The sequence below is a fragment of the Phyllobates terribilis genome, unplaced genomic scaffold (genome assembly GCF_046119375.1).
Source record: "Phyllobates terribilis strain yellow unplaced genomic scaffold, ASM4611937v1 Scaffold_9__5_contigs__length_417890890, whole genome shotgun sequence".
Taxonomy (NCBI): domain Eukaryota; kingdom Metazoa; phylum Chordata; class Amphibia; order Anura; family Dendrobatidae; genus Phyllobates; species Phyllobates terribilis.
The window spans coordinates 396,246,088-396,390,266 of NW_027362769.1; the positions used below are offsets into that span (position 1 = coordinate 396,246,088).

At 45.7% G+C, this 144,179-nt stretch overlaps 1 protein-coding gene across 1 annotated transcript; it reads right to left on the reverse strand.

The window, feature by feature from the left end:
* Positions 1-5,095: 5,095 nt before the first annotated feature.
* On the reverse strand, positions 5,096-64,080 carry LOC141161253 (interferon-induced very large GTPase 1-like). The gene is made up of 3 exons (XM_073646036.1): positions 63,995-64,080; positions 14,955-15,252; positions 5,096-9,810 (listed from the first exon to the last, which is right to left on the reverse strand). Exons 1-3 carry the CDS (start codon positions 64,070-64,072, stop codon positions 5,096-5,098), a joined length of 5,091 nt encoding a protein of 1,696 aa, XP_073502137.1. The 5' UTR covers positions 64,073-64,080.
* Between the last annotated feature and the right edge of the window lie 80,099 nt (positions 64,081-144,179).

The following is a 144,179-nucleotide window of genomic DNA, read 5'->3' on the forward strand; positions in this document are numbered from 1 at the left end:
GGACTGTAATAGTGTGCTGGGTGGTGGTGAAGACTGAAGTTGAAAAAAAGACCTAGGTCCATCAAGTTCAACCTTCCCAAGTAAACTTGAAGTAGAGGGACTGTGTGAAGATGCGCAGTATTGTAAAGGAAACTTTTGTGAAGATATGCACCCGCTATCTATTGTACATAATCCCAACCAAGTTGGTGTTGAGTAAAAGACTTTATTTTTGAGTGGTGTCTCCCTCATGGAACCGTTTAACATCTGGTCCTGGCCAGCCGGTCATCAGCATTATGTGGCCTGCAAGGATGTAGCGTCCCTTTAGATGAAGTCCACACACCCAGCCAGGACCCCCACCTTCATGTAAAGTGCCAATGCGCACGACTAATACCTCGCTCACGGCTACCGCCCCACGTTACATAGGGACGCAAGAGAAGTGCGGATTTAGTATTAAATCTTTTCGTAATTTTCCTTTCTGCAGGATACAGCCCCATACCTGTAATAAAAGTTAAATCAGTCTGCTAATGAAAGTTTAAAAACACAAGAGGGCGGCATCTGAGTCATTTTCTATAGTGCGCAATGCTCACTGTCCTATCAGCTCGCGGGACAGAGACGATCCGCACGTGGTTGCGTTTTAATTCATCACTTCCTGTTCAGATGGAATTTTAGCTTAGTTTATTTTTTTCTGAAAAAGTTGGGGGAAAAAAAACTATCACTCCACTCTGTCCCCAGATGTAATATATTTATGGTGAGTAAAAGAAATTAAGACATTTCTCAGAAGTATTTTCTTTGATTGGAGGAAGAGCTGATGTTTAATAGTGAAGCAGAGCTCCGGCTGCCCGGACCTGACGCTGACAATCCGGGGGAAGCCGGACAGAATGTAGAGATTTAGTGTGATGTGTCCTCATCCACAGACAGAGCTGATCTAACTCATATGGGGTCGTTCTCGCCTCGTATTTACCAGTTCATGATGAAAGAAACCTCATCTGTCAACCAGAGGGGCCTGTTCACAGCGCGATACTTAAAGCCACTCTCCACGTTTAGCCAGTGCCTTCCGTTTCTTGCTTCCTTGGCTTAGTTCAGAGTTCCTTTCCTCCCGTTTTCATGATGGCCGTCTGACGCGCCCCCTGGGCCGTGGGGTACTCGGCAACCGGGCCTCTGGTTGCTGGGGGATATCACGGTAGCTGGCCCGGTCCGTGACCCAGGGCGGTCAGTAAAAGGGGGAAAATTTATAAGCGATTTAAAGTGTTTGTGACGCCACCTGTGGAATGCGGCTAAGGGGTGCCACCGCTGCGGAGCAGTCCTCTGGAGCTGGTGTTACATCAGCAGCAGGGATGGTGTGGCTCTCCACAGGTAGAGCTAGCTCCAGGGCAGCGTGGGGTGTAATGGATGGTGGTGCAGGGGGGAGACGGCAGTACAGTCCTGGAGGAAAGATGGACACTCACACGGGGGTAAGCTTCAATACCTTGACTGGTGATGGTGCACGCACGGTCCAGGGTACTCCGGACGAAAGGCGCACTTTTCGACTCTCCCCAGTGAGCGGGTATAGGGCCTCCTGATCTGTGGCTTTACTCGCTAAGCTTCTGACCTGCCTGGAGCTAGGCTTATCTTGGTTACTGTCTCTCTTTGCACCTGCTGACCTGGTGGTAGGGCCTTCTTTTGAAGATCACCCTCCCTGGACGCTGGGGCCTCCGTGACTCCTAGCCCTGGTACTGTAGTCAGCGTTTGGTGAACCTGGGACATGTAGTCCTCCAGGGGTTCCGGTGGTTCCTACTGGGTATAGAGGGTCCCTGTAGGCGCGGAGCCGGTGTCCGGTATATATCTCGGGGTGAGCCTGGTGTGCTCCTCTGCCCCCTATTTACTTCTTCCTTCTCCTCTCGCCTTCGGCCACTTTAGGGGCCCTCACTAGGCTTCAGTGCGTGCTCTAGGCCTAAACTTGCCTCACACAGCAGCCTGCGTGCTGCTCTCTCTCTGAGCACACTAAACTCTAAACTAGACTAACTGAGCTGCCTGGCTTCACCCTCCCTTTATATATCCTTAACGGGCTCCCTCTGCTTGTCTGAGGTGGTAGGGTGGAGGTGTGTGAATGTGTGAGGGCCTCTTGTGGAGAAGTCCATCCATGCACCCTTCTGGGTTCTGTGGCACCAATGCGCAGCAGGGCGCCACACGTCAGCGCCATGTGGATTACAGCGGTAAGTCTAACCACGCCTTCCCTATCAGTCCTATCCCATAGCACAGAAAAGGAAGAGAAGGCGTGGCTTTTGACTTACCATTGCTCCCTACGTGACACTGGTGGCCGGAGGAAACAGAGGGCACCAAGTAGGCCAAGTGCATGAGAAAGTTACTTGTCATGCCCAGAGTGGTGGATCCCTTAGCTTTAAGGGCGTAGTCTATTTAAAAGGGTGTGGATAAGCTACCACCGATGAAGGATAAACTTGTAATAATCAAAACTATTGTAAATGGGAGAAATTGTCAAAAGGAAAAAATTATTATTGTCAGTTTTGCTTGTGACCATGTTGTGGTTTGCGTCAAAATTTATCAAAGCGTGTCTGAATGAATTTGGCGCAGCTTCAGATAGAACTAATGTCCAGAAAGGTTTTCTGCTTTTGGCACTGTAGTAAACACTGAAATAAAAGGCTTGGCTATTTTTTGCTCAGTGCCATAATCTTTTTGGCTGAGGACAAGGTCTTTTAGTGACTTGACTTTGTTGTGCAGACCCAAATTTCTAAAAAAAAAATAAATAAAATTGAAGCCAGGATGTAAGCATGAACAGCTCCCAAGATGAAGTCTCCTCACCACCAAATTGCCATAACTCAACCATAATTTGGTGTAAGAAGGATGTGGAGGGTTGTTAGAGGTGAGGGAGGTTGATGGATACCCTCTAACACCCAGAAGAAAATTTTGGATTCAGGTGGCTGCTCCAAGCTTCATGAAACAGATGTTCACAGACCGCTAAATGCTTAAATGAAAAAAGGCTGCAGGACAGATTGCGAATAATTATGCGTTTAATACATTGGTAGTAAATCTTACATCATATGGACAGATTACACCATACAGCGACCTTGGAGAAACATCATAAAGCTTAGAAGTGTATTTATTATAATATAGCAAGTTATGGAGGAAGAGCTCCGGCCCCACGCAGGAGAAGATGTGATGAGTGGAAGCACAGACCGAGTCCCACCCAGATATCACCATTCATATAGCACCGTGAGAAGAACCCGAGAACTCAGATATTCTGCCAATAAGACCTCTATAGCTGGGACCAGAACATTGGAGAAAATCTGAACTTGCCACAAAAGTAATAAGGATCCTCAGAACCTCTGATCGGTGGTCACATCAAACAATCATTCCAGTTCCTTTGGTGACTCGAGAATGGAAATAATCCAGGAAAAAAGTTCATGAATTCTGGAGTCCAGAGAACAGCGTCATCCTGGACTGAAGAGCAGTAATACCAGCAGGTTTGTAAGATGGTCCTGTGTCCTCATCATAACACGCCTTCAATGAGACCAATGGAGCCTAAAAAGGACAATGAAGTCAGTTTCTGGATTACTACATAGGAGCTCTTATTAATAGCAGTTTGATCAGATAGAGATTATCTAGTATGGAGGATAAGAAACGAGCCTCCGTGATATACAAATTTGACTATTTAATTGCTGAAAGGACCCTTGAGCCTGTGAGTCCTACCGACACCGCCCACACACACACTGCTGATTTGCAATACTCAATTGAGTAGAGCAGCCAAGGATGGTGGGATGTAATTGCAGTTTACAATCATGTAAGCATGTGGAGTTGTAATGAGACACCTGGCCAGCTTCAAACAAAGGAGTAACATCCCCACCAGCTAGCTGATAAGCCACTAAAGGAAGACCCCATTGTGGATCCAAGCCATGCAGTCTCCTTTGTTTCAGACAGCTATAATTCCATATCGAGCTATGGAAATACTATACATCCTAGCCATATATAGGATATATTTCCTAAATACCCAGGACATGGTGAATGTCCGCCTGGATCTCGACCCAGTCTAGCACATAGGGATAGGGAGATGCATAGCAGTTATTCAGAAATCTATAGGACCACTGGGTTTAGTCTCCACACGTAGCAGGGGCCCGGCTGGATCTGATTACACCAGAACCACCTCCCTAGGACCATCCATTAAGAAATTATGACCCATCTGACGTTTTGGAGTCATCTGCCAGGGACACAGGGAGAGGGATTCAGGTTCAGCACAGGGGGCAGGAGGGGAGTGACCAGAGGGGTTAAATGCTCCTGAAGATCTTGGCCCAATGCTTTTTCTGTGGGAGGTCACGACAACATATTGTGGAGCAGAAGTCGCGCAAAAGAGGGATCCACAAACCTCCCATGTGGCAGCCCTCCCTCGTAAGCCAGGCCTTTCATCTGACTGGTAACTGACCCTTAATATCTTCATACTTTTGTACCACTACTATTGTGTTTGCATCTCTGACCATTATACATGTATAACCCTTTTGTATATAGTGTATTGTCTAGTGTGCCCTTAAGGCTATTAAATATATCATTTAACCTTGGGATGCTCTTTTATCTTGATCCACATGTCCGTTTCTCGGTTTAACTTTCCATGCTACCGGGGCTGGTTTCTGGTCAGATATAATTCCCGTTAACGGACCAGGCTTATATCGAACGAGGAACTGCTGGCATTTCTACCGGGATAAGGTTCACTTTCACTGGGGCTAGAGAAAGGGGCTTCTCAGCCCGTCAGGGTTGTGGGCAAGTGTGGTGCCACATCAGTGACTGCGGGCCACCTGCTCTCACTCCCTGTGCCTTCCTGGGCCCATGCGGACAGGGGGTATCGGTTTAAAACTATACCAATCTGACCTTACATGTCCCCGATGGGGTGCGGAACATGATGTAGGTGCCAAATGCGGATCCTTATCACGTGATTCGTCTGACGTAATAGCAACATCAGGCAAGAGGAGAGGTTGGGATCCTTCACAAGTATACATGCGACGGGGTCAGCAGGACTCTCAGGCTCTAGGAGTCCTGACAGCAATTTATACATACAAGTGAATTCACCTGATTAAAGCTGTTCATTTTGTAGCTGTGGAAATTACTTACAGTTCTTGTGTTACTGCTGCTGATCCTAGGAGATATTAAAGGTTTCCTTTAAGCTGTTGAGGGCGTCTTCTTCTGTCATTTCCTTCCAGTCATCAGGCAGTTCTGCTGGTTCAGCGTAAAAATCTTTAGCAAATTCAGTGTTAAATTTGGCAAAAATGAATTTCCAGTAATCAGATGACTTGATGCTGGGGTCTGGTTGGATGGTCCAGTCGGGATAGTACGTGCGATACTCTTTGTATGGGTGACATATACAACCAGTGTCTAAATTACTGAATGAATTGAGAGACACAACAGACGACGTACAAATGTCTGTCACTAATTTTTTTCCACCTTCCCATTTGTAATGTCCCAAACCTTGAGGTCTGTGAACAGATGCAAAGTGTTCATTATGGTCGGCACCTTCAGCCTCACAGGGGACTCTACAGAATGGACACCGATGTCCACATCCAATCACCTTACTGAATAGCTCATCCTGAGGCTTCAGCTTGAGTTTGGAGAGTAAATCTGGAAAAGTCATGGACTTCAGCTGTGACAAGATCTGTTGTTCTGTAGATGCAAGAAAATCCAGACTACTAGTGGAGAACTGACGAACATTAACTTGGTTATTGAAAGCTACGATGGTCATTGTTTCCTGTGAAATCACAAGCTTTTCATCCAACTTCTTCTGGACATTTTCTAAGAACTGAGGAATGTCTTCACTCTCCAGAATGGTCTCATCTCTAAGAACGTCCTTCACATCTTTGAGGATAGAGCTGATGAGATCCGCCTGTAATGGTTGAAGAGCTGCTCGCTTCTCATACATTTCTTCCATTTTACTTTGGATCCATTCTTTACAAAAGGTTTCATAAAATTGTGTATATTGAGCATATTTTTTGAAAGACATTTCATCCAGCAAGTCCTTCAGTAGATTATACTGGAAAAAGCTTCGACTTTTGAACATTTGGCTGCTTGAATCTTCTAAAACGTCATCGACCATCTTCTTCCCCAGATGATTGTAAACGTAATCAATTATTGCAGGACTCAGGCACTTTACGCAGAACTGTTTGACTCTGCTTTGTGATGCATCTTTTGCTTTAAAAACATCAAGAAATACAGTCAGATAATCCGGCTTCAGGTTGTCCATGCAAGTCTTTGGGTCATTCCTTTCTATATAGCGATCGTGCATCTGCTGAAACCTTGTCGATGCTTTTCTAAATATAAAGAGCTTGATGTCCAACTCAAATTGTAATGTGAAGTGGAGATTTTTATTCTGTTGATTCTCAATTTTTCTATTAATCATCTGCAGAATTTCCTGGCAATAAGTGTCATCATAGTCCTCATTGGTGTTCTCCATCTTGCTAACATTTCTGTCGCACATTTCTATAAGTGAAGAAGCAAAATTGTCAAGCCGGTCATACGATTCTTTTTTTTTCCCAACCATTTGTTCCCATATTTTTGAAAACCAAAGCAGATCTATATGGCTTTCATAAATCGTAAAGTTGGTGCGTTGATCAGCCAACATCTTCTCAGCCAATAACGCTTTATTTATATCCGGTCCTTTGTTGCTCATATCATTTCTAAGTTGCCGGAGAATTGCATCACTTACTCTACATCTCTCCAGTTTCTCAATTTGTAAGTCTGACAGGGTCTTCTCCCACATGGCATTAAATTCATCTTTTACTTCGTCATCACTCAGCTCATGGTCCTTCTCTCTGCAGGTTTTCAAGAGGCCATCGATTTTCTCTTCAATCAACGTCTGGTACTTCTTCTTGATGTCCCGAATCTTTAGGTTCCCTTTCTGTATAGAAAGTGTTTTTTGATACTTGTCAATCACATTTCTCCTGAGCTCTTTTCTTAGACCTGTAATGCTCCTTTTAAAATCCTCCCAATATCTTTCTATCAAATTAAGGTTTTCAAAATCACTCTCAAAGTATTTCTCCAACAGGTCTAGCATTTTCTTCTCTTCTTTATGCAGCAGCTGATCCAGATCTTTGATGGTCTCATGTGTGTTTTCGTCAAAATTGTGACTCGGTTGATTTTTAATATTAGTTTCTTTCCTCATTACCCAATTATAGACCTTTTTAGTAAAATTCCATTCCCACTGAGAGAACTGCATCGACAACTTATTATAAGCTTCAGCCACCAGACTGTTCCTGAAGCTGAAGATGAATTTCTCATTTTTCACAGCATTCCACAAGTTTTTCACCCATTTACAAAAATCTGGTATTGTTAAAGCCCTGTTTAGTGTCTTGCTTTGTAGGAATTGTAACAGGTATTTTTTAAGTTCAGAAACGTGTTCACTGTAGCCAGAATTTACAGGAGCCATTGGTGGGACCCCCTGCCACAATCCGGGAATGTACCAGTTGTGTTTGTCCAAGTCATAGTCCATGACATCACTGAATTTGTCAAAACCACTTTTCTTTTCCATTTTAGCAGCCACTTTTGTCATTTCGTTTAATTGTTCTAGAAGTTTCTTACGGTCTCTAATATTCTGGTCATGTGCGGACACATCACTCACATTCTGATGGACAAACTGGCAGTTGGGTTTCTTGCCAACTTGTTTCATCCTTAAAAATGCATGGACCACAATCTGTAAAATATCTTTCATCTCTGTGGTATTTTCCATGGCCATGTTGATTATAGTGACATCACTAAGCCCAACGACAAGTGTGGCCAACTCATTGTCATGTTCATAACTGTCTTCAAGAGAAAACAATTCCGGAGCCTTCAAACCTTCAGTGTCGATCACCAGAATAAATTCACAGCCCATCATCTTCTGAAAGTTCTCCTTCATTTGATTCAGAGTCATGAAGGCTCCTCGTGTGCATCGACCACTGGCCACAGGGAACTGTAGACCAAACATGGTGTTCAGGAGGGTGGACTTCCCCGTACTCTGCACTCCCAGCACAGTTATCACCCTCATCCTGCATTGTCCTCCAGTCTTCTTGTTCAGCTCAGTCAGGACATCAGTTATCCACTGTAAGGGAATGTTGGAGGCATCTCCATCAATCAGCTCCAATGGGAACCCATCCAACAAGAGATCGGCAGCAATGCCTGGGAAGTGACTGAACTTTCTTGAAGATTTCTTTTTCACTGTAGAATATTCAGCTTCATAAAACTGTCCCAACTCACGAAGAAAATGCTCAATACCTAATGAACTCTCGGAAATGCTCTTGTCAAGCTGCTTGAGTTCTTGGGCATTATCTGCTGCATAAGATTGGCTGCATATCTCTTTATATTTAGCCTGTAGCTTGGACACATTTTTTCTTGCAATGAAATCGAGCTCAAACTTCATCCACTTAAGAAAATATGGTTTCTCATCTCTAGATAAATGAGTAAGTGCATTAATAAATAGAGTCATGGCTTCTGGGAGAGCGTGCTTATTTTGTTCCCTATGAAGTAAATTACGTTTTACTTTTAGCTTTGACCGATATATTTCTTGATCTTCTCCACCTTGTTTTTTCATTCTGCAGAATTCCTTTTCTAATTTAGACAACTTTTTCCACAGATCTCCTTGAAGGGTTAAGCTTTCTTTCTTAAACCTTTCTACATTGTCGATCATTGAGGTGATGTTAAGAGCGTAGTCACTTGTTAACAGAAATTCGGGAGAAGCTTCGTCTATACTGATGTGAAGATCAGAGACTTCTGTAGTAATATCTCTTACTTTTACCAGTTTTGGATTTTTCTTCAGTTGACCATTTATGATTTTTTGAACCATGTTCATGAATTCTGCATCATTCATGGTGGATGATTTTAGAACAACATTTGTTTTCTCAAGCTTTAGGAGAGGAATTAGATTTTGCATGTGTTTTCTGGTCTCTGGGTCAACACCTTTGTCTTTACCTGGAGTGACAATGAAATAAAATTCGATGTCAGATGGACTGAAGGATGATAATAACCTGAATTGTCTCTCACACATACTCTCAATAAATAAAAAGGTGGCCGATGAAATGCGAGTGAGAAAGGTGAACTGTTCACAGTTGAACTCCAGATCTCCACGTAGATTGGCCACTGCAATCGGCTCTGGGAAAACATCAGATTTCCCACAAGGAAAATACCAGGACATTTCCACCAGCCCATCTGATATCTTCTTCTCGATGTTCCCTCCATCCATGTTGTCATGTATGAAGAACTCGTGATGTTGTTGAGCTGTGTTAAGAACCTGGTTTAATATCTTAGATTTTGACAACTTATTTGGCCCCAGCCTGACGAAAGAGAAGATCGGCATCTCAATATTCACCACGTTGTCTTCCCTGAACCCTTTACTATCTGCTAGAGACTGAGGTCTCCATTTCTTCACAATATCTCTCATCGCCCAACGCATGAAGGTGGAGCGTGAACCATCACCAGAGGGAAGCACGAGAGGAACTGGAAACTGGCACATGGACATTTTGGATACGAGTTCTTGCTGAAGACATTTATCTGAACAGTTCAGGACAGCGCACAGAACATCCAGAGGGTTAATAGATTTTGATTTCGGATTTTGCATTGTTTTACTGGTGAACAAGTCAAATGGATCATCATCATCTGCACTTGATCCCAGGTTTGACAGATCATCATCAAGTTCTGTTTGTCTTGCGTTTCTGTGCAAGGCTATAAGATTCATTAGGAAATGTTCAGGAAGATCTGCTGTGGTTTTAGGCTTCTCATGATGTAGATTCTCTAAATCAATGCTCAAAATGTTCCTCAGAGTCAACTTTGAATTACTAGACTTCTCCATGCCCAGTTGAACTAAGAGCTCTGTAAAGGTTTCTAGTTTGCCTGAAAAAAAAAAAAAAAATCTATGTAAATGGAATTTTGGTGCACCAAGTATACAAATATACATACAGTGGTCCTGACCCAGATAGGAGTTAAAAAACAACCAACCTATTACTGTAGCTTACTGATGTCATTTCAAGAAACCAACAGGCAGCATATTGGCTTCTCAGTGTTATAGTCATCCATGTAGCAATATGGCCGCCCTTCTCCTCAATGATATAGTATAATTATATCATTGAGGAGAAGGGCGGCCATATTACTATATCACACTGGAGGAGAAGGGGCAGCCATATTCCTATATACCCAGTAATATGGGCCCTTCTCCTCAGTGTTGATATAGTAATATATACAGTAATATGGGCGCCCTTCTCCTCAGTGTTGATATAGTAGTATATACAGCAATATGGGCGCCCTTCTCCTCAGTGTTGATATAATATATACAGTAATATGGGCACCCTTCTCCTCAGTGTTGATATAGTAGTATATACAGCAATATGGGTGCCCTTCTCCTCAGTGTTGATATAATATATACAGTAATATGGGCGCCCTTCTCCTCAGTGTTGATATAGTAGTATATACAGCAATATGGGTGCCCTTCTCCTCAGTGTTGATATAATATATACAGTAATATGGGCGCCCTTCTCCTCAGTGTTGATATAGTACTATATACAGCAATATGGGTGCCCTTCTCCTCAGTGTTGATATAATATATACAGTATTATGGGCGCCCTTCTCCTCAGTGTTGATACTGTATATATATATTATAATATGGCCGCCCTTCTCCTCAGTGATATAGTAATATATATAGTAATATGGGCGCCCTTCTCTTCAGTGTTGATATAATAATATATACAGTAATATGGGCGCCCTTCTCCTCAGTGATATACTAATATATATAGTAATATGGGCGTCCTTCTCCTCAGTGATGATATACTAATATGTGGCACCCCAGGGGTCTGGTTTCCACAGTGATAGCAATATTACGTCTGAGAGCAGGTGGGAGGTCTCCTGGCCAGGAATCCTATGCATGCCACACCTCCTGCCCAGTCCTGGGAGGGGAAGAACTTCCCCTATATAAGACTGGGGCTGAGGCAGGGTTAGGGAGAAAGAGGAGAAGAAGAGTCCCAGACAGAGACATAGTCTGGTCTGGAGAGGAGCAGCTATAGGAAAGAAAGATCAGGAGCTCAGTGGGAGCAGTGCTAAAAGGAGTCAGGGGCTGGAAGCTGTAGAGCTCGCCCTGATTGAAGAGTTCTCACCGGACCCGGAGTCCGAGGCTGTGGGGACTAATCCTTACCCAGCAGCAGAAACCGACCGGCAGGGGATTTCAGGTCCTCTGGCCAAGAAACCCGAAGGCACGGTCACACGCAAGGGACCAGCACCGCCGTCGTGGAGCGGAAGCTACCAGAAGGCCCCGAGTCACCGGCCATACGGGTGAGCACCACACGGTACACTCAGGGACGTGGGCTACTTTTACCCGCCTCTAGCAAGGTAGCCAGAAGAGTACAATTAGTTGGGGAGGCCTACAACTCCGCCTGGCCAGGGGAGATCCCATCTGCTCACGGACTGACCAGGCCCCGATCGCTAGCCAGTACTCCGGGAGGGTCTACCTTTGTCATCAGTAAAGACCCTGAACTACACCGCACTGTCTGAGTGGTTCCTGCTACCTGCATGCTATTCTGCTACCCCCTTCAGACACGTCGGCTGCCCTGAGGCCATACCCCTCCCGTTGGGGGTTATACCATCTATGCTGCACAATCGTACCACCGGCCTCAGCGGTCTGCCCTGCAGCGGCAGCCTCATAGCCGCATTCAACGGGTGGCGTAGTCGAACACCGTACCATCTTCTGCTAAACTCTGCCACTCAGCTTGACTCCCTGGGCACGGACCGGGTCACCTCCACGAGACTACTACCCCTATCAGATCCGGCTCCGGGTAGGCTCCCGCGTGCACAACGCTGCGCGACTCAGGCCCAGGGGCGCGTCAAATATATATAGTAATATGGCCGCCCTTCTCCTCAGTGAGGATATACTAATATATATATAGTAATATGGCCGCCCTTCTTCTCAGTGATGATATAGTAATATATATATATATATAGTAATACGGCCGCCCTTCTCCTCAGTGATGATATACTAATATATATAGTAATACGGCCACCCTTCTCCTCAGTGATGATATACTAATATATATAGTAATATGGCCGCCCTTCTCCTCAGTGATGGGCCATAACCTCTATCCATAGAGTCAGCCTCACAGAGTCCCAGACACTGCTCTTAAAGGCCCTGAGCAGTAGAGATGTTGATGTTGTGATGGAGGATAGACAGACACAGTTTAACCAACTGAGGAGAAGCATCCCGTCAGCTCCAGCACTGGCACATTATGACCGATCTTAGCCCTCCCTCCTGTCCCTGGTTGGGAAGGACGATTTTGCCCTCAATATAATCTGTCTATGTACATGGGAGAGTCTTGTGGTTTACACGAGTTAATATTGACAAAATAAAAAAAAAAAGGAGGTCAAAAATACTAATTTGGATATTCTCTCTGAGAAACTGCTGTAAGTCACAGCTGGCAGTGTGCGAGATAACCGATCTGTGGTGATCGAGCTTTGATGGCGGACATGTCTGTCTGGAGTCCGACATATCACAACCTAGCTCCGCAGTTGAATGGTTTATATGCCATAACAACAACCATTGTTGGATTAAATAAATGCTGTGACCGACTCATCTGGCAAGAAGATTTACGAGTTGTCTTTTCGCATGATGGCCGTCAGCACAGAAGGCCGAGGCCTCGTTTCAGCCTGGAGGCCCAGAGGCTTGGCCCGTCTGAGGTAACCGTGCAGTTACCCGTGTTGCCCTCACAAGGTCCTGACCATCACTTTTTAAGCTTTTCTTAATGTGGCCAAGTAAGAACAAAATGGTGACGGATGTAGCTGTGACTTAGGGTTTTGCCCTGGCGCACATAGCACACAGTATAATTGGCCTTTCTTGCTCTTCAAAGGTTGGGAGATTTGCCATTCTTATCAAGTTGTGACAACTGTGTACACGTGTAAATGGATTAATGAGTCTTTTCTGCCCCGTAAGAAGGGTTTTAGATTCTCTCTCTTCCACATGTCCTCTCTTCTACTGGTTTGCACCAGAGATGACTACAGTCCATATGACCGCTGCAGCCAGTTACTGGGATCAGTGGTAATACCCATAGATCAGCCCAAAAAAAGCTGAACCTAGTTTTCAGAAATACCAAATCCTAACAGCATGTAATCTGCTCACCGTAGGATTCGGCTCTGCTCGCCGTTTATCATGTGACCACTCATGATTTTCATACTTCTGGCCACATGCCGACAAGCTTCTCTTTCGGCTTCTCACAATGACGTAGGGGCCGTAGATTTTCACTGAACATTGAGAGACTTAAGACCAGCTCATCGGTACATGGCTAAGTGTGCAAATCACATATGAGCAGTCACCTAAATAATAAAACCTATGCTGTGTATAGGAGGGGGCGAAAAACTGAATTTTTACCCTGGGTGCTGGAAAACCTAGATCTGCCTCAGATTCAGGACCATGGGCAAGATTAGTCATTTGAATGAGAGATTATGAAGAAATTTAAGGAATCTATTTATTTCTCTAAAGAAGTTATTTATTTTTTTTTATACCATGCAAACTGTTATTCAGGTGGAAGAATTTAAAATAATGGAGAAGACAAAAAGGTCACCACCTTGGATGTCAAGGAGAAGACTTTCGTGAAGTCATAGTTACCCATTAAGAAGATTCAAAAGCTATTAAATTGATCAAGTCAAGGGACTAGGATGATAATCAAGGGGATCTCCAGGGTCGTCTTTTTAGCGTGTCTGAAGCCTTCAAAGTGAATGTGTCGTAATAAGGTAATGGTGGCAGCATGGAAGCATCAAGAAACTAACCAGTCTCTACAGATGCTTCGAGATCATGAATTCAGTGAAAGAAGATCAATACACTGTATGGGGCCCTGCTCTTAATGTTGATATGTGAACATACCAGCAGTAGTCTAACCATTACAAGATCCTAGGACCAGGCGCTCATATTGTACCCAGAGAATTACCAGAGGTGGCTTATATAGATTGTCTAAGCACATCAGTACCTTCATATTTGCTGCATGACACCTTTCTGCAGCTGGTAAAGATCGCGTCAAATTATGACTCAACGAGGGAAAACTGTCCTTACTAATAGCCGACAATGCCTCGGGATAGCCTGAGCCACCTAACCCATGAGCCTAGTAGTCTATGTGGCTTTGAGTAGGACAAGCTCAAAAGTCCCTGCAACAAAAATAAAAAAAATTCTTCCATGGCCATTTTAGAGCAGAGATCACCCATCTGAGAGAAGATCTGTTCAAGGATAACAAACATCAAGAGCCCAGCTGCAAAGAATCTGGACACCAAAAACCCAACCTAGTGGCACCAATAAAGGTAAGGAGCCAGAGTTCTGATGCCACGTCATCAGTAACAGAAGACAATGGTTGGATGGCATCTTTTCCACTTCATGGATAAATAAATCCATATTGTGCATTAGCCATTCAGGCTACAAGACTTACTTCCCCAGACCAGTTCCTCCCAGAAAGCAAATAGCCCTCAAATCCTCCATCTGGGATTTCTTTCATTAGAGGAACTTAAAAAAAGAACTCCACCTCCCATCAAACTTTTTATCCTGGCAATATATTGCGGTCATAATATTATATAGCACTGTGTACTTACAATTGCTCATTTTGCCTTTCTACCCAATAAATTCTTCTCTATGTAGAAACAGGAAGTCTTTTCCCTGCAAAAATCATTTCTCTCTTCAACTCCTGACTCCGCTGCTCCATCCTCTACCCCCTGCCAGGGACTGAGTCATACAGGGAAAATTGACCTCCTGTTTCTACATAGACGTTTCGGTCTGAGTAATTAGACCGTCAAATTCAGATTGCCACAAACCGTAAGATTTTGAAGATGATTTATCCCTTCCTGCCACAACCAATTTTAACTTTTGCGCTTTCGTTTTTCCTACCTTGTTTCACAAGTCAACTTATTTTTCCATCAACATCACTGTACGAGAGCTTTTTTTTGTTGTTTTTAGCCATTAATACTGCATTGTGTGAGGACCCCTGCCCCCACCTGACGTTTAATGGAGGCCTGGTACTCACTGTCCTGGAGGTGTTCGGATACTGATGACAATCCTGGAAATCTTGGAATCATGTGCTCTCGATTACTTAGGAACTTCTGGCAGGTCTCTTCTCCCTTGTGAAGAATCAGGTCAATCAGACTAAGCGTTTTCTCTACCGGACTCACAACTTCACACAGATTTCTGTATTCTTCAGATGTTATAAGCTGGAGAGAGTTCACTTCATCCATGAAACCATCCACGTCCTTCTCAAACACCTCAGAGAATTTCCATCTCAGACGGTTGATTGTCTTGGATGCCTCCATGATAACAAGGTCAGCCTGTAAAAAACTTAAGCCAAGTTACTTCTGTTCTGACGGACACACACCTAAGGGAAGTATAAAACTACTGAGTACTGTGCTATAATAGAACAAGAGACATACACCACAGAGTAAGATATGAGGACCTTCGAGAAGAGACAAGGGGAAAACTGCAAGAGTTGTAGCAAGACAACTAGGGAAGAACAAGGACCTGAAGGTCCAAAGGGGAAGCTTTGTGCTTCTTGTCCAGAGAAGGACAAGATTGTGGGAGGAACAAGGTTAGAGAGGAGATCAAGGGAATGGCTGCAGAGATAAATACCAAAGAAAGGGCAAAGATGGGGGACAAGCAAGAAGGTTAGAGTGGATGATCGTGAAAGACACGGGGATGGCAACAAAGCAGGAGGGCACATAGAAGAAAGAGGCAAAGACTGGAGAAGAGGAGGCAATCAAGTAGAGATAAGGGAAGGTTGCAGAAGAGGACAAAGTACATTTTCAAAGAATGGAGACACCAAAGCAAACAAAAATAAATAAAAAAGGGGGCAGCCAAAAAACTGCAGGGTAGGAAAATACCCAGAGAGGGAAGTAAAGGTTTCAAAGGACAAGGTCATCCAGGAAGAATGAGGAAAAGGTTAGAGAAGAGGCAGATATTCAGAAGTGAGTAGGAGAGCGCTGCAGAGGAAGATACTCAGAGGGACAATAAGGGCAGGGTCACACGACTGTATAACTCATGCGATGATCGCATCACACTGAACGGACTAGCCGGCACCGCTCCCGACATCACACTGAACGGACTAGCCGGCGCCGCTCCTGACATCACACTGAACGGACTAGCCGGCGCCGCTCCCGACATCACACTGAACGGACTAGCCGGCGCCGCTCCCGACATCACACTGAACGGACTAGCCGGCGCCGCTCCCGACATCACACTGAACGGACTAGCCGGCGCCGCTCCCGACATCACACTGAACGGACTAGCCGGCGCCGCTCCCGACATCACACTGAACGGACTAGCCGGCACCGCTCCCGACATCACACTGAACGGACTAGCCGGCACCGCTCCCGACATCACACTGAACGGACTAGCCGGCACCGCTCCCGACATCACACTGAACGGACTAGCCGGCACCGCTCCAGACATCACACTGAACGGACTAGACGGCACCGCTCCAGACATCACACTGAACGGACTAGACGGCACCGCTCCCGACATCACACTGAACGGACTAGCCGGCACCGCTCCCGACATCACACTGAACGGACTAGACGGCACCGCTCCAGACATCACACTGAACGGACTAGACGGCACCGCTCCCGACATCACACTGAACGGACTAGCCGGCACCGCTCCCGACATCACACTGAACGGACTAGACGACACCGCTCCAGACATCACACTGAACGGACTAGACGGCACCGCTCCCGACATCACACTGAACGGACTAGCCGGCGCCGCTCCCGACATCACTTTGAACGGACTAGCCAGCACCGCTCCCGACATCACTTTGAACGGACTAGCCGGCACCGCTCCCGACATCACACTGAACAGACTAGCCGGCACCGCTCCCGACATCACACTGAACAGACTAGCCGGCACCGCTCCTGACCTGAACATTACAGCATGATGGATTTCTATGTAGCTGTCAAGTTCAGGTCAGGAGATCAGTCAGCCAGTACAAGGTTTATAGTGCGATCCTCGCAAGGTAAATACAGCAGTGAGTCTCTGCCCTAAGAGTAAAAGTTATTCAACACTTAAGGGGGTTTTCCCCATGAACAGTCAATTTTAATCACTACATCGTGGAATAAACATAAAATTCCACAACTGGATGCGATTAAAAAAAATAAAAACATTCCTGCGCCAAGATAATCTTATACATGTGCCCCTGCTGTGTAGGAACATGGTCTGATCATACCACATCTCCTGGGCAGAGGAGAAAGCAAAAGAGAATACAGACAGGACAGCATGGGATCGCAGCTGATCCTTCTGGTGAGGTGAAACATTTCCCTGCCAGATCAAGCAATGTTTTACCTCAGAGAAAGAATCAGCTGTGATCCCATACCATCCTGTCCTTATACTCTTCTTTCCCCCTCCCCAGGAGATGTGGTATGATCAGACCACGTTGCTGCACAGTTAGACACGGCCATTACACAGTACACAGCAGGGGAACATGTATAAGATTATCTCAGCACAGGAACATTTATTTATTTTTATTTTTTTTTTAACACTTCCAATTGTAGAACTTATTATTCCAAAATGTATTTATTAAAGTAAACTTTGTTCGTGGGACAACCCCTTTAATTCCATCTTCCTCCATTACAGCCCATTGCAACTTGCTCTCAAACCTTCTGTCCCCATCATCACGGAAGAAAAACTTGCCCATTCTCTCTCCCACCTCATCATCCCTTGAACCAACCTCAATGTCCAGCTATTGCCTCATATCGCAACTCTTATCCGCCTCCGTATTTCTCAAACAGCATGTCTTCATTGAACTTTCCTCCCAAGACACTCGTCAACAACCTACAATCTGGCTTCTTTCCTCACTACTCCACCGAAACTACCCTAATCAAAGTTACCAACAACCTACTAACTGCCAAAGCCAAAAACACCACTATAATCCTCCTCGATCCGTCCTCTTTCTTCTACATTACTCTGTGCTCCTCCTCCTAGTCCTGTCTTCTACCTTCGACAGTACCAATTCCTCATGCTACAGATCTTTTCTTCCCTCAGTATCACAGACTTTGCCCTCTACTGGATCTCATCATACCTCACATACGACCTCCTCATCCTGCCCTCTCTGTTGGTCTCCTTCAAGGCTCTATCCTGGGTCCCCTTCTCTTCTCCATCTATACTTTTGGCCTTGGACAACTCAAAGTCCCATGGCCTTCAGCCCCATCTATCCCCCAAATCTAACTCTCAGGCCTGGATGTCACCTCTCTGCTGTCCAGAATTCCAGAGTGTCCATCGGCCATATTCTTCTCATGACGCTTTCTAAAGCTCAATGTGGACAAAACTGAACTTCTCTCCCCTACATGATCTATCACAATTTATGACATCATGCTCTCCCCTCTACCGGAAGTCCGCTACCTCACAGTTACCATCGACTCTGCCCTGTCCTTCAAGCCGCACAGGCAAACCCTGACCACCTCAAACTCAAAAATATTTCCAGAATTCGTTCTTTCCTCCACACTGAATTTACTAAAATGTTAGTGCATGCCCTCATGTCCTTAAATATCCTCCTCCTCTGTGGCCTTCCTGCTAACACTCCTAAAAACGCATCTCTAGAGGAAGGACTACAGTCTGCACCAACTCTGCTGCCACCTCACTACTGGAGCTGCTGCAACTCCCACAACCTACTGTCTCTTCTTAAAAACCAAAAGAAAGGGAAGACAAAGTGTACACATTTAGTATTGCGGCATTCATAAATTAAAGGTATATTTAACCTGATTGGCAAATGCCATAAAGTGGCAATTAAAAAAAAATAAAAAAATACACATTTTATATCGCTGCATTCCAAAACATTCGACCTTTCAAGACATAGAATAAATTAATCAAAATCTGTAAACTTTACAACAAAAAAAAATTGACATGCCAGAATATTGTTTTTTTGGCCACTGCAAAATTAAAATAACAGACAATCAAAACAGATATACCCCAAAATGGTATCCGTAAAAATGTCAGCTCAGGGAACCAGAAAAAAAAAAAAAAAAAAAGCCATGACAGCCTCATTCCGAAAACTGAGAGTGTTAGTGTGACACCCCAGGGGTCTGGTTGTCACAGTGATAGAGATATTACGTCTGAGAGCAGGTGGGAGGTCCTTTGGTCAGGGATCCTGTGCATGCCACACCTCCTGCCCAGCCTTGGGAGGGGAAGAACTTCCCCTGTATAAACCCGGGGCTGAGGCAGGGTTAGTGAGTCCAGGAAGAGTAGAGACAAGAGCAGCATAGGAAGCAGCAGAGTCACAAGGAGTCAGGGGCTGGCAGCTAAAGAGCTCGCCCTGACTAAGAAGATTCTTTACCGGACCCGGAGTCCGAGGCTGTGGGGACTAACTTCTACCCAGCAGCAGAATCCGTCAGGCAGGGGATTTCAGGTCCCCTGGCCCAGAAGCCCGAAGGCCCGGTCACACGCGTGGGACCAGCACCGCCATCGTGGAGCGGAAGCCATTAGAAGGCCCCGAGTCACCGGCCATACGGGTGAGCACCACACGGTACACTCAGGGACGTGGGCTACTTACATCAGCTTCTAGCAAGGTAGCCAGAAGAGTACAGTCAGCTTGGGAGGCCTACAACTACGCCTGGCCAGGGGAGATCCCATCTGCTCAAGGACTGACCAGGCCCCGTTCGCTAGCAAGTACTCCGGGAGGGTCTATCGTTGTTACCAGTAAAGACCCTGAACGCTACCATACCGTCTCTGAGTGGTTCCTGCTACCCCCATCATCCACGTCGGCTGCCCTGAGGCCATACCCCTCCCGTTGGGGGTTATACTATCACGCTGCACCATCCTTCCACCGGCCTCAGCGGTCTGCCCTGCAGCAGCAGCCCCCTGGCTGCATTCAACGGGTGGCGTAGTCATCAACCATTTTCTACCGCTAACAGACTGCCGTCCAGTTTGACTCCCTGGGCACGGACCGGGTCACCGCCACGAGACTACAACCCTAAACAGATCCGGCTCCGGGTAAGCTCCCGCGTGCGCAACGCAGCGCGACACAGGCCCAGGGGCGCGTCAACTTTGGCGTAGTCGGCAGGATCACGTGCCCGCAACCACCGGGTACTGCGTGCCTGAAAAGCAAAGACTGTTCAAACTTACCAGTGGTGAAGATTCCCGCCATCGGTGAAGATTCCCGCCATCCGGCGCCATCTTCAGCCTTCTTCCCGCCATCGGTGAAGTTTCCCGCCATCCGGCGCCATCTTCAGCCTTCTTCCCGCCATCCGTGGAGTTTTCCCGCCATTGGACGCCATCTTGAGGACGCCGCGCGGGAAGAAGAGGGGCGTGGACTCCGAAAGCGCGCGAGAACTGAAGCCCCGCCTCACGTCCGGACGTTGCGTAAGGTCCTGGAAGGAGCCCAGCAGACGCCGACGTCACAGGAGCGCGACGGAAGGTCCTCAACCCTGACGATCCACTGCGGAGCCGCGGCCTACGGAACAGGATCATCGCAAGGTAGGCCACGGTCCACTAGGGGGGAGGAAGATGTCGGATACGGAGGGGAGCTCCACTGCCTCAACCCCCGCCAGCGCTACCGCTGTTGCAGTTATGCCCTTCACCATGCCCTATATCCCGGGAGCAGCTTGGCTACCCCAGTACTCAGGGGAGTCACATACCCTGCATGACTTTAGAGAAAAGCTGGATAGCCTCTTCCAGGTGTACCCCCTCACAGAAGAGCAAAAAGTGAGCATCCTGGTGGCCCAACTAACTGGGGCAGCCAAAAGGGAAGTAAAATCCTGGCCACCTGGGAGGAAGACTGTCGCAGGGATACTAACCCGGCTGAAGGACACCTTTGATACCCGCACCTCAGCCGAGATTAAACTTAGATTCTACGGGTGCAAGCAGCGAGCGCATGAGAGTATAAGGGACTATGCACTCAACCTACAAGAGGCCCTGAGGGCCATTAAGCAGACCGACCCTAATGGAGTGGGAAACGAGGACAGGCTGTTGACCGAACAATTTATAGAGGGTTTATATTGCAATGCCCACCGCACCCAGTTGCGGGCAATGGCCTTACAGGACCCTCATCTAGAATTTGCACAGTTCAAGGACAGAGCCATCCGGGTGCTCCGAGAACCGGCACCAGGTGGCGTTGTGACCCACAGACGCCCCACTACCACTTACTACCAGGAGGCGGCGCCCTTGTCAGCAGGGCCTGTGGGAGCTGATGCGCAGGCTTTGGACAATGACCCGGCTCCAGACCTACACCATCAGGTCCAAGAGCTAGCTAAAAGCGTTGCTGCGCTAACCCGAACTGTGCAGTCTTTACAGGTTTCCACTCCAGGGAAGATCCAGCTGGCATCCGGACCGGAGGACATCCCGTGGCGTCGACCAAGGAGGACCCCACCGGCCAGAGGAAGACCCAGTGACCGATACAGCGAGGACGGACGACCCATCTGCCGCCGCTGCAATCAACCCGGACATATGGAAAGGTACTGTTCTTTAAACGGGCACAACCTGGGGTAGAGGGCCAACCCCCAGGAAAAAGATCACCAGGCCCATCGAACTGGCGCGACAGATATGTGGGAGGACGTCCAGTCTTGCCTGTGGTACTGGATGGCATTCCCATGAGTGCCCTACTGGACACCGGGTCACAGGTCACCACCATCCCGTACGTGCTCTTCAAGCAGTACTGGAATGACTCGGATATTACCCGCTACCCTGACGACGACTTGAGTATCATCGCCAGCAATGGTCAGCCCGTGCCACAGATCGGATTTAAAGAGGTGACCATCAAAATTGGTAGAGTCGAACTGGCCGCACAGGGACTGATCATTGTAGATATTGACAAACATGAGAGTCACCCAAAAATAACTCTAGGAACTAATGTAATTGAAAATTGTCTTGCAGAGGTGATTTTCCTTTTACAGCAGGTTGCCAAGAATGCCAGCTCCGGCGAGCAGCGGGTGCTCCAGAAAGAGATCCGGGCACTGATGCAACGGCAACAAGTGGAACTCTCCGGCGGTGAGATTGGTAGCGTAAGAATGTGTGACCCTTTTCCTATTGCCATGCCCCCAAAAAGTGAAATGATGATTTGGTGCCGGGCAGCTATTGGTCTGAGAGGTAGAGATTACCAGGCAATGGTAGAACCAGTTTACTCAGACAGTAGGCCCACCATTTTGACAGCACGGGGGGTGGTCAATGTACGCCATGGGAGGGTGCCCGTTCGCATAATAAATATCGGGGAGAGGGAAGTGTACCTGCCCCGGTATGCCACGCTAGCCAAATTATATACCACTAATCAAAATTCTATACAATCTGTGGAACCCTTGCCTCCATCTCACCCGGAGGAAGGTAACGGCTCTAAGAAAGACATGGAGGACTGGTGTCAGCAACTACATCTGGGTACTGACTCCACTCCCTCACACCAGAAACAAGGAGTCTATCGGGTGGTTCAAGAGTATGAGAGAGTGTTTAGTAAACACCCGTTAGACTTCGGGCGAGTCAAGGGGGTAGAACACCGCATCCCCACGGGAGATCATCCTCCCATAAAAGAGAGGTATCGACCCGTACCCCCTGCACATTACCAACACGCCAAGGGGATGCTTAGAGACATGAAGGAGGCTGGGGTAATCCGGGATAGCTGTAGCCCCTGGGCAGCCCCACTAGTTTTAGTCAAAAAGAAAGACAACACCATGAGGATGTGTGTAGATTACCGGAAAATCAACCGTATCACACACAAGGATGCGTACCCCTTACCAAGGATAGAGGAGTCATTGGCTGCTTTAAGATCTGCTAACTTCTTCTCTACCTTGGATCTCACTAGCGGGTACTGGCAGGTTCCTGTAGCAGAGGCGGACCGGGAGAAGACCGCATTCACCACCCCGATGGGACTTAGCGAGTTCACCTGCATGCCGTTCGGACTCTGCAACGCCCCAGGAACCTTCCAACGATTAATGGAGTGCTGTCTGGGCCACAGAAACTTCGAGACGGTCCTGTTGTACCTGGACGATGTCATCGTATACTCCAAAACTTATGAGGACCACCTGAAACACCTGGCGGAGGTGTTCGAAGCTCTGGCGAGTTACGGCCTAAAGGTGAAACCCTCCAAGTGTCACCTCCTGAAACCAAAGGTGCAATACCTGGGACACGTGGTGAGCGCTGACGGAGTGGCTCCCGACCCCGATAAGATCACCGCAATCAAAGGATGGCCAAGCCCTTCCAGCGTAAAAGAAGTGCGGCAGTTCCTAGGGTTGGTAGGCTACTACCGAAGGTTTATTCCCGGTTTCACCAAAAAGGCGGCGCCTATGCAGGACCTCCTGATAGGCCAGTCCCGGAAGGCCAAGAACCAGAAGCCGCCCTTCAAATGGGAAGAGCTAGAGGAAGAGTCCTTCCGCCAGCTGAAGATGGCCCTCACGGGGGATGAAATCTTGGCGTATCCGGACTATAGCCAGCCCTTCATCCTCTACACCGACGCCAGTAACGTCGGGCTAGGAGCCGTACTGTCCCAGATTCAGCAGGGGAAAGAGCGAGTAATCGCCTATGCCAGCCGAAAACTGCGACCCACCGAAAGGAATCCCGAGAATTATAGCTCATTCAAGCTAGAGTTCCTGGCCGTGGTATGGGCAGTCACCGAGCGCTTTAAGCATTACCTCGCTTCTTCCCGGTTCACCGTATACACGGATAACAACCCGCTGACACACCTGGACACGGCAAGACTCGGTGCCCTGGAGCAGAGGTGGATGGCCCGTCTGTCCAACTACGAGTTCACAATTAAATACCGGGCAGGGCGCTCCAATACCAACGCGGACGCCCTGTCCAGGATGCCCAACCTGCCGGACGGAGGAGAAGATCCGGAGGGACTGGAAGAAGTTGAACTCCCTGCGTTCCACCGTCATGGGACTATCCAGTATTCCCACCGGGTAAGGAGTAAGCAGGCTGCTACGTTGAACCCCTTACCTCACTACAACTGGGCGGAAACGCAAGACAGCGACCCTGCCGTCCGACTGGTGAAGGAGATGCTGACTCGCCCGGAGGCTAGCCTGGAATCAGACGCTCCAGAGGAAGCCAAACAACTATGGGCAGAGAAGAGTCGACTGTTCCTTTACAAGGGGAAGTTGTGCCGCAGAATGGTTAACTCCAGGACGCATGAACTACTCTGGCAAGTAGTGGTGCCACGAAGAGACGCAGCCATGGTGATGGAGGCATACCACGACGGAGCTGGACACTTCGGGTGGAAAAAGCTGGAGTTCCTGCTGCGCGAGCGGTTCCACTGGGTAGGCATGAGGGGAACCATCGAGAAGTGGTGCAGAGACTGTGGCCCGTGCAATCTGAGAAGGAAGGACCGGGCCAGCCAGAAGACTCCCCTGCAGTCCATCGTCACCCGGCAACCGTTGGAACTGGTAGCCTTGGATCATGTAAAACTGACCCCCAGCAGAAGTGGCTACGTCTACGCGTTAACCATCGTGGATCATTACTCCCGGTTTCTGGTTGTCGTCCCCGTCAAGGACTTAACGGCTCGAACAGCAGCTAGAGCCTTCCAGCAGCACTTTTGCCGTCCACACGGGTACCCGGACCAAGTGCTGACGGACCAGGGACCTGCCTTTGAAGCGGAGGTCTTCCAGGAATTCTGCAATCTGTATGGCTGCCGGAAGATAAGGACGACACCCTACCATCCGCAAACTAATGGACTTTGTGAGAAAATGAACCAGGTGGTAATGGATCTTCTAAAAACGTTGCCCCTGGAAGAACGCAGTCTGTGGCCTGAGAAGTTGCCCGATCTGGTGGACCTATACAACCACATCCCGGTAGGTTCCACCAACTGTACCCCGGCTTACCTAATGAGGGCAAGACCTGGTAAGTTACCTGTTGACCTGGAAATGGGAGTCCTGACGCCCGAGGACACTTCACCAGAAACAGACTGGGACACAGAGAGGCAGCAGCAGTACCGGAAAGTACAGGAGAGCGTGGAGCGAAGTCTCTGTCAGGCTAGGGAAAGACAAGAGAAGACTTACAACCAGTATGCTCCCGCTGTTCCCCTGGTACCCGGAGAGCAGGTCTTGAAGAGGAAGAGACGGCTCCACAAGTTGGACGACCAGTGGGAGAAGGACCCGTACACCGTACTGCCCTCAAGCCACGAGAACCCGAAGGTCTGTACCATCAGTAAAGACGGAGGGGAAACCACAGCCATTGTATCCCGGGACCACCTGAAGAAGTGCCCCGAACAACTGAGGAACCCTGAGGAGGAACAGGAAGACCATCGACCCGTGGAAGAAAGGGAAGATATGGTTAGTACCGTGCTCGGGGACTTCCCTCGGTCTTGGACTCAAGTCAATGGTGCAGTTGTGGTACCCGTACTCACCTTCCTCCAACCATCATCCCAAGAACCTACGGAGCAACGGGTAGAGCTGGAAGAGCAGCCGGTCCAGGAGGCAGAAGACTCCACCCAAGCGGAACAGGAGAATCCACCCTCTGCTTATAGTGAGCCTGCCGTACCCCTAGTGAGACAAAGAGCCGGTAGACAGCTGCCCAGTTTACCCTTGACAGCTCCTACACCCTGTAGTTCAGGGCCAGACAGTCAGCTCCGTAGGTCCACTAGGGCCACTAGAGGCCAGTTACCCGCACGTTGGAGGATCTAAATGTTTAAGTTGTTTTACAATGTTTACCTGTTTATTGTTGCTTGTGTGTAATTTTGTGTTTTTAGTTGTTTTTAGGAGTCTTCGGTGGATTTGCCGGGAATCCTTTGTATATAGTTGGAGCGTAACCCAGGATGGACTAGAGACTGTTAAGGACTCGGGGTAGGACAGACCCCTACCTGGTTACGTCTCCCTGTGTTGGTGAAATGGACACCTTTGCTTTTCTTCAAAGACTGCACCCGGTTGCGGACATCCGTGACCATCTTATTGTGTTTCCTTATTGTATTTTATTGTTCTTTGATATACCTTGTTATATTTTTCTAAAAAGTGTTTAGTCCCGGAGTACTAAATTTCACTAGGGGGGAGTGTGACACCCCAGGGGTCTGGTTGTCACAGTGATAGAGATATTACGTCTGAGAGCAGGTGGGAGGTCCTTTGGTCAGGGATCCTGTGCATGCCACACCTCCTGCCCAGCCTTGGGAGGGGAAGAACTTCCCCTGTATAAACCCGGGGCTGAGGCAGGGTTAGTGAGTCCAGGAAGAGTAGAGACAAGAGCAGCATAGGAAGCAGCAGAGTCACAAGGAGTCAGGGGCTGGCAGCTAAAGAGCTCGCCCTGACTAAGAAGATTCTTTACCGGACCCGGAGTCCGAGGCTGTGGGGACTAACTTCTACCCAGCAGCAGAATCCGTCAGGCAGGGGATTTCAGGTCCCCTGGCCCAGAAGCCCGAAGGCCCGGTCACACGCGTGGGACCAGCACCGCCATCGTGGAGCGGAAGCCATTAGAAGGCCCCGAGTCACCGGCCATACGGGTGAGCACCACACGGTACACTCAGGGACGTGGGCTACTTACATCAGCTTCTAGCAAGGTAGCCAGAAGAGTACAGTCAGCTTGGGAGGCCTACAACTACGCCTGGCCAGGGGAGATCCCATCTGCTCAAGGACTGACCAGGCCCCGTTCGCTAGCAAGTACTCCGGGAGGGTCTATCGTTGTTACCAGTAAAGACCCTGAACGCTACCATACCGTCTCTGAGTGGTTCCTGCTACCCCCATCATCCACGTCGGCTGCCCTGAGGCCATACCCCTCCCGTTGGGGGTTATACTATCACGCTGCACCATCCTTCCACCGGCCTCAGCGGTCTGCCCTGCAGCAGCAGCCCCCTGGCTGCATTCAACGGGTGGCGTAGTCATCAACCATTTTCTACCGCTAACAGACTGCCGTCCAGTTTGACTCCCTGGGCACGGACCGGGTCACCGCCACGAGACTACAACCCTAAACAGATCCGGCTCCGGGTAAGCTCCCGCGTGCGCAACGCAGCGCGACACAGGCCCAGGGGCGCGTCATTAGTCTATGTTCACACATCATGGTTTTTTTTTCTGAAGCAAAACCTGATCCCTTGCCAGGAGGTTGTTCAGGATTTTTGTTGCCGCTTTCATTCAGCGGGGTTTTTTTTTTTGCTGTCCTTTATGCATGTACATAAAGTTCAGTGAAAAAAAAAAAAAAAAGCTCATTCTGGTTTAGGCACAAAAAAACACACTGAAAAAAAAACCACACGCTGAAAAACCACACGCTGAAAAACCACACGCTGAAAAAAAAACACGCTGAAAAAAAAACACGCTGAAAAAAAAACACGCTGAAAACTTGACACCTGCGTTTTTGGTGCGTTGTTTCAGAGTTGTTTTTTTTCCCCCCCACCACTGATTACTTCCAATGGGTGAAAAAAAGCTGAAAGAAGCGACATGCTCAATTTTACAAAAAAATAAATAAATCAGATTTATAATTAATTAATTAGAGCCGTCAGGTGGAGATCATCCACAGATTTAAATTGCAAAGAGTGACTGAGTATAACTGAGAAACTCTGGGATTAAAGACTTCATTGTCCACTGGTTAACCACCCTAAGACTCGGTTCACATGTTGCAGCTTTTTTTTTCTCCTGCAAATTAATCGCAGCTTCCAACATCTCCAGCAAAAAAAAAAACAGATTTCAGAAATCTGCACTCTGGGGTTTTGTTTCTGGTTTTTGAGAACTGAAACCTGCAGCAGACAAATCTGTCAGTGTTTTTTTCACGCTAAGGCTATGTACACACACACACACACACACACGTGTGTTTTTTTCAGCAGCTAAATCTGCTGACAATTTCTCTCTGACAGGAAAACAGCTTGAGTTTTTGCTGAGTTTTTTTTTTTTTTTTTTTGCTTATTTTTTTGGTGACTAAAACATGCAGTTTAGACAATGACACGATCTGCAGAAAAGAAAACCCCACACAGCAAACCGGCTTTTTGTAGGCAGCTTATTTACTGCTGAGAGGTTTCACTGTAGAAAAAAAAAAAATCCAACATGTGAACATAGACTAAGGGCGCTGTGCAGCAACAACCACCAAGACACTGCACCAGCAGGGGGAGCCACCCAGGTGCCCAAAATCAGACTGCAGGCAAAGTCCCCACATCTCTGGGTCACGGTAGAACCAACACCGAGAGTCCAGACACCCAGCTCTCACCTTCTATGCGGAGTCCGGCACAAAGCTGAGGACAGAACAGGCAGAACCGGCCCAGTCTCCTGCTTATTTATCAGCACCTGGGCCCAATGGGTGGAGCGCTGGACCTGGGGAGGCAGAACATGTGCTCCGCAGCTGACACCGCTCCGTTGCCTACGTGGCTCCGTCTCGTGCTCCATCGCCTACGCGGCTCCGTCTCGTAGTCCGTCGCCTGCGCGGCTCCGTCTCTTACTCCGTCGCCTACGCGGCTCCGTCGCCCACATGGCTCCGTCTTGTGCTTTTCTTGGTTTTTTTTTAACAAATATTTAAAAACACTGGAAAAATGGTGTCTGTGAAGGAGCCGGAGCCCGGAGTCACACGGGGGCTTCTGGGGGACGGCACAGAGACGGCCTTTACTTTAGACTTTTCCTTTGACTTTGCAAAAAAAAAAAAAGCATCTAAACCTGCATTAAACATTGTCCTAAAACTGCATCAAAGCCGCCGGTGATCCCAGCCTAAGGCTATGTTCACATGCAACGTTTTTTTTTTCACCCATAGAAAGGTTAACTCTACAATTTTGATGCATTTTTTTGGTAAGTAAAACTAAATTTTATTAACCGGGCGATTTTCCGTTTATTTTTTTTTTTCCTCCCAAAAAAAGCGAAATTCCACAATTGTTTTTTTTTTTTCCTTTCTTATTTCTTATTTCCAGTGTACATTTTAAAATAAAACGGACCTGCCAATATAATTCTCCAGGTGAGTACGAGTGCGCAGATACCAAACATGTCAAACATGTAGAGTTTTTATTTCATTCAAGTGGTGATAAAAATTTCAGAAATTAAAAAAAAAAAAAAAAAAAATCGCCGGTGACGGCATTTAAAGTGATATCAAGTGATTTTTGCATCTTTTCTTCATGATACATGAGGCTTCCTTTTTATGTCACTGTCATATTCCGATATCGATGAAAAAATAAGGGAAATTATGTTGTGGTTTTTCTTTTTCATTTCTTTTAGTACCACTAAAATAAATCTAAAAATTTCTTCCCCATCCTGCAACAAATATTCTTATATATTGGACACAGTTTTTTAACAGCAATTTGGATTGGCTCGGGCATTTTTATTTTTTACTTTTTATTTTTTTTTTATATATATATATATATATATATATATATATATATATATATATATATATATATATATATATATATATATATATATATATATATATATATTTTACACATTGTGCCCCCCCCCCCCACACAATGTCATGAAAGACCTTTGGGGAGGGCATTTAAATAATTAAATATTTTTATTTTAATCTTATTTACAAATATATTGTGGGCCAGGAGTCTGTGTCAGACTTTAGTCTGTGGCCATTACCTTAAGTGTGGCCATTGCTGAAGTGTCAGAAATTTGAATTAGACTGTGTGACCACGATGCGTTTTTTAAGCGTTTCCGCAGCGGCAATTCCACCGCAGAAATGCTTAAAAAATGCATGGTAGAAGGCCTGCCATGTTCCCCAATGATAATCCACATGTGCCGCCATTGACTTGCATTAGACCGCACCAGTTCCACAAGACTGCATCTGTACTTGCGTAATTGGCGCGTTCTAATGTGCAGATGGTACCCGGGTGGAGAGGAGACAAAAGTCTCCTCCACACCCGGGTACCATTAAAAAAGTTGTAAAAAAGAATAAAATAAAAAATAAATATATACTTACCTTCCGGCGGCCCGCGGTGCGCTCCTGCTTGCTTCCCGGCACTTCGCGATGGAATGAAGGACCTTCGCTGACGTCAGAGTCATGTGACGGGTCACGCGACGCTGACGTAGGCAGGTCCTTCAATCCACCGCTGCCGGCAGCCGGGATTGTAAAGCAAGCCAGCACGGGCCATCGGAGGGTAAGTATACATTTATTTTTTTACATTCTTTCGGTCACACTATATAAATCCATGCTGGTTGCATGGATTTATATAGTGTGACCAAGTTGACAAGTACTTTCTAAGTGATGCTCAAAATCGCTTGGAAAACGCTTGTCAACCCGCATGCAGAAATGCAAGTGAAGAACACTTCACTTCCGCATGTCCCTGGCAGGAAAAACGCATGTACAATCCGCATGCACAATCCGCATGCACAATCCGCATGTACAATCCGCATGTACAATCTGCATGTACAATCTGCATGTACAATCCGCATGTACAATCCGCATGTACAATTCTCGTTTTTTTCTGCCAGGGAGATGCAGAAAGGCTCAGGAAAAATCCTGAGCATTTCTGCATCGTGGGCACATAGCCTTAATCCAGAATTGAACCTGAAGGTAACTGGATACTTTGTCACAGTAGACAATGTTTGTCTTTGTTTTCACTCTCACCCCCTTAATCCTTCACTTCTTACAACCACCCCTAATCCCTACACCTAGTAAAGAACTCTTCATCTCTCCCTCCAGTCTCCCCATCCATCTCACCTCCTCCTCAGAACTGTTCCTCAACATACAATCCTTTGTCTCCAAACACAGACAGCCACCTCATGCCCTCTCCTGCTCCCACCTACTAACGCTTTCTCTGCTCCTCCTTACTGCCGGCGACATCTCTCCACATCCCGGCCCTCCTTACCACATCCCTACTGTCACTTTCACCTCCTACCCACGATCTATCCCAAACTCTCGTAACCCTTCTAACCTTATACCCATCCGCCCAGCCCCCGCTTCCCTAGTCCCCCTAACAGGAGCTCTATGGAATGCTCGGTCCGTCTGCAGCAAACTTTGCTACATTCACGATCTCTTCATCACTAACAAGCTTTCCTTCCTTGGCATCACTGAAACCTGGCTCACCCCTCTGACACGGCCTCTCCTGCTGCACTTTCGTATGGCGGATTCCACCTCTCCCATAACCTCCGCCTCACCGGCAAGCACGGTGGAGGAATAGGTTTCCTCCTCTCAGATAACTGCTCCTTCACCCTTATCCCACTGCCGCCCTCAATTACTCTCCCCTCTTTTGAAGTGCACTGCGTGCGTATCTACTCCCCCTCCAACCTCCAGCTGGCTGTCATCTACCGCCCCCCAGGATCAACCACCACTTTCTTTGACCACTTCACCACTTGGCTACTTCATTTTCTCTCCGTTGAGATCCCCACTATCCTCATGGGCGACTTTAACATCCCCATTGACACTTCCCTCTCAGCTGCCTCTAAGCTTCTATCCCTCACTTCATCCTTTGGTCTTACTCAGTGGTCTTCCACACCAACCCACAAAGACGGCTGTAACGGGTCTGGGAGGTGGAACCTCTGAGCAACTATACAAAGGGGCAGTCCTTGTAAGGAAGCGGGTGGCTCCCAGGGAAGGCGGGCAGGTAGTCACGGTAAGTGACAGGGACAGTCTCTGGGTAGAAGGGCAGGACGTCACGGCAAGTGACGGGGACAGTCTCTAGACGGGCAGATGGTCACGGCAAGTGACAGCAGGGAAAGAGTCTCTAGATAGGCTAGCAGGCAGGTAGCAGGTGAGCGCTCCCAGGTGAGCGGGCAAGAGTCTCTGGACAGGCAGGTGGTCACTGCAAGTGACGGCAGAGCCTCCAGGTAGGCTAGCAGGCAGGTAGCAGGTGAACGCTCCCAGGTGAGCGGACAAGAGTCTCTGGACAGGCAGGTGGTCACAGCAAGTGACGGCTAAGCCTCCAGGTAGGCTAGCAGGTAGGTAGCAGGTGAGCGCTCCCAGGTGAGCGAGTAAGAGTCTCTGGACTGGCAGGTGGTCACAGCAAGTGACGGCTAAGCCTCCAGGTAGGCTAGCAGGCAGGTAGCAGGTGAGCACTCCCAGGTGAGCGAGTAAGAGTCTCTGGACAGGCAGGTGGTCACGGCAAGTGACGGCTAAGCCTCCAGGTAGGCTAGCAGGCAGGTAGCAGGTGAGCGCTCCCAGGTGAGCGAGTAAGAGTCTCTGGACAGGCAGGCAGGTATCTGGCAGGTACTTCCTGGTCCGCAGGCGGACTGATCCATAGACAGACTGGCAGGTGCTGGTAGGCAGACTGTCTGACCACAGGATTGCAAGTGTGACACCCCAGGGGTCTGGTTGCCACAGTAATAGAGATATTATGTCTGAGAGCAAGTGGGAGGTTTCTCTGGTCAGGATCCCTAAACATGCAACACGGTCCGCCCAGACCTGGGAGGGGAGGAATCTGCCCTTTTAAACTGGGTCTGGGGCGGGATTAGAGCAGTCAGAGTGAAGCTGCAGACAGTTCCAGACACAGGGAAAGCAAGAACAGGAGCTCTGTAGGAGCAGTAGCAGAAGTCCAGGGGCTGGAGCTGAGCAGAGTTCGCCCTGGACGAAGATACTAAAGCCGGACACAGGAGTCCGAGGCTGTGGGGACTGATATACACCCAGCAGCAGAAACCAGCCGGCAGGGGATTCCAGGTCCTCTGGCCATAGAAGCCCGGAGGCTCAGTCACAGAGAAGGGACCAGCGCCGCCATCCAGGAGCGGAGGCTAACAGAAGGCCCCAAGTCACCAGCCATACGGGTGAGCACCACACGGTATACTCAGGGACGTGGGCTACTTCTACCCGCTTACAGCAAGGTAGCCAGGAAGAGTGCAGACAGACAGGGAGGCCTACAACTCCACCTGGCCAGGGGAACTCCTGCTTGCTCGCAGACTGACCAGGCCCCTTATACTAGCCAGTACTCCCGGGAGGGTCTGCCTTGTACCATCAGTAAAGACCCTGAACTGCACCACACGTCTCTGTGATTCCTTGCCGCACCAGCACCATTAGTACTGGGACGCTCACACCAGCACTCCCATCATCTCTCACATTAGCTGCCCTGAGGCAATACTCCTCCCGTGGGGAGTTATCCCATACTCAGCTGCGCAAACAACATCAGCCTCAGCGGTCTGCAGCGCAGCGGCGGTCCCCACTGACCGCAATCCACGGGTGGCGTAGTCGGACACTTATTACAACATTTAGACTGCCACTGGCTTGACCGCCCTGGGCACGGACCGGGTCACCGCCACGGAGAACTACAAGCCCCAGCGATCCGGCTCCGGGTATTCCCCCTGCACAGCAGCAGCAGCAGCACAGGCCCAGGGGGCGCGTCAACTTTGGCGTAGTCGGCAGGATTTCGTGCCCGCAACCACCGGGTACTGCGTGCCTGAAAAAGAGACTTTTATACTTACCTGTGTTGAAGTTTCCCGCCGTCCGGAGTCGTTTCCCGCCATCAGACGCCATCTTGGACCGTTTCCCGCCGTCTTCTGCCATCTTCCCGCCATCCGCAGCTGCTTCCCGCCTTCGGACGCCATCTTCGGGACGCCGCACGGGAAGAAGAGGGGCGTGGACACCGAAAGCGCGCGAGATCCGAAGCTCCGCCCCACGCTCTGACGCTGCGCAAGGTCCTGGAAGGGAGGAAGAGCGACGCTGACGTCATCGGATCGCGACGCCAGGTCCTCAACCCCGACGATCGACTGCGGAGCCGCGGCCTACGGAAGAAGAGCATCGCAAGGTAGGCCACGGTCCACTAGGGGGGAGGAGGATGCCGGATACCGAGGGGAGCTCCACTGCCACAGCCACCGCCAGCGCAACCGCTGCAGCAGTCATGCCATTCACCATGCCCTATATCCCGGGGGCAACCTGGCTACCCCAGTACTCAGGGGAGTCACATACTCTAAATGACTTTAGAGAAAGACTGGATAGCCTCTTCCAGGTGTACCCCCTCACAGAAGAGCAAAAAGTGAGCATCCTGGTGGCCCAATTAATCGGGGCAGCCCAAAGGGAGGTAAAGTCCTGGCCACCTGGGAGGAAGAGGACTGTCAGAGACATACTAACCCGGCTGAAAGACACATTTGACACCCGCACCTCAGCCGAAATAAAACTAAGATTTTATGGGTGCAAACAACGGGCACATGAGAGTATAAGAGACTATGCTCTAAACCTACAAGAGGCCCTGAGAGCCATTAAGCAGGCAGACCCTGACAGCGTGGGAAATGAAGATAAGCTGTTGACTGAACAATTTATTGAGGGTCTACTGTGCAATGCCCACCGAACCCAGTTGCGGGCAATGGCCTTACAGGACCCTGACCTGGACTTTGCACAGTTCAAGGACAGAGCCATCCGGGTGCTCCGAGAACCGGCACCAGGTGGCGCTGTGACCCACAGGCGCCCTGCTATCACTTATCACCAGGACGCGGCACCCTTGTCTGTAGGGCCTGTGGGAGCTGATGCGCAGGCTTTGAACAATGACCCGGCAACAGACCTGCACCATCAGGTCCAAGAGCTGACTAAGAGCGTTGCCGCGCTAACCAGAACTGTGCAGTCTTTACAGGTCTCTTCTCCAGGAAAGATCCAGCTGGCATCCGGACCGGAGGACGTCCCGTGGCGCCGACTGAGGAGGACCCCACCGGCCAGAGGAAGACCCAGCGACAGATACAACGAGGACGGACGACCCATCTGCCGCCGCTGCAATCAACCCGGACATGTAGCAAGGTACTGTCATTTAAACGGGCACAACCTGGGGTAGAGGGCCAACCCCCAGGCATAAGACCATCAGGCCCATCAAACTGGCGTGATAAATACGTAGGGGGACGTCCAATCTTGCCTGTGGTACTGGATGGCATTCCTATGAGTGCCCTACTAGACACTGGGTCACAGGTGACCACCATCCCGTACGTGCTCTTTAAACAGTACTGGAATGACTCGGACATAACCCGCTACCCAGATGACGACCTGAGTATCATCGCCAGCAACGGTCAGCCCGTGCCGCAGGTGGGATTCAAAGAGGTGACTATTAAGATCGGTAAAGTCGAACTGGCGGCACAAGGACTGATTATAGTGGACATAGACCGTCATGAGAGTCACCCTAGAATAACCTTGGGAACTAATGTGATTGAAAATTGTCTTGCAGAGGTGATTCTCATTTTACAGCAGGTTGCCAAGAACGCCAGTTCCGGCCAGCAGCGTGTGCTCCAAAAAGAGATCCGGGCACTGATGAAGCGGCAACAGGTGGAACTATCTGGTGGTGAGATAGGTAGCGTGAGAATGTGTGACCCGTTCCCTATTGCCATGCCCCCAAAAAGTGAGATGATGATTTGGTGCCGGGCAGCTATTGGTCTAAGAGGTAGAGACTACCAAGCAATGGTAGAACCCGTCTACTCAGACAGTAGGCCCACCATTTTGACAGCACGGGGGGTGGTCGATGTGCGCCATGGGAGGGTGCCTGTTCGCATCATAAATATCGGGGAGAGAGAAGTATACCTGCCCCGGTATGCCACGCTAGCCAAATTGTTCACCATAAACCAGAATTCTGTACAGGCCGTGGAACCCTTGCCTCCATCTCAACCAGAGGAAGGTAACGGCTCTAAGAAACCAATGGAGGACTGGTGTCAGCAACTGCATTTGGGTACTGACTCCACTCCCTCACACCAGAAACAGGGAGTCTATCGGGTGGTTCGAGAGTACGAGAGAGTGTTTAGTAAACACCTGCTAGACTTCGGGCGAGTAAAGGGGGTAGAACACCACATCCCCACGGGAGAACATCCTCCCATAAAGGAGAGATACCGACCCGTACCCCCGGCACACTACCAACACGCCAAGGGGATGCTTAGAGACATGAAGGAGGCTGGGGTAATCAGGGACAGCTGTAGCCCCTGGGCAGCTCCACTAGTCTTAGTGAAAAAGAAAGACAACACCATGAGAATGTGTGTAGACTACAGGAAGGTCAACCGTATCACACACAAAGATGCGTACCCGTTACCAAGGATAGAAGAGTCCTTAGCTGCATTAAAATCTGCTAACTTCTTCTCTACTTTGGATCTCACTAGCGGGTACTGGCAGGTTCCTGTAGCAGAGGCGGACCGGGAGAAGACCGCATTCACCACCCCGATGGGTCTCAGCGAATTTAACTGTATGCCGTTCGGGCTCTGCAACGCACCAGGAACCTCCCAACGGTTGATGGAATGCTGTCTGGGACACCCGAACTTCGAGACGGTCCTGTTATACCTGGACGATGTCATCGTCTATTCCAAGACCTACGAGGACCACCTGAAACACCTGGCAGAAGTGTTTGAAGCTCTGGCAAACTACGGCCTAAAGGTGAAACCCTCCAAGTGTCACCTCCTGAAACCAAAGGTGCAGTACCTGGGACACGTGGTGAGTGCTGACGGAGTGGCTCCTGACCCTGATAAGATCACCGTGATTAAGGACTGGCCAAGACCCTCCAGCATAAAGGAAGTGCGGCAGTTCCTCGGGTTGGTAGGCTACTACCGAAGATTCATTCCCGGTTTCACCAAAATGGCAGCCCCTATGCAGGACCTCCTGATAGGTCAATCTCGGAAAGCCAAAAACCAGAAGCCGCCCTTTAGGTGGGAAAAGCTGGAAGAGGAGTCCTTCTGCCAGCTGAAGATGGCCCTCACGGGGGATGAAATCCTGGCATATCCAGACTACAGCCAGCCCTTTATCCTCCACACGGACGCAAGCAACATCGGGCTAGGAGCCGTACTGTCCCAGATCCAGCAAGGGAAAGAACGGGTAATCGCTTACGCCAGCAGAAAGCTACGGCCCACGGAGAGGAACCCTGAGAATTATAGCTCATTCAAGCTGGAGTTCCTGGCAGTAGTGTGGGCAGTGACCGAACGTTTCAAGCATTACCTTGCCTCCTCCAAATTCACCGTGTACACGGATAACAACCCGTTGACACACCTGGACACTGCAAGGCTCGGTGCCCTGGAACAGAGATGGATGGCCCGCCTGTCCAACTTTGAATTCACCATCAAATACCGGGCAGGACGCTCAAATGCCAACGCGGATGCCCTGTCTAGAATGCCGAACTTACCGGACGTAGGGGAAGATCCAGAAGATCTGGAAGAAGTTGAGCTCCCTGCGTTCCACCGTCATGGGATTACCCTGTATTCCCACCGTGTGAAGGACAGGCGCTCCGTGACGTTCAATCCCTTGCCCCACTACAACTGGGCGGAGACGCAAGACAGTGATCCCGCAGTCCATTTGGTGAAGGAAATGCTGACCCAGGCCGATGCCCGTCTTGACCCAGATGCTCCGGAGGAGACCAAGCTACTGTGGAAGGAGAAAAGTAAGCTGTTCCTCTACAGGGAGAAGCTGTGCCGGAGAATGGTTAACTCTCGAACACATGAGTTGACCTGGCAGGTAGTGGTCCCAAGACGAGACGCGGCTATGGTTCTGGAGGCATACCACAACGGAGCAGGGCATTTTGGATGGAAGAAGCTGGAGTTCTTGTTGCGTGAACGGTTCTACTGGGTAGGCATGAGAGGAGCCATCGAGAGGTGGTGCAGAGACTGTGGCCCGTGCCACCTGAGAAGAAAAGACCGAGCCAGCCAGAAGACTCCCCTGCAGCCCATCATCACCAGACAGCCACTGGAACTGGTAGCCCTGGACCATGTGAAACTGGCTCCAAGCAGATCTGGGTATGTCTACGCCCTCACAATCGTAGATCATTACTCCCGGTTCCTGGTGGTGGTCCCGGTCAAGGACTTAACGGCTCAAACAGCAGCTAGAGCCTTCCAGCAGAACTTCTGCCGTCCACACGGGTACCCGGACCAAGTGTTGACAGACCAAGGACCAGCCTTTGAAGCTGAGGTCTTCCAGGAGTTCTGCAACCTGTATGGCTGCAAGAAGATAAGAACAACGCCCTATCACCCTCAAACCAATAGACTCTGCGAGAAGATGAACCAGGTGGTGATAGATCTGCTAAAAACGTTGCCCCTGGAAGAACGCAGTCTGTGGCCTGAGAAACTGCCCGATCTGGTGGACCTGTATAACCACATCCCTGTAGGTTCCACCAACTGTACCCCGGCTTACCTAATGAGAGCAAGACCTGGTAAGCTGCCTATTGACCTGGATATGGGAGTCCTGACGCCTGAGGACACCTCGCCAGAGGCAGACTGGGATACAGAACGGCAGCAGCAGTATCGGAAAGTACAGGAGAGCGTCGAGCGAAGTCTGTCTCAAGCTAGAGAAAGGCAAGAGAAGGCTTATAACCAGTATGCTCCCGCTGTTCCCCTGGTACCTGGAGAGCAGGTCTTGAAGAGGAAGAGGCGGCTCCACAAGTTGGACGACCAGTGGGAGAAGGACCCGTACACCGTACTGCAATCAAGCCATGAGAACCCAAAAATCTGCGTAATCAGTAAGGATGGAGGAGAAACCACAGCCATTGTCTCCAGAGACCACCTGAAGAAGTGTCCCGAGCAGCTGCAAAGCCCTGAAGAAGATCAAGAAAACCCTCAACCCGCAGAGGAAAGGGAAGAAATGATCAGTACCGTACTCGGAGACTTCCCCCGGTCTTGGACACAAGTAAACGGCGCTGTCGTGGTACCCGTCCTCACCTTTCTCCAGCCAGCCCCGCAAGTGCCTACAGAGGAACCGGTAGAGCTGGAAGAGCAGCCGGCCCAAGAGGCAGAAGAGTCCACACCAGCAGTACAGGAGGATCAACCCTCTGCTAATAGTGAGCCTGCCGTGCCCCTAGTGAGCCAAAGAGTGCGCAGACAGCTGCCCAGCTTACCCATAACACCTCCTACACCCTGTAGTGCAGAACTAGTTAGTGAGCTCCGTAGGTCCACTAGAGTCACTAGAGGTCAGATGCCCGCTCGCTGGAGAATCTAAACTAATGCACTGTGAATTTAACTGTTAACTGTTTATGGTTTATGTTTGTTGCCTGTTATTAATTATGTTTCTCAGTTACCCTGCAGATTTTTATGGACTAACAGGTTATGGACGCTGGATAACCGGAACAGTTTTGTAGATAGTTGCACCTTGGTGCCTCTTGTGAAGACGGCCGCGGAAGAGAAAACCTGTCTGGCGTGGCCTACTTGCGGCCCAAAGTAGCTAGCTCCAGCCTTGCAGCCACGCCCAAGGACAACGCAAGGGGTTTGCTTTGGACAGGTCCCCTACTTCCCTTAAAACTTCACCTTGGGTGATATGGACACCCGGTTGCGGACACGCCGTGACCTCTACAGACTAAAGCTTCTTGTAAACATGTTGTCTTGTTATTGTTATACCTTGTATTTATGTTTCTTTAAAAATGTGTTTAGTCCCGGAGTACTAAAATTTACTTGGGGGGAATGTGACACCCCAGGGGTCTGGTTGCCACAGTAATAGAGATATTATGTATGAGAGCAAGTGGGAGGTTTCCCTGGTCAGGATCCCTAAACATGCAACACGGTCCGCCCAGACCTGCGAGGGGAGGAATCTGCCCTTTTAAACTGGGTCTGGGGCGGGATTGGAGGAGTCAGAGTGGAGCTGCAGACAGTTCCAGACACAGGGAAAGCAAGAACAGGAGCTCTGTAGGAGCAGTAGCAGAAGTCCAGGGGCTGGAGCTGAGCAGAGTTCGCCCTGGACGAAGATACTAAAGCCGGACACAGGAGTCCGAGGCTGTGGGGACTGATATACACCCAGCAGCAGAAACCAGCCGGCAGGGGATTCCAGGTCCTCTGGCCATAGAAGCCCGGAGGCTCAGTCACAGAGAAGGGACCAGCACCGCCATCCAGGAGCGGAGGCTAACAGAAGGCCCCAAGTCACCAGCCATACGGGTGAGCACCACACGGTATACTCAGGGACGTGGGCTACTTGTAACTGCTGACAGCAAGGTAGCCAGGAAGAGTGCAGATAAACGGGGAGGCCTACAACTCCACCTGGCCAGGGGAACTCCTGCTTGCTCGCAGACTGACCAGGCCCCTTATACTAGCCAGTACTCCCGGGAGGGTCTGCCTTGTACCATCAGTAAAGACCCTGAACTGCACCTCACGTCTCTGTGATTCCTTGCCGCACCAGCACCATTAGCACTGGGACACCCTCACACCATCACTCCCATCATCTCTCACATTAGCTGCCCTGAGGCAATACTTCTCCCGTGGGGAGTTATCCCATACTCGGCTGCGCAAACAACATCAGCTTCAGCGGTCTGCAGCGCAGCGGCGGTCCCCACTGACCGCAATCCACGGGTGGCGTAGTCGGACACTTATTACAACATTTAGACTGCCACTGGTTTGACCGCCCTGGGCACGGACCGGGTCACCGCCACGGAGAACTACAACCCCCAGCGATCCGGCTCCGGGTGTTCCCCCTGCACAGCAGCAGCAGCACAGGCCCAGGGGGCGCGTCACAAGCAGGTAAGCAGATATCAGGCAGGTATCAGGCAGGTATCAAGCAGGAATCTGGCAGGTGACTGGCAGGTAACTGGTAACGGGACCTGAGGGCTGAAGCAGAGTTGAAAGGCTTTGCAACAACATTGCTCGGGCACCTCCATTTTGGAGGAGGTGCCTTATATATGGTGAGGTCCTCGGGCCATTGGCCGGGGACTCCTTAGGACGGCGCGCGCGGCCCCTTTAAGAGAGGGGGAGCGCGCGCCCCCCCTAAGCAGAGCGGCTGGGAAGCAGCGCGCGCTGCCAGCAGAGCGGGAGGAAGACGCCGGGCACGGAGCGGAGTGGTGAGGGGAACGGCGTCCCTGCCTAGCAGGAGGCAGGGACGCCGACGCTACAGTACCCCCCCTTTAGGCCCCCCCTTTTTTAGGCCAGACAGAAATTTATCAAGAATGAGCGGGGCATGGATGTTCTCCCGGGGCTCCCATGTTCTCTCCTCAGGACCAAACCCCTTCCAATCCACTAGAAAAAGGGTCCTTCCTCTTACCCTTTTGGTGGCCAGAATGTTCTCTACCTCAAACTCGTTTTCAGCGGAAACCGGAGCAGGAGGCGTATCTGTAGACTTGGAAAAAGAGTTAAGTATCACGGGTTTGAGAAGAGATACATGGAAGGAGTTAGGAATCCGCAAATTGGCCGGGAGTTTCAATTTATAGGCCACCGGGTTGATTTGTTTGATAACTTCCAGTGGGCCGATGAACCGAGGCCCTAACTTGTAGGATGGAATCTTGAGCCGGACATATTTGGACGAGAGCCAGACCTTATCTCCAGGACGGAATTGTGGTGGATCCAGACGTCTCTTGTCAGCCTGTTTTTTCATCCGCTCGGACGACTGAAGGAGTGCGGATCTGGTACTTTCCCAAATGGAGGAAAATTCGTTAACGAGAGATTCCGCAGCCGGATTGTCCACCGAGGCGGAGACGGGAAAAGGGATCCGAGGATGCTGACCGAAGATTACAAAAAACGGGGATTTGGAGGAAGATTCGCTCTCGTGATTATTGTAAGAAAATTCGGCCCACGGTAAAAGATCCACCCAGTCGGAATGGTGAGCATTAACAAAGTGCCGGAGGTAACTGGTTAAAATTTGGTTGATCCGTTCTACTTGGCCATTGGACTGTGGGTGATAAGCAGAAGAAAAGTCCAAGGTGACCCCCAGCAGTTTACACATGGCTCGCCAAAAACGAGAGGTGAACTGAACCCCTCGGTCGGATACGATGTGGAGAGGAAGACCATGAAGACGGAAGACATGATGGATAAAGTCTTTAGCTAACTCTGATGCAGACGGGAGACCCGGCAGGGGAATAAAGTGAGCCATTTTGGAAAAGCGGTCAGCGACCACCCATATGACCGTACAACCGGCAGAGACAGGGAGGTCCGTTATAAAGTCCATAGCTATATGCTGCCACAGGGCAGCAGGTACAGGAAGAGGAAGGAGACGGCCGGCTGGCAGATGTCTCGGAACCTTGTTGCGGGCGCAGGACACACAGGCTGAAACAAAGTCTATTACGTCCTTGTGCAGGGTAGGCCACCAGTAATGCCGGGTAATAAGCTGGAGGGTCTTTTTCTGACCAGCGTGGCCAGCTAGCTTGGACGAGTGTCCCCAGTGTAGAACCTTCTCACGATCAGGAACAGTTACGAACGTCTTACCGGGTGGAAGATGATTTAGATTCACGGGGGCCACCTGCATTACTTTGGCGGGGTCGATGATGTGTTTAGGCTCCTCCTCAAGTTCAGAGACCAAAAAGGATCGGGATAAGGCATCAGCTTTGATGTTTTTGTCAGCCGGGCGAAAATGAAGAATGAAATTAAAGCGGGCGAAAAACAAGGACCACCGGGCTTGGCGCGGGTTAAGTCTCTGGGCACTCTGGAGGTAAGCCAAGTTCTTGTGGTCCGTGTAAATTATTACCGGGTGAAGAGCCCCCTCGAGCAGGTAACGCCACTCCTCCAGTGCCAGCTTAATGGCCAACAATTCTCGGTCTCCTATAGAATAATTGCGCTCAGAAGAGGAGAAGAGTTTGGAGAAGAAGCCGCAAGTTACCATTCTTCCGGAAGACGACTTTTGGGTAAGTACTGCTCCGGCTCCGGAGGAGGAAGCGTCGACTTCTAGAAAGAATTGTTTGTTGCCGTCCAGACGATGCAGCACAGGGGCGGAGGAAAAAGCTTGTTTTAAGGAAAGGAAGGCCTCCTCTGCTTCGGGCGGCCATTCTCTGAGATTAGCGCCCTTACGGGTGAGCGCCGAGATAGGGGCAGTCCGGGAAGAGAAGTGCGGAATGAAGAGGCGGTAGTAGTTGGCGATGCCCAGGAACCGCTGAATAGCCTTCAATTCTTCTGGTCGGGGCCACTTCTCGATGGCAGACAGTTTCTCAGAGTCCATTTGTAGGCCGGTCTGAGAGATTATGTAGCCCAGAAACGGAAGCGAGGTCTGCTCAAAGAGGCACTTCTCATATTTAGCGTAGAGGTGGTTCTGCCTGAGCCTGAGCAGGACCTGACGAACGTCCCTCCGGTGAGTGAGAAGATCCGGAGAGAAGACCAAGATGTCGTCCAGGTACACCACCACGCAGGAGTAGAGAAGGTCACGGAAGATGTCATTGACCAACTCTTGAAAGACTGCGGGAGCATTACAGAGACCGAAGGGCATTGCAAGATATTCATAGTGGCCGTCCCGGGTGTTGAATGCCGTCTTCCATTCATCCCCCTGACAGATACGGACCAGATTATACGCCCCACGGAGGTCCAGCTTGGTGAAGATTCTAGCTCCCCTCAGACGGTCAAATAATTCAGGAATGAGCGGAAGGGGGTATTTATTCTTCACTGTGATTTGGTTAAGGCCTCTATAGTCTATACAGGGACAGAGTGAGCTGTCCTTCTTTTTGACGAAGAAGAAGCCTGCTCCCGCCGGGGAGGTAGATTTCCGGATAAATCCCCGGGCCAGATTCTCCTCAATATATTCAGACATGGACCGGGTCTCAGCAGCGGACAAAGGGTAAATACGCCCACGGGGAGGAGTAGCGCCGGGCATCAGGTCAATTGAGCAGCCGTATGGTCTATGAGGGGGTAATGTCTCTGCTTCTCTTTTATTAAAGACGTCCGCAAAAGACCAATAGGGAACCGGTAGGCCGGGTAGATTGGCTGGGGTAGGAGAAGGACGAGCAGGATGAACGGGAACTAAACAAGTCTTATGGCAGTCCTGTCCCCAGCGAAGAACTTCTCCGGTCTGCCAATCAAGCACGGGTGCGTGTCTCTGGAGCCAAGGTAGGCCTAGCAAGAGGGCGTGAGAGAGTCCAGGCAGAACATGGAAGAAGATGCTCTCAGAGTGCAGCATTCCCACCTGCAGAGTTATGGATTCGGTGATGAGTTGGATGGGATGTGGTAAGAGGCCCCCATCCACGGCGGCGACAGATAAGGGTACAGCCAGAGGTTTGGTGGGAATGCGGTACTTCTCTACCAGGGACTGAGAAATGAGATTTCCGGCAGCTCCAGAGTCAAATTGAGCCAGTTCAAAATAACGGTTCTCCCCGCAGATGATAGAGACCGACAGCATTAGAGATGGAGAGGGTTTATTTCTGTCTAGGGTGACCTCTCTGAGCGATCCTAGACACAGGCGTTTCCCGACCTCTCCGGGCAGGAATGGATCCAGTACTCCTTACTGTCACAGTAGAAGCAGCTCCCCTCGGCACGGCGTAATTCTTGACGGGTCTTGACCATCTTGGTCTGGTCGACCTGCATAGGCTCGGGTGAGTGCGCCGGAGGAGTAACGGAGGAAGTGACGGGTCTCTGGAAGGTAGGGGCAAGGCGTGGAAACCTCCTCTCACGGGTGACCTCTTTGGTGCGCTCCTGGAACCGGATGTCAATCCGGGTGGCAAGTGTAATTAAGTCGTCGAGAGTGGTAGGAATGTCCCGACCGGCGAGTTCATCTTTAATACGGCCGGACAGACCCTCCCAGAAGACGGACACCAGGGCGTCGTTATCCCAGGCAAGCTCCGAAGCAGGGGTACGGAACCGTATAACATATTGGCCCACGGTGAGACTTCCTTGGCGGAGGCGTAGCAGAGATGAGGCGGATGAGGTCCTCCGTCCTGGTTCGTCGAAGACCTTCCGGAAAGCCGAGAGAAAGGCTGGCAGATTGGACACCAGGGGGTCTCCTCTCTCCCATAGAGGATTTAGCCAAGCCAGCGCCTCCCCCGTGAGATGGGACATGATTAAGGCTACTTTGGCTCGGTCGGTGGAAAACTGGTGTGCCAACAGATCGAAGTGCAGAGTGCACAGGTTAATGAAGCCCCGTGCCTGACCGGGATCTCCGCCAAAATGAGGCGGGGCGGTGAGGCGGGGACCGGGAAGAGATGCCATGGAATTGATGGGCAGCGGCGCTGCCGGGGTAGGAGTCGTGCGACTGGAAGCCGGTCCCGAAGATGTAGTCAGTGTGTCCAGGTGGGAGTTAACACTACGCAGGTGGCTCAGGATGGACTCCTGTTGGGACCTCTGACGGGACAGTTCATGGCATAGGTCCGAGAGCGAGGGAGCTTGGGTGCCACCGGGTTCCATGGCCCGAGCAAACTGTAACGGGTCTGGGAGGTGGAACCTCTGAGCAACTATACAAAGGGGCAGTCCTTGTAAGGAAGCGGGTGGCTCCCAGGGAAGGCGGGCAGGTAGTCACGGCAAGTGACAGGGACAGTCTCTGGGTAGAAGGGAAGGAGGTCACGGCAAGTGACGGGGACAGTCTCTAGACGGGCAGGTGGTCACGGCAAGTGACAGCAGGGAAAGAGTCTCTAGATAGGCTAGCAGGCAGGTAGCAGGTGAGCGCTCCCAGGTGAGCGGGCAAGAGTCTCTGGACAGGCAGGTGGTCACGGCAAGTGACGGCAGAGCCTCCAGGTAGGCTAGCAGGTAGGTAGCAGGTGAACGCTCCCAGGTGAGCGGGCAAGAGTCTCTGGACAGGAAGGTGGTCACAGCAAGTGACGGCTAAGCCTCCAGGTAGGCTAGCAGGCAGGTAGCAGGTGAGCGCTCCCAGGTGAGCGAGTAAGAGTCTCTGGACAGGCAGGTGGTCACGGCAAGTGACGGCTAAGCCTCCAGGTAGGCTAGCAGGCAGGTAGCAGGTGAGCGCTCCCAGGTGAGCGAGTAAGAGTCTCTGGACAGGCAGGCAGGTATCTGGCAGGTACTTCCTGGTCCGCAGGCGGACTGATCCATAGACAGACTGGCAGGTGCTGGTAGGCAGACTGTCGGACCACAGGATTGCAAGCAGGTAAGCAGATATCAGGCAGGTATCAGGCAGGTATCAAGCAGGAATCTGGCAGGTGACTGGCAGGTAACTGGTAACGGGACCTGAGGGCTGAAGCAGAGTTGAAAGGCTTTGCAACAACATTGCTCGGGCACCTCCATTTTGGAGGAGGTGCCTTATATATGGTGAGGTCCTCCGGCCGGGGACTCCTTAGGACGGCGCGCGCGGCCCCTTTAAGAGAGGGGGAGCGCGCGCGCGCCCTAAGCACAGAGGCCGGGAAGCAGCGCGCGCTGCCAGCAGAGCGGGAGGAAGACGCCGGGCACGGAGCGGAGAGGTGAGGGGAACGGCGTCCCTGACTAGCAGGAGGCAGGGACTCCGACGCTACAACAGCCACACACTGGACCTCTTCTTCACCCGCCTCTGTTCCCTATCTAACCTCTCTAACTCACCTCTCCCTCTTTCTGACCACAACCTACTCACATTCTCTTCTCTCTCCTCCCCAGGGCAACAATTCCCACTCCACAAACTTGCATACCCTCGCAGAAATCTCAAACACCTTGACCTACACTCACTCTCTGAATCCCTCCTCCCTCTTACAGACATTAGTTCCTTACATGATGCAGATGTTGCTGTCACTTTATACAACACCACAACAGCTGCAGCTCTCGATTCGGTCGCCCCCCTCACACATACCATGGCTTGCACAATCAACAGACAACCCTGGCACACCAGCCTAACTAAAGAACTGCGACGGGGCTCCAGGGTTGCTGAGCGTAGATGGAAAAGGTCCCACTCCAATGAGCATTTCATCGCATTCAAACAGTCCCTCACTACCTTCAAGTCCACACTCACTGCAGCAAAACAACCATACTTCGCATCTCTCATATCCTCCCTGTCTCACAACCCCAAACAACTATTCAACACCTTCAATTCTCTCCTCCGTCCCCCAGTGCCTCATCCTTCTCCTCTTATTTCAGCCGAAGACTTTGCCTCATTCTTCAAGCAGAAGATTGACACCATCAGACAAAGCTTTTGCCTAAAACCCCCACCGCCCCTCCCCACACCTACTCAACCCTCCTCCTCCAAAACCACCTTCTCCACTATTACGGAAGATCAACTTTCCTCTTTACTCTCCAAATCACACCTCACCACATGTAAACTTGACCCAATCCCGTCCCACCTCATCCCAAACCTTACCACTATCTTCATCCCAACCCTAACCCACCTCTTCAACCTGTCACTAACAACTGGTGTCTTCCCCTCATGCTTCAAACATGCCTCAATCACACCCATCCTCAAAAAGCCCTCCCTTGACCCATCCGCTCTGTCTAGCTATCACCCCATATCACTTCTCCCCTATGGCTCAAAACTACTGGAACAACATGTCCACTCTGAGCTGTCCTCCCACCTCTCCTCCTGTTCCCTCTTCGACCGCCTACAATCTGGTTTCCGACCGCACCATTCTACTGAAACTGCACTGACTAAAGTCACCAACAACCTACTAACCGCCAAATCCAAGCGACATTACTCTGTCCTCCTCCTCCTAGACCTGTCATCTGCCTTTGACACAGTGGACCATTCCCTCTTACTACAGACTCTCTCATCTCTCGGCATCACAGACTTGGCCCTATCTTGGATCTCTTCATACCTAACAGACCAGACATTCAGTGTCTCCCACTCACACACCACCTCCTCATCTCGCCCCCTATCTGTCAGTGTCCCCCAAGGTTCAGTTCTAGGACCACTGCTCTTCTCCATCTACACCTTCGGCCTGGGACAGCTCATAGAATCTCATGGCTTTCATTATCACCTCTATGCTGATGACACACAGATCTACCTCTCTGGACCCGATATCTCCTCCATACTAATCAAAATCCCATAATGTCTGTCCGCTATCTCATCCTTCTTCTCTGCCAGATTTCTAAAACTTAACATGGACAAAACAGAATTCATCATCTTTCCGCCATCTCATTCAACACCCCCCAACTGACCTATCTATCAACGTCAATGGCAGCCCACTCTCCCCAGTCCCTCAAGCTCGCTGCCTTGGGGTAACCCTGGACTCTGAACTCTCCTTCACCCCACATATCCAAGCCCTTTCCACTTCTTGCCGACTCCAACTCAAAAATATCTCCTGGATCCGCACATTCCTCAACCATGAATCTGCAAAAACACTAGTGCACGCCCTCATCATCTCCCGCCTCGACTACTGCAACCTCCTGCTCTGTGGCCTCCCCTCTAACACTCTCTCACCCCTCCAATCTATCCTAAACTCTGCTGCCCGACTAATCCACCTGTCCCCCCGCTATTCCCCGGCCTCTCCTCTCTGTGAATCCCTGCACTGGCTCCCCATTGCTCAGAGACTCCAGTTCAAAACCCTAACCATCACATGCAAAGCCATTCACAACCTGTCTCCTCCATATATCTCTGACCTCGTCTCCCGTTACATACCCGCACGCAACCTCCGATCCTCACAAGATCTCCTTCTCTACTCCCCTCTTATTTCCTTCTCCCACAACCGTATACAAGATTTCTCCCGTGCATCCCCCCTACTCTGGAACTCTCTACCCCAACGTATCAGACTCTCGCCTACCGTGGAAACCTTCAAAAGGAACCTGAAGACCCACCTCTTCCGACAAGCCTACAACCTGCAGCAACCCTCACTCCACCATACCGCTGCACGACCAGCTCTACCCTCACCTACTGTATCCTCATCCATCCCTTGTAGACGGTGAGCCCTCGCGGGCAGGGTCCTCGCTCCTCCTGTACCAATTGCTGTCACATTGTGTTCAAGATTATTGTAATTGTTCTTGTATTATACCCCTGTTTCACATGGCGCTATAATAATAAATAATAATAATAATATTTCCCCTGTAACCGGGGCTGCTATGTTGGCCCCAGTGACAGGGGAGATGCAGCCTCCTGGCTGCACAGCAGAGCTGTCTCCGTCTCCTCCGACCCAGCAGCTCTTGATCCCCTGTGCACACAGCGATCATATGACCGATGTGTACGAAGGAGGAAGCGCCGTCACCACTTTATTCATGTACACTTCTTCATTAAAACCTTAATTAATTTCAAAGTAAGAACAATAAACCCCCTATACAACCCCCACATTTTCTCCAGTCTGCACCAGCAGGGCCAGTACACATCGTGAGGGGTCTTTACTAGTGTTGAACGAGCACTAAAATGCTCGGGTGCTCGAAGCTCGAGCCGAGCTCGCCGTGATACTCGGGTGCTCGACCCGAGCAAGAGCCCAATGTTAGTCTATGGGAGACTCGAGCATTTTTGCGGTGGCACCCCCGGCAGTCTTTTAAAAGCCTAACAAGTGCCCAAAACGATAGTGACAGTGCTCAAATGACATGGGGACAGCATGGGAATCGCCTCAGGAAGCATTTCTGACCCCCAGGTCACTGCTGCCAACAACGTGGTCAGAGGTATTAAGCCACTTTTACAGGCTCACAATAAAACGTTCAAAAACGAAAGTGAAACTTTTTTCCTGTGAAATATGTTAAGGAACATCCTTTCCAGGGTAAAGACTTGTGTATAAGTTAAAATAAATGACCAAAAACAAAAATACTCCTCCACACCTTCGGCTATGTTCACAAGTAGCATTTTTTATGCGTTTTTGCACTTTTGTATTGCTTTCAACTATGACAAATGCATTCACCGTGAAATGTCATTTTAACATTTTACAACCTTATCTGGCCATGTGCTGTGTGACACATGCATAAAGTGCTGAAAAGACAAGGGAACAGCATGGGGAAGACCCCTGGAAGCATCTCTGACTCCCAGGTCACTGTCTAAAAGTGTGCCCATCATAAGTGATCCTCACCGCATCAGAAGTTGCAGACTTGCAACTATCCCCATGCAAGTTCTAGTCCCAGGGCAGTGTTTAATTGTACCTCCCCCATTCCTTGCAATGCAAGCGCAAGTATGCAGCCTGCCACCCACCCACCCCCAGGCTGCAATACCATACTGCTTGCTTGCTTGCACTTTAAATTGGGCCTTTTAGGCATGTGGAGGCGGAATCTGGCCACCACGCCATGGCTGTGTCGGCGGCCTGGTATCCATACTCAGTCCCCAGCCGCCTGGTGGCCGGGTGTCCCCGCTTGCTCCCCAGCCTCCAGGGGGTGGCCGGGTGTCCATACTCGGTCCCCAGCCACCCCTATTTGTCCCAGTAACCTTTCCCACACTTTTCTTAGCCTGGCCTGCTTTAGGGCAGCATTGGCCGAGCCCACCGGACTATCAGACTCCTCCGGTGGGCCCTGGCTTCTCCATCAGGGGAGTTGAGAGTGCCAAGGTGAGGAGCATGATGAGGATGATAGAAGTTAGCATCTGCTTTGTTTTGTTGTAATGTAAGCGCATGTATGTAGTAGCGGCTAGGCCTGAGGTGGTCAGCGTTTTGGCGCATATCCTACCTCCTCCGAGGATTGCTGGATGTTTTCCTGCTACTATCCAAGTTCTATGACTCCCGTTAAAACAAAGCTTCAGGTGATAAATGATGGATGAGGTAGTGGCAAAGGAGAAAGAGCAGGAGGAACAGGGAACATTCACATCAATATCAGGCCAGTCAACCAGATATGTCTTGTAGGATATGTTTCTGTAACAAAAGGAGCGGCTCGGCTACACAGTTATAGGGCATACAGTGAGTGCAATGCCTACCAAAAATTTCGAGCCACTCCAATGCCCCTTGGAAATGACATGGAGGTCAGAGGGCATTAACTAAACCTTTTTTTCCATTTATAGCAACTGGGTCTCCCGTGCACTGTTGGCCTAAGCAGTGAATGGAATGCTTTCCAAAAATTATGAGGAGCTGCAATGCCCCTTACAAGAGCCATGTGTGGCACCCCAGGGGGCTGGTCACCACAGTAATAGAGATATTACGTCGGAGAGCAAGTGGGAGGTTTCCTGGTCAGGATCCCTTAAACATGCAACATCCTCCTGCCCCAATCCTGGGAGGGGAGAATTCTGCCCTTATAAACTGGATCTGGGGTGGGGTTGAGTGAGTCAGAGAACAGAGAACAGTCAGAGTCAGAGTGAGAGCAAGGGAAAGTAACAGCAAGGAGCTCTGTAGGAGCTAGGAGCTAAAGACCAGGGGCTGGAAGCTGAGCAGAGCTCGCCCTGGCAGAAGACAATATGAACCGGACACAGGAGTCCGAAGCTGTGAGGACTTATATATCCAGCAGCAGAAACCAGCCGGCAGGGGATTTCAGGTCCTCTGGCCACAGAAGCCCGGAGCCTCAGTCACAAGCAAGGGACCAGCACCGCCGTCGTGGAGCGGAGGCTAACAGAAGGCCCCAAGTCACCAGCCATACGGGTGAGCACTACACGGTACACTCAGGGACGTGGGCTACTTCTACCCGCTTACAGCAAGGTAGCCAGGAAGAGTGCAGACAGACGGGGAGGCCTACAACTCCACCTGGCCAGGGGAACTCCTGCTTGCTCACAGACTGACCAGGCCTCTTATGCTAGCCAGTACTCCCGGGAGGGTCTACCTTATAATCATCAGTAAAGACCCTGAACTGCACTGCAAAGACTCTGAGTCATTACTGCTGCGCTCGTGCACCATCACCCCCATCATCCACACTCACTGCCCTGAGGCTATACTCCTCCCGAGGGGAGTTATCCCATTCTATGCTGCGCACACAACACCAGCCTCAGCGGTCTGCCTCGCAGCGGTGGTACTCCCTGACCGCAATCCACGGGTGGCGCAGTCGGACAATTAACCTCAAAACCTAAGGAAGACTGCCACTGGTTTGACCAGCCTGAGCCACGGGACCGGGTCACCGCCACGGAGACTACAGACCCTAGAGACCCGGCACCGGGTATCCCACACACGTGTACACACGGCTCAGGGGGCGCGTCACATGCAGTACAGCATATTACAAACATAAGTCCCATTATTGGGGAGTGGGTGTCCCATGGTATTTGCTTATGCTTTCCAAGCAAAAGTGTGGCACCCCAGGGGTCTGGTTTCCACAGTAACAGCAATGTTATGTCTGAGAGCAGGTGGGAGGTCTCTTGGTCAGGGATCCTGTGCATGCCACACCACCTGCCCAGTCCTGGGAGGGGAAGGACTTCCCCTATATAAACCTAGGGCTGAGGCAGGGTGAGTGAGTAGAGAAGAAGTAGAGACAGAGAAGAGAAGCAGATATAGGAAAAGAACATCAGGAGCTCTGTGGGAGCAGTGCTATAAGGAGTCAGGGGCTGGCAGCTGCAGAGCTCGCCCTGACTGAGAAGCTATCACCGGACCCGGAGTCCGAGGCTGTGGGGACTAATCTTTACCCAGCAGCAGAAACCGCCCGGCAGGGGATTTCAGGTCCTCTGGCCAAGGAACCCGAAGGCACGGTCACACGCGTGGGACCAGCACCGCCGTCGTGGAGCGGACGCCACTAGAAGGCCCCAAGTCACCGGCCATACGGGTGAGCACCACACGGTACACTCAGGGACGTGGGCTACTTATACCCGCCTCTAGCAAGGTAGCCAGAAGAGTACAGTCAGTTTGGGAGGCCTACAACTCCGCCTGGCCAGGGGAGATCCCATCTGCTCAAGGACTGACCAGGCCCCGATCGCTAGCCAGTACTCCGGGAGGGTCTATCTTTATCACCAGTAAAGACCCTGAATTACACCGCATCGTCTCTGAGTGATTCCTGCTACCCCATCATCCACGTCGGCTGCCCTGAGGCCATACCCCTCCCGTTGGGGGTGATACTATCACGCTGCACAATCCTACCACCGGCCTCAGCGGTCTGCCCTGCAGCGGCAGCTCCTTCGCTGCATTCAACGGGTGGCGTAGTCGTCCAACATCTACCGCTAATACAGCGCCACTTAGTCTGACTCCCTGGGCACGGACCGGGTCACCGCCACGAGACTACAACCCTCAACAGATCCGGCTCCGGGTAAGCTCCCGCGTGCGCAACGCTGCGCGACACAGGCCCAGGGGTGCGTCAACTTTTGGCGTAGTCGGCAGGATCTCGTGCCCGCAACCACCGGGTACTGCGTGCCTGAAAAAGACTGTTCAAACTTACCAGTGGTGAAGATTCCCGCCATCCGGCGCCATCTTCTGTCTTCTTCCCGCCATCCGCGAAGTTTTCCCGCCATCCGGCGCCATCTTCTGCCTTCTTCCCGCCATCCGTGGAGTTTTCCCGCCGTTGGACGCCATCTTGAAGACGCCGCGCGGGAAGAAGAGGGGCGTGGACTCCGAAAGCGCGCGAGAACTGAAGCCCCGCCTCACGTCCGGACGTTGCGTAAGGTCCTGGAAGGAGCCCAGCAGACGCCGACGTCACAGGAGCGCGACGGAAGGTCCTCAACCCTGACGATCCACTGCGGAGCCGCGGCCTACGGAAGAGGATCATCGCAAGGTAGGCCACGGTCCACTAGGGGGGAGAAGGATGTCGGATACGGAGGAGAGCTTCACCGCTTCAACCCCCGCCAGCGCCACCGCTGTTGCGGTCATGCCTTTCACCATGCCCTATATCCCAGGGGCAGCCTGGCTACCCCAGTACTCAGGGGAGTCACATACCCTGCATGACTTTAGAGAAAAGCTGGATAGCCTCTTCCAGGTGTATCCCCTCACAGAGGAGCAAAAAGTGAGCATCCTGGTGGCCCAATTAACCGGGGCAGCCCAAAGGGAGGTAAAGTCCTGGCCACCTGGGAGGAGGACTGTCGCAGAGATACTAACCCGGCTGAGGGACACCTTTGATACCCGCACCTCAGCTGAGATCAAGCTTAGATTCTACGGGTGCAAACAGCGGGCACATGAGAGTATAAGGGACTATGCCCTGAACCTACAAGAGGCCCTGAGAGCCATTAAGCAGACCGACCCTGACGGCGTGGGAGACGAGGACAGGCTGTTGACTGAACAATTTATAGAGGGTTTATATTGCAATGCCCACCGAACCCAGTTGCGGGCAATGGCCTTACAGGACCCTCATCTGGGATTTGCACAGTTCAAGGACAGAGCCATCCGGGTGCTCCGAGAACCGGTACCAGGTGGCGTTGTGACCCACAGACGCCCCACTACCACTTACCACCAGGAGGCGGCACCCTTGTCGGCAGGGCCTGTGGGAGCTGATGCGCAGGCTTTGAACAATGACCCGGCTCCAGACCTGCACCATCAGGTCCAAGAGCTAGCTAAAAGCGTTGCCGCGCTAACCCGAACTGTGCAGTCTTTACAGGTTTCCACTCCAGGGAAGATCCAGCTGGCATCCGGACCGGAGGACATCCCGTGGCGTCGACCAAGGAGGACCCCACCGGCCAGAGGAAGACCCAGCGACCGATACAACGAGGACGGACAACCCATCTGCCGCCGCTGCAATCAACCCGGACATATGGCAAGGTACTGTCCTTTAAACTGGCACAACCTGGGGTAGAGGGCCAAACCCCAGGAAAAAGATCATCAGGCCCATCGAACTGGCGCGACAAATATGTGGGAGGACGTCCAGTCTTGCCCGTGGTACTGGATGGCATCCCCATGAGTGCCCTACTGGACACCGGGTCACAGGTTACCACTATCCCGTACGTGCTCTTCAAGCAGTACTGGAATGACTCGGATATCACCCGCTACCCTGACGACGACTTGAGTATCATCGCCAGCAATGGTCAGCCCGTGCCACAGATCGGATTTAAAGAGGTGACCATTAAAATCGGTAGGGTCGAACTGGCAGCACAGGGACTGATCATTGTAGACATTGACAAACACGAGAGTCACCCAAAGATAACTCTAGGAACTAATGTAATTGAAAATTGTCTTGCAGAGGTGATTTTCCTTTTACAACAGGTTGCCAAGAACGCCAGCTCCGGCCAGCAGCGAGTGCTCCAAAAAGAGATCCGGGCACTGATGCGACGGCAACAGATAGAACTCTCCGGTGTTATTTATAGGAGTCCTTGGTGGATTTACCGGGAATCCTTGTACATGGTTGGAGCGTAACCTAGGAATGGACTAAAGACTGTTAAGGACTCGGGGCAGGACAGACCCCTACCTGGTTACGTCTCCCTGTTTTGGTGAAATGGACACCTTGCTTTTCTTCAAAAACTGCACCCGGTTGCGGACACGCCGTGACCATCTTTATATGTTTTTCTTATTGTACTATTATTGTTTATACCTTGTTATGTTTAAAAATATGTTTAGTCCCGGAGTACTAAATTTCACTAGGGGGGAATGTGGCACCCCAGGGGTCTGGTTTCCACAGTAACAGCAATGTTATGTCTGAGAGCAGGTGGGAGGTCTCTTGGTCAGGGATCCTGTGCATGCCACACCTCCTGCCCAGTCCTGGGAGGGGAAGGACTTCCCCTATATAAACCTAGGGCTGAGGCAGGGTGAGTGAGTAGAGAAGAAGTAGAGACAGAGAAGAGAAGCAGATATAGGAAAAGAACATCAGGAGCTCTGTGGGAGCAGTGCTATAAGGAGTCAGGGGCTGGCAGCTGCAGAGCTCGCCCTGACTGAGAAGCTATCACCGGACCCGGAGTCCGAGGCTGTGGGGACTAATCTTTACCCAGCAGCAGAAACCGCCCGGCAGGGGATTTCAGGTCCTCTGGCCAAGGAACCCGAAGGCACGGTCACACGCGTGGGACCAGCACCGCCGTCGTGGAGCGGACGCCACTAGAAGGCCCCGAGTCACCGGCCATACGGGTGAGCACCACACGGTACACTCAGGGACGTGGGCTACTTATACCCGCCTCTAGCAAGGTAGCCAGAAGAGTACAGTCAGTTTGGGAGGCCTACAACTCCGCCTGGCCAGGGGAGATCCCATCTGCTCAAGGACTGACCAGGCCCCGATCGCTAGCCAGTACTCCGGGAGGGTCTATCTTTATCACCAGTAAAGACCCTGAATTACACCGCATCGTCTCTGAGTGATTCCTGCTACCCCATCATCCACGTCGGCTGCCCTGAGGCCATACCCCTCCCGTTGGGGGTGATACTATCACGCTGCACAATCCTACCACCGGCCTCAGCGGTCTGCCCTGCAGCGGCAGCTCCTTCGCTGCATTCAACGGGTGGCGTAGTCGTCCAACATCTACCGCTAATACAGCGCCACTTAGTCTGACTCCCTGGGCACGGACCGGGTCACCGCCACGAGACTACAACCCTCAACAGATCCGGCTCCGGGTAAGCTCCCGCGTGCGCAACGCTGCGCGACACAGGCCCAGGGGTGCGTCAAAAGCTGCCAAAAATTAGGACGGAGCAACTTGAAATGCCCCTTACAAGAGCCATGCAGTACAGCATATTACAAACATAAGTCCCATTATTGGGGAGTGGGTGTCCCATAGTATTTGCTTATGCTTTCCCAGCAAAAGCTGCCAAAAATTAGGATGGAGCAACTTGCAATGCCCCTTACAAGAGCCATGCAGTACAGCATATTACAAACATAAGTCCCATTATTGGGGAGTGGGTGTCCCATAGTATTTGCTTATGCTTTCCCAGCAAAAGCTGCTAAAAATTAGGACGGAGCAACTTGCAATGCCCCTTACAAGAGCCATGCAGTACAGCATATTACAAACATAAGTCCCATTATTGGGGAGTGGGTGTCCCATAGTATTTGCTTATGCCTTGCAAGCAAAAGCTGCCAAAAATAAGGATGGAGGAACTTGCAATGCTGGCACCCTGGTGGTATAGTGGTGGTGGAGGCTGAGGATAAGGAGAAGAAGATTAAACAGCCGAAACGACAAAGCGTATACCCATGTGTGGGTGTGAAGCGGTGCATGTGAATACACCTCCCGAAATAACACAGTGGATTTGACTTTATGTTACTCTGCTGTCATTTGGTGGTGATGAAAAGTCTGGCCCAATCCAGCCCTTGTTCATTTTGATAAGGTTCAGCTTGTCAGCATTGTCAGTTGACAGGCGAGTGCGCTTATCAGTTATAATTCCCCCAGCGGCACTAAAAACACGCTCCGATAACACGCTAGCGGCAGGGCAGGCCAGGACCTCCAAGGCGTACAGAGCGAGTTCATTCCAAGTGTCCAGCTTGGATACCCAATAATTAAAAGGCACAGAGGAATCACGGAGGACGCTGGTACGATCGGCAAGGTACTCCCTCACCATCTTTTGAAACTTTCCACTCCTTGTGAGAGTACCCCGCGCCTCAGGGCCTGTAAGCTGGGCGGGTATCAGAAAACTGTCGCAGAACATTGACAGTGTTCCCCTGCCTCTGCTGGATTGGAGTTGCATCTCTCTCGCCTGTAGTCACGCCTTCGTTGGGCAACGAACTGTGACCTCTGCCGCTAGCGTGTTCAGATGGGAATTTTTTTAAGAGTTCTGCAGCAAGGGCCTTCTGGTATTGCCCCATTTTTGTAGACCTCTCCACCTCAGGAATAAGAGAGTGAAAGTTCTCCTTGTAGCGGGGGTCTACAAGTGTCACCAACCAGTAATGACTGTCACCCAACATTTTGACAACGCGAGGGTCACGGTTAAGGCAGCGTAACATAAAGTCAGCCATGCGTGCCAGACTGGTAACGGGCAAGATTTCCGTGTCCTCACCAAGATGACGACTGACCATGCTCTCCTCCTCCTCCTCCTCTTCCTCCTCCCCCCTGTCCTCAGGCCACCCACGCTGAACCGACGGTATGACACTTGTACAGGTACTACCGTCTACAACGCATGATAGCAGCTCCTGTTCTTCCTCCTCCTCCTCCTCCTCCTCCTCTCCCTCATTGTCCCCCAATGCACGTTGGGATGAGATGAGGCTGGGCTGTGTGTAATCGCCCGCTACGGCTTCTTGATCCATCTCATCATACTCTGGCTGCAATGCCTCCTCTTTAATTCTCTGCAGAGAGCGTTGCAAAAGACAGACAAGTGGGATGCTGACACTAATGATGGCGTCATCGCCACTCACCATCTTGGTGGCCTCCTCAAAGTTTGTCAGGATGGTACATATGTCAGACATCCAGGTCCACTCCTGAGGTCTTATGTGTGGAGTCTGACCTGAATATCGACGGCCTTGTTGCAGCTGGTACTCCACAACTGCTCTCTTCTGCTCACAAATCCTTTGCAACATGTGGAGGGTAGAGTTCCAACGTGTGGGGACATCACACACCAGTCGGTGTGCCGGAAGCTGCAAACGCTGCTGCAACACAGTAAGGGCGGCGGAAGCTGTAGCCGACTTGCGAAAATGAGCTGACAGGCGGCGTACTTTCACGAGCAGATCTGGTAACTCGGGGTACGATTTAAGAAACCGCTGAACCACGAGGTTAAGCACATGAGCTAGGCATGGTACGTGTGTGATCTCACCTCGCCTCAGAGCCGCCACCAGGTTACGGCCATTGTCACACACGACCATGCAGGGATGTAGGTTCAGCGGTCTCAGCCACAGATCTGCCTGCTCTTTCACAGCTGTCCACAACTCACAAGCAGTGTGAGGTTTATCACCTAAGCTTATGAGTTTCAGCACAGCCTGTTGCCGCTTGGCTGAGGCAGTACTGCAATGCTTCCAGCTTGTAACTGATGTGGTGATATCTGAGATGGAGGCTGAACATGAGGAGGAGGAGGAGGAGGATGCGCAGGAGCTGTACACTGTGGGGGCAACTCTGACCGACATAGGGCCCGCAATCCTCGGTGTGGGGAGGATGTGTTCCGTCCCAAGGTCCGACTGGGTCCCGGCTACCACTATGTTTACCCAGTGTGCCGTCAGAGAGATGTACCGTCCCTGGCCACAAGCACTTGTCCATGTGTCCGTTGTCAGGTGGACTCTCCCAGTAACTGCGTTGTTGAGGGCACGGCAGATGCTTTGGGACACGTGCTTGTATAGTGCGGGGATGGCACACCGGGCAAAATAGTGTCGGCTGGGGACCGAGTACCGAGGGACGGCCACCGCCATAAGATTGCGGAAGGATTCCGTCTCCACCAGCCTAAAAGGCAGCATTTCCAATGCAAGCAGTCGTGAAATGTGCGAATTTAGGACTGTGGCCTGTGGGGCGTTAGCTGCGAATTTCCGCTTTCGTTCAAAGGTCTGGGATATGGACAATTGAACGCTGCGGTAGGACATGGACATGGACGTTGATGCTGTTTCTTGAGAAACTGCCATAACAAGTGAAGACTGAGAGGAGGGGGCATCTTTACATGCAGTATGGACAGGGGATTGCCTTGCACACACAACAGGGGGTTCTATTGCACGCACAACAGTGGAAGAAGCAGTGGTGACACCCACTGACACTGGTCGTGGACCCTGGGTTTCGCCCCACAAAGTCGGGTGCTTTGCTGCCATGTGCCTGATCATGCTGGTGGTGGTCAGGCTGGTAGTTTTGTCACCCCTGCTGATGCTGGCATGGCAGGTGGAACATGTGGCCTTTTTGGGGTTATCAGCAGGGGTGGTCTTTAAAAAAATTCCAGACTCTGGAAGACCTACCGCTTGTACTGGCAACGTCCCTCGTGTTGGTGTTACGGGGAATGGTTGCCTGTCTTCTGTCTGCGGCCACCACACTGCTTCTTCCTGCCTGTTGGGGTGCTCTGCCTCCCTCCCCCTGTGTGCTGCTGGCCTCACTCTGCATGTCCTCCTGCCACGTTGGGTCAGTTACTAGATCATCCACCACCTCCTCCTCTTCTACTTGCGCACCACGATCCTCCTCCTCACTTCCTGGCAATTGTGTCTCGTCATCGTCCACCTCTTGTGACAGATTGCCAACGTCGACTTCCTGTGGCCGTGGCTGTTCAAATATTTGGGCATCGCAACATGGAATCTCCTCTTCCACCACTTCAAGCGTATCAGGCGAGGGGCCCAAATATGGAAATGGACCAGTGAACAGCTCTTCAGAGTGTCCAAGTGTGGGATCACTTGCTGTCTGACGACACTCGGCATGGTGGGAGGAAGGAGCATCAGGGTGAGGAGGAGTATGCGGTCGAGACTCACGGCTACTAAGAGTTGACCATGTGGAAGACAGACCGGAGATGGTGGTGCCCAGGTAACTGGAAGTATTATCTGCTATCCAATTAATAACCTGTTCACACTGATCAGTTCGCAATACTGGTGTTGTTCTGTGCTTCCCTAGTAATTCGGTCAAGAAGTGGGAGCGAGAAGATGTGGCTGTTGGTTGCGGCACATTTTCACCTTGGCCACGGCCCTGTCCTCCGCACGAACCATCACCAGAACGTCCAGTTCCACATCCCTTGCCACGCGCCTTGCCCATTGTAAATGAAGTAAAATAGCTTACACTTGCACTATCAATGGAAAAAGGGTAATAAAGAGTAGATTAGAACTGTGGAAGAGGAAAACCACAGTTATTGTTTACTGGGGTACACCACACTTTTTTAAATAGAGATATTTGCGGCTGCACAGTGAGCGACACACTCAAACTGCTTTTTTTTTAGATACCAAAGGCCCAAAACTGGATAGTACAGCGATTTGACCCGTGAAACTGCGAAACCACACTGGGATGTCGGGCCTACACAAGACTATTTTCAACAGATATATAACAGGAGACACTACTGTTTTTCTTTACGGAAAAAACTACCAAAAGCTGGATAATAGAGATTTTTTACCGTGGGATGGCAAAACCACAGTTATTGTTTACTGGGGTATACCACACTTTTTTAAATAGAGATATTTGCAGCTGAACAGTGAGCGACACACTCAAACTGTTTTTTTTTTAGATACAAATGGCCCAAAATGGATAATACAGAGGTTTGAACCGTGGAACTGCAAAACAACACTTCTGTTTCTGTGGCCTACACCAGACTATTTTCAACAGTTATATTTGTGTCTGAAAAATCAGAGACACGCTTTTTTTTTGGGGGGGGGGCACCAAAAGGTTAATAAGACGGGTATTTGTACAATGTGAAGGAAGAAAAAAAAAGGAGGATTTAGATGGAAAAAAAAGGATTTTTCCTGGCCCCTGAGACCTGGAGCTAAGTCCAGCAATTTCAGCAACAAGAGCACACAGGACTGTAATGCAGCGTTTGCTGGTATAACCACTGCGTCTCCTATACAGCCTGCCTGCCTGATATACCTGGGATGGATATTAGTCCTGAGAAGGACTGTTTGTTTGATCTGGCAGCCTTTACAGACCCTACACTAACTATTTTGCAGTTTATATCTCTCCCTAAATCAGCAGCGCTGACCCTACACTGTCTAATCCGGAGCGACTGTGTCCAAGATGGCGGCGCCCGGTTTTAAATACTCGAGGTGACGCTGTGCGGCCAACCAATCACTGTAATGCCCACAACCAACATGGCTGCAGCATTACAGTGACTGGCTGGCAATCCCTGCATGTTCATTGGCTCTGTAAAGAGCGCCAAACATGCAGGGCGGAGACCCGAGCTCCCGCCCGAGTAACCCGGAAATGCTCGGTGCTCGCTGAACATGCCGAGTAGTGAGATGCTCAGGCGAGTACCGAGCAGTCTCGAGCATGCTCGCTCAACACTAGTCTTTACCAGTCCTTCATGACCACCATGTTTCTCCAGCATTCCTCTGCAGCAGCCACCGAGGTCAAGGCACTGATTGGTCGACAGGCCCGTCAGTCACAGGAGCTGCTCCAATCAGCGCTTCTATTCTTTGTATTCTTCAGACAGAGGCACTGATTGGGCGTTATGTCACCGACGATACAGAATACTGTTATTTTTAAAAAATATCTTTATTTTTAACTTTGAAAATTTTTTTTTTTTTTACTTTTTTTTTGTACTTCTTTTAGTCGCCTTGGATAACTTGAATCCACATTCAAAAACTAGATAAAAAAAGCAAAGAAAAAAGCCCGCAAGTAAGCGAATTTACCTAATAGTTGCTGAAAATCTGCAACGTCAAAAACTCATGGTGAGAACGAGGCCTTATACACCTGCAAATAAAGATGTAAGAAAAAATAATAGGAAATATTACAATTATTTCTGTTGTACTGTAAAAAAAAAACCATGAATCCTACAGTTTATACATTAGAACATTTATATATAAATATAGAAAACATCTGCAAGAAAGCAAAGATTGTGTATCTTCATATAAAATATTTTATTACAAACTTATAAGAAAACGTTCCATTATAAGTTATTCCCGCGAGTGTAATAACCCAGAAGATACAATTCAACGTGTGATTGAGCGTGAAACATGAATAGTAAAAAACAGAGAAAAAAAACGCTTCATTTTCTGTATCTGCAACAAAGATCCAAACAGAATACACAACAACAATAACCGAAGACAAAGCCTCGTACAGACACGTCAGTAATAAATAACAAACGTCCACCGGAAACCCCACAGGCAAAGACTAGAGGAACTGGCCCCGTAAAAACGGTTTAAGGAGAGAGAACAACAGGTTATTATGGCGCTGACGCCCCGGAGGAGGAGGAGGAGGAAGATAACCTGTCACTAAGCAAACAACAAATAATTCATAGGTCAGAAACACCGAGCAACTGACTGCAGAGTTATCACTGCTGTTACATAGGACTGCAGGTAAGCCAACTGATTTATCACTGTGTTATCTGTGGTGTTACATAGGACTGCAGGTGACATCTACTACATTATCTGTACTCAGAGTTATCACTGTGTTATCTGTGGTGTTACATAGGACTGCAGGTGACATCTACTACATTATCTGTACTCAGAGAGTTATCACTGTGTTATCTGTGGTGTTACATAGGACTGCAGGTGACATCTACTACATTATCTGTACTCAGAGTTATCACTGTGTTATCTGTGGTGTTACATAGGACTGCAGGTAACATATACTACAATATCTGTACTCAGAGAGTTATCACTGTGTTATCTGTGGTGTTACATAGGACTGCAGGTGACATCTACTTCATTATCTGTACTCAGAGAGTCATCACTGTGTTATCTGTGGTGTTACATAGGACTGCAGGTGAAATCTACTACATTATCTGTACTCAGAGAGTTATCACTGTGTTATCTGTGGTGTTACATAGGACTGCAGGTGACATCTACTACATTATCTGTACTCAGAGAGTTATCACTGTGTTATCTGTGGTGTTACATAGGACTGCAGGTGACATCTACTACATTATCTGTACTCAGAGAGTTATCACTGTGTTATCTGTGGTGTTACATAGGACTGCAGGTGACATCTACTACATTATCTGTACTCAGAGAGTTATCACTGTGTTACCTGTGATGTTACATAGGACTGCAGGTGACATCTACTACATTATCTGTACTCAGAGAGTTATCACTGTGTTATCTGTGGTGTTACATAGGACTGCAGGTGACATCTACTACATTATCTGTACTCAGAGAGTTATAACTGTGTTATCTGAGGTGTTACATAGGACTGCAGGTGACATCTACTACATTATCTGTACTCAGAGAGTTATCACTGTGTTATCTGTGGTGTTACATAGGACTGCAGGTGACATCTACAATTTCAGGGAAATATTGAGAAATAATGAAAATATCCTTTCTCCCTCTGAAGCCCCTCTCACCCATCCCTTATTCACCCTTTGTCACAAGAGGAGAGCTCAGAGCTCTGTCTCTATGCAAATTAACAGACACCTGCGAAGGGCCTTGGAAGCAAATGCTGGCACATTAGGTGCTACAGACCCATTTAGCAGGCGAGTGTGTTTTCCTATGACACAGAGAGTTAAGATCAAATGTGTTCAAATGATCAGAACAATTCCCAGCTACCAGTTCCCAGGACATCCGCCACCGATACAAAGTATGGAATAGCTCAAGTTCCATAATTCTGATAATGGTGGGACCCATATTTTTAGTGGCAGGGTCAGCCATGGAACAAGATGCTTATTTTTTCGTAGCCGTAAGCCCCTACGGGGGGCTGTTACACAAAAGTAACAAAATAGCAGATCACAACTACGCCATGTGTGGTCTGTAAATTAAGGTAAAATCATAATAGAAAATATGGTATCACTTTAGGGCTTCTGGGATTAACCAGCGATAAGTTATCCCAAAACCCAGGTATCTTAAAAAAATTGTGCAGGCTGGAGACCAGCCCCGTGATGTCAACATGGGGGGTGTGTGGGCAGACCTCCCCTTAGGCATAAAAGAGCCAACTGAAGATTGATCCAGATTCATTGCCAGGGGGGTATAGATACTATAAGCAACAGATCGCGTTTGATAATGCTCAAATCAAATCAGGGAGCTCCTCCTCCATCTATGCTGATTCGTCCCTGCGAACTGTATAGAGCTAGTTTCTTCTTTAATCCTTATTATTTTGTGTAACTGCCTATTGTAATACAGCGACTTGCTGGCATTACGGTAATGGTCCAGGATGTGTTTTACCTGACCATGTACCTTCCCCCTCAGGTGACTGGTCACATGACTGTGACATAGCACAGGTCCTGCACACACAGAATGTCTGTCTGATCACATGACTGTGACATCAGCAAGGTCCTGTCAGTATGTGTGTGTGTGTGCACGGGATGCATATATAAACCCTGCTTGATGGGAGACAGGTGTGTTCGGTGTGTTGGGCGTAAGGCCTGTTCCCTGTGTGTGCGGGACACCGTGATACCGTGAAGCCTGGCAGCCTGAAAGGTCGAGCCTGGATCTTGTGTAGATGCCAGTGGCCTTGGAAGGCAGTGGCTTGGTGAAGAATCCGGAAAGGCGCAGACTGGATGGGTGTGAGTAAAACATTCCAGTAGCCTTAGACGGGACGACGGCTGGAGACCCCCACCTGGGAAAGCCTTAAAGCCACAGTGGTGGCGGATTAAATGGACTGCAGCAACTAAACCCGGCAAAGGTAATACACTTTGTTATATGGACACTTATGTAGACATTGCTATAGTGTTACCTTGCTGAAGGCTGTAACTTGGGCCAATTGGGCCTGTCTGCCACTTGAGAGACTCCCGGATGTGAAGTGTGTAAACATGCCGGTGATATACTAAAAAGGACTGTGTGATATGCGGTTTATGATAAGATAATAAACTGCTGTATTGAGAAAATACCGGAAGGACATTGCACGTGTGCCTAATTTACCCGGTGCAGCGAGACTCCCCCATTATGATGACTAGTGCTGCCTTACATATGGTTCGAGAGTGCGGGCAGCTGCAGTCCGGTTGCTAGCGGCAACGACAACCCGGTTGCTAGGGGCAACGGCACAGGACGAGTGTGGATTAAAGCATCTGGCTGCAACTCGGTGGGGTTGCGAAGATTGGCGTCGCGCTCAAACCTGGTTTGCTGTGGCTCGGCGGGGCTCACGAAGTTTAAAGCATCTGGCTGCAACTCGGCGGGGTTGCGAAGGTTGTCGTCGCACTCAAATCCAGTTTTGCTGTGGCTCGGCGGGGCCACGAAAATTCTTCCGGGGAGAGCGGTGTGTGAATAGTGTCCTGAGGAAATGCAGGAGCAGAGAAAAATGGCTGTGAAAGGAGCAGCAACTGAGTCTGAAGCTATTGAGCGATTAGAGCGATTAAAGTGCCTGTTAAAACCGGAGCCGGTATTTGAGAAACGTCTACTGGACATGAAACTAGACATGGTGCAGGAACCACAGGAGCTGTGGGCACCATATGGAATGGCAGCAGTGGACCATTCTATGAACTCTCCGGGGGCGCCAGTGTTGTCCCAGAGTGCCCGGGGAGGTGGTAAGAGCTGTTGTGAACTAAGTCCTAAGACTATTGCTAATTTTTTTTCTAAAAATTACCCTGCCGGTGTGGTTGTTAAAAAGGGGGCGGAGTCTAAAAAGGGGCGGATTTTCAAAACAGCGTAGAGTGCAGAAAACTGGAAATTGTTACTGGTGGTGGGTTGGTTCCTCCTAAAAATGACAATGTGACCGTTGATAACGGGGTAGCTCCAGTAGAAGGGGGCGACGTCAAAGTGGGAGGTGACCTGTTAGTCCACAACACCATGGGGAGTGACACAGACCCCGTAGCTGACGGTGGCACTACGAAAGTAGAAGGAGAGGTCAGTCAGGAGGGGTTAGACGAGGTGAGAAAGTCCCCATCTCGTAGACGGCGCAAGGGCCACAAAAAGGCTGCTCCTGTAGACTTGGCTGAAAATGAAAATAAAGAGAATGTAGTACTGTGTGCCTTTGCTTCAAGTGTGGATCCTCCATTAGAGGTAGAAGAGGAGGTGACGTTGCCAGTACCAACCTCCGGTACGGTACCGAGTCAGAAGGATCTGACAGCCCTAAAAGAGGAGGCGGCCAGTCGTGACCAAGAGCTGGAGCCTATCGGCCAGCAGGGTCAGAGTGACGTGCAGCAATTATGTGAAAACCTGGGGAACGTGTCCTCAGACCAGTTGATCCTGGAGTCTGAACAGCAGAAAATACACCAGCTTATGAGGAACTGGCAGCGAGACGTGGAGCAAAGCCACGCGGAAATGAACCAGTGGAAGGAAATGTTCTACACAATTAAGGAGGACCGCCGCAAAATCAAGGAAGAGGTTTCGCAGTTGAAGCTTGAGAAGGAGACGTGGCAGGATGGTGTTTCTGGACGTGAACAAATCCTAGAACGACTGCGCAAACAGCTCAACCAGGAGCTGTGTGACTCCAAGAAGGAGTGTGGTGAACGCAGTAGGGAACTGCAACAGAGTAAGAGAGATTATGAGGATCTCCTCAAGGTGAAGGAAAAACTAGAGGAGGATAAGGGCGGTGCAGAGCAAGTGCGCCAAGTGGTTGAGACCACTCTGCAAGACACCCGTGAGGAGAATGATGATCTCCGGGGAAAGACCCTAGATCTGGAAGCTCAGGTGAAGGAGCTACAGATGTCCTGTGATACTCTCCAGAAGGCGGAGACGTACCTTAAGGAAACAGTCAGCAAGATGGAAGCTGAGCGAGAGAAGATGGAGGAGTCCATCGGAAAAGCCACAGACCAGGGCCAGGAGTTGACCGCTGGTGATGGCAGGTATGAAGCAGATACCTCCTCGAGTGATGTGGGCTCGGAGGGTTCGGTGGATGTCGGAGCCGAGATCAAGCAGCTCAAGGAGTTGCTACAAACCCAGTGGACGCAAGAGAAGCATGAGAGACTGGCTATTGAGAGCCGAGTGGGCGCATTGGAGACAGAGAGGTCTGAGAGAGCTCTGCTGCTGGAAGAGCTGTTGAAGCAGGAAGAGCTTCAGAGACGGGCCGCTGAGAGGCGAGTGACGGAGCTAGAGGAAGAAGTTTCCGGGCTCAAAAGTCGCCTGACAAAGTATCACTCAGTGAACGAGGCCTTCTTGGAGAAGGAAAAGGGCAAACACGTTGCACTCACTCTGACGCGCCCCCTGGGCCTGTGTTGTGCGGGGGATACCCGGAGCCGGATCGCTGGGGGTTGTAGTCTCAGTGTGGCGGTGACCCGGTCCGTGCCCAGGGCGGTCAAACCAGTGGCAGTCTTAGGTAATAACAAATGTCCGACTACGCCACCCGTGGATTGCGGTCAGTGAGGACCGCCGCTGCGCTGCAGACCGCTGAGGCTGATGTAATTTGCGCAGCCGAGTATGGAATAACTCCCCACGGGAGAAGTATTGCCTCAGGGCAGCTAGTGTGGAAGATGGGAGTGATGGTGTGAGCGTCCCAGTACTAATGGTGCTGGTGCGGCGATGAAACACAGAGACGTGTGGTGCAGTTCAGGGTCTTTACTGATGGTATAAAGCAGACCCTCCCGGGAGTACTGGTTAGCAGTAGGGGCCTGGTCAGTCTGTGAGCAAGTAGGATCTCCCCCTGGCCAGGTGGAGTTGTAGGCCTCCCCGTCTATCTGCACTCTTTCCTGGCTACCTTGCTCTATGCGGGAAGAAGTAGCCCACGTCCCTGAGTATACCGTGTGGTGCTCACCCGTATGGCCAGTGACTTGGGGCCTTCTGTTAGCCTCCGCTTCACAATGGCGTTGCTGGTCCCTTGCTTGTGACCGTGCTTCCGGGCTTCTATGGCCAGAGGACATGGAATCCCCTGCCGGTTGGATTCTGCTGCTGGACCTGGATGTCCCCACAGCCTCAGACTCCGTGTCCGGTATTAGTGTCCTCAACCAGAGCGAACTCTGCTCAGCTCCAGCCCCTGGTATTCAGCTACTGTTCCTACAGAGCTCCTGGTTCTTACTTTCCCTGTGTCTGCTGTCCTCCAGACCTGACTGCGTCTCTGTCTGGGACTTCACTCTAGGCTCTGACTGCTCTGCTTGTTCTGCAGGCTCTGTCTCACCTAATCCCGCCCCAGACCCAGTTTATAAGGGCAGATTCCTCCCCTCCCAGGTCTGGGTGGGCCGTGTTGCATGCTTAGGGCTCCTGACCAGAGAAACCTCCCACTTGCTCTCAGACATAATATTTCTATTACTGTGGCAACCAGACCCCTGGGGTGCCACATTCCACCCTAGTAAATTTTAGTACTCCGGGACTAAACACATTTTTAAAGAAACATAAATGCAGGGTATAAATAATAATACAATAACATATTTACAAGAAGCTTTAGTTCTTTAAAGGTCACGGCATGTCCGTAACCGGGTGTCCATATCACCCAAGGTGAAGTTTGTGAAACTAGAGTATGTCCATGTCACCCAAGGTGAAGTTTTAAGCGAAGTCGGGGACCTGTCCAAAGCAAACCCCTTGCGTTGGCCTTGGGCGTGGCTGCAAGGCTGGAGCTAGCTACTTTGGGCCGCAAGGAGGCCACGCCAGACAGGTTTTCTCTTCCGCGGCCGTCTTCGCAAGAGGCACAATGTGCAACTATCTACAAAACTGTTCCGGTTATCCAGCGTCCATAACCTGTTTGTCGAAATAAATCTGCAGGGTAACTGGAGAAACATAATTAATAACAGGCAACAAACATAAACCATAAACAGTTAAACAGATAAATTCACAGTGCATTAGTTTAGATTCTCCAGCGAGCGGGCATCTGACCTCTAGTGACTCTAGTGGACCTACGGAGCTCACTAACTGGTCCTGCACTACAGGGTGTAGGAGGTGTTATGGGTAAGCTGGGCAGCTGTCTGCGTACTCTTTGGCTCACTAGGGGCACGGCAGGCTCACTACTAGCAGAGGGTTGATCCTCCTGTGCTGCTGGTGTGGACTCTTCTGCCTCCTGGGCCGGCTGCTCTTCCAGCTCTACCTGGTCTTCTGTAGGCACTTGAGGGGCTGGCTGGAGAAAGGTGAGGACGGGCACCACGATAGCGTTGTTTACTTGTGTCCAGGACCGGGGAAAGTCTCCGAGTACGGTGCTGATCATTTCCTCCTTTTCCTCTACGGGTTGAGGGTCTTCCTGATCTTCATCCGTGCTTTGCAACTTCTCGGGGCACTTTTTCAGGTGGTCTCTGGAGACAGTGGCTGTGGTCTCTCCTCCATCCTTGCTGATGACGTACACCTTTGGATTATTGTGGCTTGAGGGCAGTACGGTGTACGGGTCCTTTTCCCACTGGTCGTCCAACTTATGGAGCCGCCTTTTTCTTTTCAAGACCTGCTCTCCAGGTACCAGGAGAACAGCGGGAGCATGTTGGTTATAAGTTCTCTCCTGCCTTTCTCTTGATTGACAGAGACTTCGCTCGACGCTCTCCTGTACTTTCCGGTACTGCTGCTGCCGTTCTGTATCCCAGTCTGCCTCTGGCGAGGTGTCCTCGGGTATCAGGACTCAGATATCCAGGTCAACAGGCAGCTTACCAGGTCTTGCTCGCATTAAGTAAGCCGGGGTACAGTTGGTGGAACCTACCGGGATGTGGTTATACAGGTCCACCAGATCGGGCAGTTTCTCAGGCCACAGACTGCGTTCTTCCAGGGGCAATGTTTTTAGCAGATCTATCACCACCTGGTTCATCTTCTCGCAGAGTCCATTGGTTTGGGGGTGATAGGGCGTTGTTCTTAACTTCTTGCAGCCATACAGGTTGCAGAACTCCTGGAAGACCTCCGCTTCGAAGGCTGGTCCTTGGTCCATCAGCACTTGGTCCGGGTACTCGTGTGGGCGGCAGAAGTGCAGCTGGAAGGCTCTAGCTACTGTTTGTGCTGTTAAGTCTTTGACGGGGACCACCACTAGGAATCGGGAGTAGTGATCCACGATGGTTAGGGCGTAGACATACCCGCTTCTGCTTTGAGCCAGTTTAACATAGTCCAGAGCAACCAGTTCCAGCGGCTGCCTGGTGATGATGGGCTGCAGGGGAGTCCTCTGGCTGGCACGGTCCCTTCTTCTTAGGTTGCATGGGCCACAGTCTCTACACCACCTCTCAATGGCTCCTCTCATGCCTATCCAGTAGAACCGTTCACGCAGCAGGAACTCCAGCTTCTTACATCCGAAGTGCCCTGCCCCATTGTGGTAGGCCTCCAGCACCATAGTTGCGTCCCGTCTCGATACCACAACCTGCCAGATCAGCTCATGTGTCCGGGAATTGACCATTCTGCGGCACAACTTCTCCTTGTAGAGAAACAGTTTGCTCTTTTCCGTCCACAGTTGCTTAGTCTCTTCCGGAGCATCTGGGTCCAGGCGGGCGTCAGCCTGGGTCAGCATCTCCTTCACCAGACGGACTGCGGGGTCACTGTCTTGCGTCTCCGCCCAGTTGCACTGGGGCAAGGGGTTGAACGTAGAGGATCGCTGGCCCCTCACACGGTTGGAATACTGGGTAATCCCATGACGGTGAAACGCAGGGAGTTCGATCTCTTCCAATTCTTCTGGATCCTCCCCTTCGCCCGGCAGGTTTGGCATCCTGGACAGGGCGTCCGCGTTGGTATTGGAGCGTCCTGCCCGGTACTTGATCATGAACTCATAGTTGGACAGGTGGGCCATCCATCTCTGCTCCAGGGCACCCAGTCTTGCAGTGTCCAGGTGTGTCAACGGGTTGTTGTCCGTGTACACGGTGAACCTGGAAGAGGGAAGGTAATGCTTGAAACGTTCGGTTACTGCCCACACTACTGCCAGGAACTCTAGCTTGAACGAGCTGTAATTCTCAGGGTTTCTTTCCGTAGGTCGCAGTTTTCGGCTGGCGTAAGCAATTACCCGTTCTCTCCCCTGCTGGATCTGGGACAGTACGACTCCTAGCCCGATGTTGCTTGCGTCCGTGTGGAGGATAAAGGGCTGGCTGTAATCAGGGTACGCCAGGATTTCATCCCCCGTGAGGGCCATCTTCAGCTGGCGGAAGGACTCCTCTTCCAGCTTTTCCCATTTGAAGGGTGGCTTCTGGTTTTTGGCCTTCCTGGACTGGCCTATCAGGAGCTCCTGCATAGGAGCTGCCTTCTTGGTAAAACCGGGAATGAATCTTCGGTAGTAGCCTACCAACCCGAGGAACTGCCGCACTTCCTTTATGCTGGATGGTCTTGGCCAGTCCTTAATCACGGTGATCTTGTCAGGGTCGGGGGCTACTCCGTCAGCACTCACCACATGTCCCAGGTACTGTACCTTTGGCTTCAGTAGATGACCCTTCGAGGGTTTTACCTTTAGGCCATAGTTTGCCAGGGCTTCAAACACTTCTGCCAGGTGTTCCAGATGGTCCTCTTAGGTCTTGGAATAGACGATGATATCGTCCAGGTATAATAGGACCGTCTCGAAGTTCCGGTGTCCCAGACAGCATTCCATCAACCGTTGGAAGGTTCCTGGCACGTTGCAGAGCCCGAACGGCATACAGTTAAATTCGCTGAGTCCCATCGGGGTGGTGAATGCGGTTTTCTCCCGGTCCACCTCTGCTACAGGAACCTGCCAGTACCCGCTAGTGAGATCCAAAGTAGAGAAGAAGTTAGCAGATTTTAATGCAGCTAAGGACTCTTCTATCCTTGGTAACGGGTACGCATCTTTGTGTGTGATACAGTTGACCTTCCTGTAGTCTACACACATTCTCATGGTGTTGTCTTTCTTTTTCACTAAGACTAGTGGAGCTGCCCAGGGGCTACAGCTGTCCCTAATTACCCCAGCCTCCTTCATGTCTTTTAGCATCCCCTTGGCGTGTTGATAGTGTGCAGGGGGTACGGGTCGGTATCTCTCCTTTATGGGAGGATGGTCTCCCGTGGGGATGTGATGTTCTACCCCCTTTACTCGCCCGAAGTCTAGCGGGTGTTTACTAAACACTCTCTCGTACTCTTGAACCACCCGATAGACTCCCTGTTTTTGGTGTGAGGGAGTGGAGTCAGTACCCAAATGCAGTTGCTGACACCAGTCCTCCATTGGTTTCTTAGAGCCGTTACCTTCCTCTGGTTGAGATGGAGGCAAGGGTTCCACGGCCTGTACAGAGTTCTGGTTGATGGTGAATAATTTGGCTAGCGTGGCGTACCGGGGCAGGTATACTTCTCTCTCCCCGATATTTATGATGCGGACGGGCACCCTCCCATGGCGTACATCGACCACCCCCCGTGCTGTCAAAATGGTGGGCCTACTGTCTGAGTAGACGGGTTCTACCATTGCTTGGTAGTCTCTACCTCTTAGACCAATAGCTGCCCGGCACCAAATCATCATCTCACTTTTCGGGGGCATGGCAATAGGGAACGGGTCACACATTCTCACGCTACCTATCTCACCACCAGATAATTCCACCTGTTGCCGTTTCATCAGTGCCCGGATCTCTTTTTGGAGGACACGCTGCTGGCTGGAACTGGCGTTCTTGGCAACCTGTTGCAAAATAAGAATCACCTCTGCAAGACAGTTTTCGATTACATTAGTACCTAGGGTTATTTTTGGGTGACTCTCGCGACGGTCAATGTCCACAATGATCAGTCCTTGTGCCGGCAGTTCAACCTTACCGACCTTGATGGTCACCTCTTTAAATCCTATCTGTGGCACGGGCTGACCATTGCTGGCGATGATGCTCAGGTCGTCATCTGGGTAGCGGGTTATGTCCGAGTCATTCCAGTACTGCTTAAAGAGCACGTACGGGATGGTGGTGACCTGTGACCCGGTGTCCAGTAGGGCACTCATAGGAATGCCGTCCAGTACCACAGGCAAGACTGGACGTCCCCCTACGTATCTGTCACGCCAGTTTGATGGGCCTGATGATCTTATACCTGGGGGTTGGCCCTCTAGCCCAGGTTGTGCCCGTTTAAATGACAGTACCTTGCCATATGTCCGGGTTGATTGCAGCGGCAGCAGATGGGTCGTCCGTCCTCGTTGTACCGGTCGCTGCGTCTTCCTCTGGCCGGTGGGGTCCTCCTCAGTCGGCGCCACGGGACGTCCTCCGGTCCGGATGCCAGCTGGATCTTTCCTGGAGAAGAGACCTGTAAAGACTGCACAGTTCTGGTTAGCGCGGCAACGCTCTTAGTCAGCTCTTGGACCTGATGGTGCAGGTCTGTAGCCGGGTCACTGTTTAAAGCCTGCGCATCAGCCCCCACAGGCCCTGCCGACAAGGGCGCCGCGTCCTGGTGATAAGTGATAGCAGGGCGTCTGTGGGTCACAGCGCCACCTGGTGCCGGTTCTCGGAGCACCCGGATGGCTCTGTCCTTGAACTGTGCAAAGTCCAGGTCAGGGTCCTGTAAGGCCATTGCCCGCAACTGGGTTCTGTGGGCGTTGCACAGTAGACCCTCAATAAATTGTTCGGTCAACAGCTTGTCTTCATTCCCCACGCTGTCAGGGTCTGCCTGCTTAATGGCTCTCAGGGCCTCTTGTAGGTTTAAAGCATAGTCTCTTATACTTTCATGTGCCCGCTGTTTGCACCCGTAAAATCTGAGCTTTATTTCGGCTGAGGTGCGGGTGTCAAATGTGCCTTTCAGCCGGGCTAGTATTTCTCTGACAGTCCTCTTCCTCCCAGGTGGCCAGGACTTTACCTCCCTTTGGGCTGCCCCGATTAACTGGGCCACCAGGATGCTCACTTTTTGCTCTTCCGTGAGGGGGTATACCTGGAAGAGGCTATCCAGTCTTTCCCTAAAGTCACTTAGGGTATGTGACTCCCCTGAGTACTGGGGTAGCCAGGTTGCCCCCGGGATATAGGGCATGGTGAATGGCATGACCGCTGCAGCGGTTGCGCTGGCGGTGGCTGTGGCGGTGGAGCTCCCCTCGGTATCCGACATCCTCCTCCCCCCTAGTGGACCGTGGCCTAACTTGCGATGCTCTTCTTCCGTAGGCCGCGGCTCCGCAGTCAATCGTCGGGGTCGAGGACCTGGCGTCGCGCTCCGATGACATCAGCGTCGCTCTTCCTCCCTTCCAGGACCTTGCGCAGCGTCGGTGCTTGGGGCGGAGTTTCGGATCTCGCGCGCTTTCGGCGTCCACGCCCCTCTTCTTCCCGTGTGGCGTCCTGAAGATGGCGTCCGAAGGCGGGAAGCAGCTGCGGATGGCGGGAAGACGGCAGAAGATGGCGGGAAACGACCCAAGATGGCGTCCGATGGCGGGAAACGGCTCCGGACGGCGGGAAACTTCACCACAGGTAAGTACAAAAGTCTTTTTTCAGGCACGCAGTACCCGGTGGTTGCGGGCACGAAATCCTGCCGACTACGCCAAAGTTGACGCGCCCCCTGGGCCTGTGTTGTGCGGGGGATACCCGGAGCCGGATCGCTGGGGGTTGTAGTCTCAGTGTGGCGGTGACCCGGTCCGTGCCCAGGGCGGTCAAACCAGTGGCAGTCTTAGGTAATAACAAATGTCCGACTACGCCACCCGTGGATTGCGGTCAGTGAGGACCGCCGCTGCGCTGCAGACCGCTGAGGCTGATGTAATTTGCGCAGCCGAGTATGGAATAACTCCCCACGGGAGAAGTATTGCCTCAGGGCAGCTAGTGTGGAAGATGGGAGTGATGGTGTGAGCGTCCCAGTACTAATGGTGCTGGTGCGGCGATGAAACACAGAGACGTGTGGTGCAGTTCAGGGTCTTTACTGATGGTATAAAGCAGACCCTCCCGGGAGTACTGGTTAGCAGTAGGGGCCTGGTCAGTCTGTGAGCAAGCAGGATCTCCCCTGGCCAGGTGGAGTTGTAGTCCTCCCCAACTATCTGCACTCTTTCCTGGCTACCTTGCTCTATGCGGGTAGAAGTAGCCCACGTCCCTGAGTATACCGTGTGGTGCTCACCCGTATGGCCGGTGACTTGGGGCCTTCTGTTAGCCTCCGCTTCACAATGGCGTTGCTGGTCCCTTGCTTGTGACCGTGCCTCCGGGCTTCTATGGCCAGAGGATATGGAATCCCCTGCCGGTTGGATTCTGCTGCTGGACCTGGATGTCCCCACAGTCTCGGACTCCATGTCCGGTATTAGTGTCCTCAACCAGGGCGAACTCTGCTCAGCTCCAGCCCCTGGTATTCAGCTACTGTTCCTACAGAGCTCCTGGTTCTTACTTTCCCTGTGTCTGCTGTCCTCCAGACCTGACTGCGTCTCTGTCTGGGACTTCACTCTAGGCTCTGACTGCTCTGCTTGTTCTGCAGGCTCTGTCTCACCTAATCCCACCCCAGACCCAGTTTATAAGGGCAGATTCCTCCCCTCCCAGGTCTGGGCGGGCCGTGTTGCATGCTTAGGGCTCCTGACCAGAGAAACCTCCCACTTGCTCTCAGACATAATATTTCTATTACTGTGGCAACCAGACCCCTGGGGTGCCACAACTCCCTTATACCATGAGAAGGTGGACGTGAGGAGAGCTAAGAGAGTGTTAACCACAGAAAAATATGAGATGGAAGTGGTCAAGACGAAAATTCGTGAATTTGTAGCTGTGAGTCAGCTCAGGGGAAGCATACAGGGTGAAGAAGCTGGAGGTCAGTTGCCCCTGAAACCTGAGCTGGTTGATCGTCTGGAAACCACTGGTGAGACCGAAACGTCTCGGTACATGTGCCTCGTAGATGTACCCAAGGATTTGAGGGAAGAATGCACCAGTGAGTCCGTGCATGAGGAGTTTAAGAAGGCCGTGGGAGCCTGTAAGGTGTACTTGACCTCAGAAGCTAAACAGCTGGTGGTCCTGTCCACGACCGAAGTCACAGTGAAGAGGGTGGCACTCCTAAGTGACATGCACTGGCGATGTATTCGCACGAAGCGATTTCTCCAGTTGAAGACGGAACAAGCCGTTAGACAACTGGATTTGTTGAGGAAAGCTCACAGTATGCGTGAAGAGGTCATCCGGGTGCCTCATGTTCTGGTGAGGAAGCTCGTTGGGAGAAGCGGTCGAGCCATGCAGATGATGGTCAAAAAGTCTGGTGTGGGGAAAGTAAGCAGTCCATGTGATTGTCAGGACTGGATACCAGACGAAGACGGCATGGTATCATTCTCCGCTGTAGGAACAGAAGAAAGCCTGGAATATATGCGCATGCTGTTGGAGTACCGAGTGACCTACCTGCGAGAGGTAGAACAGTTGAATCTCGCTAGACTGCGAGTGGATAGACAGCATCATCTGAGTAACAGAAGATGGCAGCCGTCTAGAAATTATGAGACCCGACAGAGAAAGGGCCCCCTAAATAACAGAACAGCTATAGCTGGAGTTTGGGACCTTTCAAGATGTCCAGAGAGTAGTGGGCTTAGAGGTAGTGAAACCTCCAGTAACTCAGGTTTGAGCAGCCCATACAAACGACCCAATAGAGGACTGGACATTACGGAGTCGAACCGGACCTTAGATACCAGGGCATGTGAGTCACACCGCTGTATGACTGACCGCTGGGAGCGGGGGAGACCTGACAAGGTTACAACTGACCGCTGGGAGCGGGAGAGCTCTGACAAGGTTACGACCCGGAAAGGTGACCTGACTAAGTCAGTGACAGTGACAAATGGTAGGTCTCTAAGAAATGGGCTAATGTCGTTGACTAATGTTCCAGGGGCTGAGTAGCACAATTGTAAAGTACATGGTCTCTATGTGAGCTGGGGGTTATAGTGATTGTGAATATTATGTGTTCAACCCCACAAGTTTGAACAGAGGGGGGGGATATGTAATGCAGCGACTTGCTGGCATTACGGTAATGGTCCAGGATGTGTTTTACCTGACCATGTACCTTCCCCCTCAGGTGACTGGTCACATGACTGTGACATCAGCAAGGTCCTGTCAGTATGTGTGTGTGTGTGTGTGTGCACGGGATGCATATATAAACCCTGCTTGATGGGAGACAGGTGTGTTCGGTGTGTTGGGCGTGAGGCCTGTTCCCTGTGTGTGCGGGACACCGTGATACCGTGAAGCTTGGCAGCCTGAAAGGTCGAGCCTGGATCTTGTGTAGATGCCAGTGGCCTTGGAAGGCAGTGGCTTGGTGAAGAATCCGGAAAGGCGCAGACTGGATGGGTGTGAGTGAAACATTCCAGTAGCCTTAGACGGGACGACGGCTGGAGACCCCCACCTGGGAAAGCCTTAAAGCCACAGTGGTGGCGGATTAAATGGACTGCAGCAACTAAACCCGGCAAAGGTAATACACTTTGTTATATGGACACTTATGTAGACATTGCTATAGTGTTACCTTGCTGAAGGCTGTAACTTGGGCCAATTGGGCCTGTCTGCCACTTGAGAGACTCCCGGATGTGAAGTGTGTAAACATACCGGTGATATACTAAGAAGGACTGTGTGATATGCGGCTTATGATAAGATAATAAACTGCTGTATTGAGAAAATACCGGAAGGACATTGCACGTGTGCCTAATTTACCCGGTGCAGCGAGTATCCCCCAGTATGATGACTAGTGCTGCCTTACACTATGTATTGTATTGTCTCCTTTGTGAATCCCTTGTATATATTTTTCCAAAACACTGCCTCCCTTTTGGATTAAATATAAGATTTAATAGTTCTGTTTCTTTTGTCCTGTAATCGTTCCCTCCCCCGAAGCCATATACGCTACCAGAACGCAGGCGTCCGGCCAGGCCTGTATTATATTTCTAATCTGGCCGGTGTTGGCAGAGAATATTAATAATTGGGCCATCGTGAAGCTGACAGTGACCGTACGGAGGGCATATACACATATTCCATGCGTTGGAATCCGGAGGTGTGACGCCATACGCTCACTGGTCGCTTGCCGATACCTACGTAGAGAGTAATCGGGATCGTGTGCTCGCAGATCCCTGACGAAATCCTAACAGAGTGATAGCAACGGCGAGATATTGCGTGATCTCCTCTGTGACCGTCGCTGTGGAATCCCCTGACATACTACATTATCTGTACTCATTATCACTGTGTTATCTGTGGTGTTACATAGGACTGCAGGTGACATCTACTACATTATCTGTACTCATTATCACTGTGTTATCTGTGGTGTTACATAGGACTGCAGGTGACATCTACTACATTATCTGTACTCAAGGATTTATCACTGTGTTATCTGGGGTGTTACATAGGACTGCAGGTGACATCTACTACATTATCTGTACTCAAGGATTTATCACTGTGTTATCTGGGGTGTTACATAGGACTGCAGGTGACATCTACTACATTATCTGTACTCAGAGAGTTATCATTGTGTTATCTGTGGTGTTACATAGGACTGCAGGTGACATCTACTACATTATCTGTACTCAGAGAGTCATCACTGTGTTATCTGTGGTGTTACATAGGACTGCAGGTGACATCTACTACATTATCTGTACTCAGAGAGTAATCACTGTGTTATCTGTGGTGTTACATAGGACTGCAGGTGACATCTACTACATTATCTGTACTTAAGGATTTATCACTGTGTTATCTGTGGTGTTACATAGGACTGCAGGTGACATCTACTACATTATCTGTACTCAGAGAGTTATCACTGTGTTATCTGTGGTGTTACATAGGACTGCAGGTGACATCTACTACATTATCTGTACTCAGAGAGTTATCACTGTGTTATCTCTGGTGTTACATAGGACTGCAGGTGACATCTACTACATTATCTGTACTCAGAGTTATCACTGTGCTATCTGTGGTGTTACATAGGACTGCAGGTGACATCTACTACATTATCTGTACTCAGAGAGTTATCAATGTGTTATCTATGGTGTTACATAGGACTGCAGGTGACATCTACTACATTATCTGTACTCAGAGAGTATTCACTGTGTTATCTGTGGTGTTACATAGGACTGCAGGTGACATCTACTACATTATCTGTACTCAAGGATTTATCACTGTGTTATCTGTGGTGTTGCATAGGACTGCAGGTGACATCTACTACATTATCTGTACTCAGAGAGTTATCACTGTGTTATCTGTGGTGTTACATAGGACTGCAGGTGACATCTACTACATTATCTGTACTCAGAGAGTTATCACTGTGTTATCTGTGATGTTACATAGGACTGCCGGTGACATCTACTACATTATCTGTACTCAGGGAGTGATCACTGTGTTATCTGTGGTGTTGCATAGGACTGCAGGTGACATCTACTACATTATCTGTACTCAGAGAGTTATCACTGTGTTATCTGTAGTGTTACATAAGACTGCAGGTGACATCTACTACATTATCTGTACTCAGAGAGTTATCACTGTGTTATCTGTGGTGTTACATAGGACTGCCGGTGACATCTACTACATTATCTGTACTCAGGGAGTGATCACTGTGTTATCTGTGGTGTTGCATAGGACTGCAGGTGACATCTACTACATTATCTGTACTCAGAGAGTTATCACTGTGTTATCTGTAGTGTTACATAGGACTGCAGGTGACATCTACTAGATTATCTGTACTCAAGGATTTATCACTGTGTTATCTGTGGTGTTACATGGGACTGCAGGTGACATTTACTACATTATCTGTACTCAGAGCGTTATCACTGTGTTATCTGTGGTGTTACATAGGACTGCAGCTGACATCTACTACATTATCTGTACTCAAGGATTTATCACTGTGTTATCTGTGGTGTTACATAGGACTGCAGCTGACATCTACTACATTATCTGTACTCAAGGATTTATCACTGTGTTATCTGTGGTGTTACATAGGACTGCAGGTGACATCTACTACATTATCTGTACTCAAGAATTTATCACAGTGTTATCTGTGGTGTTACATAGGACTGCACGTGACATCTACTACATTATCTGTACTCAGAGTTATCACTGTGTTATCTGTGGTGTTACATAGGACTGCAGGTGACATCTACTACATTATCTGTACTCAGAGTTATCACTGTGTTATCTGTGGTGTTACATAGGACTGCAGGTGACATCTACTACATTATCTGTACTCAGAGAGTTATCACTGTGTTATCTGTGGTGTTACATAGGACTGCAGGTGACATCTACTACGTTATCTGTACTCATTATCACTGTGTTATCTGTGGTGTTACATAGGACTGCAGGTGACATCTACTACATTATCTGTACTCAAGGATTTATCACTGTGTTATCTGGGGTGTTACATAGGACTGCAGGTGACATCTACTACATTATCTGTACTCAAGGATTTATCACTGTGTTATCTGGGGTGTTACATAGGACTGCAGGTGACATCTACTACATTATCTGTACTCAGAGAGTTATCATTGTGTTATCTGTGGTGTTACATAGGACTGCAGGTGACATCTACTACATTATCTGTACTCAGAGAGTCATCACTGTGTTATCTGTGGTGTTACATAGGACTGCAGGTGACATCTACTACATTATCTGTACTCAGAGAGTAATCACTGTGTTATCTGTGGTGTTACATAGGACTGCAGGTGACATCTACTACATTATCTGTACTCAGAGAGTTATCACTGTTATCTGTGGTGTTACATAGGACTGCAGGTGACATCTACTACACTATCTGTACTCAGAGAGTTATCACTGTGTTATCTGTGGTGTTACATAGGACTGCAGGTGACATCTACTACATTATCTGTACTCAGAGAGTTATCACTGTGTTATCTGTGGTGTTACATAGGACTGCAGGTGACATCTACTACATTATCTGTACTCAGAGAGTTATCACTGTGTTATCTCTGGTGTTACATAGGACTGCAGGTGACATCTACTACATTATCTGTACTCAGAGTTATCACTGTGCTATCTGTGGTGTTACATAGGACTGCAGGTGACATCTACTACATTATCTGTACTCAGAGAGTTATCAATGTGTTATCTATGGTGTTACATAGGACTGCAGGTGACATAGACTACATTATCTGTACTCAGAGAGTATTCACTGTGTTATCTGTGGTGTTACATAGGACTGCAGGTGACATCTACTACATTATCTGTACTCAAGGATTTATCACTGTGTTATCTGTGGTGTTGCATAGGACTGCAGGTGACATCTACTACATTATCTGTACTCAGAGAGTTATCACTGTGTTATCTGTGGTGTTACATAGGACTGCAGGTGACATCTACTACATTATCTGTACTCAGAGAGTTATCACTGTGTTATCTGTGATGTTACATAGGACTGCCGGTGACATCTACTACATTATCTGTACTCAGGGAGTGATCACTGTGTTATCTGTGGTGTTGCATAGGACTGCAGGTGACATCTACTACATTATCTGTACTCAGAGAGATATCACTGTGTTATCTGTGGTGTTACATAGGACTGCAGGTGACATCTACTACATTATCTGTACTCAGAGAGATATCACTGTGTTATCTGTAGTGTTACATAGGACTGCAGGTGACATCTACTACATTATCTGTACTCAGAGAGATATCACTGTGTTATCTGTAGTGTTACATAGGACTGCAGGTAACATCTACTACATTATCTGTACTCAGAGAGTTATCACTGTGTTATCTGTAGTGTTACATAAGACTGCAGGTGACATCTACTACATTATCTGTACTCAGAGAGTTATCACTGTGTTATCTGTGGTGTTACATAGGACTGCCGGTGACATCTACTACATTATCTGTACTCAGGGAGTGATCACTGTGTTATCTGTGGTGTTGCATAGGACTGCAGGTGACATCTACTACATTATCTGTACTCAGAGAGTTATCACTGTGTTATCTGTAGTGTTACATAGGACTGCAGGTGACATCTACTAGATTATCTGTACTCAAGGATTTATCACTGTGTTATCTGTGGTGTTACATGGGACTGCAGGTGACATTTACTACATTATCTGTACTCAGAGCGTTATCACTGTGTTATCTGTGGTGTTACATAGGACTGCAGCTGACATCTACTACATTATCTGTACTCAAGGATTTATCACTGTGTTATCTGTGGTGTTACATAGGACTGCAGCTGACCTCTACTACATTATCTGTACTCAAGGATTTATCACTGTGTTATCTGTGGTGTTACATAGGACTGCAGCTGACCTCTACTACATTATCTGTACTCAAGAATTTATCACAGTGTTATCTGTGGTGTTACATAGGACTGCACGTGACATCTACTACATTATCTGTACTCAGAGTTATCACTGTGTTATCTGTGGTGTTACATAGGACTGCAGGTGACATCTACTACATTATCTGTACTCAGAGAGTTATCACTGTGTTATCTGTGGTGTTACATAGGACTGCAGGTGACATCTACTACATTATCTGTACTCAGAGAGTTATCACTGTGTTATCTGTGGTGTTACATAGGACTGCAGGTGACATCTACTACGTTATCTGTACTCAGAGCGTTATCACTGTGTTATCTGTGGTGTTACATAGGACTGCAGGTGACATCTACTACATTATCTGCACTCAGAGTTATCACTGTGTTATCTGTGGTGTTACATAGGACTGCAGCTGACATCTACTACATTATCTGTACTCAAGGATTTATCACTGTGTTATCTGTGGTGTTACATAGGACTGCAGGATACATCTACTACATTATCTGTACTCAAGGATTTATCACTGTGTTATCTGGGGTGTTACATAGGACTGCAGGTGACATCTACTACATTATCTGTACTCAAGGATTTATCACTGTGTTATCTGGGGTGTTACATAGGACTGCAGGTGACATCTACTACATTATCTGTACTCAGAGAGTTATCATTGTGTTATCTGTGGTGTTACATAGGACTGCAGGTGACATCTACTACATTATCTGTACTCAGAGAGTCATCACTGTGTTATCTGTGGTGTTACATAGGACTGCAGGTGACATCTACTACATTATCTGTACTCAGAGAGTAATCACTGTGTTATCTGTGGTGTTACATAGGACTGCAGGTGACATCTACTACATTATCTGTACTTAAGGATTTATCACTGTGTTATCTGTGGTGTTACATAGGACTGCAGGTGACATCTACTACATTATCTGTACTCAGAGTTATCACTGTGCTATCTGTGGTGTTACATAGGACTGCAGGTGACATCTACTACATTATCTGTACTCAGAGAGTTATCAATGTGTTATCTATGGTGTTACATAGGACTGCAGGTGACATCTACTACATTATCTGTACTCAGAGAGTATTCACTGTGTTATCTATGGTGTTACATAGGACTGCAGGTGACATCTACTACATTATCTATACTCAGAGAGTTATCACTGTGTTATCTGTGGTGTTACATAGGACTGCCGGTGACATCTACTACATTATCTGTACTCAGGGAGTGATCACTGTGTTATCTGTGGTGTTGCATAGGACTGCAGGTGACATCTACTACATTATCTGTACTCAGAGAGATACCACTGTGTTATCTGTAGTGTTACATAGGACTGCAGGTGACATCTACTAGATTATCTGTACTCAAGGATTTATCACTGTGTTATCTGTGGTGTTACATGGGACTGCAGGTGACATTTACTACATTATCTGTACTCAGAGCGTTATCACTGTGTTATCTGTGGTGTTACATAGGACTGCAGCTGACATCTACTACATTATCTGTACTCAAGGATTTATCACGGTGTTATCTGTGGTGTTACATAGGACTGCAGCTGACATCTACTACATTATCTGTACTCAAGGATTTATCACTGTGTTATCTGTGGTGTTAGATAGGACTGCACGTGACATCTACTACATTATCTGTACTCAGAGTTATCACTGTGTTATCTGTGGTGTTACATAGGACTGCAGGTGACATCTACTACATTATCTGTACTCAGAGTTATCACTGTGTTATCTGTGGTGTTACATAGGACTGCAGGTGACATCTACTACATTATCTGTACTCAAGAATTTATCACAGTGTTATCTGTGGTGTTACATAGGACTGCACGTGACATCTACTACATTATCTGTACTCAGAGTTATCACTGTGTTATCTGTGGTGTTACATAGGACTGCAGGTGACATCTACTACATTATCTGTACTCAGAGTTATCACTGTGTTATCTGTGGTGTTACATAGGACTGCAGGTGACATCTACTACATTATCTGTACTCAGAGAGTTATCACTGTGTTATCTGTGGTGTTACATAGGACTGCAGGTGACATCTACTACGTTATCTGTACTCAGAGCGTTATCGCTGTGTTATCTGTGGTGTTACATAGGACTGCAGGTGACATCTACTACGTTATCTGTACTCAGAGCGTTATCACTGTGTTATCTGTGGTGTTACATAGGACTGCAGGTGACATCTACTACATTATCTGTACTCAGAGTTATCACTGTGTTATCTGTGGTGTTACATAGGACTGCAGGATACATCTACTACATTATCTGTACTCAAGGATTTATCACTGTGTTATCTGGGGTGTTACATAGGACTGCAGGTGACATCTACTACATTATCTGTACTCAAGGATTTATCACTGTGTTATCTGGGGTGTTACATAGGACTGCAGGTGACATCTACTACATTATCTGTACTCAGAGAGTTATCATTGTGTTATCTGTGGTGTTACATAGGACTGCAGGTGACATCTACTACATTATCTGTACTCAGAGAGTCATCACTGTGTTATCTGTGGTGTTACATAGGACTGCAGGTGACATCTACTACATTATCTGTACTCAGAGAGTAATCACTGTGTTATCTGTGGTGTTACATAGGACTGCAGGTGACATCTACTACATTATCTGTACTTAAGGATTTATCACTGTGTTATCTGTGGTGTTACATAGGACTGCAGGTGACATCTACTACATTATCTGTACTCAGAGTTATCACTGTGCTATCTGTGGTGTTACATAGGACTGCAGGTGACATCTACTACATTATCTGTACTCAGAGAGTTATCAATGTGTTATCTATGGTGTTACATAGGACTGCAGGTGACATCTACTACATTATCTGTACTCAGAGAGTATTCACTGTGTTATCTGTGGTGTTACATAGGACTGCAGGTGACATCTACTACATTATCTGTACTCAAGGATTTATCACTGTGTTATCTGTGGTGTTACATAGGACTGCCGGTGACATCTACTACATTATCTGTACTCAGGGAGTGATCACTGTGTTATCTGTGGTGTTGCATAGGACTGCAGGTGACATCTACTACATTATCTGTACTCAGAGAGATATTACTGTGTTATCTGTAGTGTTACATAAGACTGCAGGTGACATCTACTACATTATCTGTACTCAGAGAGTTATCACTGTGTTATCTGTGGTGTTACATAGGACTGCCGGTGACATCTACTACATTATCTGTACTCAGGGAGTGATCACTGTGTTATCTGTGGTGTTGCATAGGACTGCAGGTGACATCTACTACATTATCTGTACTCAGAGAGTTATCACTGTGTTATCTGTAGTGTTACATAGGACTGCAGGTGACATCTACTAGATTATCTGTACTCAAGGATTTATCACTGTGTTATCTGTGGTGTTACATGGGACTGCAGGTGACATTTACTACATTATCTGTACTCAGAGCGTTATCACTGTGTTATCTGTGGTGTTACATAGGACTGCAGCTGACATCTACTACATTATCTGTACTCAAGGATTTATCACTGTGTTATCTGTGGTGTTACATAGGACTGCAGCTGACATCTACTACATTATCTGTACTCAGAGTTATCACTGTGTTATCTGTGGTGTTACATAGGACTGCAGGTGACATCTACTACATTATCTGTACTCAAGAATTTATCACAGTGTTATCTGTGGTGTTACATAGGACTGCACGTGACATCTACTACATTATCTGTACTCAGAGAGTTATCACTGTGTTATCTGTGGTGTTACATAGGACTGCAGGTGACATCTACTACGTTATCTGTACTCAGAGCGTTATCGCTGTGTTATCTGTGGTGTTACATAGGACTGCAGGTGACATCTACTACGTTATCTGTACTCAGAGCGTTATCACTGTGTTATCTGTGGTGTTACATAGGACTGCAGGTGACATCTACTACATTATCTGCACTCAGAGTTATCACTGTGTTATCTGTGGTGTTACATAGGACTGCAGCTGACATCTACTACATTATCTGTACTCAAGGATTTATCACTGTGTTATCTGTGGTGTTACATAGGACTGCAGGATACATCTACTACATTATCTGTATTCAGAGTTATCACTGTGCTATCTGTGGTGTTACATAGGACTGCAGGTGACATCTACTACATTATCTGTACTCAAGGATTTATCACTGTGTTATCTGTGGTGTTACATAGGACTGCAGGTGACATCTACTACATTATCTGTACTCAGAGTTATCACTGTGCTATCTGTGGTGTTACATAGGACTGCAGGTGACATCTACTACATTATCTGTACTCAGAGAGTTATCAATGTGTTATCTATGGTGTTACATAGGACTGCAGGTGACATCTACTACATTATCTGTACTCAGAGAGTAATCACTGTGTTATCTGTGGTGTTACATAGGACTGCAGGTGACATCTACTACATTATCTGTACTCAAGGATTTATCACTGTGTTATCTGTGGTGTTACATAGGACTGCAGGTGACATCTACTACATTATCTGTACTCAGAGAGTAATCACTGTGTTATCTGTGGTGTTACATAGGACTGCACGTGACATCTACTACATTATCTGTACTCAGAGCATTATCACTGTGTTATCTGTGGTGTTACATAGGACTGCAGGTGACATCTACTACATTATCTGCACTCAGAGTTATCACTGTGTTATCTGTGGTGTTACATAGGACTGCAGCTGACATCTACTACATTATCTATACTCAGAGAGATACCGCTGTGTTATCTATGGTGTTACATAGGACTGCAGGTGACATCTACTACATTATCTGTACTCAGAGAGTTATCACTGTGTTATCTGTGGTGTTACATAGGACTGCAGGTGACATGTACTACATTATCTGTACTCAGAGAGTTATCACTGTGTTATCTGTGGTGTTACATAGGACTGCAGGTGACATCTACTACATTATCTGTACTCAGAGAGTTATCACTGTGTTATCTGTGGTGTTACATAGGACTGCAGGTGACATCTACTACATTATCTGTACACAGAGAGCTATCACTGTGTTATCTGTGGTGTTACATAGGACTGCAGGTGACATGTACTACATTATCTGTACTCAGAGAGTTATCACTGTGTTATCTGTGGTGTTACATAGGACTGCAGGTGACATCTACTACATTATCTGCACTCAGAGAGTTATCACTGTGTTATCTGTGCTGTTACATAGGACTGCAGGTGACATCTACTACATTATCTGTACTCAGAGAGTTATCACTTTGTTATCTATGGTGTTACATAGGACTGCAGGTGACATCTACTACATTATCTGTACTCAGAGAGTTATCACTGTGTTATCTGTGGTGTTACATAGGACTGCAGGTGACATGTACTACATTATCTGTACTCAGAGAGTTATCACTGTGCTATCTATGGTGTTACATAGGACTGCAGGTGACATCTACTACATTATCTGTACTCAGAGTTATCACTGTGCTATCTGTGGTGTTACATAGGACTGCAGGTGAAATCTACTACATTATCTGTACTCAGAGTTATCACTGTGTTAACTGTGGTGTTACATAGGACTGCAGGTGTCATCTACTACATTATCTGTACTCAGAGCGATATCACTGTGTTATCTGTGGTGTTACATAGGACTGCAGGTGACATCTACTACATTATCTGTACTCAGGGAGTTATCACTGTGTTATCTGTGGTGTTACATAGGACTGCAGGTGACATGTACTACATTATCTGTACTCAGAGAGATATCACTGTGTTATCTGTGGTGTTACATAGGACTGCAGGTGACATGTACTACATTATCTGTACTCAGAGTTATCACTGTGTTATCTGTGGTGTTACATAGGACTGCAGGTGACATGTACTACATTATCTGTACTCATTATCACTGTGTTATCTGTGGTGTTACATAGGACTGCAAGTGACATCTACTACATTATCTGTACTCAGAGTTATCACTGTGCTATCTGTGGTGTTACATAGGACTGCAGGTGACATCTACTACATTATCTGTACTCAGAGAGTTATCACTGTGTTATCTGTGGTGTTACATAGGACTGCAGGTGACATCTACTACATTATCTGTACTCAGAGAGATATCACTGTGTTATCTGTGGTGTTACATACGACTGCAGGTGACATCTACTACATTATCTGTACTCTGAGAGTTATCACTGTGTTATCTGTGGTGTTACATAGGACTGCAGGTGACATCTACTACATTATCTGTACTCATTATCACTGTGTTATCTGTGGTGTTACATAGGACTGCAAGTGACATCTACTACATTATCTGTACTCTGAGAGTTATCACTGTGTTATCTGTGGTGTTACATAGGACTGCAGATGACATCTACTACATTATCTGTACTCAGAGAGATATTACTGTGTTATCTGTGGTGTTACATAGGACTGCAGGTGATATCTACTACATTATCTGTACTCAGAGAGTTATCAATGTGTTATCTGTGCTATTACATAGGACTGCAGGTGACATCTACTACATTATCTGTACTCAGAGAGTTATCACTGTGCTATCTATGGTGTTACATAGGACTGCAGGTGACATCTACTACATTAGCTGTACTCAGACAGTTATCACTGTGTTATCTGTGGTGTTACATAGGACTGCAGGTGACATGTACTACATTATCTGTACTCAGAGTTATCACTGTGCTATCTGTTGTGTTACATAGGACTGCAGGTGAAATCTACTACATTATCTGTACTCAGAGTTATCACTGTGTTATCTGTGGTGTTACATAGGACTGCAGGTGTCATCTACTACATTATCTGTACTCAGAGAGATATCACTGTGTTATCTGTGGTGTTACATAGGACTGCAGGTGTCATCTACTACATTATCTATACTCAGAGAGATATCACTGTGTTATCTGTGGTGTTACATAGGACTGCAGGTGACATCTACTACATTATCTGTACTCAGAGAGTTATCACTGTGCTATCTGTGGTGTTACATAGGACTGCAGGTGACATGTACTACATTATCTGTACTCAAAGAGATATCACTGTGTTATCTGTGGTGTTACATAGGACTGCAGGTGACATGTACTACATTATCTGTACTTATTATCACTGTGTTATCTGTGGTGTTACATAGGACTGCAGGTGACATCTACTACATTATCTGTACTCTGAGAGTTATCACTGTGTTATCTGTGGTGTTACATAGGACTGCAGGTGACATCTACTACATTATCTGTACTCTGAGAGTTATCACTGTGTTATCTGTGGTGTTACATAGGACTGCAGGTGACATCTACTACATTATCTGTACTCAGAGAGATACCGCTGTGTTATCTATGGTGTTACATAGGACTTCAGGTGACATCTACTACATTATCTGTACTCCGAGAGATACCGCTGTGTTATCTGTGGTGTTACATAGGACTGCAGGTGACATCTACTACATTATCTGCACTCAGAGAGTTATCACTGTGTTATCTGTGGTGTTACATAGGACTGCAGGTGACATCTACTACATTATCTGTACTCAGAGAGTTATCACTGTGTTATCTGTGGTGTTACATAGGACTGCAGGTGACATCTACTACATTATCTGTACTCAGAGTTATCACTGTGTTATCTGTGGTGTTACATAGGACTGCAGGTGACATGTACTACATTAGCTGTACTCAGAGAGTTATCACTGTGCTATCTATGGTGTTACATAGGACTGCAGGTGACATCTACTACATTATCTGTACTCAGAGTTATCACTGTGTTATCTGTGGTGTTACATAGGACTGCAGGTGACATCTACTACATTATCTGTACTCAGAGAGATATCACTGTGTTATCTGTGGTGTTACATAGGACTGCAGGTGACATGTACTACATTATCTGTACTCAGAGTTATCACTGTGTTATCTGTGGTGTTACATAGGACTGCAGGTGACATGTACTACATTATCTGTACTCATTATCACTGTGTTATCTGTGGTGTTACATAGGACTGCAGGTGACATCTACTACATTATCTGTACTCTGAGAGTTATCACTGTGTTATCTGTGGTGTTACATAGGACTGCAGGTGACATCTACTACATTATCTGTACTCAGAGAGATATTAATGTGTTATCTGTGGTGTTACATAGGACTGCAGGTGACATCTACTACATTATCTGTACTCAGAGAGTTATCAATGTGTTATATGTGCTGTTACATAGGACTGCAGGTGACATCTACTACATTATCTGTACTCAGAGAGTTATCACTGTGCTATCTATGGTGTTACATAGGACTGCAGGTGACATCTACTACATTAGCTGTACTCAGAGAGTTATCACTGTGTTATCTGTGGTGTTACATAGGACTGCAGGTGACATGTACTACATTATCTGTACTCAGAGTTATCACTGTGTTATCTGTGGTGTTACATAGGACTGCAGGTGACATCTACTACATTATCTGTACTCAGAGAGTTATCACTGTGCTATCTGTGGTGTTACATAGGACTGCAGGTGACATCTACTACACTATCTGTACTCAGAGAGTTATCACTGTGCTATCTGTGGTGTTACATAGGACTGCAGGTGACATCTACTACATTATCTGTACTCAGAGAGATATCACTGTGTTATCTGTGGTGTTACATAGGACTGCAGGTGACATCTACTACATTATCTGTACTCAGAGAGTTATCACTGTGTTATCTGTGGTGTTACATAGGACTGCGGGTGACATCTACTACATTATCTACACTCAGAGTTATCACTGTGTTATCTGTGGTATTACATAGGACTGCAGGTGACATCTACTACATTATCTGTACTCAGAGAGTTATCACTGTGTTATCTGTGGTGTTACATAGGACTGCAGGTGACATCTACTACATTATCTGTACTCAGAGAGATACCGCTGTGTTATCTGTGGTGTTACATAGGACTGCAGGTGACATCTACTACATTATCTGTACTCAGAGAGATATCACTGTGTTATCTGTGGTGTTACATAGGACTTCAGGTGACATCTACTACATTATCTGTACTCCGAGAGATACCACTGTGTTATCTGTGGTGTTACATAGGACTGCAGGTGACATCTACTACATTATCTGCACTCAGAGAGCTATCGCTGTGTTATCTGTGGTGTTACATAGGACTGCAGGTGACATCTACTACATTATCTGTACTCAGAGAGTTATCACTGTGTTATCTGTGGTGTTACATAGGACTGCAGGTGACATCTACTACATTATCTGTACTCAGAGAGTTATCAATGTGTTATCTGTGCTGTTACATAGGACTGCAGGTGACATCTACTACATTATCTGTACTCAGAGAGTTATCACTTTGTTATCTATGGGGTTACATAGGACTGCAGGTGACATCTACTACATTATCTGTACTCAGAGAGTTATCACTGTGCTATCTATGGTGTTACATAGGACTGCAGGTGACATCTACTACATTAGCTGTACTCAGAGAGTTATCACTGTGTTATCTGTGGTGTTACATAGGACTGCAGGTGACATGTACTACATTATCTGTACTCAGAGAGTTATCACTGTGCTATCTATGGTGTTACATAGGACTGCAGGTGACATCTACTACATTATCTGTACTCAGAGTTATCACTGTGTTATCTGTGGTGTTACATAGGACTGCAGGTGACATCTACTATATTATCTGTACTCAGAGAGATATCACTGTGTTATCTGTGGTGTTACATAGGACTGCAGGTGACATGTACTACATTATCTGTACTCAGAGAGATATCACTGTGTTATCTGTGGTGTTACATAGGACTGCAGGTGACATGTTTTACATTATCTGTACTCAGAGTTATCACTGTGTTATCTGTGGTGTTACATAGGACTGCAGGTGACATGTACTACATTATCTGTACTCATTATCACTGTGTTATCTGTGGTGTTACATAGGACTGCAGGTGATATCTACTACATTATCTGAACTCTGAGAGTTATCACTGTGTTATCTGTGGTGTTACATAGGACTGCATGTGACATCTACTACATTATCTGTACTCATTATCACTGTGTTATCTGCGGTGTTACATAGGACTGCAAGTGACATCTACTACATTATCTGTACTCTGAGAGTTATCACTGTGTTATCTGTGGTGTTACATAGGACTGCAGATGACATCTACTACATTATCTGTACTCAGAGAGATATTACTGTGTTATCTGTGGTGTTACATAGGACTGCAGGTGACATCTATTACATTATCTGTACTCAGAGAGTTATCAATGTGTTATCTGTGCTGTTACATAGGACTGCAGGTGACATCTACTACATTATCTGTACTCAGAGAGTTATCACTGTGCTATCTGTGGTGTTACATAGGACTGCATGTGACATCTACTACATTATCTGTACTCATTATCACTGTGTTATCTGCGGTGTTACATAGGACTGCAAGTGACATCTACTACATTATCTGTACTCATTATCACTGTGTTATCTGCGGTGTTACATAGGACTGCAAGTGACATCTACTACATTATCTGTACTCTGAGAGTTATCACTGTGTTATCTGTGGTGTTACATAGGACTGCAGATGACATCTGCTACATTATCTGTACTCAGAGAGATATTACTGTGTTATCTGTGGTGTTACATAGGACTGCAGGTGACATCTATTACATTATCTGTACTCAGAGAGTTATCAATGTGTTATCTGTGCTGTTACATAGGACTGCAGGTGACATCTACTACATTATCTGTACTCAGAGAGTTATCACTGTGCTATCTGTGGTGTTACATAGGACTGCAGGTGACATCTACTACATTATCTGTACTCAAAGAGATATCACTGTGTTATCTGTGGTGTTACATAGGACTGTAAGTGACATGTACTACATTATCTGTACTCAGAGTTATCACTGTGTTATCTGTGGTGTTACATAGGACTGCAGGTGACATGTACTACATTATCTGTACTTATTATCACTGTGTTATCTGTGGTGTTACATAGGACTGCAGGTGACATCTACTACATTATCTGTACTCTGAGAGTTATCACTGTGTTATCTGTGGTGTTACATAGGACTGCAGGTGACATCTACTACATTATCTGTACTCTGAGAGTTATCACTGTGTTATCTGTGGTGTTACATAGGACTGCAGGTGACATCTACTACATTATCTGTACTCAGAGAGATACCGCTGTGTTATCTATGGTGTTACATAGGACTTCAGGTGACATCTACTACATTATCTGTACTCCGAGAGATACCGCTGTGTTATCTGTGGTGTTACATAGGACTGCAGGTGACATCTACTACATTATCTGCACTCAGAGAGTTATCACTGTGTTATCTGTGGTGTTACATAGGACTGCAGGTGACATCTACTACATTATCTGTACTCAGAGTTATCACTGTGTTATCTGTGGTGTTACATAGGACTGCAGGTGACATGTACTACATTAGCTGTACTCAGAGAGTTATCACTGTGCTATCTATGGTGTTACATAGGACTGCAGGTGACATCTACTACATTATCTGTACTCAGAGTTATCACTGTGTTATCTGTGGTGTTACATAGGACTGCAGGTGACATCTACTACATTATCTGTACTCAGAGTTATCACTGTGTTATCTGTGGTGTTACATAGGACTGCAGGTGACATCTACTACATTATCTGTACTCAGAGAGATATCACTGTGTTATCTGTGGTGTTACATAGGACTGCAGGTGACATGTACTACATTATCTGTACTCAGAGTTATCACTGTGTTATCTGTGGTGTTACATAGGACTGCAGGTGACATGTACTACATTATCTGTACTCATTATCACTGTGTTATCTGTGGTGTTACATAGGACTGCAGGTGACATCTACTACATTATCTGTACTCTGAGAGTTATCACTGTGTTATCTGTGGTGTTACATAGGACTGCAGGTGACATCTACTACATTATCTGTACTCAGAGAGATATTAATGTGTTATCTGTGGTGTTACATAGGACTGCAGGTGACATCTACTACACTATCTGTACTCAGAGAGTTATCACTGTGCTATCTGTGGTGTTACATAGGACTGCAGGTGACATCTACTACACTATCTGTACTCAGAGAGTTATCACTGTGCTATCTGTGGTGTTACATAGGACTGCAGGTGACATCTACTACACTATCTGTACTCAGAGAGTTATCACTGTGCTATCTGTGGTGTTACATAGGACTGCAGGTGACATCTACTACATTATCTGTACTCAGAGAGATATCACTGTGTTATCTGTGGTGTTACATAGGACTGCAGGTGACATCTACTACATTATCTGTACTCAGAGAGTTATCACTGTGTTATCTGTGGTGTTACATAGGACTGCGGGTGACATCTACTACATTATCTACACTCAGAGTTATCACTGTGTTATCTGTGGTATTACATAGGACTGCAGGTGACATCTACTACATTATCTGTACTCAGAGAGTTATCACTGTGTTATCTGTGGTGTTACATAGGACTGCAGGTGACATCTACTACATTATCTGTACTCAGAGAGATACCGCTGTGTTATCTGTGGTGTTACATAGGACTGCAGGTGACATCTACTACATTATCTATACTCAGAGAGTTATCACTGTGTTATCTGTGGTGTGACATAGGACTGCAGGTGACATCTACTACATTATCTGTACTCAGAGAGATATCACTGTGTTATCTGTGGTGTTACATAGGACTTCAGGTGACATCTACTACATTATCTGCACTCAGAGAGCTATCGCTGTGTTATCTGTGGTGTTACATAGGACTGCAGGTGACATCTACTACATTATCTGTACTCCGAGAGATACCACTGTGTTATCTGTGGTGTTACATAGGACTGCAGGTGACATCTACTACATTATCTGCACTCAGAGAGCTATCGCTGTGTTATCTGTGGTGTTACATAGGACTGCAGGTGACATCTACTACATTATCTGTACTCAGAGAGATATTACTGTGTTATCTGTGGTGTTACATAGGACTGCAGGTGACATCTACTACATTATCTGTACTCAGAGAGTTATCAATGTGTTATCTGTGCTGTTACATAGGACTGCAGGTGACATCTACTACATTATCTGTACTCAGAGAGTTATCACTTTGTTTTCTATGGGGTTACATAGGACTGCAGGTGACATCTACTACATTATCTGTACTCAGAGAGTTATCACTGTGCTATCTATGGTGTTACATAGGACTGCAGGTGACATCTACTACATTAGCTGTACTCAGAGAGTTATCACTGTGTTATCTGTGGTGTTACATAGGACTGCAGGTGACATGTACTACATTATCTGTACTCAGAGAGTTATCACTGTGCTATCTATGGTGTTACATAGGACTGCAGGTGACATCTACTACATTATCTGTACTCAGAGTTATCACTGTGTTATCTGTGGTGTTACATAGGACTGCAGGTGACATCTACTATATTATCTGTACTCAGAGTTATCACTGTGTTATCTGTGGTGTTACATAGGACTGCAGGTGTCATCTACTACATTATCTGTACTCAGAGAGATATCACTGTGTTATCTGTGGTGTTACATAGGACTGCAGGTGACATGTACTACATTATCTGTACTCAGAGAGATATCACTGTGTTATCTGTGGTGTTACATAGGACTGCAGGTGACATGTTTTACATTATCTGTACTCAGAGTTATCACTGTGTTATCTGTGGTGTTACATAGGACTGCAGGTGACATGTACTACATTATCTGTACTCATTATCACTGTGTTATCTGTGGTGTTACATAGGACTGCAGGTGATATCTACTACATTATCTGTACTCTGAGAGTTATCACTGTGTTATCTGTGGTGTTACATAGGACTGCATGTGACATCTACTACATTATCTGTACTCATTATCACTGTGTTATCTGCGGTGTTACATAGGACTGCAAGTGACATCTACTACATTATCTGTACTCTGAGAGTTATCACTGTGTTATCTGTGGTGTTACATAGGACTGCAGATGACATCTACTACATTATCTGTACTCAGAGAGATATTACTGTGTTATCTGTGGTGTTACATAGGACTGCAGGTGACATCTATTACATTATCTGTACTCAGAGAGTTATCAATGTGTTATCTGTGCTGTTACATAGGACTGCAGGTGACATCTACTACATTATCTGTACTCAGAGAGTTATCACTGTGCTATCTGTGGTGTTACATAGGACTGCATGAGACATCTACTACATTATCTGTACTCATTATCACTGTGTTATCTGCGGTGTTACATAGGACTGCAAGTGACATCTACTACATTATCTGTACTCATTATCACTGTGTTATCTGCGGTGTTACATAGGACTGCAAGTGACATCTACTACATTATCTGTACTCTGAGAGTTATCACTGTGTTATCTGTGGTGTTACATAGGACTGCAGATGACATCTACTACATTATCTGTACTCAGAGAGATATTACTGTGTTATCTGTGGTGTTACATAGGACTGCAGGTGACATCTATTACATTATCTGTACTCAGAGAGTTATCAATGTGTTATCTGTGCTGTTACATAGGACTGCAGGTGACATCTACTACATTATCTGTACTCATTATCACTGTGTTATCTGCGGTGTTACATAGGACTGCAAGTGACATCTACTACATTATCTGTACTCTGAGAGTTATCACTGTGTTATCTGTGGTGTTACATAGGACTGCAGATGACATCTGCTACATTATCTGTACTCAGAGAGATATTACTGTGTTATCTGTGGTGTTACATAGGACTGCAGGTGACATCTATTACATTATCTGTACTCAGAGAGTTATCAATGTGTTATCTGTGCTGTTACATAGGACTGCAGGTGACATCTACTACATTATCTGTACTCAGAGAGTTATCACTGTGCTATCTGTGGTGTTACATAGGACTGCAGGTGACATCTACTACATTATCTGTACTCAAAGAGATATCACTGTGTTATCTGTGGTGTTACATAGGACTGTAAGTGACATGTACTACATTATCTGTACTCAGAGTTATCACTGTGTTATCTGTGGTGTTACATAGGACTGCAGGTGACATGTACTACATTATCTGTACTTATTATCACTGTGTTATCTGTGGTGTTACATAGGACTGCAGGTGACATCTACTACATTATCTGTACTCTGAGAGTTATCACTGTGTTATCTGTGGTGTTACATAGGACTGCAGGTGACATCTACTACATTATCTGTACTCTGAGAGTTATCACTGTGTTATCTGTGGTGTTACATAGGACTGCAGGTGACATCTACTACATTATCTGTACTCAGAGAGATACCGCTGTGTTATCTATGGTGTTACATAGGACTTCAGGTGACATCTACTACATTATCTGTACTCCGAGAGATACCGCTGTGTTATCTGTGGTGTTACATAGGACTGCAGGTGACATCTACTACATTATCTGCACTCAGAGAGTTATCACTGTGTTATCTGTGGTGTTACATAGGACTGCAGGTGACATCTACTACATTATCTGTACTCAGAGTTATCACTGTGTTATCTGTGGTGTTACATAGGACTGCAGGTGACATGTACTACATTAGCTGTACTCAGAGAGTTATCACTGTGCTATCTATGGTGTTACATAGGACTGCAGGTGACATCTACTACATTATCTGTACTCAGAGTTATCACTGTGTTATCTGTGGTGTTACATAGGACTGCAGGTGACATCTACTACATTATCTGTACTCAGAGTTATCACTGTGTTATCTGTGGTGTTACATAGGACTGCAGGTGACATCTACTACATTATCTGTACTCAGAGAGATATCACTGTGTTATCTGTGGTGTTACATAGGACTGCAGGTGACATGTACTACATTATCTGTACTCAGAGTTATCACTGTGTTATCTGTGGTGTTACATAGGACTGCAGGTGACATGTACTACATTATCTGTACTCATTATCACTGTGTTATCTGTGGTGTTACATAGGACTGCAGGTGACATCTACTACATTATCTGTACTCTGAGAGTTATCACTGTGTTATCTGTGGTGTTACATAGGACTGCAGGTGACATCTACTACATTATCTGTACTCAGAGAGATATTAATGTGTTATCTGTGGTGTTACATAGGACTGCAGGTGACATCTACTACACTATCTGTACTCAGAGAGTTATCACTGTGCTATCTGTGGTGTTACATAGGACTGCAGGTGACATCTACTACACTATCTGTACTCAGAGAGTTATCACTGTGCTATCTGTGGTGTTACATAGGACTGCAGGTGACATCTACTACACTATCTGTACTCAGAGAGTTATCACTGTGCTATCTGTGGTGTTACATAGGACTGCAGGTGACATCTACTACATTATCTGTACTCAGAGAGATATCACTGTGTTATCTGTGGTGTTACATAGGACTGCAGGTGACATCTACTACATTATCTGTACTCAGAGAGTTATCACTGTGTTATCTGTGGTGTTACATAGGACTGCGGGTGACATCTACTACATTATCTACACTCAGAGTTATCACTGTGTTATCTGTGGTATTACATAGGACTGCAGGTGACATCTACTACATTATCTGTACTCAGAGAGTTATCACTGTGTTATCTGTGGTGTTACATAGGACTGCAGGTGACATCTACTACATTATCTGTACTCAGAGAGATACCGCTGTGTTATCTGTGGTGTTACATAGGACTGCAGGTGACATCTACTACATTATCTATACTCAGAGAGTTATCACTGTGTTATCTGTGGTGTGACATAGGACTGCAGGTGACATCTACTACATTATCTGTACTCAGAGAGATATCACTGTGTTATCTGTGGTGTTACATAGGACTTCAGGTGACATCTACTACATTATCTGCACTCAGAGAGCTATCGCTGTGTTATCTGTGGTGTTACATAGGACTGCAGGTGACATCTACTACATTATCTGTACTCCGAGAGATACCACTGTGTTATCTGTGGTGTTACATAGGACTGCAGGTGACATCTACTACATTATCTGCACTCAGAGAGCTATCGCTGTGTTATCTGTGGTGTTACATAGGACTGCAGGTGACATCTACTACATTATCTGTACTCAGAGAGATATTACTGTGTTATCTGTGGTGTTACATAGGACTGCAGGTGACATCTACTACATTATCTGTACTCAGAGAGTTATCAATGTGTTATCTGTGCTGTTACATAGGACTGCAGGTGACATCTACTACATTATCTGTACTCAGAGAGTTATCACTTTGTTTTCTATGGGGTTACATAGGACTGCAGGTGACATCTACTACATTATCTGTACTCAGAGAGTTATCACTGTGCTATCTATGGTGTTACATAGGACTGCAGGTGACATCTACTACATTAGCTGTACTCAGAGAGTTATCACTGTGTTATCTGTGGTGTTACATAGGACTGCAGGTGACATGTACTACATTATCTGTACTCAGAGAGTTATCACTGTGCTATCTATGGTGTTACATAGGACTGCAGGTGACATCTACTACATTATCTGTACTCAGAGTTATCACTGTGTTATCTGTGGTGTTACATAGGACTGCAGGTGACATCTACTATATTATCTGTACTCAGAGTTATCACTGTGTTATCTGTGGTGTTACATAGGACTGCAGGTGTCATCTACTACATTATCTGTACTCAGAGAGATATCACTGTGTTATCTGTGGTGTTACATAGGACTGCAGGTGACATGTACTACATTATCTGTACTCAGAGAGATATCACTGTGTTATCTGTGGTGTTACATAGGACTGCAGGTGACATGTTTTACATTATCTGTACTCAGAGTTATCACTGTGTTATCTGTGGTGTTACATAGGACTGCAGGTGACATGTACTACATTATCTGTACTCATTATCACTGTGTTATCTGTGGTGTTACATAGGACTGCAGGTGATATCTACTACATTATCTGTACTCTGAGAGTTATCACTGTGTTATCTGTGGTGTTACATAGGACTGCATGTGACATCTACTACATTATCTGTACTCATTATCACTGTGTTATCTGCGGTGTTACATAGGACTGCAAGTGACATCTACTACATTATCTGTACTCTGAGAGTTATCACTGTGTTATCTGTGGTGTTACATAGGACTGCAGATGACATCTACTACATTATCTGTACTCAGAGAGATATTACTGTGTTATCTGTGGTGTTACATAGGACTGCAGGTGACATCTATTACATTATCTGTACTCAGAGAGTTATCAATGTGTTATCTGTGCTGTTACATAGGACTGCAGGTGACATCTACTACATTATCTGTACTCAGAGAGTTATCACTGTGCTATCTGTGGTGTTACATAGGACTGCATGAGACATCTACTACATTATCTGTACTCATTATCACTGTGTTATCTGCGGTGTTACATAGGACTGCAAGTGACATCTACTACATTATCTGTACTCATTATCACTGTGTTATCTGCGGTGTTACATAGGACTGCAAGTGACATCTACTACATTATCTGTACTCTGAGAGTTATCACTGTGTTATCTGTGGTGTTACATAGGACTGCAGATGACATCTACTACATTATCTGTACTCAGAGAGATATTACTGTGTTATCTGTGGTGTTACATAGGACTGCAGGTGACATCTATTACATTATCTGTACTCAGAGAGTTATCAATGTGTTATCTGTGCTGTTACATAGGACTGCAGGTGACATCTACTACATTATCTGTACTCAGAGAGTTATCACTGTGCTATCTGTGGTGTTACATAGGACTGCAGGTGACATCTACTACATTATCTGTACTCAAAGAGATATCACTGTGTTATCTGTGGTGTTACATAGGACTGTAAGTGACATGTACTACATTATCTGTACTCAGAGTTATCACTGTGTTATCTGTGGTGTTACATAGGACTGCAGGTGACATGTACTACATTATCTGTACTTATTATCACTGTGTTATCTGTGGTGTTACATAGGACTGCAGGTGACATCTACTACATTATCTGTACTTATTATCACTGTGTTATCTGTGGTGTTACATAGGACTGCAGGTGACATCTACTACATTATCTGTACTCAGAGAGTTATCACTGTGTTATCTGTGGTGTTACATAGGACTGCAGGTGACATCTACTACATTATCTGTACTCTGAGAGTTATCACTGTGTTATCTGTGGTGTTACATAGGACTGCAGGTGACATCTACTACATTATCTGTACTCTGAGAGTTATCACTGTGTTATCTGTGGTGTTACATAGGACTGCAGGTGACATCTACTACATTATCTGTACTCAGAGAGATACCGCTGTGTTATCTATGGTGTTACATAGGACTTCAGGTGACATCTACTACATTATCTGTACTCCGAGAGATACCGCTGTGTTATCTGTGGTGTTACATAGGACTGCAGGTGACATCTACTACATTATCTGCACTCAGAGAGTTATCACTGTGTTATCTGTGGTGTTACATAGGACTGCAGGTGACATCTACTACATTATCTGTACTCAGAGAGTTATCACTGTGTTATCTGTGGTGTTACATAGGACTGCAGGTGACATCTACTACATTATCTGTACTCAGAGTTATCACTGTGTTATCTGTGGTGTTACATAGGACTGCAGGCGACATCTACTACATTATCTGTACTCAGAGAGATATCACTGTGTTATCTGTGGTGTTACATAGGACTGCAGGTGACATCTACTACATTATCTGTACTCAGAGAGATATCACTGTGTTATCTGTGGTGTTACATAGGACTGCAGGTGACATCTACTACATTATCTGTACTCAGAGAGATATCACTGTGTTATCTGTGGTGTTACATAGGACTGCAGGTGACATGTACTACATTATCTGTACTCAGAGTTATCACTGTGTTATCTGTGGTGTTACATAGGACTGCAGGTGACATGTACTACATTATCTGTACTCATTATCACTGTGTTATCTGTGGTGTTACATAGGACTGCAGGTGACATCTACTACATTATCTGTACTCTGAGAGTTATCACTGTGTTATCTGTGGTGTTACATAGGACTGCAGGTGACATCTACTACATTATCTGTACTCAGAGAGTTATCAATGTGTTATATGTGCTGTTACATAGGACTGCAGGTGACATCTACTACATTATCTGTACTCAGAGAGTTATCACTGTGCTATCTATGGTGTTACATAGGACTGCAGGTGACATCTACTACATTAGCTGTACTCAGAGAGTTATCACTGTGTTATCTGTGGTGTTACATAGGACTGCAGGTGACATGTACTACATTATCTGTACTCAGAGTTATCACTGTGTTATCTGTGGTGTTACATAGGACTGCAGGTGACATCTACTACACTATCTGTACTCAGAGAGTTATCACTGTGCTATCTGTGGTGTTACATAGGACTGCAGGTGACATCTACTACACTATCTGTACTCAGAGAGTTATCACTGTGCTATCTGTGGTGTTACATAGGACTGCAGGTGACATCTACTACATTATCTGTACTCAGAGAGATATCACTGTGTTATCTGTGGTGTTACATAGGACTGCAGGTGACATCTACTACATTATCTGTACTCAGAGAGTTATCACTGTGTTATCTGTGGTGTTACATAGGACTGCGGGTGACATCTACTACATTATCTACACTCAGAGTTATCACTGTGTTATCTGTGGTATTACATAGGACTGCAGGTGACATCTACTACATTATCTGTACTCAGAGAGTTATCAATGTGTTATCTGTGGTGTTACATAGGACTGCAGGTGACATCTACTACATTATCTGTACTCAGAGAGATACCGCTGTGTTATCTGTGGTGTTACATAGGACTGCAGGTGACATCTACTACATTATCTATACTCAGAGAGTTATCACTGTGTTATCTGTGGTGTTACATAGGACTGCAGGTGACATCTACTACATTATCTGTACTCAGAGAGCTATCACTGTGTTATCTGTGGTGTTACATAGGACTGCAGGTGACATCTACTACATTATCTGTACTCAGGGAGTTATCACTGTGTTATCTGTGGTGTTACATAGGACTGCAGGTGACATCTACTACATTATCTGTACTCAGGGAGTTATCACTGTGTTATCTGTGGTGTTACATAGGACTTCAGGTGACATCTACTACATTATCTGTACTCCGAGAGATACCACTGTGTTATCTGTGGTGTTACATAGGACTGCAGGTGACATCTACTACATTATCTGCACTCAGAGAGCTATCGCTGTGTTATCTGTGGTGTTACATAGGACTGCAGATGACATCTACTACATTATCTGTACTCAGAGAGATATTACTGTGTTATCTGTGGTGTTACATAGGACTGCAGGTGACATCTACTACATTATCTGTACTCAGAGAGTTATCAATGTGTTATCTGTGCTGTTACATAGGACTGCAGGTGACATCTACTACATTATCTGTACTCAGAGAATTATCACTGTGTTATCTGTGGTGTTACATAGGACTGCAGGTGACATCTACTACATTAGCTGTACTCAGAGAGTTATCACTGTGCTATCTATGGTGTTACATAGGACTGCAGGTGACATCTACTACATTAGCTGTACTCAGAGAGTTATCACTGTGTTATCTGTGGTGTTACATAGGACTGCAGGTGACATGTACTACATTATCTGTACTCAGAGAGTTATCACTGTGCTATCTATGGTGTTACATAGGACTGCAGGTGACATCTACTACATTATCTGTACTCAGAGTTATCACTGTGTTATCTGTGGTGTTACATAGGACTGCAGGTGACATCTACTACATTATCTGTACTCAGAGAGATATCACTGTGTTATCTGTGGTGTTACATAGGACTGCAGGTGACATGTACTACATTATCTGTACTCAGAGAGATATCACTGTGTTATCTGTGGTGTTACATAGGACTGCAGGTGACATGTACTACATTATCTGTACTCAGAGAGATATCACTGTGTTATCTGTGGTGTTACATAGGACTGCAGGTGACATGTTTTACATTATCTGTACTCAGAGTTATCACTGTGTTATCTGTGGTGTTACATAGGACTGCAGGTGACATGTACTACATTATCTGTACTCATTAACACTGTGTTATCTGTGGTGTTACATAGGACTGCAGGTGATATCTACTACATTATCTGTACTCTGAGAGTTATCACTGTGTTATCTGTGGTGTTACATAGGACTGCATGTGACATCTACTACATTATCTGTACTCATTATCACTGTGTTATCTGCGGTGTTACATAGGACTGCAAGTGACATCTACTACATTATCTGTACTCTGAGAGTTATCACTGTGTTATCTGTGGTGTTACATAGGACTGTAGATGACATCTACTACATTATCTGTACTCAGAGAGATATTACTGTGTTATCTGTGGTGTTACATAGGACTGCAGGTGACATCTATTACATTATCTGTACTCAGAGAGTTATCAATGTGTTATCTGTGCTGTTACATAGGACTGCAGGTGACATCTACTACATTATCTGTACTCAGAGAGTTATCACTGTGCTATCTATGGTGTTACATAGGACTGCAGTTGACATCTACTACATTAGCTGTACTCAGAGAGTTATCACTGTGTTATCTGTGGTGTTACATAGGACTGCAGGTGACATCTACTACATTATCTGTACTCAGAGAGTTATCACTGTGTTATCTGTGGTGTTACATAGGACTGCAGGTGACATGTACTACATTATCTGTACTCAGAGAGATACCGCTGTGTTATCTGTGGTGTTACATAGGACTGCATGTGACATCTACTACATTATCTGAACTCAGAGAGTTATCACTGTGTTATCTGTGGTGTTACATAGGACTGCAGGTGACATCTACTACATTATCTGTACTCAGAGAGATACCGCTGTGTTATCTGTGGTGTTACATAGGACTGCAGGTGACATCTACTACATTATCTATACTCAGAGAGTTATCACTGTGTTATCTGTGGTGTTACATAGGACTGCAGGTGACATCTACTACATTATCTGTACTCAGAGAGATACCGCTGTGTTATCTGTGGTGTTACATAGGACTGCAGGTGACATCTACTACATTATCTGCACTCAGAGAGTTATCGCTGTGTTATCTGTGGTGTTACATAGGACTGCAGATGACATCTACTACATTATCTGTACTCAGAGAGATATTACTGTGTTATCTGTGGTGTTACATAGGACTGCAGGTGACATCTACTACATTATCTGTACTCAGAGAGTTATCAATGTGTTATCTGTGCTGTTACATAGGACTGCAGGTGACATCTACTACATTATCTGTACTCAGAGAGTTATCACTGTGTTATCTGTGGTGTTACATAGGACTGCCGGTGACATCTACTACATTATCTCTACTCAGAGAGTTATCACTGTGCTATCTATGGTGTTACATAGGACTGCAGGTGACATCTACTACATTAGCTGTACTCAGAGAGTTATCACTGTGTTATCTGTGGTGTTACATAGGACTGCAGGTGACATGTACTACATTATCTGTACTCAGAGAGTTATCACTGTGCTATCTATGGTGTTACATAGGACTGCAGGTGACATCTACTACATTATCTGTACTCAGAGTTATCACTGTGTTATCTGTGGTGTTACATAGGACTGCAGGTGACATCTACTACATTATCTGTACTCAGAGTTATCACTGTGTTATCTGTGGTGTTACAAAGGACTGCAGGTGACATCTACTACATTATCTGTACTCAGAGTTATCACTGTGTTATCTGTGGTGTTACATAGGACTGCAGGCGACATCTACTACATTATCTGTACTCAGAGAGATATCACTGTGTTATCTGTGGTGTTACATAGGACTGCAGGTGACATCTACTACATTATCTGTACTCAGAGTTATCACTGTGTTATCTGTGGTGTTACATAGGACTGCAGGTGACATGTACTACATTATCTGTACTCATTATCACTGTGCTATCTGTGGTGTTACATAGGACTGCAGGTGACATCTACTACATTATCTGTACTCTGAGAGTTATCACTGTGTTATCTGTGGTGTTACATAGGACTGCATGTGACATCTACTACATTATCTGTACTCAGAGAGTTATCACTGTGTTATCTGTGGTGTTACATAGGACTGCAGATGACATCTACTACATTATCTGTACTCAGAGAGATATTACTGTGTTATCTGTGGTGTTACATAGGACTGCAGGTGACATCTACTACATTATCTGTACTCAGAGAGTTATCAATGTGTTATCTGTGCTGTTACATAGGACTGCAGGTGACATCTACTACATTATCTGTACTCAGAGAGTTATCACTGTGCTATCTATGGTGTTACATAGGACTGCAGGTGACATCTACTACATTAGCTGTACTCAGAGAGTTATCACTGTGTTATCTGTGGTGTTACATAGGACTGCAGGTGACATGTACTACATTATCTGTACTCAGAGTTATCACTGTGTTATCTGTGGTGTTACATAGGACTGCAGGTGACATCTACTACATTATCTGTACTCAGAGTTATCACTGTGCTATCTGTGGTGTTACATAGGACTGCAGGTGAAATCTACTACATTATCTGTACTCAGAGTTATCACTGTGTTATCTGTGGTGTTACATAGGACTGCAGGTGTCATCTACTACATTATCTGTACTCAGAGAGATATCACTGTGTTATCTGTGGTGTTACATAGGACTGCAGGTGTCATCTACTACATTATCTGTACTCAGAGAGATATCACTGTGTTATCTGTGGTGTTACATAGGACTGCAGGTGTCATCTACTACATTATCTGTACTCAGAGAGATATCACTGTGTTATCTGTGGTGTTACATAGGACTGCAGGTGACATCTACTACATTATCTGTACTCAGAGATATATCACTGTTATCTGTGGTGTTACATAGGACTGTAGGTGACATCTACTACATTATCTGTACTCAGAGTTATCACTGTGTTATCTGTGGTGTTACATAGGACTGCAGGTGACATGTACTACATTATCTGTACTCATTGTCACTGTGTTATCTGTGGTGTTACATAGGACTGCAGGTGACATCTACTACATTATCTGTACTCTGAGAGTTATCACTGTGTTATCTGTGGTGTTACATAGGACTGCAGGTGACATCTACTACATTATCTGTACTCAGAGAGATACCGCTGTGTTATCTGTGGTGTTACATAGGACTGCAGGTGACATCTACTACATTATCTATACTCAGAGAGTTATCACTGTGTTATCTGTGGTGTTACATAGGACTGCAGGTGACATCTACTACATTATCTGTACTCAGAGAGTGATCACTGTGTTATCTGTGGTGTTACATAGGACTGCAGATGACATCTACTACATTATCTGTACTCAGAGAGTTATCACTGTGTTATCTGTGGTGTTACATAGGACTGCAGGTGACATCTACTACATTATCTGTACTCAGAGAGATATTACTGTGTTATCTGTGGTGTTACATAGGACTGCAGGTGACATCTACTACATTATCTGTACTCAGAGAGTTATCAATGTGTTATCTGTGCTGTTACATAGGACTGCAGGTGACATCTACTACATTATCTGTACTCAGAGAGTTATCACTGTGCTATCTATGGTGTTACATAGGACTGCAGTTGACATCTACTACATTAGCTGTACTCAGAGAGTTATCACTGTGTTATCTGTGGTGTTACATAGGACTGCAGGTGACATCTACTACATTATCTGTACTCAGAGAGTTATCACTGTGTTATCTGTGGTGTTACATAGGACTGCAGGTGACATGTACTACATTATCTGTACTCAGAGAGATACCGCTGTGTTATCTGTGGTGTTACATAGGACTGCATGTGACATCTACTACATTATCTGAACTCAGAGAGTTATCACTGTGTTATCTGTGGTGTTACATAGGACTGCAGGTGACATCTACTACATTATCTGTACTCAGAGAGATACCGCTGTGTTATCTGTGGTGTTACATAGGACTGCAGGTGACATCTACTACATTATCTATACTCAGAGAGTTATCACTGTGTTATCTGTGGTGTTACATAGGACTGCAGGTGACATCTACTACATTATCTGTACTCAGAGAGATACCGCTGTGTTATCTGTGGTGTTACATAGGACTGCAGGTGACATCTACTACATTATCTGCACTCAGAGAGTTATCGCTGTGTTATCTGTGGTGTTACATAGGACTGCAGATGACATCTACTACATTATCTGTACTCAGAGAGATATTACTGTGTTATCTGTGGTGTTACATAGGACTGCAGGTGACATCTACTACATTATCTGTACTCAGAGAGTTATCAATGTGTTATCTGTGCTGTTACATAGGACTGCAGGTGACATCTACTACATTATCTGTACTCAGAGAGTTATCACTGTGTTATCTGTGGTGTTACATAGGACTGCCGGTGACATCTACTACATTATCTCTACTCAGAGAGTTATCACTGTGCTATCTATGGTGTTACATAGGACTGCAGGTGACATCTACTACATTAGCTGTACTCAGAGAGTTATCACTGTGTTATCTGTGGTGTTACATAGGACTGCAGGTGACATGTACTACATTATCTGTACTCAGAGAGTTATCACTGTGCTATCTATGGTGTTACATAGGACTGCAGGTGACATCTACTACATTATCTGTACTCAGAGTTATCACTGTGTTATCTGTGGTGTTACATAGGACTGCAGGTGACATCTACTACATTATCTGTACTCAGAGTTATCACTGTGTTATCTGTGGTGTTACAAAGGACTGCAGGTGACATCTACTACATTATCTGTACTCAGAGTTATCACTGTGTTATCTGTGGTGTTACATAGGACTGCAGGCGACATCTACTACATTATCTGTACTCAGAGAGATATCACTGTGTTATCTGTGGTGTTACATAGGACTGCAGGTGACATCTACTACATTATCTGTACTCAGAGTTATCACTGTGTTATCTGTGGTGTTACATAGGACTGCAGGTGACATGTACTACATTATCTGTACTCATTATCACTGTGCTATCTGTGGTGTTACATAGGACTGCAGGTGACATCTACTACATTATCTGTACTCTGAGAGTTATCACTGTGTTATCTGTGGTGTTACATAGGACTGCATGTGACATCTACTACATTATCTGTACTCAGAGAGTTATCACTGTGTTATCTGTGGTGTTACATAGGACTGCAGATGACATCTACTACATTATCTGTACTCAGAGAGATATTACTGTGTTATCTGTGGTGTTACATAGGACTGCAGGTGACATCTACTACATTATCTGTACTCAGAGAGTTATCAATGTGTTATCTGTGCTGTTACATAGGACTGCAGGTGACATCTACTACATTATCTGTACTCAGAGAGTTATCACTGTGCTATCTATGGTGTTACATAGGACTGCAGGTGACATCTACTACATTAGCTGTACTCAGAGAGTTATCACTGTGTTATCTGTGGTGTTACATAGGACTGCAGGTGACATGTACTACATTATCTGTACTCAGAGTTATCACTGTGTTATCTGTGGTGTTACATAGGACTGCAGGTGACATCTACTACATTATCTGTACTCAGAGTTATCACTGTGCTATCTGTGGTGTTACATAGGACTGCAGGTGAAATCTACTACATTATCTGTACTCAGAGTTATCACTGTGTTATCTGTGGTGTTACATAGGACTGCAGGTGTCATCTACTACATTATCTGTACTCAGAGAGATATCACTGTGTTATCTGTGGTGTTACATAGGACTGCAGGTGTCATCTACTACATTATCTGTACTCAGAGAGATATCACTGTGTTATCTGTGGTGTTACATAGGACTGCAGGTGTCATCTACTACATTATCTGTACTCAGAGAGATATCACTGTGTTATCTGTGGTGTTACATAGGACTGCAGGTGACATCTACTACATTATCTGTACTCAGAGATATATCACTGTTATCTGTGGTGTTACATAGGACTGTAGGTGACATCTACTACATTATCTGTACTCAGAGTTATCACTGTGTTATCTGTGGTGTTACATAGGACTGCAGGTGACATGTACTACATTATCTGTACTCATTGTCACTGTGTTATCTGTGGTGTTACATAGGACTGCAGGTGACATCTACTACATTATCTGTACTCTGAGAGTTATCACTGTGTTATCTGTGGTGTTACATAGGACTGCAGGTGACATCTACTACATTATCTGTACTCAGAGAGATACCGCTGTGTTATCTGTGGTGTTACATAGGACTGCAGGTGACATCTACTACATTATCTATACTCAGAGAGTTATCACTGTGTTATCTGTGGTGTTACATAGGACTGCAGGTGACATCTACTACATTATCTGTACTCAGAGAGTGATCACTGTGTTATCTGTGGTGTTACATAGGACTGCAGATGACATCTACTACATTATCTGTACTCAGAGAGTTATCACTGTGTTATCTGTGGTGTTACATAGGACTGCAGGTGACATCTACTACATTATCTGTACTCAGAGAGTGATCACTGTGTTATCTGTGGTGTTACATAGGACTGCAGATGACATCTACTACATTATCTGTACTCAGAGAGTTATCACTGTGTTATCTGTGGTGCTACATAGGACTGCAGGTGACATCTACTACATTATCTGTACTCAGAGAGTTATCAATGTGTTATCTGTGGTGTTACATAGGACTGCAGGTGACATCTACTACATTAGTTGTACTCAGAGAGTTATCACTGTGTTATCTATGGTGTTACATAGGACTGCAGGTGACATCTACTACATTATCTGTACTCAGAGAGTTATCACTGTGCTATCTATGGTGTTACATAGGACTGCAGGTGACATCTACTACATTATCTGTACTCAGAGTTATCACTGTGTTATCTGTGGTGTTACATAGGACTGCAGGTGACATGTACTACATTAGCTGTACTCAGAGAGTTATCACTGTGCTATCTATGGTGTTACATAGGACTGCAGGTGACATCTACTACATTATCTGTACTCATAGTTATCACTGTGTTATCTGTGGTGTTACATAGGACTGCAGGTGACATCTACTACATTATCTGTACTCAGAGTTATCACTGTGCTATCTGTGGTGTTACATAGGACTGCAGGTGAAATCTACTACATTATCTGTACTCAGAGTTATCACTGTGTTATCTGTGGTGTTACATAGGACTGCAGGTGACATCTACTACATTATCTGTACTCAGAGAGTTATCACTGTGTTATCTATGGTGTTACATAGGACTGCAGGTGACATCTACTACATTATCTGTACTCAGAGAGTTATCACTGTGCTATCTCTGGTGTTACATAGGACTGCAGGTGACATCTACTACATTATCTGTACTCAGAGTTATCACTGTGTTATCTGTGGTGATACATAGGACTGCAGGTGACATCTACTACATTATCTGTACTCAGAGTTATCACTGTGTTATCTGTGGTGTTACATAGGACTGCAGGTGACATGTACTACATTAGCTGTACTCAGAGAGTTATCACTGTGCTATCTATGGTGTTACATAGGACTGCAGGTGTCATCTACTACATTATCTGTACTCAGAGAGATATCACTGTGTTATCTGTGGTGTTACATAGGACTGCAGGTGACATGTACTACATTATCTGTACTCAGAGAGATATCACTGTGTTATCTGTGGTGTTACATAGGACTGCAGGTGACATGTACTACATTATCTGTACTCAGAGTTATCACTGTGTTATCTGTGGTGTTACATAGGACTGCAGGTGACATGTACTACATTATCTGTACTCATTATCACTGTGTTATCTGTGGTGTTACATAGGACTGCAGGTGACATCTACTACATTATCTGTACTCAGAGAGATACCGCTGTGTTATCTGTGGTGTTACATAGGACTGCAGGTGACATCTACTACATTATCTATGCTCAGAGAGTTATCACTGTGTTATCTGTGATGTTACATAGGACTGCAGGTGACATGTACTACATTATCTGTACTCAGAGAGATACCGCTGTGTTATCTATGGTGTTACATAGGACTTCAGGTGACATCTACTACATTATCTGTACTCCGAGAGATACCGCTGTGTTATATGTGGTGTTACATAGGACTGCAGGTGACATCTACTACATTATCTGCACTCAGAGAGTTATCGCTGTGTTATCTGTGGTGTTACATAGGACTGCAGATGACATCTACTACATTATCTGTACTCAGAGAGATATTACTGTGTTATCTGTGGTGTTACATAGGACTGCAGGTGACATCTACTACATTATCTGTACTCAGAGAGTTATCAATGTGTTATCTGTGCTGTTACATAGGACTGCAGGTGACATCTACTACATTATCTGTACTCAGAGAGTTATCACTGTGCTATCTATGGTGTTACATAGGACTGCAGGTGACATCTACTACATTAGCTGTACTCAGAGAGTTATCACTGTGTTATCTGTGGTGTTACATAGGACTGCAGGTGACATGTACTACATTATCTGTACTCAGAGAGTTATCACTGTGCTATCTATGGTGTTACATAGGACTGCAGGTGACATCTACTACATTATCTGTACTCAGAGTTATCACTGTGTTATCTGTGGTGTTACATAGGACTGCAGGTGACATGTACTACATTAGCTGTACTCAGAGAGTTATCACTGTGCTATCTATGGTGTTACATAGGACTGCAGGTGACATCTACTACATTATCTGTACTCATAGTTATCACTGTGTTATCTGTGGTGTTACATAGGACTGCAGGTGACATCTACTACATTATCTGTACTCAGAGTTATCACTGTGCTATCTGTGGTGTTACATAGGACTGCAGGTGAAATCTACTACATTATCTGTACTCAGAGTTATCACTGTGTTATCTGTGGTGTTACACAGGACTGCAGGTGACATCTACTACATTATCTGTACTCAGAGAGTTATCACTGTGTTATCTATGGTGTTACATAGGACTGCAGGTGACATCTACTACATTATCTGTACTCAGAGAGTTATCACTGTGTTATCTGTGGTGATACATAGGACTGCAGGTGACATCTACTACATTATCTGTACTCAGAGTTATCACTGTGTTATCTGTGGTGTTACATAGGACTGCAGGTGACATGTACTACATTAGCTGTACTCAGAGAGTTATCACTGTGCTATCTATGGTGTTACATAGGACTGCAGGTGTCATCTACTACATTATCTGTACTCAGAGAGATATCACTGTGTTATCTGTGGTGTTACATAGGGCTGCAGGTGACATGTACTACATTATCTGTACTCAGAGAGATATCACTGTGTTATCTGTGGTGTTACATAGGACTGCAGGTGACATGTACTACATTATCTGTACTCAGAGTTATCACTGTGTTATCTGTGGTGTTACATAGGACTGCAGGTGACATGTACTACATTATCTGTACTCATTATCACTGTGTTATCTGTGGTGTTACATAGGACTGCAGGTGACATCTACTACATTATCTGTACTCAGAGAGATACCGCTGTGTTATCTGTGGTGTTACATAGGACTGCAGGTGACATCTACTACATTATCTATACTCAGAGAGTTATCACTGTGTTATCTGTGATGTTACATAGGACTGCAGGTGACATGTACTACATTATCTGTACTCAGAGAGATACCGCTTTGTTATCTATGGTGTTACATAGGACTTCAGGTGACATCTACTACATTATCTGTACTCCGAGAGATACCGCTGTGTTATATGTGGTGTTACATAGGACTGCAGGTGACATCTACTACATTATCTGCACTCAGAGAGTTATCGCTGTGTTATCTGTGGTGTTACATAGGACTGCAGATGACATCTACTACATTATCTGTACTCAGAGAGATATTAATGTGTTATCTGTGGTGTTACATAGGACTGCAGGTGACATCTACTACATTATCTGTACTCAGAGAGTTATCAATGTGTTATCTGTGCTGTTACATAGGACTGCAGGTGACATCTACTACATTATCTGTACTCAGAGAGTTATCACTTTGTTATCTATGGTGTTACATAGGACTGCAGGTGACATCTACTACATTATCTGTACTCAGAGAGTTATCACTGTGTTATCTATGGTGTTACATAGGACTGCAGGTGACATGTACTACATTATCTGTACTCAGAGAGTTATCACTGTGCTATCTATGGTGTTACATAGGACTGCAGGTGACATCTACTACATTATCTGTACTCAGAGTTATCACTGTGTTATCTTTGGTGTTACATAGGACTGCAGGTGACATCTACTACATTATCTGTACTCAGAGAGTTATCACTGTGCTATCTATGGTGTTACATAGGACTGCAGGTGAAATCTACTACATTATCTGTACTCAGAGTTATCACTGTGTTATCTGTGGTGTTACATAGGACTGCAGGTGACATCTACTACATTATCTGTACTCAGAGTTATCACTGTGTTATCTGTGGTGTTACATAGGACTGCAGGTGACATGTACTACATTAGCTGTACTCAGAGAGTTATCACTTTGCTATCTATGGTGTTACATAGGACTGCAGGTGACATCTACTACATTGTCTGTACTCAGAGTTATCACTGTGCTATCTGTGGTGTTACATAGGACTGCAGGTGAAATCTACTACATTATCTGTACTCAGAGTTATCACTGTGTTATCTGTGGTGTTACATAGGACTGCAGGTGACATCTACTACATTATCTGTACTCAGAGTTATCACTGTGTTATCTGTGGTGTTACATAGGACTGCAGGTGACATGTACTACATTATCTGTACTCAGAGTTATCACTGTGCTATCTGTGGTGTTACATAGGACTGCAGGTGACATCTACTACATTATCTGTACTCAGAGAGTTATCACTGTGTTATCTGTGGTGTTACATAGGACTGCAGGTGACATCTACTACATTATCTGTACTCAGAGTTATCACTGTGCTATCTGTGGTGTTACATAGGACTGCAGGTGAAATCTACTACATTATCTGTACTCAGAGTTATCACTGTGTTATCTGTGGTGTTACATAGGACTGCAGGTGTCATCTACTACATTAGCTGTACTCAGAAAGTTATCACTGTGTTATCTGTGGTGTTACATAGGACTGCAGGTGACATGTACTACATTATCTGTACTCAGAGAGTTATCACTGTGCTATCTATGGTGTTACATAGGACTGCAGGTGACATCTACTACATTATCTGTACTCAGAGTTATCACTGTGTTATCTGTGGTGTTACATAGGACTGCAGGTGACATCTACTACATTATCTGTACTCAGAGAGTTATCACTGTGTTATCTGTGGTGTTACATAGGACTGCAGGTGACATGTACTACATTATCTGTACTCAGAGAGTTATCACTGTGCTATCTATGGTGTCACATAGGACTGCAGGTGACATCTACTACATTGTCTGTACTCAGAGAGTTATCACTGTGTTATCTGTGGTGTTACATAGGACTGCAGGTGACATCTACTACATTATCTGTACTCAGAGAGTTATCACTGTGCTATCTATGGTGTTACATAGGACTGCAGGTGACATCTACTACATTATCTGTACTCAGAGTTATCACTGTGCTATCTGTGGTGTTACATAGGACTGCAGGTGAGATCTACTACATTATCTGTACTCAGAGTTATCACTGTGTTATCTGTGGTGTTACATAGGACTGCAGGTGTCATCTACTACATTATCTGTGCTCAGAGAGATATCACTGTGTTATCTGTGGTGTTACATAGGACTGCAGGTGACATGTACTACATTATCTGTACTCAGAGTTATCACTGTGTTATCTGTGGTGTTACATAGGACTGCAGGTGACATGTACTACATTATCTGTACTCATTATCACTGTGTTATCTGTGGTGTTACATAGGACTGCAGGTGACATCTACTACATTATCTGTACTCTGAGAGTTATCACTGTGTTATCTGTGGTGTTACATAGGACTGCATGTGACATCTACTACATTATCTGTACTCATTATCACTGTGTTATCTGTGGTGTTACATAGGACTGCAAGTGACATCTACTACATTATCTGTACTCTGAGAGTTATCACTGTGTTATCTGTGGTGTTACATAGGACTGCAGGTGACATCTACTACATTATCTGTATTCAGAGAGTTATCAATGTGTTATCTGTGCTGTTACATAGGACTGCAGGTGACATCTACTACATTATCTGTACTCAGAGAGTTATCACTGTGCTATCTATGGTGTTACATAGGACTGCAGGTGACATCTACTACATTAGCTGTACTCAGAGAGTTATCACTGTGTTATCTGTGGTGTTACATAGGACTGCAGGTGACGTGTACTACATTATCTGTACTCAGAGTTATCACTGTGTTATCTGTGGTGTTACATAGGACTGCAGGTGACATCTACTACATTATCTGTACTCAGTTATCACTGTGCTATCTGTGGTGTTACATAGGACTGCAGGTGAAATCTACTACATTATCTGTACTCAGAGTTATCACTGTGTTATCTGTGGTGTTACATAGGACTGCAGGTGTCATCTACTACATTATCTGCACTCAGAGAGATATCACTGTGTTATCTGTGGTGTTACATAGGACTGCAGGTGTCATCTACTACATTATCTGTACTCAGAGAGATATCACTGTGTTATCTGTGGTGTTACATAGGACTGCAGGTGACATCTACTACATTATCTGTACTCAGAGAGTTATCACTGTGCTATCTGTGGTGTTACATAGGACTGCAGGTGACATGTACTACATTATCTGTACTCAGAGAGATATCACTGTGTTATCTGTGGTGTTACATAGGACTGCAGGTGACATGTACTACATTATCTGTACTCATTATCACTGTGTTATCTGTGGTGTTACATAGGACTGCAGGAGACATCTACTACATTATCTGTACTCTGAGAGTTATCACTGTGTTATCTGTGGTGTTACATAGGACTGCATGTGACATCTACTTCATTATCTGTACTCATTATCACTGTGTTATCTGTGGTGTTACATAGGACTGCAAGTGACATCTACTACATTATCTGTACTCTGAGAGTTATCACTGTGTTATCTGTGGTGTTACATAGGACTGCAGGTGACATCTACTACATTATCTGTACTCAGAGAGATATTACTGTGTTATCTGTGGTGTTACATAGGACTGCAGGTGACATCTACTACATTATCTGTACTCAGAGAGTTATCACTGTGCTATCTATAGTGTTACATAGGACTGCAGGTGACATCTACTACATTAGCTGTACTCAGAGAGTTATCACTGTGTTATCTGTGGTGTTACATAGGACTGCAGGTGACATGTACTACATTATCTGTACTCAGAGTTATCACTGTGTTATCTCTGGTGTTACATAGGACTGCAGGTGACATCTACTACATTATCTGTACTCAGTTATCACTGTGCTATCTGTGGTGTTACATAGGACTGCAGGTGAAATCTACTACATTATCTGTACTCAGAGTTATCACTGTGTTATCTGTGGTGTTACATAGGACTGCAGGTGTCATCTACTACATTATCTGCACTCAGAGAGATATCACTGTGTTATCTGTGGTGTTACATAGGACTGCAGGTGTCATCTACTACATTATCTGTACTCAGAGAGATATCACTGTGTTATCTGTGGTGTTACATAGGACTGCAGGTGACATCTACTACATTATCTGTACTCAGAGAGATATCACTGTGTTATCTGTGGTGTTACATAGGACTGCAGGTGACATCTACTACATTATCTGTACTCAGAGAGATATCACTGTGTTATCTGTGGTGTTACATAGGACTGCAGGTGACATGTACTACATTATCTGTACTCATTATCACTGTGTTATCTGTGGTGTTACATAGGACTGCAGGTGACATCTACTACATTATCTGTACTCTGAGAGTTATCACTGTGTTATCTGTGGTGTTACATAGGACTGCAGGTGACATCTACTAAATTATCTGTACTCAGAGAGTTATCACTGTGCTATCTGTGGTGTTACATAGGACTGCAGGAGACATCTACTACATTATCTGTACTCAGAGAGTTATCACTGTGTTATCTGTGGTGTTACATAGGACTGCAGGTGACATCTGCTACATTATCTGTACTCAGGGAGTTATCACTGTGTTATCTGTGATGTTACATAGGACTGCAGGTGACATGTACTACATTATCTGTACTCATTATCACTGTGTTATCTGTGGTGTTACATAGGACTGCAGGTGACATCTACTACATTATCTGTACTCTGAGAGTTATCACTGTGTTATCTGTGGTGTTACATAGGACTGCAGGTGACATCTACTACATTATCTGTACTCATTATCACCGTGTTATCTGTGGTGTTACATAGGACTGCAAGTGACATCTACTACATTATCTGTACTCTGAGAGTTATCACTGTGTTATCTGTGGTGTTACATAGGACTGCAGGTGACATCTACTACATTATCTGTACTCAGAGAGTTATCACCGTGTTATCTGTGGTGTTACATAGGACTGCAGGTGACATCTACTACATTATCTGTACTCAGGGAGTTATCACTCTGCTATCTGTGGTGTTACATAGGACTGCATCTGACATCTACTACATTATCCGTACTCAGAGTTATCACTGTGTTATCTGTGGTGTTACATAGGACTGCAGGTGACATCTACTACATTATCTGTACTCAGAGTTATCACTGTGTTATCTTTGGTGTTACATAGGACTGCAGGTGACATGTACTACATTATCTGTACTCATTATCACTGTGTTATCTGTGGTGTTACATAGGACTGCAGGTGACATCTACTACATTATCTGTACTCTGAGAGTTATCACTGTGTTATCTGTGGTGTTACATAGGACTGCATGTGACATCTACTACATTATCTGTACTCATTATCACTGTGTTATCTGTGGTGTTACATAGGACTGCAAGTGACATCTACTACATTATCTGTACTCTGAGAGTTATCACTGTGTTATCTGTGGTGTTACATAGGACTGCAGGTGACATCCACTACATTATCTGTACTCAGAGAGTTATCACTGTGTTATCTGTGGTGTTACATAGGACTGCAGGTGACATCTGCTACATTATCTGTACTCAGAGAGTTATCACTGTGCTATCTGTGGTGTTACATAGGACTGCAGGTGATATCTACTACATTATCTGTACTCAGAGTTATCACTCTGCTATCTGTGGTGTTACATAGGACTGCATGTGACATCTACTACATTATCCGTACTCAGAGAGTTATCACTGTGTTATCTGTGGTGTTACATAGGACTGCAGGTGACATCTACTACATTATCTGTACTCAGAGAGTTATCACTGTGTTATATGTGGTGTTACAAAGGACTGCAGGTGACATCTACTACATTATCTGTACTCAGAGAGTTATCACTGTGCTATCTGTGGTGTTACATAGGACTGCAGGTGACATCTACTACATTATCTGTACTCAGAGAGTTATCACTGTGTTATCTGTGGTGTTACATAGGACTGCAGATGACATCTACTACATTATCTGTACTCAGAGAGTTATCACTGTGTTATATGTGGTGTTACAAAGGACTGCAGGTGACATCTACTACATTATCTGTACTCAGAGAGTTATCACTGTGTTATCTGTGGTGTTACATAGGACTGCAGATGACATCTACTACATTATCTGTACTCAGAGAGTTATCACTGTGTTATATGTGGTGTTACAAAGGACTGCAGGTGACATCTACTACATTATCTGTACTCAGAGAGTTATCACTGTGTTATCTGTGGTGTTACATAGGACTGCAGGTGACATCTACTACATTATCTGTACTCAGAGAGTTATCACTGTGTTATCTGTGGTGTTACATAGGACTGCAGATGACATCTACTACATTATCTGTACTCAGAGAGATATCACTGTGCTATCTGTGGTGTTACATAGGACTGCAGATGACATCTACTACATCATCTGTACTCAGAGAGTTATCACTGTGCTATCTGTGGTGTTACATAGGACTGCAGGTGACATCTACTACATTATCTGTACTCAGAGAGTTATCACTGTGTTATCTATTGTGTTACATAGGACTGCAGGTGACATCTACTACATTATCTGTACTCAGAGAGTTATCACTGTGTTATCTGTGGTGTTACATAGGACTGCAGGTGACATCTACTACATTATCTGTACTCAGAGTTATCACTCTGCTATCTGTGGTGTTACACAGGACTGCATGTGACATCTACTACATTATCCGTACTCAGAGAGTTATCTCTGTGTTATCTGTGGTGTTACATAGGACTGCAGGTGACATCTACTACATTATCTGTACTCAGAGTTATCACTGTGTTATCTGTGGTGTTACATAGGACTGCAGGTGACATGTACTACATTATCTGTACTCATTATCACTGTGTTATCTGTGGTGTTACATAGGACTGCAGGTGACATCTACTACATTATCTGTACTCTGAGAGTTATCACTGTGTTATCTGTGGTGTTACATAGGACTGCATGTGACATCTACTACATTATCTGTACTCATTATCACTGTGTTATCTGTGGTGTTACATAGGACTGCAAGTGACATCTACTACATTATCTGTACTCTGAGAGTTATCACTGTGTTATCTGTGGTGTTACATAGGACTGCAGGTCACATCTACTACATTATCTGTACTCAGATAGTTATCACTGTGTTATCTGTGGTGTTACATAGGACTGCAGGTGACATCTACTACATTATCTGTACTCAGAGAGATATTACTGTGCTATCTGTGGTGTTACATAGGACTGCACGTGACATCTACTACATTATCTGTACTCAGAGAGTGATCAATGTGTTACCTATGGTGTTACATAGGACTGCAGGAGACATTTACTACATTATCTGTACTCAGAGAGTTATCACTCTGCTATCTGTGGTGTTACATAGGACTGCATGTGACATCTACTACATTATCCGTACTCAGAGAGTTATCACTGTGTTATCTGTGGTGTTACATAGGACTGCAGGTGACATCTACGACATTATCTGTACTCAGAGTTATCACTCTGCTATCTGTGGTGTTACATAGGACTGCATGTGACATCTACTACATTATCCGTACTCAGAGAGTTATCACTGTGTTATCTGTGGTGTTACATAGGACTGCAGGTGACATCTACTACATTATCTGTACTCAGAGAGATATCACTGTGCTATCTGTGGTGTTACATAGGACTGCAGATGACATCTACTACATCATCTGTACTCAGAGAGTTATCACTGTGTTATCTATTGTGTTACATAGGACTGCAGGTGACATCTACTACATTATCTGTACTCAGAGTGATCAATGTGTTACCTATGGTGTTGCATAGGACTGCAGGTGACATCTACTACATTATCTGTACTCAGAGAGTTATCACTGTGTTATCTGTGGTGTTACATAGGACTGCAGGTGACATATACTACATTATCTGTGCTTAGAGCTATCACTGTGCTATCTGTGGTGTTACATAGGACTGCAGGTGACATCTACTACATTATCTGTACTCAGAGAGTTATCACTGTGTTATCTGTGGTGTTACATAGGACTGCACCTGACATCTTCTACATTATCTGTACTCAGAGAGATATCACTGTGTTATCTCTTGTGTTACATAGGACTGCGGGTGACATCTACTACATTATCTGTACTCAGAGAGTTATCACTGTGTTATCTGTGGTGTTACATAGGACTGCAGGTGACATCTACTACATTATCTGTACTCAGAGAGTTATCACTGTGTTATCTATGGTGTTACATAGGACTGCAGGTAACATCTACTACATTATCTGTACTTAGAGTTATCACTGTGCTATCTGTGGTGTTACATAGGACTGCAGGTGACATCTACTACATTATCTGTACTCAGAGTTATCACTGTGTTATCTGTGGTGTTACATAGGACTGCAGGTGACAACTACTACATTATCTGTACTCAGAGAGTTATCACTGTGTTATCTGTGGTGTTACATAGGACTGCACCTGACATCTTCTACATTATCTGTACTCAGAGAGATATCACTGTGTTATCTGTGGTGTTACATAGGACTGCAGGTGACATCTACTACATTATCTGTACTCAGAGTTATCACTGTGTTATCTGTGGTGTTACATAGGACTGCAGGTGACATCTACTACATTATCTGTACTCAGAGAGATATCACTGTGTTATCTGTGGTGTTACATAGGACTGCAGGTGACATCTACTACATTATCTGTACTCAGAGAGTTATCACTGTGTTATCTGTGGTGTTACATAGGACTGCGGGTGACATCTACTACATTATCTGTACTCAGAGAGTTATCACTGTGTTATCTGTGGTGTTACATAGGACTGCATCTGACATCTTCTACATTATCTGTACTCAGAGAGATATCACTGTGCTATCTGTGGTGTTACATAGGACTGCAGGTGACATCTACTACATTATCTGTACTCAGAGAGTTATCACTGTGTTATCTGTGGTGTTACATAGGACTGCAGGTGACATCTACTACATTATCTGTACTCAGAGTTATCACTGTGTTATCTGTGGTGTTACATAGGACAGCAGGTGACATCTACTACATTATCTGTACTCAGAGAGATATCACTGTGTTATCTGTGGTGTTACATAGGACTGCGGGTGACATCTACTACATGATCTGTACTCATAGTTATCACTGTGTTATCTGTGGTGTTACATAGGACTGCAGGTGACATCTACTACATTATCTGTACTCAGAGAGTTATCACTCTGCTATCTGTGGTGTTACATAGGACTGCATCTGACATCTACTACATTATCCGTACTCAGAGTTATCACTGTGTTATCTGTGGCGTTACATAGGACTGCAGGTGACATCTACTACATTATCTGTACTCAGAGTTATCACTGTGTTATCTTTGGTGTTACATAGGACTGCAGGTGACATGTACTACATTATCTGTACTCATTATCACTGTGTTATCTGTGGTGTTACATAGGACTGCAGGTGACATCTACTACATTATCTGTACTCTGAGAGTTATCACTGTGTTATCTGTGGTGTTACATAGGACTGCATGTGACATCTACTACATTATCTGTACTCATTATCACTGTGTTATCTGTGGTGTTACATAGGACTGCAAGTGACATCTACTACATTATCTGTACTCTGAGAGTTATCACTGTGTTATCTGTGGTGTTACATAGGACTGCAGATGACATCTGCTACATTATCTGTACTCAGAGAGTTATCACTGTGCTATCTGTGGTGTTACATAGGACTGCAGGTGATATCTACTACATTATCTGTACTCAGAGAGTGATCAATGTGTTACCTATGGTGTCACATAGGACTGCAGGAGACATCTACTACATTATCTGTACTCAGAGAGTTATCACTGTGTTATCTGTGGTGTTACATAGGACTGCAGGTGACATCTGCTACATTATCTGTACTTAGGGAGTTATCACTGTGTTATCTGTGATGTTACATAGGACTGCAGGTGACATCTACTACATTATCTGTACTCAGAGTTATCACTCTGCTATCTGTGGTGTTACATAGGACTGCATGTGACATCTACTACATTATCCGTACTCAGAGAGTTATCACTGTGTTATCTGTGGTGTTACATAGGACTGCAAGTGACATCAACTACATTATCTGTACTCAGAGAGTTATCACTGTGTTATATGTGGTGTTACATAGGACTGCAGGTGACATCTACTACATTATCTGTACTCAGAGAGTTATCACTGTGCTATCTGTGGTGTTACATAGGACTGCAGGTGACATCTACTACATTATCTGTACTCAGAGAGTTATCACTTTGTTATCTGTGGTGTTACATAGGACTGCAGATGACATCTACTACATCATCTGTACTCAGAGAGTTATCACTGTGCTATCTGTGGTGTTACATAGGACTGCAGGTGACATCTACTACATTATCTGTACTCAGAGAGTTATCACTGTGTTATCTATTGTGTTACATAGGACTGCAGGTGACATCTACTACATTATCTGTACTCAGAGAGTTATCACTGTGTTATCTGTGGTGTTACATAGGACTGCAGGTGACATCTACTACATTATCTGTACTCAGAGTTATCACTCTGCTATCTGTGGTGTTACACAGGACTGCATGTGACATCTACTACATTATCCGTACTCAGAGAGTTATCTCTGTGTTATCTGTGGTGTTACATAGGACTGCAGGTGACATCTACTACATTATCTGTACTCAGAGTTATCACTGTGTTATCTGTGGTGTTACATAGGACTGCAGGTGACATGTACTACATTATCTGTACTCAGAGAGTTATCACTGTGTTATCTGTGGTGTTACATAGGACTGCAGGTGACATCTACTACATTATCTGTACTCTGAGAGTTATCACTGTGTTATCTGTGGTGTTACATAGGACTGCATGTGACATCTACTACATTATCTGTACTCATTATCACTGTGTTATCTGTGGTGTTACACAGGACTGCAAGTGACATCTACTACATTATCTGTACTCAGAGAGTTATCACTATGTTATCTGTGGTGTTACATAGGACTGCAGGTGACATCTACTACATTATCTGTACTCAGAGAGTTATCACTGTGTTATCTGTGGTGTTACATAGGACTGCACCTGACATCTTCTACATTATCTGTACTCAGAGAGATATCACTGTGTTATCTGTGGTGTTACATAGGACTGCGGGTGACATCTACTACATTATCTGTACTCAGAGTTATCACTGTGTTATCTGTGGTGTTACATAGGACTGCAGGTGACATCTACTACATTATCTGTACTCAGAGAGTTATCACTGTGTTATCTGTGGTGTTACATAGGACTGCGGGTGACATCTACTACATTATCTGTACTCAGAGAGTTATCACTGTGTTATCTGTGGTGTTACATAGGACTGCAGGTGACATCTACTACATTATCTGTACTCAGAGTTATCACTGTGTTATCTGTGGTGTTACATAGGACTGCAGGTGACATCTACTACATTATCTGTACTCAGAGAGATATCACTGTGTTATCTGTGGTGTTACATAGGACTGCAGGTGACATCTACTACATTATCTGTACTCAGAGAGTTATCACTGTGTTATCTGTGGTGTTACATAGGACTGCAGGTGACATCTACTACATTATCTGTACTCAGAGTTATCACTGTGTTATCTGTGGTGTTACATAGGACTGCAGGTGACATCTACTACATTATCTGTACTCAGAGAGATATCACTGTGTTATCTGTGGTGTTACATAGGACTGCAGGTGACATCTACTACATGATCTGTACTCAGAGTTATCACTGTGTTATCTGTGGTGTTACATAGGACTGCAGGTGACATCTACTACATTATCTGTACTCAGAGAGTTATCACTGTGTTATCTGTGGTGTTACATGGGACTGCATCTGACATCTTCTACATTATCTGTACTCAGAGAGATATCACTGTGCTATCTGTGGTGTTACATAGGACTGCAGGTGACATCTACTACATTATCTGTACTCAGAGTTATCACTGTGTTATCTGTGGTGTTACATAGGACTGCAGGTGACATATTCTACATTATCTGTACTCAGAGAGTTATCACTGTGTTATCTATGGTGTTACATAGGACTGCAGGTGACATCTACTACATTATCTGTACTCAGAGTTATCACTGTGTTATCTGTGGTGTTACATAGGACTGCAGGTGACATCTACTACATTATCTGTACTCAGAGAGTTATCACTGTGTTATCTGTGGTGTTACATAGGACTGCAAGTGACATCTACTACATTATCTGTACTCAGAGAGTTATCACTGTGTTATCTGTGGTGTTACATAGGACTGCAGGTCACATCTACTACATTATCTGTACTCAGATAGTTATCACTGTGTTATCTGTGGTGTTACATAGGACTGCAGGTGACATCTACTACATTATCTGTACTCAGAGAGATATTACTGTGCTATCTGTGGTGTTACATAGGACTGCACGTGACATCTACTACATTATCTGTACTCAGAGAGTGATCAATGTGTTACCTATGGTGTTACATAGGACTGCAGGAGACATTTACTACATTATCTGTACTCAGAGAGTTATCACTCTGCTATCTGTGGTGTTACATAGGACTGCATGTGACATCTACTACATTATCCGTACTCAGAGAGTTATCACTGTGTTATCTGTGGTGTTACATAGGACTGCAGGTGACATCTACTACATTATCTGTACTCAGAGTTATCACTCTGCTATCTGTGGTGTTACATAGGACTGCATGTGACATCTACTACATTATCCGTACTCAGAGAGTTATCACTGTGTTATCTGTGGTGTTACATAGGACTGCAGGTGACATCTACTACATTATCTGTACTCAGAGAGATATCACTGTGCTATCTGTGGTGTTACATAGGACTGCAGATGACATCTACTACATCATCTGTACTCAGAGAGTTATCACTGTGTTATCTATTGTGTTACATAGGACTGCAGGTGACATCTACTACATTATCTGTACTCAGAGTGATCAATGTGTTACCTATGGTGTTGCATAGGACTGCAGGTGACATCTACTACATTATCTGTACTCAGAGAGTTATCACTGTGTTATCTGTGGTGTTACATAGGACTGCAGGTGACATATACTACATTATCTGTGCTTAGAGCTATCACTGTGCTATCTGTGGTGTTACATAGGACTGCAGGTGACATCTACTACATTATCTGTACTCAGAGAGTTATCACTGTGTTATCTGTGGTGTTACATAGGACTGCACCTGACATCTTCTACATTATCTGTACTCAGAGAGATATCACTGTGTTATCTCTTGTGTTACATAGGACTGCGGGTGACATCTACTACATTATCTGTACTCAGAGAGTTATCACTGTGTTATCTGTGGTGTTACATAGGACTGCAGGTGACATCTACTACATTATCTGTACTCAGAGAGTTATCACTGTGTTATCTATGGTGTTACATAGGACTGCAGGTAACATCTACTACATTATCTGTACTTAGAGTTATCACTGTGCTATCTGTGGTGTTACATAGGACTGCAGGTGACATCTACTACATTATCTGTACTCAGAGTTATCACTGTGTTATCTGTGGTGTTACATAGGACTGCAGGTGACAACTACTACATTATCTGTACTCAGAGAGTTATCACTGTGTTATCTGTGGTGTTACATAGGACTGCACCTGACATCTTCTACATTATCTGTACTCAGAGAGATATCACTGTGTTATCTGTGGTGTTACATAGGACTGCAGGTGACATCTACTACATTATCTGTACTCAGAGTTATCACTGTGTTATCTGTGGTGTTACATAGGACTGCAGGTGACATCTACTACATTATCTGTACTCAGAGAGATATCACTGTGTTATCTGTGGTGTTACATAGGACTGCAGGTGACATCTACTACATTATCTGTACTCAGAGAGTTATCACTGTGTTATCTGTGGTGTTACATAGGACTGCGGGTGACATCTACTACATTATCTGTACTCAGAGAGTTATCACTGTGTTATCTGTGGTGTTACATAGGACTGCATCTGACATCTTCTACATTATCTGTACTCAGAGAGATATCACTGTGCTATCTGTGGTGTTACATAGGACTGCAGGTGACATCTACTACATTATCTGTACTCAGAGAGTTATCACTGTGTTATCTGTGGTGTTACATAGGACTGCAGGTGACATCTACTACATTATCTGTACTCAGAGTTATCACTGTGTTATCTGTGGTGTTACATAGGACAGCAGGTGACATCTACTACATTATCTGTACTCAGAGAGATATCACTGTGTTATCTGTGGTGTTACATAGGACTGCGGGTGACATCTACTACATGATCTGTACTCATAGTTATCACTGTGTTATCTGTGGTGTTACATAGGACTGCAGGTGACATCTACTACATTATCTGTACTCAGAGAGTTATCACTCTGCTATCTGTGGTGTTACATAGGACTGCATCTGACATCTACTACATTATCCGTACTCAGAGTTATCACTGTGTTATCTGTGGCGTTACATAGGACTGCAGGTGACATCTACTACATTATCTGTACTCAGAGTTATCACTGTGTTATCTTTGGTGTTACATAGGACTGCAGGTGACATGTACTACATTATCTGTACTCATTATCACTGTGTTATCTGTGGTGTTACATAGGACTGCAGGTGACATCTACTACATTATCTGTACTCTGAGAGTTATCACTGTGTTATCTGTGGTGTTACATAGGACTGCATGTGACATCTACTACATTATCTGTACTCATTATCACTGTGTTATCTGTGGTGTTACATAGGACTGCAAGTGACATCTACTACATTATCTGTACTCTGAGAGTTATCACTGTGTTATCTGTGGTGTTACATAGGACTGCAGATGACATCTGCTACATTATCTGTACTCAGAGAGTTATCACTGTGCTATCTGTGGTGTTACATAGGACTGCAGGTGATATCTACTACATTATCTGTACTCAGAGAGTGATCAATGTGTTACCTATGGTGTTACATAGGACTGCAGGAGACATCTACTACATTATCTGTACTCAGAGAGTTATCACTGTGTTATCTGTGGTGTTACATAGGACTGCAGGTGACATCTGCTACATTATCTGTACTTAGGGAGTTATCACTGTGTTATCTGTGATGTTACATAGGACTGCAGGTGACATCTACTACATTATCTGTACTCAGAGTTATCACTCTGCTATCTGTGGTGTTACATAGGACTGCATGTGACATCTACTACATTATCCGTACTCAGAGAGTTATCACTGTGTTATCTGTGGTGTTACATAGGACTGCAAGTGACATCAACTACATTATCTGTACTCAGAGAGTTATCACTGTGTTATATGTGGTGTTACATAGGACTGCAGGTGACATCTACTACATTATCTGTACTCAGAGAGTTATCACTGTGCTATCTGTGGTGTTACATAGGACTGCAGGTGACATCTACTACATTATCTGTACTCAGAGAGTTATCACTTTGTTATCTGTGGTGTTACATAGGACTGCAGATGACATCTACTACATCATCTGTACTCAGAGAGTTATCACTGTGCTATCTGTGGTGTTACATAGGACTGCAGGTGACATCTACTACATTATCTGTACTCAGAGAGTTATCACTGTGTTATCTATTGTGTTACATAGGACTGCAGGTGACATCTACTACATTATCTGTACTCAGAGAGTTATCACTGTGTTATCTGTGGTGTTACATAGGACTGCAGGTGACATCTACTACATTATCTGTACTCAGAGTTATCACTCTGCTATCTGTGGTGTTACACAGGACTGCATGTGACATCTACTACATTATCCGTACTCAGAGAGTTATCTCTGTGTTATCTGTGGTGTTACATAGGACTGCAGGTGACATCTACTACATTATCTGTACTCAGAGTTATCACTGTGTTATCTGTGGTGTTACATAGGACTGCAGGTGACATGTACTACATTATCTGTACTCAGAGAGTTATCACTGTGTTATCTGTGGTGTTACATAGGACTGCAGGTGACATCTACTACATTATCTGTACTCTGAGAGTTATCACTGTGTTATCTGTGGTGTTACATAGGACTGCATGTGACATCTACTACATTATCTGTACTCATTATCACTGTGTTATCTGTGGTGTTACACAGGACTGCAAGTGACATCTACTACATTATCTGTACTCAGAGAGTTATCACTATGTTATCTGTGGTGTTACATAGGACTGCAGGTGACATCTACTACATTATCTGTACTCAGAGAGTTATCACTGTGTTATCTGTGGTGTTACATAGGACTGCACCTGACATCTTCTACATTATCTGTACTCAGAGAGATATCACTGTGTTATCTGTGGTGTTACATAGGACTGCGGGTGACATCTACTACATTATCTGTACTCAGAGTTATCACTGTGTTATCTGTGGTGTTACATAGGACTGCAGGTGACATCTACTACATTATCTGTACTCAGAGAGTTATCACTGTGTTATCTGTGGTGTTACATAGGACTGCGGGTGACATCTACTACATTATCTGTACTCAGAGAGTAATCACTGTGTTATCTGTGGTGTTACATAGGACTGCATCTGACATCTTCTACATTATCTGTACTCAGAGAGATATCACTGTGCTATCTGTGGTGTTACATAGGACTGCAGGTGACATCTACTACATTATCTGTACTCAGAGAGTTATCACTGTGTTATCTGTGGTGTTACATAGGACTGCAGGTGACATCTACTACATTATCTGTACTCAGAGTTATCACTGTGTTATCTGTGGTGTTACATAGGACTGCAGGTGACATCTACTACATTATCTGTACTCAGAGAGATATCACTGTGTTATCTGTGGTGTTACATAGGACTGCAGGTGACATCTACTACATGATCTGTACTCAGAGTTATCACTGTGTTATCTGTGGTGTTACATAGGACTGCAGGTGACATCTACTACATTATCTGTACTCAGAGAGTTATCACTGTGTTATCTGTGGTGTTACATGGGACTGCATCTGACATCTTCTACATTATCTGTACTCAGAGAGATATCACTGTGCTATCTGTGGTGTTACATAGGACTGCAGGTGACATCTACTACATTATCTGTACTCAGAGTTATCACTGTGTTATCTGTGGTGTTACATAGGACTGCAGGTGACATATTCTACATTATCTGTACTCAGAGAGTTATCACTGTGTTATCTATGGTGTTACATAGGACTGCAGGTGACATCTACTACATTATCTGTACTCAGAGTTATCACTGTGTTATCTGTGGTGTTACATAGGACTGCAGGTGACATCTACTACATTATCTGTACTCAGAGAGTTATCACTGTGTTATCTGTGGTGTTACATAGGACTGCAGGTGACATCTACTACATTATCTGTACTCAGAGAGTTATCACTGTGTTATCTATGGTGTTACATAGGACTGCAGGTGACATCTACTACATTATCTGTACTCAGAGTTATCACTGTGTTATCTGTGGTGTTACATAGGACTGCAGGTGACATCTACTACATTATCTGTACTCAGAGAGTTATCACTGTGTTATCTGTGGTGTTACATAGGACTGCAGGTGACATCTACTACATTATCTGTACTCAGAGAGTTATCACTGTGCTATCTGTGGTGTTACATAGGACTGCAGGTGACATCTACTACATTATCTGTACTCAGAGAGTTATCACTGTGTTATCTGTGGTGTTACATAGGACTGCAGGAGACATCTACTACATTATCTGTACTCAGAGAGTTATCACTGTGTTATCTGTGGTGTTACATAGGACTGCAGGTGACATCTGCTACATTATCTGTACTCAGGGAGTTATCACTGTGTTATCTGTGATGTTACATAGGACTGCATGTGACATCTACTACATTATCTGTACTCAGAGAGTTATCACTGTGTTATCTATGGTGTTACATAGGACTGCAGGTGACATCTACTACATTATCCGTACTCAGAGAGTTATCACTGTGTTATCTGTGGTGTTACATAGGACTGCAGGTGACATCTACTACATTATCTGTACTCAAAGAGATATCACTGAGCTATCTGTGGTGTTACATAGGACTGCAGATGACATCTACTACATCATATGTACTCAGAGAGTTATCACTGTGCTATCTGTGGTGTTACATAGCACTGCAGGTGACATCTACTACATTATCTGTACTCAGAGAGTTATCACTGTGTTATCTATTGTGTTACATAGGACTGCAGGTGACATCTACTACATTATCTGTACTCAGAGTGATCAATGTGTTACCTATGGTGTTACATAGGACTGCAGGTGAGATCTACTACATTATCTGTACTCAGAGAGTTATCACTGTGTTATCTGTGGTGTTACATAGGACTGCAGGTGACATCTACTACATTATCTGTACTCAGAGTGATCAATGTGTTACCTATGGTGTTACATAGGACTGCAGGTGACATCTACTACATTATCTGTACTCAGAGAGTTATCACTGTGTTATCTGTGGTGTTACATAGGACTGCACCTGACATCTTCTACATTATCTGTACTCAGAGAGATATCACTGTGTTATCTCTTGTGTTACATAGGACTGCGGGTGACATCTACTACATTATCTGTACTCAGAGAGTTATCACTGTGTTATCTGTGGTGTTACATAGGACTGCAGGTGACATCTACTACATTATTTGTACTCAGAGAGTTATCACTGTGTTATCTGTGGTGTTACATAGGACTGCAGGTGACATCTACTACATTATCTGTACTCAGAGAGTTATCACTGTGTTATCTATGGTGTTACATAGGACTGCAGGTGACATCTACTACATTATCTGTACTCAGAGTTATCACTGTGTTATCTGTGGTGTTACATAGGACTGCGGGTAACATCTACTACATTATCTGTACTTAGAGTTATCACTGTGTTATCTGTGGTGTTACATAGGACTGCAGGTGACATCTACTACATTATCTGTACTCAGAGTTATCACTATGTTATCTGTGGTGTTACACAGGACTGCAGGTGACATCTACTACATTATCTGTACTCAGAGTTATCACTGTGTTATCTGTGGTGTTACATAGGACTGCAGGTGACATCTACTACATTATCTGTACTCAGAGAGTTATCACTGTGTTATCTGTGGTGTTACATAGGACTGCAGGTGACATCTACTACATTATCTGTACTCAGAGTTATCACTGTGTTATCTGTGGTGTTACATAGGACTGCAGGTGACATCTACTACATTATCTGTACTCAGAGAGATATCACTGTGTTATCTGTGGTGTTACATAGGACTGCAGGTGACATCTACTACATGATCTGTACTCAGAGTTATCACTGTGTTATCTGTGGTGTTACATAGGACTGCAGGTGACATCTACTACATTATCTGTACTCAGAGAGTTATCACTGTGTTATCTGTGGTGTTACATGGGACTGCATCTGACATCTTCTACATTATCTGTACTCAGAGAGATATCACTGTGCTATCTGTGGTGTTACATAGGACTGCAGGTGACATCTACTACATTATCTGTACTCAGAGTTATCACTGTGTTATCTGTGGTGTTACATAGGACTGCAGGTGACATATTCTACATTATCTGTACTCAGAGAGTTATCACTGTGTTATCTATGGTGTTACATAGGACTGCAGGTGACATCTACTACATTATCTGTACTCAGAGTTATCACTGTGTTATCTGTGGTGTTACATAGGACTGCAGGTGACATCTACTACATTATCTGTACTCAGAGAGTTATCACTGTGTTATCTGTGGTGTTACATAGGACTGCAGGTGATATCTACTACATTATCTGTACTCAGAGAGTTATCACTGTGTTATCTATGGTGTTACATAGGACTGCAGGTGACATCTACTACATTATCTGTACTCAGAGTTATCACTGTGTTATCTGTGGTGTTACATAGGACTGCAGGTGACATCTACTACATTATCTGTACTCAGAGAGTTATCACTGTGTTATCTGTGGTGTTACATAGGACTGCAGGTGACATCTACTACATTATCTGTACTCAGAGAGTTATCACTGTGCTATCTGTGGTGTTACATAGGACTGCAGGTGACATCTACTACATTATCTGTACTCAGAGAGTTATCACTGTGTTATCTGTGGTGTTACATAGGACTGCAGGAGACATCTACTACATTATCTGTACTCAGAGAGTTATCACTGTGTTATCTGTGGTGTTACATAGGACTGCAGGTGACATCTGCTACATTATCTGTACTCAGGGAGTTATCACTGTGTTATCTGTGATGTTACATAGGACTGCATGTGACATCTACTACATTATCTGTACTCAGAGAGTTATCACTGTGTTATCTATGGTGTTACATAGGACTGCAGGTGACATCTACTACATTATCCGTACTCAGAGAGTTATCACTGTGTTATCTGTGGTGTTACATAGGACTGCAGGTGACATCTACTACATTATCTGTACTCAAAGAGATATCACTGAGCTATCTGTGGTGTTACATAGGACTGCAGATGACATCTACTACATCATATGTACTCAGAGAGTTATCACTGTGCTATCTGTGGTGTTACATAGCACTGCAGGTGACATCTACTACATTATCTGTACTCAGAGAGTTATCACTGTGTTATCTATTGTGTTACATAGGACTGCAGGTGACATCTACTACATTATCTGTACTCAGAGTGATCAATGTGTTACCTATGGTGTTACATAGGACTGCAGGTGAGATCTACTACATTATCTGTACTCAGAGAGTTATCACTGTGTTATCTGTGGTGTTACATAGGACTGCAGGTGACATCTACTACATTATCTGTACTCAGAGTGATCAATGTGTTACCTATGGTGTTACATAGGACTGCAGGTGACATCTACTACATTATCTGTACTCAGAGAGTTATCACTGTGTTATCTGTGGTGTTACATAGGACTGCACCTGACATCTTCTACATTATCTGTACTCAGAGAGATATCACTGTGTTATCTCTTGTGTTACATAGGACTGCGGGTGACATCTACTACATTATCTGTACTCAGAGAGTTATCACTGTGTTATCTGTGGTGTTACATAGGACTGCAGGTGACATCTACTACATTATTTGTACTCAGAGAGTTATCACTGTGTTATCTGTGGTGTTACATAGGACTGCAGGTGACATCTACTACATTATCTGTACTCAGAGAGTTATCACTGTGTTATCTATGGTGTTACATAGGACTGCAGGTGACATCTACTACATTATCTGTACTCAGAGTTATCACTGTGTTATCTGTGGTGTTACATAGGACTGCGGGTAACATCTACTACATTATCTGTACTTAGAGTTATCACTGTGTTATCTGTGGTGTTACATAGGACTGCAGGTGACATCTACTACATTATCTGTACTCAGAGTTATCACTATGTTATCTGTGGTGTTACACAGGACTGCAGGTGACATCTACTACATTATCTGTACTCAGAGTTATCACTGTGTTATCTGTGGTGTTACATAGGACTGCAGGTGACATCTACTACATTATCTGTACTCAGAGAGTTATCACTGTGTTATCTGTGGTGTTACATAGGACTGCAGGTGACATCTACTACATTATCTGTACTCAGAGAGTGATCACTGTGTTATCTGTGGTGTTACATAGGACTGCGGGTGACATCTACTACATTATCTGTACTCAGTTTTATCACTGTGCTATCTGTGGTGTTACATAGGACTGCAGGTGACATCTACTACATTATCTGTACTCAGAGAGTTATCACTGTGTTATCTGTGGTGTTACATAGGACTGCAGTTGACATCTACTACATTATCTCTACTCAGAGTTATCTCTGTGTTATCTATGGTGTTACATAGGACTGCAGGTGACATCTACTACATTATCTGTACTCAGAGTTATCACTTTGTTATCTGTGGTGTTACATAGGACTGCAGGTGACATCTACTACATTATCTGTACTCAGAGAGTTATCACTGTGTTATCTGTGGTGTTACATAGGACTGCAGGTGACATCTACTACATTATCTCTACTCAGAGTTATCTCTGTGTTATCTGTGGTGTTACATAGGACTGCAGGTGACATCTACTACATTATCTGTACTCAGAGAGTTATCACTGTGTTATCTGTGGTGTTACATAGGACTGCAGGTGACATCTACTACATTATCTCTACTCAGAGTTATCACTGTGTTATCTGTGGTGTTACATAGGACTGCAGGTGGCATCTACTACATTATCTATACTCAGAGAGTTATCACTGTGCTATCTGTGGTTTTACATAGGACTGCAGGTGACATCTACTACATTATCTGTACTCAGTGAGTTATCACTGTGCTATCTGTGGTGTTACATAGGACTGCAGGTGACATCTACTACATTATCTGTACTCAGAGAGTTATCACTGTGTTATCTGTGGAGTTACATAGGACTGCGGGTGATATCTACTACATTATCTGTACTCAGAGAGTTATCACTGTTATCTGTGATGTTACATAGGACTGCAGGTGACATCTACTACATTATCTGTACTCAGAGAGTTATCACTGTTATCTGTGGTGTTACATAGGACTGCAGGTGACATCTACTACATTATCTGTACTCAGTGAGTTATCACTGTGCTATCTGTGGTGTTACATAGGACTGCAGGTGACATCTACTACATTATCTGTACTCAGAGAGTTATCACTGTGTTATCTGTGGAGTTACATAGGACTGCGGGTGATATCTACTACATTATCTGTACTCAGAGAGTTATCACTGTTATCTGTGGTGTTACATAGGACTGCAGGTGACATCTACTACATTATCTGTACTCAGAGAGTTATCACCGTGTTATCTGTGATGTTACATAGGACTGCAGGTGACATCTACTACACTATCTGTACTCATTATCACTGTGTTATCTGTGGTGTTACATAGGACTGCAGGTGACATCTACTACAATATCTGTACTCATTATCACTGTGTTATCTGTGGTGTTACATAGGACTGCAGGTGACATCTGCTACATTATCTGTACTCAGAGAGTGATCAATGTGTTACCTATGGTGTTACATAGGCCTGCGGGTGACATCTACTACATTATCTGTACTCAGAGTTATCACTGAGTTATCTGTGGTGTTACATAGGACTGCAGGTGAGATCTACTACATTATCTGTACTCAGAGAGTTATCACTGTGTTATCTGTGGTGTTACATAGGACTGCAGGTGACATCAACTACATTATCTGTACTCATTATCACTGTGTTATCTGTGGTGTTACATAGGACTGCAGGTGACATCTGCTACATTATCTGTACTCAGAGAGTGATCAATGTGTTACCTATGGTGTTACATAGGCCTGCGGGTGACATCTACTACATTATCTGTACTCAGAGTTATCACTGTGTTATCTGTGGTGTTACATAGGACTGCAGGTGACATCTACTACATTATCTGTACTCAGAGTTATCACTGTGTTATCTGTGGTGTTACATAGGACTGCAGGTGACATCTACTACATTATCTGTACTCAGAGTTATCACTGTGCTATCTGTGGTGTTACATAGGACTGCAGGTGACATCTACTACATTATCTGTACTCAGAGAGTTATCACTGTGTTATCTGTGGTGTTACATAGGACTGCAGGTGACATCTACTACATTATCTGTACTCAGAGAGTCATCACTGTGTTATCTATGGTGTTACATAGGACTGCAGGTGACATCTACTACATTATCTGTACTCAGAGAGTTATCACTGTGTTATCTGTGGTGTTACATAGGACTGCAGGTGACATCTACTACATTATCTGTACTCAGAGAGTCATCACTGTGTTATCTATGGTGTTACATAGGACTGCAGGTGACATCTATTACATTATCTGTACTCAGAGTTATCACTGTGTTATCTGTGGTGTTACATAGGACTGCAGGTGACATATACTACATTATCTGTACTCAGAGAGTCATCACTGTGTTATCTATGGTGTTACATAGGGCTGCAGGTGAAATCTACTACATTATCTGTACTCAGAGTTATCACTGTGCTATCTTTGGTGTTACATAGGACTGCAGGTGACATCTACTACATTATCTGTACTCAGAGAGTTATCACTGTGTTATCTGTGGAGTTACATAGGACTGCGGGTGATATCTACTACATTATCTGTACTCAGAGAGTTATCACTGTTATCTGTGGTGTTACATAGGACTGCAGGTGACATCTACTACATTATCTGTACTCAGAGAGTTATCACTGTGTTATCTGTGGTGTTACATAGGACTGCAGTTGATATCTACTACATTATCTCTACTCAGAGTTATCTCTGTGTTATCTGTGGTGTTACATAGGACTGCAGGTGACATCTACTACATTATCTGTACTCAGAGAGTTATCACTGTGTTATCTGTGGTGTTACATAGGACTGCAGGTGACATCTACTACATTATCTGTACTCAGAGAGTTATCACTGTGTTATCTGTGGTGTTACATAGGACTGCAGGTGACATCTACTACATTATCTGTACTCAGAGAGTTATCACTGTGTTATCTGTGGTGTTACATAGGACTGCAGGTGACATCTACTACATTATCTCTACTCAGAGTTATCACTGTGTTATCTGTGGTGTTACATAGGACTGCAGGTGGCATCTACTACATTATCTATACTCAGAGAGTTATCACTGTGCTATCTGTGGTTTTACATAGGACTGCAGGTGACATCTACTACATTATCTGTACTCAGTGAGTTATCACTGTGCTATCTGTGGTGTTACATAGGACTGCAGGTGACATCTACTACATTATCTGTACTCAGAGAGTTATCACTGTGTTATCTGTGGAGTTACATAGGACTGCGGGTGATATCTACTACATTATCTGTACTCAGAGAGTTATCACTGTTATCTGTGATGTTACATAGGACTGCAGGTGACATCTACTACATTATCTGTACTCAGAGAGTTATCACTGTTATCTGTGGTGTTACATAGGACTGCAGGTGACATCTACTACATTATCTGTACTCAGAGAGTTATCACCGTGTTATCTGTGATGTTACATAGGACTGCAGGTGACATCTACTACACTATCTGTACTCATTATCACTGTGTTATCTGTGGTGTTACATAGGACTGCAGGTGACATCTACTACAATATCTGTACTCTGAGAGTTATCACTGTGTTATCTGTGGTGTTACATAGGACTGCAGGTGACATCTACTACATTATCTGTACTCATTATCACTGTGTTATCTGTGGTGTTACATAGGACTGCAGGTGACATCTGCTACATTATCTGTACTCAGAGAGTGATCAATGTGTTACCTATGGTGTTACATAGGCCTGCGGGTGACATCTACTACATTATCTGTACTCAGAGTTATCACTGTGTTATCTGTGGTGTTACATAGGACTGCAGGTGACATCTACTACATTATCTGTACTCAGAGTTATCACTGTGCTATCTGTGGTGTTACATAGGACTGCAGGTGACATCTACTACATTATCTGTACTCAGAGAGTTATCACTGTGTTATCTGTGGTGTTACATAGGACTGCAGGTGACATCTACTACATTATCTGTACTCAGAGAGTCATCACTGTGTTATCTATGGTGTTACATAGGACTGCAGGTGACATCTACTACATTATCTGTACTCAGAGAGTTATCACTGTGTTATCTGTGGTGTTACATAGGACTGCAGGTGACATCTGCTACATTATCTGTACTCAGAGAGTCATCACTGTGTTATCTATGGTGTTACATAGGACTGCAGGTGACATATATTACATTATCTGTACTCAGAGTTATCACTGTGTTATCTGTGGTGTTACATAGGACTGCAGGTGACATATACTACATTATCTGTACTCAGAGAGTCATCACTGTGTTATCTATGGTGTTACATAGGGCTGCAGGTGAAATCTACTACATTATCTGTACTCAGAGTTATCACTCTGCTATCTGTGGTGTTACATAGGACTGCAGGTGACATCTACTGCATTATCTGTACTCAGAGTTATCACTGTGCTATCTGTGGTGTTACATAGGACTGCAGGTGACATCTACTACATTATCTGTACTCAGAGAGTTATCACTGTGTTATCTGTGGAGTTACATAGGACTGCGGGTGATATCTACTACATTATCTGTACTCAGAGAGTTATCACTGTTATCTGTGGTGTTACATAGGACTGCAGGTGACATCTACTACATTATCTGTACTCAGAGAGTTATCACTGTGTTATCTGTGATGTTACATAGGACTGCAGGTGACATCTACTACACTATCTGTACTCATTATCACTGTGTTATCTGTGGTGTTACATAGGACTGCAGGTGACATCTACTACATTATCTGTACTCTGAGAGTTATCACTGTGTTATCTCTGGTGTTACATAGGACTGCTGGTGACATCTGCTACATTATCTGCACTCAGAGAGTTATCACTGTGTTATCTATGGTGTTACATAGGACTGCAGGTGACATCTACTACATTATCTGTACTCAGAGAGTTATCACTGTGTTATCTGTGGTGTTACATAGGACTGCAGGTGACATCTACTACATTATCTGTACTCAGAGAGTTATCACTGTGCTATCTGTGGTGTTACATAGGACTGCAGGTGACATCTACTACATTATCTGTACTCAGAGAGTTATCACTGTGTTATCTGTGGTGTTACATAGGACTGCAGGAGACATCTACTACATTATCTGTACTCAGAGAGTTATCACTGTGTTATCTGTGGTGTTACATAGGACTGCAGGTGACATCTGCTACATTATCTGTACTCAGGGAGTTATCACTGTGTTATCTGTGATGTTACATAGGACTGCAGGTGACATCTACTACATTATCTGTACTCAGAGTTATCACTCTGCTATCTGTGGTGTTACATAGGACTGCAGGTGACATCTACTACATTATCTGTACTCAGAGAGTTATCACTGTGTTATCTATGGTGTTACATAGGACTGCAGGTGACATCTACTACATTATCCGTACTCAGAGAGTTATCACTGTGTTATCTGTGGTGTTACATAGGACTGCAGGTGACATCTACTACATTATCTGTACTCAGAGAGTTATCACTGTGTTATCTGTGGTGTTACATAGGACTGCATGTGACATCTACTACATTATCTGTACTCAGAGAGTTATCACTGTGTTATCTATGGTGTTACATAGGACTGCAGGTGACATCTACTACATTATCCGTACTCAGAGAGTTATCACTGTGTTATCTGTGGTGTTACATAGGACTGCAGGTGACATCTACTACATTATCTGTACTCAGAGTTATCACTGTGCTATCTGTGGTGTTACATAGCACTGCAGGTGACATCTACTACATTATCTGTACTCAGAGAGTTATCACTGTGTTATCTATTGTGTTACATAGGACTGCAGGTGACATCTACTACATTATCTGTACTCAGAGTGATCAATGTGTTACCTATGGTGTTACATAGGACTGCAGGTGAGATCTACTACATTATCTGTACTCAGAGAGTTATCACTGTGTTATCTGTGGTGTTACATAGGACTGCAGGTGACATCTACTACATTATCTGTACTCAGAGTGATCAATGTGTTACCTATGGTGTTACATAGGACTGCAGGTGACATCTACTACATTATCTGTACTCAGAGAGTTATCACTGTGTTATCTGTGGTGTTACATAGAACTGCACCTGACATCTTCTACATTATCTGTACTCAGAGAGATATCACTGTGTTATCTCTTGTGTTACATAGGACTGCGGGTGACATCTACTACATTATCTGTACTCAGAGAGTTATCACTGTGTTATCTGTGGTGTTACATAGGACTGCAGGTGACATCTACTACATTATTTGTACTCAGAGAGTTATCACTGTGTTATCTGTGGTGTTACATAGGACTGCAGGTGACATCTACTACATTATCTGTACTCAGAGAATTATCACTGTGTTATCTATGGTGTTACATAGGACTGCAGGTGACATCTACTACATTATCTGTACTCAGAGTTATCACTGTGTTATCTGTGGTGTTACATAGGACTGCGGGTAACATCTACTACATTATCTGTACTTAGAGTTATCACTGTGTTATCTGTGGTGTTACATAGGACTGCAGGTGACATCTACTACATTATCTGTACTCAGAGTTATCACTATGTTATCTGTGGTGTTACACAGGACTGCAGGTGACATCTACTACATTATCTGTACTCAGAGTTATCACTGTGTTATCTGTGGTGTTACATAGGACTGCAGGTGACATCTACTACATTATCTGTACTCAGAGAGTTATCACTGTGTTATCTGTGGTGTTACATAGGACTGCACCTGACATCTTCTACATTATCTGTACTCAGAGAGATATCACTGTGTTATCTGTGGTGTTACATAGGACTGCGGGTGACATCTACTACATTATCTGTACTCAGTTTTATCACTGTGCTATCTGTGGTGTTACATAGGACTGCAGGTGACATCTACTACATTATCTGTACTCAGAGAGTTATCACTGTGTTATCTATGGTGTTACATAGGACTGCAGGTGACATCTACTACATTATCTGTACTCAGAGTTATCACTTTGTTATCTGTGGTGTTACATAGGACTGCAGGTGACATCTACTACATTATCTGTACTCAGAGAGTTATCACTGTGTTATCTGTGGTGTTACATAGGACTGCAGTTGATATCTACTACATTATCTCTACTCAGAGTTATCTCTGTGTTATCTGTGGTGTTACATAGGACTGCAGGTGACATCTACTACATTATCTGTACTCAGAGAGTTATCACTGTGCTATCTGTGGTTTTACATAGGACTGCAGGTGACATCTACTACATTATCTGTACTCAGTGAGTTATCACTGTGCTATCTGTGGTTTTACATAGGACTGCAGGTGGCATCTACTACATTATCTATACTCAGAGAGTTATCACTGTGTTATCTGTGGTGTTACATAGGACTGCAGGTGACATCTACTACATTATCTGTACTCAGAGAGTTATCACTGTGTTATCTGTGGAGTTACATAGGACTGCGGGTGATATCTACTACATTATCTGTACTCAGAGAGTTATCACTGTTATCTGTGATGTTACATAGGACTGCAGGTGACATCTACTACATTATCTGTACTCAGAGAGTTATCACTGTTATCTGTGGTGTTACATAGGACTGCAGGTGACATCTACTACATTATCTGTACTCAGTGAGTTATCACTGTGCTATCTGTGGTGTTACATAGGACTGCAGGTGACATCTACTACATTATCTGTACTCAGAGAGTTATCACTGTGTTATCTGTGGAGTTACATAGGACTGCGGGTGATATCTACTACATTATCTGTACTCAGAGAGTTATCACTGTTATCTGTGGTGTTACATAGGAATGCAGGTGACATCTACTACATTATCTGTACTCAGAGAGTTATCACCGTGTTATCTGTGATGTTACATAGGACTGCAGGTGACATCAACTACATTATCTGTACTCATTATCACTGTGTTATCTGTGGTGTTACATAGGACTGCAGGTGACATCTGCTACATTATCTGTACTCAGAGAGTGATCAATGTGTTACCTATGGTGTTACATAGGCCTGCGGGTGACATCTACTACATTATCTGTACTCAGAGTTATCACTGTGTTATCTGTGGTGTTACATAGGACTGCAGGTGACATCTACTACATTATCTGTACTCAGAGTTATCACTGTGTTATCTGTGGTGTTACATAGGACTGCAGGTGACATCTACTACATTATCTGTACTCAGAGTTATCACTGTGCTATCTGTGGTGTTACATAGGACTGCAGGTGACATCTACTACATTATCTGTACTCAGAGAGTTATCACTGTGTTATCTGTGGTGTTACATAGGACTGCAGGTGACATCTACTACATTATCTGTACTCAGAGAGTCATCACTGTGTTATCTATGGTGTTACATAGGACTGCAGGTGACATCTACTACATTATCTGTACTCAGAGAGTTATCACTGTGTTATCTGTGGTGTTACATAGGACTGCAGGTGACATCTACTACATTATCTGTACTCAGAGAGTCATCACTGTGTTATCTATGGTGTTACATAGGACTGCAGGTGACATCTATTACATTATCTGTACTCAGAGTTATCACTGTGTTATCTGTGGTGTTACATAGGACTGCAGGTGACATATACTACATTATCTGTACTCAGAGAGTCATCACTGTGTTATCTATGGTGTTACATAGGGCTGCAGGTGAAATCTACTACATTATCTGTACTCAGAGTTATCACTGTGCTATCTGTGGTGTTACATAGGACTGCAGGTGACATCTACTACATTATCTGTACTCAGAGAGTTATCACTGTGTTATCTGTGGAGTTACATAGGACTGCGGATGATATCTACTACATTATCTGTACTCAGAGAGTTATCACTGTTATCTGTGGTGTTACATAGGACTGCAGGTGACATCTACTACATTATCTGTACTCAGAGAGTTATCACTGTGTTATCTGTGGTGTTACATAGGACTGCAGTTGATATCTACTACATTATCTCTACTCAGAGTTATCTCTGTGTTATCTGTGGTGTTACATAGGACTGCAGGTGACATCTACTACATTATCTGTACTCAGAGAGTTATCACTGTGTTATCTGTGGTGTTACATAGGACTGCAGGTGACATCTACTACATTATCTGTACTCAGAGAGTTATCACTGTGTTATCTGTGGTGTTACATAGGACTGCAGGTGACATCTACTACATTATCTGTACTCAGAGAGTTATCACTGTGTTATCTGTGGTGTTACATAGGACTGCAGGTGACATCTACTACATTATCTCTACTCAGAGTTATCACTGTGTTATCTGTGGTGTTACATAGGACTGCAGGTGGCATCTACTACATTATCTATACTCAGAGAGTTATCACTGTGCTATCTGTGGTTTTACATAGGACTGCAGGTGACATCTACTACATTATCTGTACTCAGTGAGTTATCACTGTGCTATCTGTGGTGTTACATAGGACTGCAGGTGACATCTACTACATTATCTGTACTCAGAGAGTTATCACTGTGTTATCTGTGGAGTTACATAGGACTGCGGGTGATATCTACTACATTATCTGTACTCAGAGAGTTATCACTGTTATCTGTGATGTTACATAGGACTGCAGGTGACATCTACTACATTATCTGTACTCAGAGAGTTATCACTGTTATCTGTGGTGTTACATAGGACTGCAGGTGACATCTACTACATTATCTGTACTCAGAGAGTTATCACCGTGTTATCTGTGATGTTACATAGGACTGCAGGTGACATCTACTACACTATCTGTACTCATTATCACTGTGTTATCTGTGGTGTTACATAGGACTGCAGGTGACATCTACTACAATATCTGTACCCTGAGAGTTATCACTGTGTTATCTGTGGTGTTACATAGGACTGCAGGTGACATCTACTACATTATCTGTACTCATTATCACTGTGTTATCTGTGGTGTTACATAGGACTGCAGGTGACATCTGCTACATTATCTGTACTCA

Excerpts from the sequence above, each read along its gene's own strand:
- LOC141161253 (XM_073646036.1), bottom strand. The coding sequence starts at position 64,072 with ATGTTTACACACTTCACATCCGGGAGTCTCTCAAGTGGCAGACAGGCC. Across the intron at positions 15,253-63,994 it reads AAGTTACAGCCTTCAGCAAG|GCTGACCTTGTTATCATGGA; the intron begins GTAACACTATAG and ends AGTTTTTTACAG. Across the intron at positions 9,811-14,954 it reads ATCCGAACACCTCCAGGACA|GCAAACTAGAAACCTTTACA; the intron begins GTGAGTACCAGG and ends TTTTTTTTTCAG.